At 43.6% G+C, this 144,179-nt stretch overlaps 5 protein-coding genes across 9 annotated transcripts in view; 3 read left to right on the top strand and 2 right to left on the bottom strand.

Annotated features, from left to right (window-relative positions):
• Positions 1–466, bottom strand: part of LOC144720641 (neuropeptide Y receptor type 1-like) — a 4,096-nt gene extending 3,630 nt beyond the window's left edge. For both annotated transcript variants that reach the window (XM_078597547.1, XM_078597548.1), the window contains exon 1: positions 219–466. The gene's annotated coding sequence lies outside the window, so the exon portion shown is untranslated. The remainder of the gene's footprint in view (positions 1–218) is intronic.
• Positions 467–23,160: 22,694 nt separating this feature from the next.
• On the top strand, positions 23,161–45,010 carry LOC144720640 (polycystin-2-like protein 1). The gene is made up of 16 exons (XM_078597546.1): positions 23,161–23,488; positions 28,060–28,170; positions 31,618–31,751; positions 32,103–32,353; positions 33,440–33,664; positions 34,512–34,740; positions 35,533–35,703; positions 36,205–36,386; positions 37,891–38,011; positions 38,598–38,696; positions 40,099–40,220; positions 41,141–41,258; positions 41,746–41,840; positions 42,283–42,415; positions 43,762–43,805; positions 44,283–45,010. The coding sequence occupies exons 1-15, from the start codon at positions 23,239–23,241 to the stop codon at positions 43,795–43,797; spliced, it is 2,277 nt and encodes a 758-aa protein (XP_078453672.1). The 5' UTR covers positions 23,161–23,238; the 3' UTR covers positions 43,798–43,805; positions 44,283–45,010.
• A 13,999-nt stretch (positions 45,011–59,009) lies between these two features.
• Positions 59,010–84,253, top strand: ABCG2 (ATP binding cassette subfamily G member 2 (JR blood group)). Of its 2 annotated transcripts, none has more exons than XM_078597550.1 (16): positions 59,010–59,187; positions 66,614–66,825; positions 69,327–69,386; positions 70,399–70,513; positions 71,414–71,566; positions 72,418–72,575; positions 72,930–73,081; positions 73,605–73,742; positions 75,447–75,700; positions 76,270–76,352; positions 76,914–77,003; positions 77,915–78,039; positions 78,362–78,516; positions 78,820–78,909; positions 79,799–79,899; positions 80,828–84,253. In XM_078597550.1, the coding sequence occupies exons 2-16, from the start codon at positions 66,638–66,640 to the stop codon at positions 80,973–80,975; spliced, it is 2,010 nt and encodes a 669-aa protein (XP_078453676.1). In that variant the 5' UTR covers positions 59,010–59,187; positions 66,614–66,637; the 3' UTR covers positions 80,976–84,253. The 2 variants fall into 2 exon arrangements, with proteins under 2 accessions (XP_078453676.1, XP_078453675.1); XM_078597549.1 differs by lacking the exon at positions 59,010–59,187 and adding an exon at positions 59,935–60,171.
• A 638-nt stretch (positions 84,254–84,891) lies between these two features.
• Positions 84,892–102,593, bottom strand: LOC144720643 (protein phosphatase Mn(2+)-dependent 1K-like). Of its 3 annotated transcripts, none has more exons than XM_078597552.1 (8): positions 102,445–102,593; positions 101,337–101,663; positions 100,817–101,001; positions 92,353–92,453; positions 88,565–88,730; positions 87,753–87,897; positions 87,219–87,353; positions 84,892–86,192 (listed from the first exon to the last, which is right to left on the bottom strand). In XM_078597552.1, exons 2-8 carry the CDS (start codon positions 101,550–101,552, stop codon positions 86,061–86,063), a joined length of 1,080 nt encoding a protein of 359 aa, XP_078453678.1. In that variant the 5' UTR covers positions 101,553–101,663; positions 102,445–102,593; the 3' UTR covers positions 84,892–86,060. The 3 variants fall into 3 exon arrangements, with proteins under 3 accessions (XP_078453678.1, XP_078453677.1, XP_078453679.1); XM_078597551.1 differs by having other exon boundaries at positions 102,449–102,572; XM_078597553.1 differs by having other exon boundaries at positions 102,456–102,572.
• A 3,829-nt stretch (positions 102,594–106,422) lies between these two features.
• Positions 106,423–134,466, top strand: LOC144720764 (scavenger receptor cysteine-rich domain-containing protein DMBT1-like). Its single transcript, XM_078597789.1, has 23 exons — positions 106,423–106,543; positions 108,720–108,799; positions 111,030–111,335; positions 111,495–111,545; positions 111,804–112,115; positions 112,265–112,315; positions 112,442–112,750; positions 112,903–112,953; positions 113,297–113,608; positions 113,764–113,814; positions 113,922–114,233; positions 127,293–127,598; positions 127,722–127,772; positions 129,399–129,710; positions 129,868–129,918; positions 130,177–130,488; positions 130,637–130,687; positions 130,813–131,121; positions 131,296–131,346; positions 131,684–131,995; positions 132,153–132,203; positions 132,311–132,622; positions 133,890–134,466. The coding sequence occupies exons 2-23, from the start codon at positions 108,742–108,744 to the stop codon at positions 133,904–133,906; spliced, it is 3,948 nt and encodes a 1,315-aa protein (XP_078453915.1). The 5' UTR covers positions 106,423–106,543; positions 108,720–108,741; the 3' UTR covers positions 133,907–134,466.
• The last annotated feature ends 9,713 nt before the right edge of the window (positions 134,467–144,179 follow it).

Raw genomic sequence — 144,179 nt, 5'->3', positions numbered from 1 at the left:
CCTGATAAACTCGCATACGTTGGAGCCACGGACTTGACAGAGACCCATATCTCAAATCGCGACCACAGATCCAATTTCTGTTCAAATCCAAATGCAGGACCTTCTTCCTCTGCCTATGAACAGACTGCATTCTCCATCCAATAGTTTATTGGAATATAGGGCAGCAATTAACTTTTTATTCTAAATTCCACTTTGTCGTCCAATTGAATGACACGCACCTTCTCCGCTGCATTGAAGCCTGCGCCACGGGGTGCCGGGCGCGTGTTCCGGCTCTGCAACAATCACTCGCGACGCTCCGTGCTCGCCAGGAGGGACGGACGAGAGATGTGCAGGGGCAGACGAAGGCTCTCTCACTGCCCGACTCCACATCCCCCGGCACCACCTCCTCCTCCTCCTCTCACCGGGGCGCGCGTACTTCTTAAAAAAAAACAACAATCCAGTCACCGCCTCCTTGCACGCACGTGATTGCTGCGATGTGAGCGCGGGTGGTGGTGGTGCTAGGGGGTGGGAGTAGGTGGGTGGGTGGGGGGATGTCAGCGTATGTGGGAGGGGGGGTGAAGGGATGATGTTGGGTGGCGTGGGCGGAGTGGTGGTGGTGGTGGGGGGGGAAGGCTGGCGGAGGTGATGATGTTGAGGTCAAGGGACCTAAGCAGCGGAGATGTGAAGGAGGATGGAGGTGTGTGTGTGTGGTGCTGGAAGCGGTGGTGTGTATGTTGAACTTCCTTGGCACCGCACGTAGCCAACCGTGCCGATTGGGGTGTAGCGGTTAGCGAGCTGCGCTGCGAACCCGCCGGCCCGAGCTCAATTCCAGCTCACGACCAACGCCAAGTGGCGATTATCTGAACCGGTCCTGGGCTTGCCCTAGGTCGACTCAGCCTCAAATGAGTACCTGGTGCGGTGTGTAAACATCGCCACTGGGGTGACAAAGGCGGCCGGGCGTGGTGCTGGCCACCCACCCCCCCTGGTGTGCCGTACCGGCCTTCAAAGGCGCTCGCTAACGGCACTTGCCCCAACAGTCTGCGAAGGCTATTCGGGGGATATTTTGTGTTTGGTGCGGGGCGGGTGGGGGGAGTGGTGGGTTGCCGATATTTAGTTGGTTCGGGAAGTTGGGGAGGTGGGTTGGGTGTAAGTCGAGTTGGATGCTTGGCTTTGATGCAATGATGATGAATTGGTGATGCGTGTGAGAAACACGTGTTGGGGGCCGAGAGGTGGTGCCCGAGAGATATTTACCGAGCTCTCGGTGTGTTTGTGTGCATGCGTAGCGCGCTGCGGAGATGCAACGCTTAATTGCCCTGCAGTTCAGACGCCTCAAACGTAATTTTTCTTTTATGATGGGGGTATCAGGTCATTCTTTGCACATATTTGAATATCTGAGTTCAGATGCCGCACAGCGGTCAAACGGCACAGAGTAATAACACCGGGGCAGTCCAGACGCTGAACACGGTTGGCTCTTGGTAAGTTCTTGCGCAATCCGCGTTGCAGGCTTTACTGGTGGTGTCTGTCGCCTGTACGCCCTATATGACTCTGGCTTTGTGTATAAAATTATTGTCAACAAGGGTGTTTTTTAATGCGCGTGATAACACTTGAGCCGGGAGCATGTGATGCAGCACTTTTGGAGCAAGGCTTGGTGCCAGGAGATGGTAGTGCAGACAATTGAGTACTGAATCCCATCTGTGCGGATATTTGAGTGCCATGTCCTCGAATGCGTCGTGAGTTAATCTCCAGTTTCTATGGTTTCCTTCCACATGGCAAACACTTGCAAATAGAATTGGCCAAAAAACCCAATGCGGGACCCTCGTGAAAAATAGTCATCAGACTCAGCGAGGCTCAAAGAACATTGGATAAAGAACATTGCCATTATTATTGTATTTTTATTGTTATTTATCTTTCATTCATACAAAGGCGTCACTCAAAAATGTTCTTGATTATGCTGAAATGTGGTGATGGTCTATGCATCCAGGGATATTCGAGCAGGGTGAAAAGATGGCTTGCGTATTTAAAACTCGTGACATTGTAAACTGACCGCGTTGCCCCACGTGTAACATTGTCGGTGTCGGAACTTAAATGACATTACAGAGACAGCTTGTGACGCCACCGTCATCACTCGTCCCACTTTGGCGGGTGTTTAGCATAAACAGAAACAGCACACGGTTGTTTCCTCAAATTATGAAGATTTGTAAGCCCAGGACGGCTTTGAGAGGTCGTAACCCATTGATACCCAATTCGCTTCGTGTTTTCTCATCATCAGTCCTCATTTCTAAAATACCAACTGACACAATTGTAAACGTTACGTACACGTGTTTTTTAGCCCCTTTGTCTGTTCACTACTTAATGGAGCCCCCCCCACCCACGCCGTGGAGGGCGTGGGGTTGTTTGACCATACTTCACCACGCTGGTCAGTGCCGGTTTACGACTGGCGGCCAAATCATTGGTTCAGCCAACACATGTCACTCATGTTAAGCCGTGAATCGAACTCTGGTGGCCAGGTTCACCGCGGTGACGCGCGATCCACTGCAACACCACTTACCGCCGCCATCAACATAATTTATTATTTTCCCAAAGTGCGAACGTATACTACGCCTCTATCATGGAGCCAATAAATATTGGACGCAGTGCGTACAAAGCGCTGTACAGTACTTTTAAAATGAAAGCTACAAGTGGCAGGGGTTTGTGGAACATTGGGGGTTACACAACGACCAATTGATAGTGTAAGCACCATGCTCTCCTGAGTCAGCAGCAAAAATCTCCAACCCTGACCTGGCAACGTAACTGTGCGTGCGCAGTTGCTCAACAGTTCCTTCAATCAGCGCTTTACAGATCACATGTTTGTCCAGATGCCTTTTATAGTTGCCCAAACGCAGCCCCCAGCAGCAGCAACAGCACACTGGCGGAAAGCCCGATGTTTCTGTACGGGACCCTGCAGGAGTGCGTGACACTTCAGCAGCAATCGATGGTTTTGCTACTCGCATTCGCACGCAACATCGATTGTTCCAGTGACTTATTATGCGTCCTATTGGCACGAGGCACGAATGAATGCGGTACCGGCGTATTAATTAGTAGATGGGGGAAATCTCGAGTTACAAATACAGACGAGATGTGAGCCGTGGAGACGCCGAAGTATTTACCGTTCACTACTTGGATACGATTGTTGCTGTGCCGGGAGGGACATGCGCTGATAATTATAATTCTTTAAGACGGTAACTTCTCAATAATAATCCCAATATTTTTTCGTCCGCAGAGTTATCTTTGTTTGGCCAATTCATGTTGGGCCACTTCATATTTCATAACTTTTTTTTCTTTCTTTCTAGATTTGAAGTTTTCGTGACTGCAAGGATCCATACTCTTTGGTTCTTTCGGTAAAGTCACGTAGATGAAAAAAATAATTATAATAATAAAATGAAAATAACTAAATTAAATCACGACGTTTTCTGAGGCAACACAAGCTTCCGTCATCAGTAATTTTGCTGTGGTTGTTCCACCTGATGACGGAAGCTTGTGTTGCCTCCGAAACGTCGTGATTTAATTTAGTTATTTTCATTATTTTTTTCATCTACGTAACTTATTTTTTCGCGTGGGGTGATGAAGTAATAATACTGTGATGTCCTTCATTTACCCAGGAAATCCTCGCTAAGTCTTAAGACTATATTTGTTTTTGCAGAATCCTGCCTTAGGACGGTTGGCCAATTCCATCATGAGCGTTTGGCTTCATGTGCGAGGAAACTGGAGTTCCCGGAGAATATGCGAAGGGGGTAACACCCAAAGGCTTCACACAGATAGAATACACTGATTAGCTACTGTCATCTCTTGGCCACTTTTCAGTCTCAGCATACAGCAACCTGTTATTTTCTTCTTCCCAAAAGCAATCACACATTCAAGTAAATACTGTACTGGCCAGACTCCATCTGACGAGATCGGTGCATTCAGCATGATTGGGTGAGGTGGCGAGACGTTAACTACCTCGCCTGGTATACAGGAGGTCATGGGTTTGATCCCGATCCTGGCACCTGTATATGTGAGTTTTACATGTTCTCCCCGTGTTCGTGTGGATTTTCTCCGGGTCCTCCGGTTTTTCCCTTCACATTAAGGAACGTTCGCTTCGAGTATTTGGCTGCGATACATTTCCACGTGATAAGCCACTTCGTTGCGCTATCATTTGAGGCCAGATCGCTTCTGAAAAATAGCTCTATAACTCAGTGAGCCTGACCTGGTAAAATAAAACGTAGTTTCGTTTATAGTTTAGTTAACTTTACACTGGACTGCCCACGCACATACACGATGGAAGAACACTCAAACTGAGCAGGTAAAGATTATAACCCATGTCCTATACTGTAACCCCCCCATCCTTCATACTCGTTAAGCGTTTCACAGTCCAAGTCTCCAGATCGCAGCATCTCGGCGTGAATGTTTGTGTGTGGACGCGATATGAATCTACATTGTGTTGCAACCTTGTGTAGCGTGGCCTTGTTTGACGGCGGAAGGCATAACAAAGCTCAGCGGCACGACACCGTCGGTGTTGGGCAAAACTTTAAACAAATGTTGAACGCGAGTCACGATACGATATGCTTGTGTCTATCGTGCATTCTGCACTCGCTCTTCCTCCTCAATGCATTTGAGAAACAGCTGTAACGAACCTTAACTTCTCATGGTTTTCATTGCAAGAATTCAGAAAGAGGTCTGAGTATTCAACCCCCGACGCTACCGAATTAAATATTGGAATCCTAAACCGCATCACCACAACAACAAAAAATGCACGCTGTACGCGGAGAAACACAGACTTGGACGGTGTTTTGAAGTGTTTGCTTCAACCCGAGATGGCCCAACCTTGGTGACCTGATCTTTGTCGGCCGTCGAGCTTGTCCCCCAGGTTTAGGAAAACATTTTGAAACAATGTATTTATCTTGAGGTCGATGGCTCCACGAAGCTGGGCTGTACTGCGGTCGATTCACTTTTCTGTTTCAGGAAAACTGGATTGCCGACCCTAAGATCTCGTGCCTCCATCCGCGTGCTGCAGGTTTCACATTCAGCAGCCTCTGCAGGGTTATCCATTTGTAGATGCCCCCCCGGGGCTTTATTTATTACCCGGTATTTTCCTGAACGCTGCTAGGCTGGCTTGCAGTCGACATCGGTTTAATGGCCACCACTTAAGTGCAAAGTATGCCGATCCATAATCCGATACGGTTAGCTACGTATGGTGCGAAAAAAGTTCAACATACATACATACATATTATGGCACCCTGTGTTCCTTTAACTATATCAACATGTGTCTAGGAATATAGGGTACGTTAAAGACAACATAAAGCAAGATAGATTGTGGCGTGCCATAATTATTCCCAGAACAGCCTTCCAGACTGTTCCAGATGAAAGTAATCAGTGGATATATGCCATGAAAATTATCAGAAACTATTGAGAATTTGGCAGCGTGTTTTGAGACTCCAGACACACACGCACACACGCCTTGAGAGAGTTAATGTTATGCTGCACGGGTTACGAACCATAAAGTGCAGTGGCGTCACTCAGGGTTTATGGGAAGATGAACAATTGGCCACCCCCGCACATTTTCCTCCGCAGAGGGCCGGCGTTTGCCCGTGAGGCCATGTATGGCACTAATTGCTATGCACTGAATGCCTTGCGAAATTTACTACCTATAGCCTTTGTGGTGCATAAACGTATTTGTGTGTGTGTGTGTGCATATATATGGGTCGAATTAATTGAATTGCTTTATTAAATGAAATGGAGAACAACAAAAATAATGAACACGCAGCTAATTATCACGTATATGATTATTGTCATAATTTGAGTGCCGATGCCCAAATGATACTTAATGCTTCAGATATTGATTAGTCAGATCACGGAAGCTCAGATAGTGCAGACTTGGATAGTGCTGAGATGAGCAAAAAACCCATGCCTAAAATAGGTGTTGGGTGAGGAGCTACGTTGTTAACAGAGAACAATACAGGACAAAAAAAAGCTGCGGGTTGTACTGTGCTATGCACCCGCCTTCACCTACCAGCACTGCACTGACTAGCGAGGTGAAATATGGTCAAGTAACATAGACGACACACACGGCGTCGTGAGGCCTTCATCCAGCAGTAGGTTGACAGAAGGGTTGTCCACGTACTCCTTGACAATCATGACTACAGCAATCGCAAACGTTAACACCCTGAAGTACATAATGTTGTGTACAGCATGCTATCACTGATAGGAATTCACAATTAAGTCAAGCCTGAGCGGTCCTTACGAAGGACGCGCGTCCATTGCGTAACAAGGGAAATACCTAAATCCATTCGGTGGTTATGCGCCCAAGAGCAGACATTGAAGGAGGTGTGAACTGGAACAACTAAGACACCTCGAGACAGAAGAGGATGGGCGATGAGACTGAGTGGTCCTTGAGGCACGACCCCATTGTGTAGCGAGAGGAACACGCGGAGTTGTTAAGAGCAATGTCTCGAGATCGGGTGTCGACGTCACAGTCACAGCAACATCTAACACGCGGTAGAAAGTCGAAGTAGTGAGGCGTGATGGCATTAGCCACGATGTCCTCTTAACCTTGAAAAGAGAACATTGCATTAACTGGGAACTGTAAAGGCTTGTGTGTAACTGAGTATGTCGGCATCACATTAGCCAAGGCTATTCTAACGTCGTCGTAAAGAAATGGGGCACTTTAATGCACGTATCTCATTATTTGATTTGCAATAACCAAAAAAAAGCTAAATGCATATTGTCTAAATAGCATAGTTATTGCTCACATTAGGCAGGCTTTTACTCACCACAAGCATATCATTGCCACATAGTATAAAAGACAAACCCAGATGAATTCAGAAATTAGTGTCGTCGTCAGATTATAACTGCGTCATGCATACGGCTGCCATTCAACCACACGGTGGTGAGGGTGGTTAGGCCATACAGGGCCTTCTAGGATCGGTTCAGATATCACTCGATTCTGATTTTAGCTGTGGCCAGGAATCGAACTCAGGGTCCTAGCATAGCGTGTTCACTACTGAGCCACTGCTGCCCCAGTTATGTATTAGCTTGCAAAGCATACAGCAAAAGCAGTATACAGTATGTCGTACGTTTATTTGTTTGCTCTGTGCATAACCAAGATACGATTGTTTTATATATTTTAATGTTATGTTTCAGCAAATGAATAAAACATGTATTTCTTCTACGATTCGTTATTGTTGAGATGGCAACATTTCAACTAGCTGCCATATAGCTGGATACAAACAATTTTAATCTAAAATTTGCATTGTGTATTTTACCCAGAGGGTGTGTAATAATGAACACATTCGTGGCGTAGGCTCGTAAAGCTCAGATCGCAATACGGCGCTGCATTGGAAGGCGCTCCACGTTATGCACCATCACTGTTTTCCATTTCAGTCTCGAGTCAACAATATGATATCTTCACTTGGCCTATCGCACACAATAATTCCAGATAGGTTTCAGCGAAGTTTGTGTTTGCTGACTTTTCAACATTTACAAATAGGAGACACTGTCGATGTGTTTGTTATATTAAGACATTGTGTGGTGGTACATTTAATAACGGGGTCTGGCCACAAAAATCCATCAACGGAAAGGGTAGAGGGAGTCACATCGCCTTGAGCAATAGCTGGGTTTCTCGATTGATGTTTTTTTTATTGGAACAACATTAATTACTTTAAAAAAAAACTTTCTGCCAAAAAGTTTCTTCATGCCATTTCCAATAGGCCTACTTAATTCATAATGTGGTCATAATTCATGTTACGGTTAACTGTGGGTGTTTTATTCCACCATTCTTGTGCTTATTAGCATGAGTTGTCACGTGAGGCCGTAAACAACACTCTATAGCTGTACTGTAGGCAGCGAAGTAAAGTCATTTCTGAAATTAGCCATCGGGACTCATTTTCCCCAAGGAAAACGGGGCAGTCGTGTCGTAGATCTGCAGGACATTTCTGCCATCTGCTGGATAAGTTCGGCATTACACGACCAGAGGTGCAGCTTGCGTGTGCATGGCTCAGCAGCACCCCCTGTCGGCACCGCAGGGACGTGATCAGTGCAATGTTTAGCAAACTGGGAATAAACACGGTGGATCCCCCTGCTGCATTTGGCCCTGTTTATGTTTTACTAGCCTTTTGCAACGTGATATTCATTGCATTAATGCGTGTGCAATTTGTAAGGGCGCGGTGTCCCAGACCTACATTTTGACGTAAAACGTTCGTGACTGCAGAAATTCATATTCTTTGGTTCTTTCAGTAAAGTCACGTATCAAATATCTCGACCCCCTCTCCCCTCTCTCTCCCCTATCTTTACCCCCCTCTCTCTCCCCTATCTCTACCCCCTCTCTCTCTCCCCTATCTCTACCCCCTCTCTATCTCTACCCCGTTTTATTATCCTACATTAACATTCGCTGCCCCGCCCATGCTGCTGACACACTTGGACTACGCCGCTTGCCGCTCAGCTCGAGCTCGTACGTTCATGGCTGCTCCAAGGCTCTTGTACCCCACTCCTTCTGACACTTAGGCTATGCACATTTTAAACCTTTATAAACAGTTGCATTTAGAGGCTTACCCACCTTTTCTCTCTGCCTGATGACAACCGCTTGTGTTGCGATCGACACGTCGTGAGTTTTTGGTTTCATTTTTATCTACGTGACTTTACCGAAAGAAACAAAGAATATGACACAGACCTATTTCATGTAAAGGTTATAATTTTTTTCTATACGGTCCAAAGAGGCATGACAGTTCCCTTCCAAATCGTATTGCAGTGCTCTTTCCGCTCATCTCTGTTCATTCCTGCCTCTTTCAAATGAGATCGATTCCATTTCAAAGAAGACAGACTCCACCAGAGGGAGCTCTATAGAATTCAATCGATAGGATATTTAGCCAACGCTTCCACACCGGTCAGACAATGTACCCAATCCACACGTGATCTTCCGATCAACGATCAGTGGCTTGAGCGTGTATACTGTATTACTGGGTGGACAGAGACAGAGGTTAAAGAATCCTCATTGTTTTCAAATGCCGCGCTGGCAGATTGCACAGGCGACGTATGCATTTCACGTCGTGCACGCTAACCATAAGACCACGGCAGCAACCCTAAAAAACACACAAAATATATGGAATAAATGGAGCACCACTGACAATCTGCGTTTGAATCCAGGCAGGCGCCTGTGATTAAACCGGATTCTCAAGTGAAATGAGTTGATAATCTCAACACTGGCTGTGAATAACTGGACATAAAACGCATTAAATTTGATTCTGCACTTAATTTAACTAAATTCTACCTCTGAGAAATACAAATAGTGGTTTCACTGTCATACAATAAACAAAACTCTATTTAAAGCTTTCGTGACTGCAGGGATTCATCTTCTTGGTTCTTTCGGTAAAGTCACGTAGAAGGGAAGTAATAAAATAATAAAAATAAAACATAATAAAACAATTCTCACGACGTTTCGGCCACAACGCAAGCAGCCATCCTCAGGCGAAGAATGAAACACCCCAAGCTTGGAGCGTATATTTAAGCTGGGTTAGAGGGGGGGGAGGTGGGAAGAAGAGCGCCTAAACAAAATAATTTGCATATCAAGAGGAATTCAGCATATGGAAAATGCGTAGGAGGTGGGCGGGGGGGGTTCCAAATCAATACTATGCCCGTGCATTATGCAGGATTAGCAGCATCAAAGGGGGGGGGGGAAGGGGGGGAGCATTAACAAAGGAAAGGAATGTTAATAGTATGTAGCTGTAGTTACTAAACAACCACGTAAAAAACTACAGTATAAACTGCATGACAAACTAAAGTATAAACTACATAGCATCATCAGTAAACTTACTATACTCTACAATAAGCTGAGTTACTAACAGTAAGTAATACATGAAAAATTCTACGTTGTAAAAAATTATATAATATGCTTCCATCTAAACTTTATTCTCTTACATCACACGCGTCTATACCGTACTATATACTTCCATAGGCAAAACCAACATTAAATTACATACTGTATTGCTATAAACCATCCTCTCAGCCGACAAAGGCAATGCCACTGTCATCATGGACAAAATAGAATACAACAACAAAATTCAAGAACTACTCACCGATGGCAGCTATACAAAAATAAAAAGAGACCCCACCAACAGCCTCGTCTCCAAAACCAACAACATCATTTCTGCTTCAACCGCATTAATTGATCAGACCAAACAGTTCTCGTTGAAACCTTCTGCAGCCAGGCCACCAAGATTGTACGGCTTGCCAAAGATACATAAAGAAGATACACCTCTTCGTCCCATTGTCTCTACTATCAACTCCCCGACTTACAAACTGGCTCGTTTTTTGTCCGAAATCCTACGGCCTTTCACTGGAAAAACCACCTCTGCAGTACTAAACTCTACTGACCTGGTATCAACAATCAAGGGGATTGCCCTGTCCCCAGACGACCTGCTTGTCAGTTTTGATGTGGTTTCCTTGTTCACCAAGGTGCCTGTGCCTGACACCATCGCAATCATTGAAGACTTGGTTCATCAAGGACTGAATGCTGGGGTACCCCCCCTGGTGAGACACTGCTTAACCAATACATACTTCACCTGGAATGGAACCTTCTACAAGCAAATTGAGGGCACCCCAATGGGCTCCCCCTTATCTCCGGTTGTAGCCAACATCTTCATGGAGAAATTTGAGACGGACGCCATCCAGACTGCCACTCTACGCCCGACCTTATGGAAGAGGTACGTAGACGACACTTTTGTCATCTGGCCACATGGCCGGCCTGCTCTAGACCAATTTCTCGACCATATCAATTCCATACACCCAGCCATCAGATTCACCATGGAAGTCGAAAATGATGGCAAGCTACCCTTTTTGGATGTCCTAATCAAAAGGAGACCTGATGGTTCAATGAGCCACTCTGTCTACAGGAAAGCCACCCACACGGATGCTTATCTAAAACCGGATTCCCACCACCATCCATCCCAGAAGAATTCCCTCATCAAGACTCTATATCATAGAGCCCAATGCATCTCCGACCATGAACACATTTCCAGTGAACTCAAACACGTACGCCAAGCTCTTAAGGCTAATGGTTACTCCGACTACACAATCCGCAAAGCCATCACTCCAACCACCAAGAAGGATCCTGTTGAGGAGCCTTTCAAGACCATCACCTTACCCTACATTGCTGGGGTCACAAAAAAGATCTCCAAAATCCTGATTAAACACAAGATCCAGGTCCGATTCAACACAGTACATAAAATCCGTGATCTGGTACCGTCTGTAAAAGATGTGGTTCCAGACATACAGTACCCTGGTGTCTACAAACTAAGTTGCCTCTGTGGTAGCAGTTACATTGGGGAAACCAAACGACATGTCTCGGACCGCATCCGTGAACATAAAGCTGACCTGAAACACTGTAGGACAAACACCTCAGCCGTGGCAGATCACTGTTACAACTCAGTGGGCTCACATGACATTGACTTCTCCAAGACAGAGGTTCTCTGCAAGCCATCTGGCTATCATGAGAGATTCGTACATGAGGCGATCCACATTTACAAACACAGAGACAATTTTAACCGAGAAGATGGATTCTGGCTTAGCAATCACTGGAAGGACGTAATAAACCATTTTGATACACATTAGGGTGGGTAGAATAATACATAGTGTTATATTAAAAATGTATAAGGTATAGGGTGGTTTATAGCAATACAGTATGTAATTTAATGTTGGTTTTGCCTATGGAAGTATATAGTACGGTATAGACGCGTGTGATGTAAGAGAATAAAGTTTAGATGGAAGCATATTATATAATTTTTTACAACGTAGAATTTTTCATGTATTACTTACTGTTAGTAACTCAGCTTATTGTAGAGTATAGTAAGTTTACTGATGATGCTATGTAGTTTATACTTTAGTTTGTCATGCAGTTTATACTGTAGTTTTTTACGTGGTTGTTTAGTAACTACAGCTACATACTATTAACATTCCTTTCCTTTGTTAATGCTCCCCCCCTTCCCCCCCCCCCCCTTTGATGCTGCTAATCCTGCATAATGCACGGGCATAGTATTGATTTGGAACCCCCCCCGCCCACCTCCTACGCATTTTCCATATGCTGAATTCCTCTTGATATGCAAATTATTTTGTTTAGGCGCTCTTCTTCCCACCTCCCCCCCCTCTAACCCAGCTTAAATATACGCTCCAAGCTTGGGGTGTTTCATTCTTCGCCTGAGGATGGCTGCTTGCGTTGTGGCCGAAACGTCGTGAGAATTGTTTTATTATGTTTTATTTTTATTATTTTATTACTTCCCTTCTACGTGACTTTACCGAAAGAACCAAGAAGATGAAACAAAACTCTCTTTGTCAATTCAGGTGGGAAAGTGTTGTCCCCTACGGTGTGGACAAGGGGTCACTCGTATGGATCTCAGAACTAGCTCTTTGGTATCCTCTTCCATGCATTGTTCCCGAGCACGAAGAATTGCACTGCTCTCCGAGAAGTCAAATGGATATTTGGCTCATGACATGACACCAACAATCCGGTTAAAACTGTGGGAAAAGACCAAAACATAAAAAACATAAAGTTTGCACCGGGATGATGGTGGAATAATACTTGGGTACACATGTAAACACAATATTGTTTTAGCATTTTTATTCAACAGTCTTATTAAGACATCTCAGCAAAATCTAATTTATAAAATCAATATTATTCGGCCATATGTATACAACGGAATTGACATTAAAGATATCCACATTTCTAAAATAAATTCAGCCTTTTTAACATACCTTACCTCACTAGTGTATAGTTTCAAATGACTTGCTGACACAATATCATGGTTACAGATGTGAATGTATAATAACAATTTTCATCCCTTTTTCAATCCACTGGTGGATGAAAGCCTCCTCGCAGCATGTAATGTATTGGGGTTATTACTTCACCACGCCTGTCAGAGAAGTTAATGAAGGGAGAGCGGTGGCATAGGGGTTAGCATACTGCACTATGAACCCAGCCGCCTAAGTTCGATTCCCCACAAGGGCTAACATAGTGGCGAAAGCGATATCAGAGCCGGTCCTGTGCCCCACTTTACCGATCTGCACTGGCCTGTGCAGTGAAGTACCATTCACCTTACCTTTCCAAAGACTTCACCACCCGGAATATACGATATTAATGTATGAAGTTTACATCTAAGTTCTTTCGGTAAAGTCACGTAGGTATAAAATTAAATAAATTAAATCACGACGTTTCGATCGCGAGAGAGATACCATGGTAAGAGGTTATATAGGTACCTATATAACCTCTTACCACGGTATCTCTCTCCCACTTCAGCAAAAAAAGTTACATTTCTTGCTGTGGGTTTCCCACCTGATGATGATTGATTGTGTTGCGATCGAAACGTCGTGATTTAATTTATTTTATTTTATACCTACGTGACTTTACCGAAATAACCAAAGAGTATGGATCCCTGCAGTCACGAAAACTTCAAATCTAGATTTTACATCTAAGTTTATGTTTTTGTTCTCTATGTTTGTTGTGTCCCAGAATGTATGCTTATCATTTTTAAAAGCTTTGCGTTGTAAATATTACTATACCCGCCTGATACATGTAAAAATCTCAACTCCTGCCATGCATATTTGCACAAATCACACATATTACTACATGTACCAGGATAAGGGTGTAATTGAGCTTGTGAAAGTAATACTGCGTGCCTAGATTCCCTATTATTTTATTCCCATTACCATATCATAATTTACACTGGTTTGTAATTCAACTTTTTTTATAAACAGTGGCGCGGTGGTTCATGCACTGCGCTACAAATCACGGCGACCTGAGTTCCATTACTTATGCTGCACGATGTAAAAAAGCAAAATAGCACAATACTGCATTCAGTGTAGAATCCAGTCTTTCATGACATCATGCTTAGAATGCACCAGATAAAATGCCAACACACAGTGATGCACTTGATGTGGACAATGTAGAGTGGGCAGAATTTCCTCAAAGGCTCAGTCTACACTCAGCTGTATCAACTGTCAATTCGAAGAGAATCGCAACATTTGAGCACACGGCACACCCAGTGTACGATTGTCCATGCATGCACACACACAGAGGGGCATGTGCCATTATCGAGCACCTATGAGGGCCGACAGTGCACGAGGGAGCGGTGTGGCCAGCACCATGCCCCAGCCGCCTTTATCTTCCCAATGCTGATGTTTAAACATCACACCGGGGAAATAATTTAGTATGCAAGGCCCGGGAGTGGTTCAGATATTTGCCACTTACGTTGGCCGTGAGCGGCAAAATCAAACGCTTTTTTGCGTGATTTGTCTTGCAGCACACTAACGCCTGTGCTGCAATTCCCCATACACACAGGCACACAGGCACACATCGCCGACAGTGCCGGATTATCTTAGCAAAAGTAGCATGTGCTGCGGGCCCCGCACTTTCTAGGGCCCCGCGCTAAATGCTTTCAAGCTATTAATTCCGGTTCAGTGATTCTGCTCTTGCTCTATTACTATAGTACATTACTGCCTTCAACTTTTATGAACGACTGGGTGTTTAAAGTTAGCGATTTGTCGTATTATCTGGCTGTATAGCAAATGAAAAATACAATTACTTTACTATGCAAGTAAACAATTTGTGTTTTAATATTTATGTTTTTTAAAAATGTAGGGCCCCTTTATAACATATGCTACAGTCCCCGCACTAGCTTAATCCAGCACACATCGCCGAATCAGCATTTTAAGAGTTCTCATTGCACAGCGGTGAACGAATCACAGATGTGTTCGAAGGTGGCGGCGCCTTCGAATGCAGCTGGCACTTGTGAGCCGTCTTCATGCAGAAGGTAGCAAGGGCAGCAGTGAGACTCGGTGGCAGACGAGAAGGTAGCAGTCTCTTCCTCAGCCATTGCAGGAGGCTCCCCAACTCCGATCCCGATGCCTATCTCAGCCCTGGCCACCAAGCGACTGAGCGCCGCAATGTAACTCAGGGCCATCTGCAGGGTCTCGTACTTGGAGAGCTTTCGGTCCTGGCCCCACTGTGGCACCACCTGCCGGAGTCTCTCGAAGGCCACGTTGAGGCCCTGCATGCGTCTCCTCTCTCGGGCGTTGGCCGCAAGACGTCTCCTCGTGCAGCCGGGGGTTTCCTGTGGCTCGTCAGCCCCGATTGTCCCTCTCCTCCGAGCTGTCTTCATCCCCAAGAACCTGCGTTACGACGTGGACATCACCAGCGTCACAAGCGGGCCTTGGACAAGTTAGATTGCATCCTATGAATCAGGGCTTATTTTCAGCTGGCTTTGTCCAGGTCAGTGGCCAAAAAAATAATTTCAACACCGGGCAAATCACGTCGAGTGTATCTCTCGCTACGGCTGTGGCTATTAGTTGCGTGGCCACTCCAGTCTACCAGCGACACTGAACATGTTTGGCGAGAAAATAAGTCCTTCCATGAATTAACGCGGAATTTCCATTTCAAAGTTTGATATTTCAAACCCATGAAAGATCTACTCCTGTTAACTTAGCATTTTAAATGCAATTGTACAACCTGGTCAGAGGTTGTGTATCACTTTAATTGGCCATAGATCTAGTGATACACGAGCAGAATCAGTGTTTTGTAGTAAGTACCTTCACTGACACTTGTGCCGTCACAATTTCATTATCGATGCACTTACATTTAAAATCATTATATGCACAGGTACAGCCCTGAATCAACCCACTGCTGGATGAGGGTTTCCCCTACACCAGGCCAGTCTGGGCGGTTGTCCATACTTCACCACGCTGGTGTAGTACTGTGGTGAAGGCTGGGAGCATAGTAATGGGGGAATTTAAGTCCAGTCCTGTGATGAATGTTGATACACTGCCCTGTGTTTCCCAACAGGTAGCCCTGCAACCAATGATACATTAGCGTGCATGAGCGGTCGCCCAGCCGAGCACTATCCAGGCTCAACCCAGCTTAGCTTCCGAAGTAATGAGATAAGGGTATTATGGTCACTTCAGTGGTGTAACTCTGCATTCTCAGCTCAGGGGGTGCGGCAATCGGTCAGGTGGGGTCCCAACGTTTAATTTGTCTCGCGCGTTCGTCCCTCGGCGATTTATCGCGGCTTCTCTTGCCCAATACCATCATTACATTCGTGTTTTGTTCTTTTACACCTTGCTGTTGAAAACAAATCTCACGGTGGTTGTCAAAGGGGCCCCAACTTGTGGCTTTGGCCACGCTCGTCACGCTGCTGGGCCATGTATATAATGTACAGCAACACGCAATTAATCACCAAATATGGCAGTTGAGGCGAGCCTTTTAAACCATTGCATATCAATTAAATGAGTGATTCAAAGTATATAATTGTAATAATACAAAGACTTTGTTAAACAGAATAAATATACAATATACAACTGTAAGCATTCAAGTTAAGTTATAATGACACTCACCTATACAACTACATGGTTGTAATCATTTACCTTGTTCCAAGCGTGTCTTCCGAGTTATGACTAGTTCAGCATGCGCTTCATAAGAATTCCATGAACGAGTCACCAAAACGATCTGGCTGAGAAATGTCTCGCTGGCAATATCTAAGCGAGGGAAACTGTCCGATGAAGATCATCTACAGTTCTTGGTCACTCCGCTGCTGGATTAAGATGAGACGTAATGCCTCTCCGTTCAATAACGCGATGCTCTCTACTTTAGACATGAACCACCTGAAACTGATTATTTGGTGAATACTGCGTTGCCATTGGTGCAAACGCACAAATAGCACATAAGCTGTATGTATGATATAATCAAATATATACTGCACTATATATACATTGGATGCAATTAAGTACTAGATTAGTCCATATGCTATAACTTTATGCTCTGCACATAATAATATATCATCGAATGAGTACACACGCGTGTATATCTTAACTAACGCTTGGTCGTTTCTTAGTCTTGACTCTGGTCTTTTAACAAAGCGGATCGTTGTTTCCCGGGCTGGCTTGATTTATATACACAGAGGGGCCACGTGAGTGAGTGAGTGTGCAGAGGGAGTGGGAGAGCGGGAGGAGAGGCAGTTTCGCTTGACAGGTGGAGGAGCGCGTCGATCCGGTGGAAGCGAGGCGACTGCCGCCACCACCACCACCACAGCCACCACCACCACCCGGCGTCCCGCGGCGTTTAGCCGCCCTGGGAACCATCCTGGGACCTGCCTTCCATGGGGCTGGGGCACTCAGCACCAGCATGCCTCGCCATATGGCCCCCGCGGGCACGGAGCCGCCACGCTGCACTGGAATAATAAGCGGTGTTTTTCCCATGCGACGAGGAGCAATTAAAGCACTTAAGCGGCACACGGCTGCGTTCAGCCAATTATTATTTATGGGTGTGTGTGTGTTATGGGGGGGGGGGATGGACGGACGGACGAACGGACGGTGGTGGAGTGGGTTAAGTTCGATGCGCGCGCCACGAATCCGACACGCAAGAATTTTGAATCCCGGCCGCTGATAACATCTGTGTTGAGTGTTTTATTTGAATCGGTCCCGAGGTTCGCCCAAGCATCGCTTTAGCTTTACACGAGTGCCTAATGCGGTATGTGAATATCACCAATGGGGAGATAAAGGCCGCGGGGCATGTTACTTCATTTCACCACATTGTGTACGATAACGGTACTTGTCTCAGTAGCCTGTATAGATCTTACGGGGGGATCTTTGTCTTTAAAATTTGCGTCTTTAGAGAAATGTTCCAGTACATTGTGGGAGTCTGCTCGTGTGTGTTCTGTAAACAAGATTTTAAAGACGCGTGGGGTTCGTATGTGTGCATGTATGCGGTACATGTGATTATGAAGTAGTTTAAAATTGCAATGTTAAAATCATTCATGTGCACATGCGAAATACATCATGTTGTTTTCAATGCAGGCAATACAGATATATACAGCGTGTTATGATAAACAGCCCCTACCACGAGTACCGGCACGTATCACAAGACCTACCACGTGTTCTGGCACGTCATTACAAAACCCACTACGTGTACCGGTACCTATCACAACACCTACCACGTGGTCTGGCTAGTATTGTGCATACCACGTGTTCTAGCACGTCATCACAAGACCTGCCACGTGTACCCGTGCGGTTGACAACGTTTAACCAAAAGCAACGCTCGTATTTTTGACGGCAAGCGGCAGTGAACATGGGCTGCAGGATGAACACGTGACATACGGGGGGGGGAGGTGTACTTCTAAATTTCAATTAAGACCACTGCCAGTATGCAGATTTAAAATGTGTAATGCATTCAATACGTTATGAAAAGCATCGCTAGTATTGTGCACATGTGGCTTAAACTTGTGGATCTCTGAACGTCTTTAATAAGGTGGTTTGGTTAATGAAAATGACGTTTCTTCAATTTGCTTATTGTGAGCGGTGTATATTTTGAGTTCGCTTCGCCAGTAATTGAAGGCCAAAATGGACAGCGTGCAGTCATTTGCGCCATTGTCTGGCACATCAGAAGGTAAGCAGGGCGTGTAATTTAATTTTAACGCATCAATTTGTACCTCATCCCTCTCGGCTTAAGAGGTCATCTTGAGGCGCGTTCCTCGGTCAAAGTGGGTGCAGCTCAATCGCAAACGCAACCATTTATCCATCTTGAAAGCAACAAAAACAGTTAACAATACGAAGTGAAATTTCGATTTAAAGCTTTCGTGACTGCAGGGATTCATCTTCTTGGTTCTTTCGGTAAAGTCACGTAGAAGGGAAGTAATAAAATAATAAAAATAAAACATAATAAAATAAAATAATTCTCACGACGTTTCGGCTACAACGCAAGCAGCCGTCTTCAGGTGAAGAATGAGACACTGCCAAGCTAGGAGCTTATATATAAGCTGGGTTGGAGGTGGAAGAAGAGCGCCTTAACAAAAATATTTTATATATTATATAAGCTTATATATTATATATATTATTATATATATTATATATAAGCTTATATATTATATATATTATATATATATTATATATAAGCTCCTAGCTTGGCAGTGTCTCATTCTTCACCTGAAGACGGCTGCTTGCGTTGTAGCCGAAACGTCGTGAGAATTATTTTATTTTATTATGTTTTATTTTTATTATTTTATTACTTCCCTTCTACGTGACTTTACCGAAAGAACCAAGAAGATGAATACGAAGTCAATACATAACATCATGGATTAACATGATTGGCAACTCGTGTCGCTCTGACTGTTACTCGCAACTGATAGGAGATTGACCCGATCTTTACAAAACTATTCTAAAAAAAGTGTCCCAAAATGTTATTGATGTTACTTTTGGATGGAACACCCTTAACACATCCACATATATACAAATATATAAACCTGTTAAAATGTTTGCTTTTCATTGTTGGAGTGCCAAGGCGAAGCGTTTTACTTTCTCATTGTTCTTGTTATAAATGTTGAGGTGATTATATGTTTGCGAAATGTAAGCTTTATTTAATTTTTACAATGCCATTATAATCAGTAACTTAGCCACGCCCGGTTATACAAATAAAATGTATATTATGACGACAGCATTGTGTGCTATCACGTACATTATTCTGCAACACGGCGCGTAGATAGATGAGCGTGACACAGACGAGTGTACGAATGCTGTTCCTTTTACAGTAATATATCGACAACAACTCCTCTTAAGACACAAGCCTTTCAGATGCGCCTCTGCGGCCGTCTGGAACGCTCTTTCTTCCGATATTATATGGAGGCCACTGGATCTATGCACTTTTAAACCATCTGGATTGAAAACTCATTTCTTTTCGAACTTCTTTTTATATTTCATGTGTTGCCCTTCCCTACACCTCTGATGAGCACGGATGGCTACATACGGTGCAAAAGATGTTCAACATACAAACATAAAAGCCACGTTTAAATCCGTGCATATTGTCTGCTATGACTTATGGTTCGGAAACGTGGACACTGACATACAATATTGAACTAGATCCGAAATGTAATCAAACACACGCAGGGGCGCATGCTTGGAGACATAAAGAGGAACACTTGCCACCGAAAAAAACACAATTATGATAGCCATCGTGTTGGTTGTTAAGAAAATTGGATTTTGGCACAACACATCGGCGAGGGATTAATGGCTGGTGACAGAATACGAGACATCGGAGGGAACACACCCGGGAGGATGACCACGTGGAGGTATATTTTTTTAGATCAATTCATGCTCGGAAGCCAGACCGATTGTGGCGACGCGGGATTGAGAGAAATGGCAAAGTCGTGGGGAGGCCTTCATCCAGCAATGTATAGATCATGACCGCTGATAATGAAGAATAGCTGTATTAAATTAGACCGTGTTTCTACACCAATGCTGTTGATGCTTAAAATGCACGTTTATACCAATACAACTGCCATAACAACGCACGTTTAATTAATCATGTTCAATTATCAAAAATACATAATAATCTGGAAATTGATTTTCAACACATCTGTGAATGGTGTAGCCTATGATTAACGATTGAGCACCTGCGCCCCACTTTATTTTTCAATCTGACATGCTCGGGTAATACATACAACCATGGCATCTTTGCACATCTTGTGAGTGTCTGTTACGTGTAATACTCCTTGGATCAAATGGCAGAGTCACTGTGATTGCGCACGCCACAATCTCGCCTTGACTTGGCTTGTTTACAATCGTAGTGTAGCTGGTAGCTGTGGCGGTGTGGTCAGTGTGGGGCTAGATGTTTACTCCCTCGCCTAGTATACAGGAGTTCGTTGGTTCGATCCCGACCCTGACGCCTGCTGTATCTTTGGAGTGTGCATGTTCTCCCTGTGGTCGCGTGCATTTTTCTCGGGGTTCTCCGGTTTTTACGTCCACATGTATAGAAACGTGCGTTTAGAGTAGTTGGCTGCTATACATTTTTACACGATAAGCCACTTCGTTGAGCAATCATTTTTGGTCAGGTCGCTTATGAAAAAGAGCTATATAGCTCAGTGGGGCTTGCCTGGTAAAATATATAAAAAACAGTTTAATCGTTTTTTTATATATAGAACTCCGACTGTTGGTGATGGTGTTTTTTTTTTTGTGGCGTCACTGGTGAAGAATCATTATCAGCATAAACACCCAAACCGGCCCTGAATGTAGCGGTGACAGATGCAAGGGTAACGCGAGTAGTTGGGACAACGGCGGCCAGAATGAAAAGGAACTCAAACAGACGAGCGCTAACCCGACGCGGCAAAGGCACAATGCCGTGCGCTTGGGCGAACATCGCATGTGAAAAGTTAAATCCTTCCGTGTGACTGCCGCGCGGCGTCGCCTCGCCACGAACGGTCGGTCAGCTGTCGTTGTTGAGCGGCGACGTTCGCCAGTGAGAGATCTCGTGCGGAACTGTGCGCGCGTACAAAAAAAAAACATACGAATGCACCGTCGACCGCATCGGAGCTTCATCACAACTCAGCTCAACATTCGTTTGCGCATTTAACAACTCACCACGCAGCGCCATAAATCCGCGACATTGTGTATTTGGGTCACTTTTCATTTTTTAAAACGTCAATAGTATTCAAAAGTAAATGACAAACCAACCAAGAACATCTTACTGACTATAATCGCGCTCTCTTAAGTCTATCTGCAAAACAAAGACATTGTATCCGCGAGCCTCTCAGAAGAACCGGGCACAATGGAGTGAAATTCAGCCTGTGTGTAAATAGCACAGTGCATTGCGTCAAGACAATTAAATGAACAAACTATAGAATTTCGCTGTCCACCGAACACGGTGCTGAAGCCGTGCTGCCCAACCAGTTGTGACGATTCGAAATCGAGACGATGTGTATACATGCAGGCCAGTGTGCGTACTGTAACTGCACTTGAGCCAACGCTTAATAAGCTTAGCCAAATATTACGCCCTGTCAACATTGGCAGCTCGCAGCTAGCAGCCGTCCTCCTCCCTCAACACATCCAAACGTAACCTATAGCTTGTCGGACGAAACGAGTTTATTTGTGGACAAAGTATGTATGCTATGCGTGCAATAGCCTATGACTAAATCAACTGGATAGTGCTGGATATAAATTGGTGTTACATATAATAGGTGTCATATTGCCATTGCGACACTTTGTCATGGAGCAGCAGATGGCGGTGCAGCAACATCAATCGCTGTACTGTACATCTATGCTTACAATTATCTGCTAGCACCAAACCGCACTGGCCGGCGTGGTGAAGTATGGTCAAGTAACCTCCACGACCACACGGCGTGGGAAGGACCCTCATCCAGCGGTATGACAAGATGTGCATTTACAAATGCGTACAATATGGCACAACTCATGATTTCACCATAACCAATGTGACGTGTACTTCACAAATGGCCACACACTTTGCTGTCGAACCGATGAAAATGTGTCGGCATGGTACTTGGATTCCGTGTTTTCAAACTCTCCAAAACGGGCCTTTTCATTTCCTTTTCTCTCACGTTTATCAATGTTTCACAGAAAAGTATAAACTGTACCCTAGATTTAAACAATTTATTAGCAGTTTTGTTCTGCCGATTCAGAATTTCGTTCCCAGTATATGTTTAGTTTAGTCACGTTCTGTAATGTTGCTGGCCCTGTAAAAAGTAACCTTCAAATGTCTGTCACATTTCCAGGGACATATGTGACTCCAGTTGCATTTTATTGGTTGGTGGAGAGCAAAAAGAGTTGCTTCATGCCAAATCAACAGTGGTTGTCCTGTTACAGGGAATGACTTCCCCGTTTCCCAGTATGGCCACGGTGACGAGATAATACGTGATCTGTGACAGCTCCGGATTTAACGCACCACTCCCACCTTCCGTAGCCCCCTGTCTCTGAGCGTTCCCACTTTAATGTCCGCAACAGCAGCATCAGCCCCCATCCCTTGCATCTCTGTTCTTCCAATCGTACCTCCCCCCCCGCCTCACCGACGCCGCCTGCTCGGGGAAGCCACCACGACGCGTATTCGTGGTCGCTCACGACAATTAAAATTGTGCGAGCGTGGGGCGTGATCACCTGTCCGAGGCGCACGATGACACAGTTTGCATTTGCACAGTCACCAACGCACAGCGCCTCCGGTACTGGCAGATATTAGGATATAATAATACGGCTACAATAGCAAGGAAACAACCGTGTGTGTGTGTATATATAGACGACACAACTTATATGAAAAAATATCGGATATTTAATAAACATTACAAAAAAAATAATATAAGGAACGACAAGGCGACAAATTGAATTGAGCAGATAGCCTGAGGATAATTGATTTGTAGTTCAGCCCCAAAAATTAGCTCAGTTCACTCACCTATCGGGCTCACTTTCTCGTTGGCGGACGTCGCATTTGGTTCAGCGATGAGCGTCAATCAGAAGGGCAACGTCTACGAGTCTCACCAGAATTACGACAACGATGCGTTCGACGGCTCGCGTTCCGGCTCGCCCACGGGCTCGGTCCGCACAATGTCGGCGAGCAGCGCTTTCGGCGTGCCGAGCCACAAGGAGATGCTCACGGAGCCGGTCTCCACGGCGGGGGCCGGGCTAGCCCTCGCTGTGGCCCAAGACCAGCAACCGGGATGCTGTGGCAAGGTCGGCAAGGGCATTCGAGGTGGGTGTCTTGGCATTTATACATTGATTTGAAGCTTTCGTGACTAAACAATGTGCCAATGCTCTTTGGTTCTTTCGGTAAAGTCACGTAGGTAGAAAAATAATAGATCACGACGTTTCGATCGCAACGCAGGCAATCGTCATCAGGGTGAGACAACTACAGCAAGAAAAACTGCTGAAGTAGTTGTCTTACCTGATGACGATTGATTGTGTTGCGATCGAAACGTCGTGATCTATTGTTTTTCTACCTACGTGACTTTACCGAAAGAACCAAATGTATGGATTCCTGCAGAGAATTCCTCACATCCGCGACCCGATTACCCACGACTCTGATTACCCGTGGTACTAGTATGGTCGGGAAAAAACTGCTATTATCAGCTGTCCTATTGCTTCCTGTTCGCTATTTAATTACAATGCATCGCGAAGCCAATTCCTAATATCCACGGGTTTTTTCACGAGTAAGAGGAGTCACGCAGCATATTACTCCAATTACCCACGGGCTATTCACGAGTTTAAAGCCCATATCTAAGAGGAGTAAATAGGATCCGCAATATTGGCCCCCGATCACAGCGAATAAAAGTAGTTTGCGTTTACATTACTGTATGTTCTGGATTATAATCCGGAAAAGTTACAGCTGCGTCTTATAATTCGGTAGCTGTGTGTGTGTGTGAACCAGGATTGTTAAGTTTTATCACACTGGGCACAGGTTTGGAGTGCGTCTTACATTCCGGTGCGTCTCATAATACCAAGACTAAGCTATGTGTGTGTCCAGGAAAGCCTCGCAGAGTCTGAGTTCACACCTTTTAGTTTTCAAGACGCCCCTGCATTGAGACGGGATGCTGCCGCGGTGTGATAGTTATCACGCTGGACTTGCAATACAGGTTCGATTCGATCTCCCGGCGCGATAGTTTAAACTTTGCGCACGTGTCCTGAATTCTCCGCCTCGGTTGACGCCGGAGTTCAAGTGGCTCCACCACAGCAGATCGGCACAGGTCCAGTATGGTGGAGTAAATCGCGAGTACAAAACAAAGATCCCCCGTATAGCCTTAACAGACTGTAGGGGCAAGTGCTGTTAGCGAGCACCTAAGAAGGCCGGAACAGTACACGAGGGGGTTGGTGGCCAGCACCACGCCCGACCGTCTTTGTCTCCCTAGTGGCAATGTTTACACACCGCACCAGGTACTAATTTGAGGCTGAATCGACCTAGGGGAGGGCCCGGGACCGGTTCAGATAATCGTCACTGGTGTTGGCCGTGAGCGGGAATCGAACCCGTATCGCCGGGTTCATAGCGCAGCGCGCTAACCGCTACACTACCGCTCCCCACCTCTTCACAAACGTTTGGTCAACGTGGAAGAGAAGGCCAAACAACGTGTCGAGGTTCTAGCCGTAGAGCTCTATCTAGTGGAGGCTGCTCCACCAGCAGTGGCGTGAGCAATCAATTACAGGGCTGCACCTTTACTTTTGTATTGGGGATGTTTGGTTAATTCACGCTTCGTGCATCTTTGCTTCAAGTGAAAAGCACGGATAGCACTCAAGATGTTCGCACAGGCGAGTTCACGAAGCAACTTGCTGCACTGCCATATCCTGCCCACTTCAACACAGCGGGTTTAGAAGTTTCACAGATCTGCGTGATCCACCAACCCTTTCCTCCAAACCACTGGGCTACAAGCGTGCGCCACCACGCCCTTGACCTATGATGGAGCAGCATCAGAACCGTCGTGAAAGGGGAACAGAGCGGATTTAATAGCGGATGCTTGGATGTATGTTGCACTTATTTTGCACCGTACCCAACCGTGCTAATCGGAGGTGCTTGACGCATATTTGAATTGGTTATTAAATATTCGCCCAAGTAGTTGTCAAATTCGGACAAAATGTCATCAATATTCGTTTAAATTGTGAGAATTATATCCAGAAAATGGCTTCGCAAACAAAACAAGGGAGCAATTCTGAACCAATGGTGAAAATTCCACATTCCAAAGATGGGAGTCAGCCTCTCCATAACACAACCACTGTTGGCTTTCCACAGACGGGTTCCCCCTTTTATCAAAACCACAGGACGCAATGGGCATTCATTGGATCGCGTCGTCTTCTGTAAAATTTTAGTTTTTTGCGCTATGAGATGACATTTCTTCTCGTTCCGGAAGACTAAACGCGTTTTATCGGCGTGTCTTCCTCGTCTTCCTCATAGTTCTTTGTTTCTTGGCTCTCTTGTCAAATTGATGGGGGGGTTTTTTCTTCTTAAAATCTGCAGGTCATGAACCGGCGATTGACACTCAACAGACTACCGTCTGTTCTTCATACCGAACAGACGTTGGGCCGTTACATTAAACAATATAAGTCCAGTTTATAGAGTGTATTGTATACGGGCCATCGGCAGCATAGGCCATTATGTGGCTAGTTCGTTGTCAAAACTATAACGTCGTGATTTATTTCATTTTATACCTACGTGACTTTACCGAAAGAACCAAAGCGTATGGATCCCTACAGTCACGAAAGCTTCAAATCAAGAAAGAAGAAGAAAACTAAAGGAACTTAGCATCAGTGCTTAATGTCTGGGAGCTGTTCAGGGCTGAGCTCCAGAAAATATTCCCCCCACCCCCACCAGCTGCCAGGGGGCGTGGTCTAGGTGGGGGCGTGGTCTAGGTGGGGGCGGGGTGAGGGGGGGGTCGGTTGGGGACCTCTGAAAATATCCCAATGAGAGATTACCACCTGGGTTCAATCCCCGGTCATGTGCGGCAGTGAGCACGAAGTCAGAATGATAAACATGTGTTTAGACCGCAGGGGGAATCCGATGAGCGACAAAGCTCAATTTTTTTCACGGATGTCCAGAAGCGACGAGTGAGATACGTTACAACGGCAAACAGCAGAACAAATAAAAAAACCACACACACGACGCGATAGGAGGCCACTTCGGTCCGTGGTTCGCACGCGATAATCATTGGAAATAAAGTTCGGCAAGTTGGACGAGACATGTAGAGAAATACCGCAAAAAAATGTTTTAAGGGAAAAAACCTAACGTTTCGGCCTCGTATACTTACCCTATCACAACGGTAGGGCAGTTGCCACAGTTGACTGGCTGTTGACGTTGCTTTGTGCTCGAATGCTGCTGCCACCGCCGTTGAGTTTCAATCGGCCACGTCGCAAATGTGGAAATACGCGCAATCGCGTCAAGGTAATTTCGGCGCTTTTTATGTTCTTGTTTAAACCTTTACGGTGAACTTAAGTGGGGAATTTTAAGTGTGGCTGTCTCAAGTTCACATTCAAGGACTGAGTTCATTCTGGATTTGAATCTAGACTTCAGCAAAACAACTTTTTTCTTGCTGTGGTTTTACAACCAGATGACGATTGCTGGCGTTGCAATCGAAACGTCGTGATTTATTTTTTATTGTATACTTACGTGACTTTACCGAAAGAACCAAAGAGTATGGACTGAGTTCATGTTTGCAACACGTTGCTGACGTGTCCCCATCTCCATCCACACCACCTCATCGCGACAGCGACGTTGTTGACCACCACCACTGAGCGAATCCTGAAAGGAAGCTGCGGCAGTGCGAAGTAGGAAACATCTGGAAGAAGAAGAATATAAAACACAGTTGATAAGTCTGTTGTTCGTAAGGCCCTAATTGTACTCGTCAACACGCGTTACATTGCGTACTCGTAGACACTGAAAACTAGGGTCTGGATTTGTAATTACAGTACTGCCCAAGTTTACATGCGTGCTACTTAACAAACATAACCATTAACAAGTAATACATATTAAAACAACTAATTTCTCAAAACACCTTACTTGTATTGTGTGTTTATATATCCACCAGAGTTGTTGCGGGTGATGGTAAAATGGTGAAGAGAGTGAATGTGGTTAATGAATTAAGTCCGACTAGTTTGCCTGCAGCAGCGAGTCACCGTGTAATGGAGGAAGGGATGAGGTTGCGATTATAGTGGCAAGCATCATAGAGTGGACACCATAGGATTAGTGTTATGGTTGGAAAGTGTTAACAATTAGATTCATATTCTTGGTTCTTTCCGTAAAGTCACGTAGAAGGTAAATAATACAATTAAAAACATATTTTTATTCATATGAATCCCTGCAGTCACGAAAGCTTTAAATCTAAATTAGATTACTGTTAAGAGTTAGTTGTATGTGTGTCGTCATTGTTAACTGTGTGTTTAGTAATGGAATTACGGTGAACTTCTTCTGCACCGTACGTAGCCAACCGTGCTAATCGGAAGTACGGGGATAAGAACAACAAGCTGAACACAAAAAGCAGTGTTGATCTGCTTAATAGTACGATTGCAGCGAGTAATGTTTACATATGATTTATGGTAGGATTACTGTATTACCATGGTCAGTGAGTTCCAAATATCACATTTGCTACACATCTGGAATATACCACAGACTCTTAGAATTCGGGCTTATATTTATCAGCTGGGGCTCTGTGGGGCTGAGCTCCTGAAAGTATTCGCCACCCTCCCAAGACATTGAGCCCTACGTTTAATACAGTCCGGCAGTATTGCACGATGCTTTCCATTCCAGAACCCCTGACTGTCAACATTGTCGTGTGTGCTGTCCAGGGTTCTGGGGGACGCGCCTCACCGAAGTCAATGCCACTCGGGAGCAGTACTTCAAGACGACCCTCCGTGAACTCATCATTTACGTCGTCTTCCTCATTGACCTCTGCCTGTGTGAGTTGAAGTTACGTTGCCAAATACCCACGGTGTGTTGTGCTGCAAATGTTACGGCCCTTCATACGAGTAGTCTTCCTGCCGTGATTGGCGCAATTTGCTCGGTGGCATGATATAGGGTTGTAAATGGTCCATGATTTATTAATAAATTTTTATTATTAATAAACATTTGTTCTCCCGGCGATCCAATTGATTGTCATGATTTGGAATAACGATTCGATTCAAGAATCAATTTTTTTTGTTTCAACGTTTTGTCAACGCTGTAGTCTCTAGTGGTAAGGAAAGGTCATGCGAACCGAATTTCATATAACATATACGAACCAGAAACCCCAATTCTTATAAATGCCACCCGATGCATGTATCATTAGCTTCAGCATTGATATTAATTAATTGATGCATTGTTAGACCTCTATTGTATAAGTTTGCACGTCAATAATAAGCATCATGCAACCACGCATCTGGTTTGCCCTTAGTCCAGTTTGAGTCATAAGTGTTGTATGCAAAGGGTCTTATTTACTTTGCTACTGTACCCATATCAGGGGTGGGCAATTGATGTAACTGAAGATGAAATACAAGCTACTGCGTACCATTTTCACATGGATTCAAATCTCTATCCACAATAACATGGGATGGAATCAAAATACACAGCAGGCAGCACGACATTTGCAACAGAAATCCACACCTCCGTGTTTCTGAGTCATGCTAGTACATGTAGTTTGTTTTATTTATGCTCAAATTACCAACCCCAACCTCGAATAATGACAACAGAGACATGCCCCCTTACAAACGTACAGAGCCCTTTTGAAGATCAACTGCTGGATGAGGGCCTACTCACACTTTGCACGTACTGTAGTATGGGTAATACGACCATACTTCGCCACGCCTGTCAGTACATGTTGACGAAGGCTCTGAGCATAGATGTTGGAGCATAACACAGTACAACAATGCATTTTGTTGCACTGCCCTTTATTGAGAACATAGCTTCGAAACAATCGACAGCACCTGCATGGTGATTTGAAGATTTCGTGACTGCAGGAATCCATACTCTTTGGTTTTTTCGGTAATGTCACGTAGGTATAAAATAAAATAAATCACGACGTTTCGGGCGCAACACTTTACCGAAAAAAAACAAAGAGTAACTTGGTGGTTGTCCACTTTCCAGGCCCAAGCCCGCTTAGCTTCTAAGATCTGCATAGATTCGGTGCATTCTGAGTAATTAGTCATAATGTGTCATAATTAGCATTTTATAGATACATAGACAATTATTTTACACAAAATGGCAATTTATCTTTCGTGGCTATCAGCTATCGAACACTGAATTTTACAATGGTCATATTTAGACATTTTTTAAATAACTTAAAGTATTTAAGGATACCTTTACTTTCCAGCATCTGATCATGAAACAAAACATGTTTTTGACGGAAATTCACAGGCCAACCCTGCTCAGAACACATACGTGTATACAAATATATCCTGATAGTAAAGTGAAACATTTTGTGGAAAGTGACAGCCTAACATTTAAATTGGCGTGTAATGTCGTTTCACTATTCTAGGTTATTTATAATACACAAAGGAGGTTTTATCTCTTAGCTACAGACATCACGTGGCAGTGAAAGCCCTGTCGAACAGGGCGCAGCCGTCTAAGGCACTAAACTTCGGACGGCTACTGTAGAGCAAATTGCTTGTTCCAAAAAATGTTTGCAGATAGGTCATGTGACCAAATGACGTCGGCACGGCTTTGTTGGTAACATTTGAGTTATGTGGGTAAACAGATAACTTGATCGTGTCTATTCTATTACCTGTCGACCAAAACAAGTTCCCATTGTTTTTTTTCTGTGAGGTTGACACAATGCGCTTGCTATCTTTGCCGCACAGGATGCGTCTCGTGTATCCGTTGAGCAATTATATAGCTTTACCTCGTGCAAACACGTAGGTTGTACTGGGAATGTGCACAGAGATCACATTTGAATGGCTAATTTCGCATGTTTCCATTCTATGGAGAAATGTCAACAGCACGTCATTTTGTTTATCTGCACAGCCAAGAGAGATTGTTACTATCAATTTATGCAGCCAATGCTGTTTTAACGCATGCAGTTTTAAGAGAACAAATGCCCATTGTCAACAGCGCTGTTATATCTGTAAAACACACGCTGCCCTGACGTAAATTGCCGCCAAAGCACCCGTTTAAAAAAAATAAACATCAATTTTGGCAGCATTTATCCAAAAAATATTGTTGATTTAATGTTTGTTTCTATGCCGAGCATTTGTCAATAACGAGTGGAGCGGTGGCGCAGTGGTTAGCGCAACTGCAGCAAACCTGGCGACGTGAGCTTTAATTCCCAGCCACGGCCAATATCAGCGACAAGTGCTATTTGTACCCGTCATGCATCACCATTGACCAGCGTGGTGAAGTATGGTCAAACACACCTCCACGACCGACACGGTATGAAAAGGGCTTCATCCAACAGCAACAATGAGATGATAAACAATGAGCTCAATAAACATTTTACTACGGGGGATCTTTCTCTTATTCCTATAAAACACAAATAGATTACTGATATTCGTTAAAAGTGGAGCTTTTTTAAATCTTAAAGTACAAAAATGTATACATAGTCTCAGTGACAAGTCAAATAAACAGTTTAACGCAATGTGGGTTCATATTACAAAGCTATTATCTCTCTCAAATTTAGCAATCTTTTGAAGAACGTAATCAACCAGATAGGGTGTTGACTGTTATGTTAGCCGACTCTCTGTGTTGTATTGCATTACATTTCTAAGTTTACGAGGTTTGTTTTCTCTTTCATTTGTACCTGATGATAATTGCTTGTATTGCAATCGAAGCGTCGTATGCTATTATTTAATTTATTTTTTCTTTCTACGTGACTTTACAGAAAGAACCAAATAATAATTCCTGCAGTCACGAAAGCTCCAAATCAAGTTAGCTATTATTAAGTTTATTAAATCCTAATTGTCTACTGTTGACAACCACGTAGCCTGGCAGATAAATGGTTTACAAAAATGTCTAATGGGTCGTTCATAAATGACGTCACGCACCTTGGTGGGGGGGGGTCAGACATTTGTGACGATGTGTGACGAGGGAGGGGGTTTGAGAAATGTGACGTCACGTAAAAATGCGCAACTTTAAATAAATATAGACAACACGTTCTACTTAATTAAATATACTTTTAAATAAATGTTTTCTCCTACAACATCAGAGTGCAGCGCCACATTAAATACGCACTACAATGACAATAGTTTAAAGCGATTTGAACGATGTTTTATTTTTTTTGGGGGGGGAGGGCAGAGCTTTGTGACGTCATATTTGAGGGGGGGTCTCACTTTTTCTGACGCCGTGTGACGAGGGGGGGGGGGTTAAAAATCCGTCCAAAATCGCGTGACGTCATTTATGGACGGCCCCTAACGCGTGCCGTTGATTTGTGGGTGCAGTGACGTTTGGGATGATGAACACCAACACGTACTATTACACGAAGGTGATGATGGACCTATTTGTCGAATCCCCGGTCTCTCCGATCGATGGGACCAACTTCAACAGCATCAGCAGCATGGACGACTTCTGGAAGGTGCGACCCTGACACTGCGATGGTTGTGGATTGCGTTCTCGCGCGTAACACGGGACAGGCACGCGATGCGTTATTGTTACAGATACAACGTTGAATCAGTGCGAGGGTTATGGTCAGAAACATCTGACGTTGTTATACATACGGTGGTTACCCACGCAATCACTATCCAGGTTCTAAGCTTCTGAGATGTGAGGCGGTCGGGCGCATTGTGGGGTGATTTGGTCATCGGCTAATATTTTAACACACCGTGCACCCTAAGCAAACACGAAACGCATCAAAACAATGCATCGAAGAGCCTTGACGTTGCTTCTCTTTGCTCCCCTGAACGCGTGACCCCACTCATCACGACAGGTCGTGCAAGGTCCAGTGCTGGACGGGTTGTACTGGGAGAAGTGGTACAACGACGAACAGCTGCCCGTGAACCAATCGTTCATACAATACGAGAACGTGATGTTGGGCGTGCCCAGAGTTCGCCAGCTCAAGGTGCGCAATGGCTCCTGCACCATTTATTCCCTCTTTCGGAACATCATCCCCGGATGCTACGATGGATACTCGCCCGGTGAAGAAGACAAAGACACATTTGGAAAAGGCACAGGCACAGCGTGAGTTACTGATGTCGATCTACGTTAGACACTTGCACACGGACGACGTGTTTTCAAACGTCAAGTAGGTAGGAACCGGTTCGCACAACGATTTAAAAGTGAGGTTTCATATTCCTAACCGGTAGATTTTCCTCTAACTACAAATGATTTTGCTGGAAGACGTGTATCGTTCTGCTTGCAGCGGGGAGCAGCAAAGGTTGTACAAAGTTGAGATTTTATCTGGATGAAAAGACACATTGTCTTGTAAAGCAAATGTTGGTGGTGCACCTTAAAATGCACCTTAGTATCTAGAAAATACTGTATAACCAAAAAATATTGCGTAAAATTTCCTTTGCAAATTACAAGTTTGTTGTCGGAGTGGGCATCACTCGAACTGCAGTGATATCAGTTTAACACGTAGGCTTTCACGACCAATATCATCCATAATAGTTTTTTTGGGTTAGATCGCGTAAATATATAAATGTGTCGTTAAAACCCGCCACCACCCGACACAGCGAACTCCTAAGGGTTGTCACGTAAACATAACGTGGCCAATTCGTCACTAGTACAGCACAAACCACAGCAGTGATCTGTTGGTCATGACTGCTCACTAGAGACGCCGATTGATGGATAGCTGAATTGCAATATTTTTTGTATTCATCATCAGACTGATATTTATTCATTAAATGTTTGTCTTGCATTGGTGATTTAATATATGTTCCTCCCTCTTTCTAATTTGTATTTGAGAACCATATTTCATTCTTGATTTGAAGCTTTCGTGACTGCAGGAATCCATACTCTTTGGTTCTTTCGGTAAAGTCACAGAGGTAGAAATAAAATAAATAATACATAATATTTCAGCAAGTAGGCCTACTTCAGCATTTTCTTGCTGTGGTTATTCCACCTGATGAAGATTGCTTGTGTTGTGATCGAAACGTCGTGATTTGTTTTATTGTGTTTCTACCTACGTGACTTTACCGAAAGAACCAAAGAGTAACCATATTTCATGTGCATGGTCGCCTTCTTCTGCACATGGCCATCGTTTTGAGACAATGCCAATTGGCAATGAATGATCAATGAACGTTATTGTGATTATCATCTTAACAGATGGAGGTATTGGTCAGAAGAAGAGCTATCTGGGTCATCCCACTGGGGACTGCTGGCTCAATATAGCGGAGCCGGCTACTATAGAGACCTCTCGCGTCGCAAGAACGAGAGTGCACCGATGCTGCAGGAGCTGAAGGACTTCCTCTGGCTGGACCACGGAACTCGAGCCGTTTTCATTGATTTCACCACCTACAATGGGAACATCAACCTGTTCTGTGTCGTCAGGTGTGCTTTTGTTGTGCAAGTTGTCTGCAATGAAAGGAAACAAAATGTCGCAGAACTGTAAAAATACATTTGACGATTCCATGTTCGTCACATATATGTAGTTTGGAAACTGTCGTTATATTTTCGGATACAACTACTTTAATTGGCATCTTTGCAGAATGCACATGAAATGCTCTTGTATGTCTGCATACATTGGCAGGATGATTTCAAAATGCAATGTGGTACTAATAACTAGATTTGAGCTTTCAGTATTTTTTTTACATGAATGCCACTTTAAGTAAATTTTTTAGATTGCATTTGTAATGTCATGTTTATTACACTCCGTTTCTCTTTGGCTATACGTGCACTACACTACTTCGTCAAGCGAATACGATATCCCTCTGGCACCATTATGCCGAGCATTGGTCTACCTACAAAGCGTTGTTTCAGTGTCGCACTTACTGTGTAGCACACAGCGTAATTATTCTGCTGCAAATCGACGCAATCCTTTTGAGCCACACATGGCTGGTTCGTTTATGCTTGACGTGGCCGAGCAGAAGCAGGTTGCCACTCGTTGCAGAGGTTCGCAGTTCGAGCCTTGAGGCCACCCTCGTTCAACAGCTCGACAGTGGGTGTTTAAGATCACGTGACATTATTCTAAAAAGAGTAGGCCATGTGTGCTGGTGGCACAGTCCAATTTTTTTTTTACATAACCACAAATTATTTAACTGGATAAAACCGCGTAGGAACATCGCTCCTAACCGGCAGACTACATCCGTCCGCGAAACAGCAACTCCGTGATAGCCTCGTGCTGTCTGATTGGCACGAATGCCACATGTACTAAATTAATTAATATTCTTGCTCCCAGGCTGGTGGTCGAGTTCCCTCTCACCGGAGGGGCACTGCCCTCATACCAGTTTCGCACCGTGAAGCTCATCCGCTACGTGAGCGCCTTCGACTACTTCATCATGGCGTGCGAGGCCATCTTCTGCTGCTTCATTCTCTACTACATGGTCGAAGAAGGCCTGGAGCTGCGTCTCCATGGCACGAAATATTTCAAGAGCGTGTGGAACTGCCTGGACATCATCGTGATTGTGGTGAGCATCCTCACACCACCGGAATTAGTACCACACGTGCAAAGGCACTCCTCATACGATGTGTGATAAAAAAAAAAATGATATTAAAATGAATAAAAAATAAAAAAATAAAAATCATTTAAAAATTTAGTAAAAATCAATATAATTAATTTTTTTTATTTTTTTTTATTTCATTTTTTTTACCTACGTGACTTTACCGAAAAAACTAAGAGTATGAATTATTGCAGTCACGAAAGCTTCAAATTTAGAATGATGTGTGATAATGTGTAGCATTGTGGATGCTCAGGCCGTGGTTGTCCACACTTCTAATTCTCTCCCTTCTTTATGTTCAGACTCAAGATTTTCCTTCCCTCCGATGACATTGACTGGTTCTGTCCTTATTAGACTCCCTCTAGATGTTCCCACCCCTTGCCATTCCGTCATCCTCTTTCTCCGGTTGTATAGACTCGAGATGTCGTCGTCTCAATCGATATACATCGCAGTTGCAATCCACCCTCTGCGTGCAGTCATGGTGGTTGAGACGGCTCTGCGTGTTGTGTTGCACCACTGCTCAATCTCTTTTGTTTCAATTTAGTGTTGTTATTTGTTTTACCTGAATGTGCCATGGATGTTTCTATGTTTGGCCCGAAAGGAATTTTTCGGTGATTAAACTTTTTAGATGCTGCACAAATTCAAATGATCGTTATTTTGGTAAATTAATCACTATGGTACAGAATCCGTGTCATTATTACATCAGAAGTAGAGAGTGCATTTGACATTAGAACCTTTCTCATGCACATCATATTTTTGCAGCTATCGATGGTCGCCATTATCTTCAACATCTGTCGAACCATCGCTGTGAGTAACCTACTCGGGGCGCTGCTCAATGATCCCAACATCTACGCCGACTTTGAATTCCTCGCCTTCTGGCAGACACAGTTCAACAACATGTTGGCCGTCAATGTGTTTTTTGCCTGGATCAAGGTGAGCGGTTTTCACTTGCCCGAACAAAACATTGCTTTGATGCACGGGCCTTTTGCGTTATTTTCTTCATGAAATCATATTATAATTGCAGTGCATGTCTGCCTCACTGGGGACTTCGGATATTGTATTTGAAAAGGTCGGATTATGGGAACATCTATAAAAAAAATGTTGGTTACATTGTGTACAAATAGACACACTTCTTTATACATGGGGGAAACAACTCTATTACGGTTACAAAGTGAGTGAATGTACCTGAAATGAACGAAAGGTCAGACTTGAAAACATCAATACAAATGACAGTTACAGCATGCACAAATACTCCACTGTGTGTGAAGAGTTAATTCATCACGGCGGATACATTACAGTCGTATATGCGATGGACAATACAATTTCTATGCTGCTTAGTGCAATGATGGACTGCCAAACGCACTTTGACTTTCTCTACAAATCACCCGAAAATTAAATGTACAATGATGGCTTCTTGTGCAATCGCGCCCTTAGATCTTCAAGTACGTGAGCTTCAACAAGACCCTGACGCAGCTCTCCTCCACGCTGGCTCGCTGCGCCAAGGACATCCTGGGCTTTGCCGTCATGTTCTTCATCATCTTCTTCGCCTATGCGCAGACAGGATACCTCGTCTTCGGCTCTCAAGTGGAGGACTTCGGCAGCTTTGTGAACTGCATGTGCGTTTGTTGCAGCACCTTGGTTGCCATGGCGGCGAGATGTCAACTACCTCGCCTGGTATACGGGAGGTCGCAGGGTTCGATCCCCAACCTGACGCCTGCTGCTGCTGTATATTTGGAGTTTGCGTCTCTCTCATTATCACGGTGGCTAGGAGATGTCAACTACCTCGCCTGGTATACAGGAGGTCGTGGGTTCGATCCCCACCCTGACGCCTGCTGCTGTAGATTTGGAGTTTTCGTGTCGCTCTCCCAGTGGTCACGTGGATTATTCTCTGGGTCCTCCCGTTTTCCCCTCCACATTTAGAAACATGTGTTTATAGTATTTGGCTGCTATAAATGTCAACATGATACGCCACTTCGTTGAGCTATCATTTGTGGCTTGGTCGCTTCATAAAAAAAGAGCTATATAGCTCAGTGGGCCTTACCTGCTAAAATAAAAAAAGTTCATAGTTTAAAAAAATAGTTAGGTAGTTTCAATACTCTGCTCAAGATGCTTGTGCTATCGTCAAAGATACGTATTTGTATGTATAGGGCACTTAAATGCCTCAGAAAACTCAAAGCACCTGACATCACATCTCATCTCAACAAATGGCCTGCTATATCTTCTTGGTTCTTTCGGTAAAGTCACGTAGAAGGGAAATAATAAAATAATAAAAATAAAACATCATAAAATAATTCTCACGACGTTTCTGATTCAGACGCTGTCTTTTCGACAGACCTGTTCTTCACCTGAGGACGGCTGCTTGCGTTGTGGCCGAAACGTCGTGAAAATAATTTTATGATGTTGTATTTTTATTATTTTATTATTTCCCTTCTACGTGACTTTACCGAAAGAACCAATAAGATGAATCCCTGCAGTCACGAAAGCTTTAAATCGAAATTTGGCCTGCTATAGTCTAACCAAGGAGACCCCCTGTGGCAGCAGTCTCTGTTCGGTGCAAGGTTAACCCACCGTAAGTCTGCCAGTAGAGGGCGATGTTGCTATGCGGCTTTTCACAATTTATAAAATTTGGACTGTTAAGCTGGCACAATGACATTGCCGCACAACAATATGAATATTAAATTAAATGTATTGCTTTCAAATATTTTGTATTCGTGTAATGGCAATACAATTTCATGGTGATTATCTCATCAATGGATCTTTGCTGTCAATAAGCAAATGCATTACATCTTGACTTAAAGCTTTCGTGACTGCAGGAATTCAAAGGCATTATTAATAGTAACTGAAACATTTCCAATTGCTTAAATTACAGCGTCGTGAAATGCAGTTGTATTTAGGTGCTTTCTAAATCTAAATGGCATTATATATTAATACATATTAAGGGCTACGTTGTGGGTGGCATAGGGCTGTGCAGCACTATGTATTGTTGTAATGTACTTATTGCTGCCCATGGCTGTGCTCCGTGCCTTCACCAACCACATGGCATGGGGAGGCCCTCATCCAACAGTGGCTTGACAAAGGGCAGTACGAATACTATGTTTATACAAATGGCTGTCTCAACAGATTCACGCAGTTCCGCATCATCCTGGGCGATTTTGATTTTCATGCCATCGAGAACGCCAACCGGATCCTGGGCCCCATCTACTTCACCACCTACATTTTCTTTGTCTTCTTTGTTCTGCTGGTGAGCTCTCCATGACCTGAGTCTGAAGCCAAAAATGTGCCGGATACAGGAACTTAGAGGAGCCAACACAGACTGCACCGTGATATTTGAGCCAATAATATAAGCTATGTGATGAAGCTTGAAGGCATTGAAAACAAAACAGTCGAGTATTAAATGCTGACACGTGCAAGCACCCAAATAATTGTTACGTATGCCGCATTTGTATAGTTCACTTATACAAAACGTTGTTTCTTAAAACACTAACCATCGTCATTTTCAAAAAATTCCTTCTAATCATAGCCAGTCCTTCTACATCACCGCTAATTCAGTGTATGGGCTTTTATTTAATATCAAAATCTTTCCTGTTGTAGAATGTTTGTGATTCTGCATTGGCAGTGATGCATAAGGACAACTGACACAAACTCACATTTGTCAATACCATTGCCCTAAAAGGAAACAATATTCAACGGGTGACATTTTGGAAAATGGATTTTCTTCATAGCAGTGAGCTAGATAGGCCAGAGAGAGTGAGTGATTAATCGTTGGATGCAATGGAGCCCTGTAGAGGCCAGCAATGACTCATGCCTGTTTGTTTGATGCTCTGCAGAACATGTTCCTGGCCATCATCAACGACACTTACACGGACGTGAAGGCAGAGCTGGCGGACACGAAGGACGATTTTGAGTTTGGCGACTTCTTCAAGCAGGTGGGTGGGGTTCTCTGATGTAACATAGACACACACCTGAGGCCTACGAGACTGAAGGACAGGTCAGGATGGTTTAAACGTGTAGTGTAGGACCTGAGATCCACTACCAATGACAAACGTGGCCAATACAGAGACGCTGAAATGCTGGAGGATGCAGCAGGGCCCAGCTATGCAGAACATTTATTAAAATAACATTACAGGACACTTGCTTAGACTACAGAGCAATATGTGCCACACAACGTCTTCCAAAGGGCAATGATTATAATTCGGTCAAACTACAACACTCGTGCCCGAGGCCCTCCTGCGCTATGGCAACGGCACTCCCCGAGCTCACGCGCGGCAGAGATGACCCACGCCAAGAGCCGTTAACGAGCGGACCCAAACACACAACGCCCCGAGCATTCCACTCGCGGTCCTTAAATAGGCCCCAAGGCATAAAGTGCCCTTCGATCCGCAAATACTTGATCAGACCCAGAAACCTTTATTATGAATATTGGTCGCGAAAGCCTACGTGTTAATGTGCATATTCTTGTCAGAAGGTGCTATGACTCGCACCACTCGCCTATCTCCCCATGGATTGTCTGTCATACGGTCCCCTCCTCTAGGTGACTGCACGTTTTTATCTGAATTGCAAAGGCAGACTCACTCTCATTGGCCGAATTACGCGTTTGCAATGGGTAAAAAAACTCCAGCTTGTCTCTGGGCCACAGAATGGACCTCCGTGGCGTCACCACGTGGCGTCGCTGCCTCCCTTGATCCTTTACCCCCCCCGCCGCCCATGTACCGACAACAACGTACTGAAGCCTTTCCCTTCTATTCATGGTAAAGGGGAATTGTGGCACACTTCCCGAGGGAAGACAGGCAGTGTAGGTCTACCTTTCAATAGTGTTGTTGCAAGAGCCTCTGTTTAACTTGGTCAAGAGAGTTGTCAAGGGTTTAATGGTGATCGTGTTCCCAGGACATTGCAACCTTTGAAATGAGCTTTTGCACATCAAACACTGCTTGAATAATTGGGAGGAAAATACTCAGCAAAATGTATACTTTGGTCCATTAAGCTAATTAGAATGCTTATACCTTATGCAGATTGTTAAATAGCATTAGATAATGAATGTCATGTAAATAGTCTTAATAAGGTGGAAGTTAATGAATTGCAAGGAAGTCGAATGAAGCAATGAATGCAGATTAATCACACTTCAAACGAAAATTGGTATAATCAATTTAAAATGATATTCATGTGAATATTATAATTATATTGAGCCCAAATAAAACATATTTCGTTTGCACTGCACACTGAGGAAAGTTACTTATTAATGCACTCATTATAGCGCCCTTCTTGATCTCAAAGTTTCAAAGGGCACATCTTGCCACACATTTATTCTGGCAATTTCTGTCTGGTTGCCAGGGTTACAAGAATATGCTGAACAAACTGAAAATGAAGAAGGATGACATCGCAGATATGCAACGTGCCTTGGACTCAGCTGGAAAGCACTTAGAATATGACATCTGGCGCAAGAATCTCAAACAGTATGACTATGTGAACATTGCCAACATTTAATGGGCTCCCGGAATGAATTACAAAAACACCTAACCATGCTTGTACTATAACCTGTGTATTATACATTAGATTGCACATTGTAGAGGTGTATGTTGAAATTATTTCGCACCATACATCGCCAACCGTGCTAATTGGAGGTGCGGGAATTTGATTAACCTCCCTTGAAATGTTATAAATTGTCGCGATTTAGCATCGCAGTTCTGTTCGAGAATTGATTCTGTTTTTAAAATCACGGTGAAATGGTAGCACCTCTAATGGCTGCAGGGGTGACCCGAAGTCATGATACCCAATGCATACGAATATAAAAATATCGATTATGATACCTGCGATCGATGCTTGTATCGTGAGCTTAAGAATCATTATGAATCGATGCATCGTTGCATCCCTATATATTTGTGTTAATGTGCTTCACACTTGATCCTTCACTGAATATTGCTTGGCTGTTTCTTAGGTGTGTCGTGAACGGAAATTTCAGGATAAAAAAAACCCCTAAAATTAACACATATACACAAACCAGTATGTGCATTATGGATCGTAAAAATTGAGTGTTTTATTTTATTTCACTGCTATTTTACCTTTGCTTGTGTAAATGTACATCTTCTTGGGTCTGTCGGTAAAGTCACATAGATAGTTTCAAAGAAAATAACAAAACATAACAAAAAACTACAACGTTTCGATCGCAACACAAGCGGTCGTCTTCAGGAAAAGGGGGGTTAAGCGACCTACGTCATAGGTTTATTTTATTTTCTTTGAACCTATTTACGTGACTTTACCGAAAGACCCAAGAATATGAATTCCGGCAGTCACAAGAGCTTTGAGTCAAGATTTAAATGTACATAATTTTCCAACTGACAATTTGCCTTCAACGTTGTATCACTATCATCATCAGGCTAGGCCACTCTGATGAGGAAATCGCAGCTGCCTTTTCCAAGTTTGACAAGGACTCGGACAACGTGTTAGACGAAGATGAGCAGAAACAGCTGAGAGCGGAGCTTGAGGGACAGAAGGTAGCCACATTCCCCACACCACTCACCATAAACAGCATGCAAAGATCACTTATTGTGAATAGAAAACAATGTATGGATAGTATATATATTGTTCACCAACCCGCACTTACCAGCATGAGCAAGCATGGGTAAATAACTCCCATAACCGACAATGGTGTGGGGAGGCCTTCATCCAGGGCTGCCGTGTCGACTAAGTGCAATTGTTTGACCATACTTCCCCAATCTGGTCAGTGGATTCATTATTTAACACGTATTTATCAAAATCTGTGGTCGCATTTCTTGGCTTTATCGCTAGATAAATCAAGCTGTGTAAGCACTCCTGTAACAATAAAACAGCCAAGATGTGACTGCTGTGCTCGGGAAATGTTGTGTTGCGCACAGCTGCACTTCACTCGTTAAGGTGGCATCTGTACTTCAGATTTTGCTCAGCATTGAGCCGCTTCTTTTTTTTTTCCATTCACGTGAATTATCATCTCCTTGGCTGCAGGATCAATTAAATGAGGATATTGAGGCTCTGAAAACCATGGATAATTCTGGGAAACCTGGAGATGCATCTCGTGTGACAAAGGATGACTTCAACAGGCAAGTTGACATTGACAGCACACGAACATTGACGGTTTTCATCAACATGCCAGTACACTGTCAACCTTGTAAGGTGGGCTAGAGATGGTAGCTCATGATTTGATTCTTCAATCAATTTGTGTCAGAGTTTTAAGTGTTACCTCTTGTATGCGTGATGGGTTTTTGGTTTTCTCCAACATGTCAAACACTCGTTGAAAAACCATGTTTATTAACGGTGAAGCTTTCCAGGTTAAATATAGGCCATTACTATTGTTACGATAATTATGATTGTTATTGTTGTTGTATTCCATGATCATATACTGATAGTATGACACAATTTGCCACGTGAAATAAATGCCACCATGGCTTGACACTGTTCTGGCAAACACCGACATATGGTTCGTGACACGATGACCGCCTTGCTAATTCTCCCCACTCACCTGCGCCCGACTCTCTACTATAGGCTTGCCTCCCGGGTTGCTAAGATAGAGAGCTCCATGGGCAATCTCATGTCCAAGGTGGAGTCCCTGCTGACCAAGCTCGAGATGGACACACCTGAAAACAAAGAACACAACGTACGCAACAATTTCCACCAGGTATGGACAAACGACATCCAGCAAGTATAAGTATTGTTTGAGTTTGACACCGCGTCAAGAAATGGGCACGCGTTTTTATGTACAACACTGTTAACAGTGTCGAGGTGGTGTGTCACTCACTTATCTGTTGTTTATACTGGTAGTAACCTCCTGGTTACACCAGCCCACAGGGTATTATTCTTCCCGTCCGTCGTGCATCCAAAAATGGGAGGGGTGGGGCTGGGTGGAGAGGGGAGGGTGGGGAGGGGCTGGGTGGGGAGGGAGGGGCTGGGTGGGGTGGGGAGGGGAGGGTGGGGAGGGGCTGGGTGGAGAGGGTGAGGAGGGGCTGGGTGGGGAGGGGAGGGTGGGTAGGGGCTCGGTGGGGAGGGTGGGGAGGGGCTGGGTGGGGAGAGGCTGGGTGGGGAGGGTGGGGCTGGGTGGGGGTGGGAGGGGTGGGGCTGGGTGGGGAGGGACTGGTCACCCCATGGTGCCCTTATTAAACTCAACGTTTAACCTACTCACGCCGGCTTGTGCCCACCCTCACAGTTGGGAATATTTGCGGAATACACCACGCCGCCGTTGACCCTGGCCATTGACTGAGCAACCCAACGTTTTTACCAGCTCCCTGCGCAGGAATGTGTTAACCCAGAGCTACATGTATAAATTCTGTATTCCTCTGTTGCCTAATCTATAGGACAACCAAAGAGGACATGTGTGCTTCGTAGTATCCCCGTAGCATATGCACACATGCAGTTGGTGCTGTAAATAAATAACACCAGCCTCTTTTTTCAGCATGGGGCACTTTAGCAGCAGGTAATTTTTGCCGTCATAAACTTGAAGCACTGTGGCCTCATTTGCTGTCCTGTGTTGTTGGAAAAAATATGAATGGCAGCCATTTGTCAATCAAGGCTTCCCCACACCATGTCAGTCATGATCATACATCACCACACTGATAGTGTGAGTTGGTGAAGTTAGGATGATCAAAACCGGTTCAGATATTACTCGCCACCGATGTTAGCCATGGTCGGGATTCAAACTAAGCGCATCGGGTTTAAAATGCAGAGCTATAACGACTGTTCCACTGCTCCTATCCCCTGTATATATAACCTTAAAGTAACATTCTACGTGTGTTCATTAAAATGAAGTAATGTTCTTATTATTCTTTCAAGCAACGGTCGCTTGTGTTGCGATCGAAACGTCGTAGTTTTTTGTTAATTTTATTATTTTTTGAACCTATCTACGTGAATTTACCGAAAGACCCAAAGAATATGAATTCCTGCAGTCACAAAAGCTTTAAGTCAAGATTTAATGTTCCTATTTTTATTGCGTTCATAATTTTGCTGAATCTTTTTCTTCTTTTTTTGTAGAAAGAAAATGACAATAATAAGGACAACATTCTGTGATTGTCAGGGTGAGTGCGACGTTTATGTTTCATCAATGCAGTACGTAAAATATAAACACAAAAGAGCATACTAACTTTTTTTTTTATGTACAGAAATTGTATGTTGGAATGTATAATGGGAGAGGATGCAACACGTGTAAATTCACATCAACCGATGCACAGCTAAAAACACCCCGAGCATCATACGTGATACACCATGTTGTTCACAAGCACCTCCACCAACCTGGTTTATTGCACCGCCTGCAAACGCCATGCCCTCCTCTACATTGGAGAAATTAGTAAATGCCTACGCAGTAGATTTTACCAACATCTGTTAGCTCGACGTGCAGACATTGTCCACACCATTGGCTGGTCACTTCCACAGTGGAGATCATAGTCCCAGTGGCATGGATATTAGAGTCTTTGATGGCCGGTAAAGAGCAGCATTATAGTTATGAAGTAAATCAATGAGCTCACCTTCTAACTTGTTGATGTCTCTTTTTTCAGGATGGAAACCTGCAGAATACCAGTGGCAAGATACACGTGACCAACATCTAACAATATTTAAGAAGTCAAACACTGGCCCATAATCTATTCCAAAATACAACATTAACCTGATCCAAAACAGTCATGGAATTCTCAGTTCACAATAAAATAGTTTAAACCCCTTACGGATCCCCAATAAATGATTGGCTCCTTAAATTACTCTTAATATAATGCCTTTAAAGCCTCTAGAGAGGGGATCTCGCTTAAGCTCCCTGTAGTGGAGGCCTTTCCACCAGCAATGACGTGAACAAGCAATTGCAGGCCTGGGATGTTACCTTTCATTTTTTAAGTCTACATACACTGTGTGGTTTCGGTGTGATGATCACATCCCATTGATCACATCGAAATGACATGTTAAATCTAGGCCTTTACCGAAATGTAGAGAAAAGTATTTCGAATTTAGTGAACAAGTATCAAATGTGCAGCAACTGTATACATTACAACAGCCCAGTGTGATAAAATAAGAAGAGACCCACCTCTCCACAGTAGAATACCTCTATGGTAATTAAGCAATATAATTTCACTATTGAAATGCTAACAAACCTATTGTAAATCTGTAAAAGAATCCACTGCATTTCATGCATTCATTCAGTCAACCACATTTGAGGCTTACTTAATTATGTGACTACGATCATTCAAAGAGTCATAATCCTTTTTTGCTTTAAAGGTGCCAATTTTAAAAAATAAAATTCAACAGGGCATTTATTGACTAGGGCCCTGCCAAGGGCATAGTTGAAATGAGGGTGGGGATTTTTAACTGGTCATGCTCGCTTTTTTGCAATGTCAGCAGATTTGGCATACAAAATATAGAAATTATAAGCTCAAGTGCTCCTGTGAATACAGGTGTTTATGAAATAACTTGAATAGTTCTTAGCAAGTTTGTATTTGAGCCCTAAGGCATTGGCCAGAATTGAAAAAACATATCAACCGGTATCACCTGTTTACAAATTGGTGTTACATCATAATGGATATATTCAGCCCATTTCCACATTTCTAGATATGAAGCAGCCCACCAAAACCTGCTCTCCATGGCAATCAAACTAATAAAGTTGTGCTCTTGCTAATAGGTGACAGTTTTTTTGTATTAGCAGCTTACAACCCTGTGGAGGCAATGATTGGTGGATCACACATGTTGTGAAACTCCCTTTCCTTTGGGCGTCGATGTGCCATACCCTGGCTTTCCACGAGAAGGCAGTACTGCAAGTGGACTAATCTCCATTGGTGTCCATCTGTATGGGGATGGAGTATTGCCCCTCACGTGTGGTTGGGTTTTCTCCAGGTGTTCCGGTTTACTGAAACTTGTATAATAACTAATTTATTGGCATAAACATCTTTAAATAAAAACCCAAATGCAGGACCCTCCTGAAAAAAGAGTCATTTGACTTAGCGTGGCTTCCCTGAATAAATAAAACAGCACTTTGTGTTCCAAAGAGCTATTTATAAGCTATTATATGACATTGGTATATCCATGGGCTCAAATGTCAACATTAAACAACACTAAATCCCAACTCCGAATACACGATGCTATTGCCTATTATCAAATGGAGGTGAAGTGTGCAGATATGCAGGTAATATATGAATGGTGGCATCATAGACAACATTATTTTCATACTCTTTGGTTCTTTCGGTAAAGTCACGTAGGTATAAAAAATAAAATAAATCACGACGTTTCGGGCGCAACACAAGCGTCCGTCATCAGGTGGGAAAGCATGGCCTGCTGCTGATGCAGTCTGTTTTAAAACAGTCTATTTTTAAAGTGTTCATTGTGAAGTCACAGACTGTTTTAAAACAGACTGCATCAGCAGCAGGCCATGCTTTCCCACCTGATGACGGACGCTTGTGTTGCGCCCGAAACGTCGTGATTTATTTTAATTTTATACCTACGTGACTTTACCGAAAGAACCAAAGAGTATGGATTCCTGCAGTCACGAAAGCTTCAAATCAACATTATTTTCATAGAAAAAACAACTGATTGCCATTATTCAACTTCAAATACTGAATAATGGTAATAACTAATAATCACCATAATTGCGCTTTAAACATTAGACTGGGTATAAGTAACATTTGGTTGCAAATATGAAATGTAGTTCATTGAAGGTAAATGTAATTTATACAGGATATATTTAATTGTCGTTGTATAAACAGTATAAGAATTTGTTTAAAATTAAATGTGTTCATTGTGAAGTCACTAAAGGTAATTTTCAATATTGCAGCAGTGTCAAAAATTAAGGTGTTGAAACCAGTTCAATATGTAACGTACTTAACTGCACTTCAATATTGAATTGCACTTGCTGGTATTTCCTTTAGGCGAACCTTTAAATATAACTTGGTAAATTTATAACATCGTATATTTGACATAGCTGCAATGATAAAGAAAATCCTTTACTATGTGTTAATAAAAAAAACTATACAGTAAATATGGTATTTACTATCATTACATTAATGGCAGGGATTTATATATTCAAAAGTATATCATCGTTGCAATGTATGCATGTGGATTTTTTTTTTAAATATGCTGACAGCATGATTTGCTCCTTCATGTGTGCACGTGCGTGCATCTGCGTGTGCATTAGGCAGCTTCGTGTGTAGTTCACAAGTAACAGCTCTATGAATTATGAAATCAGCAGCTACATTTCTTTTGTGGTCATTGAACACATTTTTTTCAATCATTGTGGATGTTTTGATGTCGCCCATCTCTGAGTGGGTTTAACCCTCCTACACATTGTTTTGGCTCGTGTAAACATGCCCATAGGAACCGTCTGTCAATTCAGTAGTGGTTGGTATTAGTCCCTGGTGCAAGGAATTAAATGGGGCCCCCTCCTATCCCAATTCTCTGTAGCCCTGGGCCTGGGCACCTCCCGGCCCCGTGGCACAGCTGCAATTGCACCACCTGTACACTCGATATCGAGACCACTGGGTCAAAGCATAGCCCTTTTAATTAAATATGAACATGGATATTCACACGCTGAGTTGTGTAGCACGGTTGGCTATGTACGGTGCGAAAGAAGTTCAACATGCATACATTAACACAGGAGTTATTTATACGAACCACTTCATTTTAATTTGGATGAAACCCTTCATGTTATTCTTAACATTATCATGCATGGGATTCAAATCATAGTATTACAACATTATTATGGGTTTTGTTATATATGGATTGAGGGTGGTGCTTTTAGTTGATATACATGCTTATTTGCCTGCATGTGCTTACGTAAAAATATGTGCCTATACGCTCATCACTTGTATGTATTACTTTTATGTACGAAACCCTCACTTAAGATGATGCGAGACATATAGTTGTGTAATGTATAGACTTGTACTTCAGTAGTGTGTACTGTCTGCAACAAGTTGGCAATATCTAACAGCTTCTGTATCATCATGAATAGTCGTAGGGTGGCTATAACTGACCCTCTTAACGTACAGTTGTGATTCTATGGAATGCCCCGTCACATTTCTTGATGTCAAGTAAGATAATGTATATACAAAAACAAATACTGGCTCATGTAATGTAGGTTTTTTTGCCATTTTCCAAGTTTCAATGCATTGTGCAATAATATGATATCTGTGTTTTTGTGTGCAGGACTCGTCACATTAAGCCGATGACTTCCAATAAGCGTTTTATCTGGCTCCAGTTTATCAGGTTTTATTTTCACCGTGTACCAATGAACAGACTTTATAAACATTATCACGGCACGTGCATAGTGCAGAACGGACTTGATATTACTTGACATCAATGTGATGGAAATATCCCAGTTTTAGTGATAACATTCGTTCATGTGAGTTATTTGTCTGTGTGTTAATCAATGTGCATACATTTTCACCAAGTTTTCATGATGTAAAAAACGGTCTTCTGTACTTTATTTACGTCCACTGTTGGCTGTTTTTCAGACAGTTATAAACTTCTTAACGACATACTCTTTGGTTCTTTCGGTAAAGTCACGTAGGTATGAAATAAATTAAATTACGACGTTTCGGGCGCACACACAAGCGTCCGTCATCAGCTGGGACAACCACAGCAAGAAACAATTGTTGAAGTGGGCAAAATATGTGCTTGTCTCAAGAGGCTATATAGGTAAGAGAGGGGGGGCGGAACCAAGGAGGAGAGGGGGTGTGGGGTAGGGGGAATGGGGTGCAAGCACGGCAAAATGCCGGGGCTGGGAAGTAAGCGTGGCTGGCTACAGAAAACTGGAGATGCGGATATGAAGGCAAACTATAAAGCAGTTAAGGTTTTACCTGGTTAATAACATCCTACTCCCAGCCCCGCTTACTTCCCAGCCCCGGCATTTTGCCGTGCTTGCAGCACCCCATTCCCCCTACCCCACACCCCCACCCTCTCTATATCTCCTCCTTGGCTCTGTCCCCCCCCCTCTCTTACCTATATAGCTTCTTGATGCAAGCACCTCTTTTGCCCACTTCAGCAATTGTTTCTTGCTGTGGTTGTCCCACCTGATGACGGACACGTGTGTTGCGCCGGAAACGTCGTGATTTATTTTATTTTATACCTACGTGACTTTACCGAAAGAACCAAGGAGTATGGATCCCTGCAGTCACGAAAACTTCAAATCTAGATTCTTAACGACAATTTATTTCACCAAACCAACAGCTATGTTTCTCAGCTACTTGGGTGTGACTTTCCAGGGGACATCAAAGGAAAAATAAGATTATTTTTTTCTAAAAATGCTATCACACAAATACATACACTTGTAAAATAAACTATACAAGATATTTTATTTCAGTTATATGTCCCAGTTTGCAATTGTCATCTGTCAACAAACCTCAGTCGCTATGAAATACAGAATGGAGATGATCACAATATCATTTTCATTTGATGAAGACAATTTTACGAGAGCATTTAAAAATATGGTGCATACAATAATATTGAGACGCATAAATTGGTCATGAAATGATCCTGCTCATTTAAGTAAGAAATACCAATTCCGTTCACATCTCTAAGTGGGGAGAAGGCAAAGAGGTCAGTTAAAACCTTCATGTGTTGCTGCTATGCAATTGAGATGTTTATTTTAAATTCAAACAACCTATATTTAATGCACATTGACAGCCCTCTAGTCGACTTTTAAATATATTTTATTTAACCTGCAAACACCTACGTAATATGTGTAATAAATAATGGACAATATTAAGCATGGAAAATAAAGCATGTTAAAATAATTTGCAGTTGTCTGTTTTTTTATGCAATGCACGACAATGCAACCCAAAAAACTAGTTCTTATTTTGCAGACACGTACCGATTCAGGGTGTAACAATGTATTGATTATAATAATAAGTTTCTTCCCTTTTTTTCTGGAAACAAAACTGAAACCTTTTTTACACGGAATCATATTTACATTAACCACAATACCTGCGGTCAGAATGCAAACAAAAAACACACTGATAATGTATGCATTGTCGTTTAAATTGATTGGTCCACACCAGAGACAGCTTTCTCTTAGAGCCTAGTCTCATACGGTGTTCGCCCAGATGACGCCAAAAGGCGCACAACTCAAAGGCAATGCACCATCAGAGTAATGAGGGCTGGGGGTAAACATTTACATCATGAGGCCTCCTTTGCCAGTGCCAAAATATAATAATAGGTTTTTCCCCTTTTTTGTATTGATTAATTTAATAATATCAATTTTTCAAGGCTAATGATAATTGCATCAACATGTATATGTAAGCATTAGTGTTTTTAAATAACTTTATTTATTTTCCATGTAAGGCCCACTGAGCTAGATAGCTTTTCTTCAGAAGCGACCTGGCCACATACGATAGCTCAATAAAGTGGCTTATGTGGAAAAACCGGAGGACCTGGAGAAAAATCCATGCATGCGACCACAGGGAGAATGCAGTTATTTCTGCGTAATCGGAGTTAGAACAAGTGTTAACTTTTTTTCGTAAGTTGCTCTGCACCCAAGTCCCTAGCCATATTTTCAAACAGTTGGTCGAGGAGAAATCAAGAGACCCTCACCGGTTGCCAAGACCAATTACAGTATATCTTGAAAATGCCAGTGTCAGGGGCTGGAATTAAAATCCATTCAAAGCAATCGTCGGTCAGGTCAAACAGATGTCAGTAAAACTATGCTGTCTCTCAAGGTTACAAAACATAAATTTACTGCATTTCACTCTTAAAACCAGACCGGTTTACTGTAGTGTGCAAAGTTTAGTGGTGCAGTCTTGTGATTGCATGCATTGTTTATTGTATCATCGTGGGTTTTCTTGGATTTTTGTTACGTAGTAAAAACACCAATTTTATTTATCCACATTTTGTACACAGACAATGCACTCTGAACACTTATCCAGCTATTGTAGTAAAGGTTATCTCCACAGACATTCCAAACATGTGGTCAAACTCGTATGTTTCGTCATCTGACAAAACGGTACCCGTACTCTTGTACAGCAATGCAAGCGCACTGTGATTGTAACAGTTTATTGTCTGATGCATTAGAGGTAAGTCAATCCTCTTCTACACCATGCAGGTTATGGAAATTAATTGACTATACTTCACCATGCTGGTCACTGTGTGTCGGTGAAGGTGGGGACATATACAGTAGGCTTGGTAGCAAGAATCTAGAGATGCTCATGTATGTATGTTGAACTTCTTTTGCACCGTACGTAGCCAGCCATGCTATTCACAAAGAGCAGTTCTAAAGAAATTAGTTTTCAATCTCATATGTGAAAGTGTGTAACAGTGGCTATTTGGTCTGGAGCCCCCTTCAGATGAATATTGGTCGGGATTCTTTAGAAGTTTCCCAAATTTCGCCTCTAAGAGGCAATATTTTATACCAGGGGTTGGCAACCTGCAGCTCTGGAGCCGCATATGGCTCTTTAAGGACTGCTTTGTGACGTTATTTATTTCCGACCACCTTTACATGCATTGCTTGAACTATAGATTTTTTTTTTTACAAAATTCGAAAAAAATGCCCATTGTTATTTCGGTTGCCAACCCCTCACCATGGGATTCATGTTTACCGTGAAAGTCCGGTTTTCCATGGATGTCCAGTTTACCATGGCAGTTTCGTTTACTATGGGAGTCAAGTTTACCATGGAAGGTCCAACGGTGGCGAGATGTTAACTGCCTCGATTGGTATACGGAAGGTCGTGGATTCCATCCCAACTCTGACGCCTGCTGTATATTTGGAGTTTGCATGTTCTCCCCGTGGTCACGTATGATTTTTCTCCTGGGTCCTCCAGGTTTTCCCTCCACATAAAAAAATGCATGCGTTTTGAGTTTTTGGCTGATATACTTTTACACGTGAAGAGTCACTTTATTGAGCTACCATTTGTGGCCAAGTCACTTCTGTAAAAGAGTTGTAGCTCAGTGGCCCTCACCTGGTAAAATAAAAATAAAAAATGTGTAAGTCCAGTCTACCATGGGTGTTCAATTTACCATGAGAATCACGTAGTAAATTATCTTCTTGTTATTCTGGTTGCCTACCCCCCCCATCCCAGACAATCCTCACAAGGTGTTACATATCTAAATTACTATAGAAAGCACAGTAAACCAATGTATTTGACGTCACACACCTGGGGTGGGGGGGGGGTCAGACATTTGTGACGATGTGTGGGGTGGTTTGAGAAATGTGACGTCACATCAAAATGTCCAACTTTAAATAAATATAGACAACACGTTCTACTTAATTAAATACTTTTTAATAAATGTTTTCTCCTACAACATCAGAGTGCAGCGCCACATTAAATACGCACTACAATGACAATAGTTTAAAGCGATTTGAAGCATGTTTTATTTTTTGGGAGGGGGGGCAGAGCTTTGTGACGTCATATTTGAGGAGGGGGGTCTGACTTTTTGTGACGCCGTGTGACTAGAGGGGGAGGGGTCAAAAATCGTCCAAAGTCGCGTGACGTCATTTATAGACGGCCTCTATGACAACCTGATGTGCATGGTAGTCACCCATGTTGCGGGTCGTTTGGTCACAGACAAAAAAATGCATCGTGCAATATTTAATTCCACACACGGCAATTGTTTAATGGGGAAGTGTAATGTGGCAATGCTTGAATGTTAATTATGATTGCAATAATAATTTAAAATATAAGTGCAGGAATTGTAGCCGTTGGTGTTGAAGTGCACTGCATTGGACCGTGTGGGGAGCAGTGGTGTAGCGGTTAGCATGCCGCACTACGAACCTGGCGAACCCAGTTCGATTCCCGCTCACGGCCGACACCAGTGAGGATTATATCTTAACCGGTCCTAGGCCTCCACTAGGTCGACTCAGCCTCAAATAAGAACCTGTGCAATGTTTACACATCACCACTAAGGAGACAAAGGTGGCCGGGCCTGGTGCAGACCACTCACCCCTCGTGTGCTGTGTCAGCCTTCATAGGTGCTCGCTAACATCACTCACCCTAAGTCTGTTGAGGCTATATGGCACCGGCGTAGGTACGGCAGGGAAGCGGGCCCTAGAGGGCATGGTCCTGTTGACGGGCAGAGAGAGGGCACATGAGGACGTGACCGTCTGGGTGAACCCGAGAGGGCACGTGACCGGCTCCAGATCCTTCTGGAAAGATTCAGAAGGGGGCGTGGCCGAGGGCGGAGCGAGGCCACGCTCAGGAGCATAAAGAGGCAATCCCGAGAGCGTTCTTGGCTGTTCTCTGGAATCAACCCTCGACGCTACCTCTCTTCGATCTTCGGTCTTCGCTCGACTGACCTGGTTATGTAGTTACCCCATTAAGCCTAGGTGTTGTTACCCTGTTTGGATCTAGTTAGTGTGTACATTTATGTAGTTATCCCTGTTGGGGCTATGTAATTAACGTGTTGCCTCCGTTAAGAACACTACACATGAGACACCCCTTTGCCAATGTCAGCAGCCTGTTGTGGGATTCGATTTGTTTTAACCACAGTAGCTTAGTAGTTACTTCAACACCTCTAAACATATATCTTAAACAACAATTCAGCTATTCTGTTCTAATTTAATTGAACACTATTACTGTATACAATAACATTTCGAGATATATAACAAATACAATTTCATCACAAGCGGATTTTAAATAACACCGTGGATATGCCTTTCTTTGGCATTTAATAGCATGTCTGTCCAAAGTGTGAAAAATGCTGTGAAATCAGGATTGGTCTCTTTAGTCACTTGCAAACCCATTAGTTTTCCATTCCATCATTGTGGACTCACTCGGCAGTCATCATTGTTCAATGTGTAGTGAGTCCAACTGAGTCGCAGACGTTATCTTTGGAGCAACACTTTTATTCGCACTAACACCAACACAACATAATGTAATCTACACACGGGTGTTGAATGCCCATCTAACCACGCTACAGCAGTACTAGACACGGTCCCGTTATCCCGGTCCGGACCACAAGCTGGGTCCCGGACCGTGTGGCTAGAGGCTTCTTGAACCCGACGTGGATTTTCTTCACCAACCAGAAGAACCCCGAGCCCCACACAGGGCCCCCGTTATTACGGCCCAGGCTGGGGCTGGCTGCACCTCTCGCCCCGCCCACCTTCTCAATCTCTCTGGCCCTTTCCCAAAGGCTCCCGAGAGCTCTTCTATACCACGTGACCACTCAGTGGCCCCCATCCACCGGTGGCCCCCCTCCAATATCATCCGGTCACGTGTCGGCAGGTCAACCAGCGTATCATGCCCCAACGTAACCCTGGCTGGCTGACACTCTCTCGCTCCTTCACCGGGAGCCCGCACTGCACACTGTAGGTGGTGCCTCTGCGCTCACCACCGCTCATCCAAGCCCCGCTAGGGCTGGTACTACGCCCAGTAACTGGGTTGCCCATAATGACAACATATTATCCGCTGTGGCTTCGTAGGCCCGGCACCACACAGTGACATTCACAGTCACTACAAATGCGACAGTCATATGGATTTACAAGATTATACAGTCAAAGCGTTTGATTCAGAAATCTAGAGCAGGTGATACATTGGTTTCTTGATTTTCTCCACCCATTATCAAAGTGACATTTTTCGATTTAAAGCTTTCGTGACTGCAGGGATGCATCTCTGTCTTCTCGACAGACCTGTTCTTCACCTGAGGACGGCTGCTTGCGTTGTGGTCGAAACGTCATGAGAATAATTTTATTATGTTTTATTTATATTATTTTATTATTTCCATTCTACGTGACTTTACCGAAAGAACCAAGAAGATGAAAGTGACAACACTTTGCCAGAACTCTATTGCTCCAGCTGCCTGCGTTAGACATGGTCTTTTAAAACAGCACTTAAGAGAGTATTAAGTAATACAGTATCAGCATCGTATTCGATACACCAGTCTTTTTACTGTATTTGAAATTGACTCTATGTCTTATGTAAATATATAATCCAGATTTACGATACACCAGTATTGTTACTGTATTTGAAATTGACTCTAGGTCTTATGTAAATATATAATCCAGATTTTGAGTAGAGCCTCTCCAAACATTAACATGTCAGCATCTCCTTTCTCAAGGTGTGTGATTATGTTCATCTCATTTGTTGGCCCTTAGCCATTGGTGAAAATTATAAATTTCTTTAAGGCTAGTCTCCTCAAAAGGCAAACGCTGTTGCATTCGACCTCACAAAGATGGTGAGCTCAGTGAACATTGTATAAAGTGCAAATACGTATACAATATTCCTTTTATGTTATCGCTTTTGTTTGCAAATACTGTAGCTATAAAACGAATGGTGTTTCGGACATGTTGTAGACGTAAAAGATCAATAAATGTATTTTGGTAAATGCAAAGCCAACGGTTCGTCAGTTCAACATGTAGGCTTTCGCGACCAATATCCATAATCAGTTTAACACGTACGCTTTTGCGACCAATATCATCCATAATGGAGGTTTTTGGGTTAGATCGCGTAAATATATAAATGTGTCGTTAAAACCTGCCACCACCCGACACAGCCAACTAGTAAGGGTTGTCACGTAAACAGAACATGCCAATTCGTCACTAGTACAGCACTAGTGTGTTGGAGAGCCAAGCCACAACATTTACAATCTGAATACGAAATTTAGCCAGTAATTACAACTAGCTTCATCAGGCGACAGCCATATAGAGGCGTAGATGTAGTGACCACGCTTCTGTACTCTTGCACCATGTGGGGGGGATTACTGAGGCAACGTACATTATGCATGTACATTATGCAAGCCCTTTGAACTTGTCCTTCCTGTCTATTGTGGTTGTTAAAATTGACCTACCAATGGTAATCCCTATTCAAGTACGCTTCCCTTTGTAGACATGTATTTAAATTATGTATTATTTGATTATTCTCTTCCACGCAGCACTAAGGTGGTAGCTATCTCAACGGTAAAAGTTATTTTGATTTCTTTCAATTTCGATAGATTATCTAATTAGTCTCATGGATAATATCCATAATATAGTTTTTTTTGGGTTAGATCGCGTAAATCTAAATGTGTCGTTAAACCCGCCACCACCCGACACAGACAATTAGTAAGGTTTGTCACGTAGACAAAACATGCCAATTCATTAATCGTACAGCACACCGGTGTGTGGCCAGATTCTTTGCACAGTGAATAAACAAAATTTTCCACCACTTTCACCGTATGGTAACTTAGGTTCCACTCATGTCCCCAAAATGTGACCCCTTGATTTCCTAGCTTATGCTGCAATAGTGTGAAACGAGCCATTGTCTGAATGTTGCCTATAGTTGCATATGACCTTAAGGCTTTGTAAAATCAGGTTTTCGGTCATTGCGCATGATGAACTTGACAGTTGAGTGTAGTCGGGGTAGGGGTCAGTTCAGTTTACAACACTGAATCAGGAATTTGAAATATGGCTTGCCATGGGCAGGAACATTGTCTACTTAAGTCGTTGCTGAGATTAAGGATGAAAGAATAAGATTGTGACTGCTTTAGCTTCTGTCATGAAATTGGTGTGTAACTTATTTATCTACTGTCCATCACAATTGTTTTAAATAATGCTGGCTCATTGTAGGTGAGTTTCCTCATGTGCAGGGTGTGGAGTAATACCCTGACACTTTACCTACTGTTTGGTTCAATGGCGGAGCCAGGATTTTCAGGTAGGGGGGAAAACCTCTCCAGCAATGAAAAATGATAGGAGTTGTTAGTGAGGACTTATCCCTTGATTTTTATTCGACGCGTGTGTGGCGATGGCGCAGCCATCGATCGAGGGTCGAATTCGAACCGCGTGTGATCGGCATCGCGCTCGCTGAAGGTGAATGCCTTCAGGGAAGTCGTGTACTGTATACGCAACTGCGCGCAATTCTGTGAGTCACTTATAACCGCTTTTCCGTTACTTATTGCCAATTATGGACTCAGACTATTGTCCTATCATCTCATACAGTCCCTGGCACATACTAATATGCTACACAGTGGCAGTGAGGGTCGCTAAATGCCGATTTATTACTAATAAACCCCAATGATCCGATCGAAATTAGGGATTTCGATCGGATCATTGGGGGGCACGTGCCACACCACCCCCCACTGGCTCCACCAGTGGTTTGGTACATGTGCCAATAAACTATAAAGAAAAAAACATGTTTGATTTCCTAAATGGTATTTTTTCCATGGCACTGTGGTTGAACAATTTAGATATATGCCCTTTAATTACAACCAGGTGAAAATCGATTGGCTCAGGTTTAGAGTTTAACTGTTCTGGAGTTGATACAATGAGTAGCAAGTAGCTTGTGAGGATTCAAGTGGTTGTGCTATGAATGCACTGGCCCCCACCATACGTCCACTACTTGTTCAGAGTCGATAATGAATGAGCACCACCTAAATGTGTATTTGAGAATTTAAATACGAACTACATTGGAAGGAATTAGATTAATTGTCTGGCGAAAGATGTAGAATAGAAAGAGGTTTAAACATTCGTATTCCGAACTTCTGGGTAAAGGTCTTCCCACGTCATATCGATCATGGGGGTTGTTTGACCGTACTTTACCACACTGGTAAGTGTGGGTTGGTGAATGATGGCAGGGGGGTTGGCGAAGGGTTGCAAGACTAGTTCACAAAAATTCGGCGACGATCTTAGTAGTTTTAAAAATCGGATACAAAAATTCGTCCGCAAACATGTGTTTAAAACAACCCATCACCAAACATATAGTTACATTAAAAAAAAACACACTTGTATGTATGTTGAACTTCTGTCGCACCGTAATCGGATGTGCATTGTCACGCCAACAATTTAAGAAGCCCACAATTATCATTGCAAAGACGGTGCGTGCGATCCATGGCTCAGTTCAGTGTATACTTCACACACGATGTAATTCACCGCAGTTCACCCGGGCACTGGGTGACCAGGTAAGTAGGGGTCACTGTTTCAGGCGTTGCCCAAAAACGAATTTAAGTTGAGAGGTTTAATAACGCAGTGGGGGGAAATCACTGAGCTCACCCCACTCTCCCCCGTCCACTGCGTATGGTTACTCAGCATAAAGTATGAACTCTAAGGGGAAGTACATACCATACATTCAGCTGCGTTACACAGAGTTATGCGTTCAGAGAAGTATTTCAACATAGCTGAGCACTCGTAAAAATAAAAATGATCCACAATGAAACAGCAAAAGAAAAGCCGACACAAATATATTTCCCAACACATGACTTGTAAAATGAGCACAGTATAAGGTTGGTCCAAAACTGTGTCGTATATATAGCGTACTAAAATAATTTTCAATGGAAATATTGTGAAATTTTTTATATTTATTTTTGCTTTCACGTTAATATTTTATTAACATGTTTAGTATTTAATGAACATGTTAGTATTTTGTAATTACCTTACATGTTTTGTCGATTCCTCAAATAACTCAACATTTCGTCATGTATCTGAATTGCATTTCAATGAACATTACACTTTTTTTGTCACCCACGATTTTGCAATTTGTTAAGACTTCTTTTATGTTTCGCCCAAATGTTAAGTTCTAGTAAGCTCACATTTTAGCATCGTTTTAAAAATCGGATAAAAACATTCGTCCGCAAACATGTATTTAAAACAACCCATTACCGAACATATAGTTACGTAAAAAACACACACACACTTGTATATATGCTGAACTTCTGTCGCACCGTACGTAGCCAACCGTGCTAATCGGATGTGCATTTCTACGCCAACAATTTCAGAAGCCCACAATGATCATTGGCAAAAGACGGCGCGTGCGACCCATGGCTCGGTTCAGCGTAAACTTCACACGCGATTGAATTCACCGCGGGATCACCAGGGCACTGGGTGACCAGGTAGGCACACAGGGGTCACCCTGCCTCTCTTGTTACAAAATCGCCGAAGTTGACGCCCAACGCAACGTGGAGGCGGCCGTCCCTCGAACAATCATCGCCTCCCTGCGATTGGTCCAACGCTCATCGTGGCCGATGGCTTACGGGGGGGGGGTTCAGAGGAGGATGAGAAGGCGGTGGGGGGGGGGAATGTGGAGTGGGGAACGGAGTCTCGCGCGAGACGGGGTGGGGTGGCAATGTATGGGGAGGGGGGGTGTGCGGGGGGTGGTGGGTGCGGGGGATGCGAAGGATGCGGAGGATGGGGGGGAGGGAGTGCGGGGGGGAGGGTGTGGGGGATGGGGGGGAGGGAGTGCGGGGGATGGGGGGGGGAGGGGTGCGAGGGATGGGGGGAGGGAGTGCGGGGGATGGGGGGGGGTCGCGTGCGAGGGGGTCGCGTGCGAGGGGGATGGAGTGCGGGGGTGAGGGAGTGTGGGGGGATGTCGCGTGCGAGGCGGCGCCGTGGCGCTCGGAATATAAAAAAAACCTCGAGACGGCGGCAGCGGCAGCAGCAGCTCCCCAACGACCCCAAGCACGTGGACGGGTCGGCGAGACGCGGCGGGTCTTTCTGCAGCTCGTGTCGGCTTAGCTCGCTCAACAAAGCGGGAGGAGGCGGCGGCCGCGTTAATTACAAGGAGCAAGACTACGTTTGGCAGCAGCAGCAGCAGCAACGTGAGTAATACAGCTGCTGACATTCGTTTGCATCGCGGTTGATATTGTGACGTTGCCGTGTCGAGATGCTTTGTTTTTAAATTACCAACAGAATTTGAAAATATGAATGGGGATTGTTATGCGGGATGGGGGTGGAGTTGCAATGCGTGGCTCACGGCAAAGTTAACAACAACAAGAACAAAATGTAAAAATAACAAATCGTGACGTTGTTTGATGTCCTCACGGCGCTGAGCGTCGTTACAAGGCCCGCATCGCGATGTTCAGATGTGGTGTACACACAGACAGAGATACTACACACACAGAGACGCACTACACACAGATACTACACACACACTACACACACACAGACACACAGAGACACACAGAGACACACTACACACACTACACGCACACTACAAACACAGACACACTACACACACACTACACACACACAGTCACACACAGACACCACACACACACAGACACACTACACACACAGAGACACACTACACACACAGATACACACTACACACACAGAGACTACACACATACTACACACACAGAGACACATACTAGACACACAGAGATACACTACACACACACACTACACACAGAGACTACACACAGACACTACACACACACAGACTACACACACACCACACACACACTACACAGACACCACGCAGACACACATACACTACACACACACAGAGACACACTACACACCACACTACACACAGAGACACACCACACACACACTACACACACACACTACACACACACAGACACACCACACACACAACACACCACACACACTACACACACCACCACACACACACAACACACACACACTACACACACACAGACACACCACACACACTACACACACACACCACAACACACACAACACACAGACACACGTCACACAACACACACAACACACACGCCACTGGTACAGTACCCTGGAAGTGATGAAGTACCGCATAGTTGAGGCTCCGCATGACGGTGATGTCTCGCGTCGCCGCCGCTCACGGCCACCGCCGGTCCTCCCCTAGGTCGACTCGGCCTACAAACGAGTAGCTGGTGCAGCGGTGTGTGGTAAACATCGCCACTGTGGGGTGGTGGGGAGGGGGGGAAAGACAAAGGCGGCCGGGGGTGGTGCATGCCACTCGCGAGCGGCACTTGCCCCAGACAGTCTGTTCAGGCTGCGCATGGGAAATCTCTGTTTTTGTTACAATTACCCCGGTTATTGTATGTGACTGTGCGCATGCGATTAGTTGATGTTGCATTCATCGATACATGACAGTCAACGGAGGGGGGTATTTGCTTGACCATACTTCACCGTGCCGGTTTGGTTGAGAGTGACCTCAAAAGACCGATTCGGATGTCACTGCTCACTGAAGTTAACCGTGGCTCTTGAGTGACAGCGACTGCACCGCCACTCAGTTTTTCAGTTTTCAGTTTCATTGATTTGGTAAAGCCCTGTGAGCCATTCGGCTCTTGAATCGGGTGCAACCGCAACAAACAAAAAACATGAACAAGAAAACATCTTGAAGTGACTATGTGACTATGTGCAAACAGAAAATCCCAAGAAAAGACGGCAAAATATTGCAGAAAAAGCAACGCTATGTGCAAAAATCCCAGTGGGATTATGCAAGTCACTCCACCTCGATGTGTGTGATGTGTGAATTCGAGCACACGACATGGCTAATGAGTAGCTTGCTCATTTGGCATGGACTGACATTATTATTATTAGACGCTTTTATTTAACTCACTCTGTCTGTTGTTGTATCCTCAAATCTTGTAACTCAATTTTAACCCACTTCCCAATGTGGTAGCGACTGCAAATGTGGTATACTTATGTCATACTGATGACAATACTATATTCTATAATAAAAAAAATATATATATTTGTAAACCATCATTTTTATGTTATGTTTCGGCTTGGCTCTAATTGTCCACGCTCAACTCACGTTGGCTGTAAATCACCACGGTTCCTTACGTTATGGCAAGCCTCTGGAGCAAATTCTGGAGTCGTGGAGTTCTGCCATTACTAGTAGGGTACATTTCATTAAAGCGTGTTTTTAAACAAGTATTTTTAAATTTTACTTATTTGGCTCAGGTTTACCCCCCCCCTCTACACAGGAGCCAACCGAGACCCACTTGAGTCCCTGGGCAGTAATGCCCTCTGTCACTCGATTCCCCTCCGCACACTCCTCAAAATCTCCCTTCTAATCTCACTCAGCTCTGCACACTCTCCAACCCTCCCCTCCTTCTCATCTCTCTCGACTCCTCTCCACAGCCTGTCCTCACTACCTCCCGTCTTTTCTCGCAGTGCTCCCCTTAAGGCACCTCTCCTACCTCTCCCCTTCATTCCACTCTACCCCCATCCATACAGAATCAAAATCTTCATTTAGACTGGAGGAATCCGATGAGCTATGAAGCTCTTATTCATGACACCCCCCCCCTCATCCTACTTCTGCCCTCTCATCTCACTCTACTCCCCTCTGGAAACTCGTTGCTTCTGCAAATCGATGCATTATCTCAGCCCTCGAGGCAACCTTTTGGTCCGTGTGAGATCGCGCATTCCGCAATTCCCACCGTAGTTTTAAACTCCGTTCCTCCAAGGGACTGGTTTCCCTCGCCCGTCCAAATCCCGGTTTTGTAAATGAAATGTTGAATGTACATCGTCCTGAGATGCAGTCGCATTACGACGTTCTAAAATAATTATCTAAATTGTAATGCACATGCATGGGCACGCACAGACGCATATGTTCACGTGGTTACGTATGAGTACATGGGTATATGCACACGTGGACTCATGGGTGTACATGGATACAAACTCACCTACACGCATATGCGTGTTGTCCTTCCCCTGCACCTCCGATTAGCACGGTGTGAAAGAAGTTCTACATACATAACACGCATTCATAAATGCATGCATACTGATACACATCCAGGCACTGTATACACAAGAGCACATCTGCTTGCACATGGGAACGAAGTGTAGAATGCATACAATTATTTTGTAATCCGATGGAAGTTGCATTGATGCCCTAGTCTTTGCCATTGTAGCCAAAACTGGTCAGTCAGCCGTCTCCACTTCCCCCTTCACGTGTCACATATTGCCCAGAGGTTGACATTCTTTAACAATCACCGAATTAGCATCTTAATGGAGAAGATTGGCTCATTAAGGCTTGTGAAGATAAGCACATCTCAGATTCTACAAAGGTGTTTTTCTATAAACAAAATAAAAAAATTTAACTTGTGGACTGTTTGAACGTTTATCCTGCTTCATGGGTTTTTTTTAAAGAAACAATCCTGGATAATCCCTGGAGATGGATGGGACATTCGGTTTGCAAGAGTGCACGAGGAGGGACCTTGCCTGGATGAAAACACAGGTGTTGGCCAGGCATTTTGCGGTTTTAGTTATGTTTTTTTACTCTTTACTTTCTCCTGTAGGTGCTGGGCATCTGTGGGCTAGTCATGATTTAATTTGGGTTTAATTGTTAACTCTCACTCATTGTTCTTAAATCGCTGCACTGGATTCCTTTTTAAAACCAGGGATGGATGTAAAAATTATTCTACCTATCTATGAGGCCTTTTGTGGTCTGCTGTCTTTATATTTCCAGGAACTCTTTGGTTTGTTATGCTCCTAGTCGCACCTTGAGATCCGTGAAAGTCTGAACTCTGAGTAGTTCCTGGAAGTCTTCTGAAAACCAGGATGGGCAAGGGCATTATTTATTTAGTATGCTGCCTTGCTCTGGAACTCTGTTACAAGTTGTATCAGGATTCTGGCACAATGGAATCTTTAAATATAATATTTTCTATTTTTTAGTAAGATTAATTTGAGTTTATTGATGGGCCAATAGTGTATAGAGGTTTTTTTTGTAAAGTGCTCTGGTACATTCTAGATTTGAAGCTTTCGTGACTGCAAGGATTCATATTCTTAGGTTTTTTCGGTAAAGTCACGTAGGTAAAAAATTAAAATTAATATAAGTTAAATGAAAATAAAATCAAAATCACGACGTTTCGGAGGCAACACAAGCTTCCGTCTTCAGGTGGAACCGTCACAGCACGATAGCTGTATCAAGTGTGCTCTGGTACACTCTGCAAGAAGAGTGATATATCAAAGAGAATTGTATGGAATTGCTGTGAGCAATTTAAAATGCACCTACAGTTCTATAGGATGGCACAGCTGCTGATGAAATAATAGCCAATGACGATTGGGAGGTGGAATTGATACTTAATGAAAGTTGAACATCGCTGAAAACAAATACATTTGAATAATTTATGTCAAGTGCCTCTTACTTCTTAATTTGCCCCAGCATTCTAAGTTTCCCTGCTCTCAAAAACTGCAGTGCTAAACTACAGACGAATTGAACAACGCCAGTTCTCACACACCACACACATGACATGATGCATGTATCACGAGCTTAAGGAGTAAATATTAAGTAACTGATACATTGTTATACCACTAGTTTTGGTGACAGAGTATCAACATGTTTCCTGCCAAACTGTCGAGCGATACCAGTCTTGGCTGCCTTCAACAAATCACTGACAGCTGATATGTCATGTGAGTGTAGTTGTTTCGAAAGTCATCATCACCAGCCATGATAGATCAACTGCTGGATGAAGGTTTCCCCAAACCGCCATAATCTCGCGGTTTTACAAAGTTATAATTCACCTAGCACTGCCACGCGAGCTGATTTCGTTGCTGCATCTTCTCGGTGGACATCGTGTAGAGTACATTCCTTCCCTAGGCTGCTACTCCATCCTTAGTCTCAACCGCCAGCCATCATTTCTCATCGGGACATGCATTTCCCAAGCCTTCTTCCTCTTATTAAAAGTAAAAAAATTTGAATCTGCCTACATTCTCAAATGGGGGTGTTCCTCTTTCTGCCAGAGTAATTCTAAGCGTGCATCTCCCATGTGTTTTTTTTTACACATTCTAGAGCATTTGTTAAATTTTCTTTGTCAATTTCCATGTTTGGCTCAATATGTTGCAGCTGGTAATCTTAAAAAACTTTCCTTTAGAGGGTTTGTTGGGCTTTTTATTATCAGGTCCAGCATTTCAAAAGCAGTCCAACTTGCTCATATCTGCTGCTAATGTTGTAATTTTTTTTATCCAATTTCCCTTTAATAACTGTGTTGGCTATACATATTCTGCTGTGACCTTCAAATAAAGTCCCTCTGACAGATAAATACAGTTACTGTTTTCTTCATATATTTAATTCCTTTGTTTATTTTGTCCAATTTCCTAATAGCATTTTATTACGTCTATATTTAGCTTTAGCGAGTAACAGTTTTGTTACTTTATTCACTATGCACTTGTTCTGCCAGTGCAATCCTGGTAACATTAGAAATGATTGGATTGCTCTTAAAAAATGTAATCTGGTATTGCATATACATATATATATACCGTATATAGTATATTTAATATTGTATTATTTGTTCGGCAATGCTAGGCATTGCTCACGATTGCCAGCCACCGATGTGTTTTAGGAGCCATTGTGTTAATAGGTGGTTTACGTCACGAGGGATAATTGTGTGGATGGTCACGAGGGCATTCTGTGTTCACGTCGGATGCAATATTTCACGTGATGCATATTGCAGATTACATATCATCTCATGTTTTTCTCAAAGGCCATAGCTGAGCTGGAATTGTAGTCGGGTCTGTAATTGCAGTGTAATGTTTTAAGGAGCTTTGGCTCTGAAACTAAATCGGCTGACACACCTGCCAAGTGGAAACTTACCTGATTTTTTTTCAGACCTAATCTTCATTGCTGGAGAGCTTAAATCTACTCATGTTTCCCCATTGCCAAATACTTAAGCTTTATTATGAATTAAATGTTACAAATGCACGTAAACGCTCTCACACAATGCATGACAGGGATGGAGTAATGGTGCAGTGCCTTGCATATTGTGCTTATTAACCTGGCCATGGCTAACATGAATTGGCAAGTGAAATCTTAACCTGACCATCCCCCATTTATCATCACACACTGACCAGTACGGTGAAGTGTGATGAAACAACAACAACCATTACCGACATCACTTGGGAGGCTTTTGTTCCACAGTTGATTGACAAAGGGCTACAAATTAAGTCCAGGTAGTCCCCGACTTACGATGGAGATGCGTTACGACGACCATCGTAAGTCGAAGATGGCCTAGCCTACCCAGGAGTCTTAAAGAATGGTGATAATTTAGCAAAACAGAGCAATTTACAGTACCGTACTGTATAAACTATATGCTGTATGTTTATTAATTACAATACTGTATTGCACAGTAAAATGTAAAGTAAAAGAAAACAAGGTAAATTCCTAGCCTACCTATAGGAACTGCAATTTAATAGAACGTTTTTTCAGGAAACAATCCTATCTGCTATAATAACTTTTAACATGCATTGAACGTATCGTATCATGGTAACCTTTAAATGAAATCGCTAAAGCTACGTATCGTACATGCATTGACCGTATCGTAACGTATCATATTGTACTGTACTCGCCAAGATTCTGTCCGTCGTCTGCATACCTGAACGATGTTAGGTTGTTGATGGCAATTTTGTCGTATTGCTATCGCCATCGTAAGATCGAAATATCGTTAGTCGGATCGTCGTAACTCGGGGACTACCTGTATAATGCATTCCCCAAGAGGGCACACATTGTACATTTATGCACTTTTGGAATTATGCCATCTCGCTTCCCATTGTGTACAATTTATAGGTGAACTGTTGTCTGTAACCCTGAACGTAAAACACTTTTTTCATAACTGCTGCATTACATGTTCAAGCATTGGTGTCTCTGTTTAACGTTTGCCTCTCATGGGGAAAATTGCATTTATCCAACTTAACCAATATCAATAATTATGCTATTGCAGGGCTTGAAATTGCTCAAAAAGCACTGCTCCATGTGAAATCCACACACCCACATTAAACATTGTATGGGATTATTTACACATTGTATGGTCTGTGGAACACCGGAGGCCTATGATGGGCCAATTAGAAAAACCCATCAATGAGTGGGAATTCGAAATTGTTTGCATTCCCTTGATTGAGATTGGTATCATTAATAAACCAAATCATTAACAATTTATTTTAGCAAAGTCCTTCGATGTGTTTTCCTCTTGTACCGCTTGTTGTCTTGCATGATATCTTAACATTCGCTCAACGTGCTAGGAGCTTCTTCAGTCCATGATTTTAATTAATTGGAGCAATACGTCAGAAATACCGCCCAACATGTGGTACAACCCAAAAATATCAGAGCACTATAAAGCATTAACTTGAACATCTGTGCAGTAATACATTTCAAAACACATCATACCAAGCAGTTGTAACCATTCCAAACAATTATTCTCTCATTAACCATGAATCATGCTGGAGGAGAATGGCAAGCCTGGGAAGGGACACGCTCAGAGTGCTGTGGTGGAACCGATGTTTGTCACGCAGAGGATCGACAAGGGGAGGCCGGTAATGGCAATCGTGAACATGGAGTCTGACCTGGACAACGTCATCAAGCGCTCGATCTCAACGCGCACTTCCCAGCGCTTCCTGCAAGGCTCCATCTTGACCTTTCACAACATCAACTACTCGGTGAAGCAAAAGAGCGGCCTGCCCTGCCGCCGCAAGGTCACCGTCAAGGAGATCCTCAAGAACGTAAAGTGAGCAGATTTACTGTGTTTTATCGTTGTACGTGATGATAATCGTTTTACATTGGTGTACCAATGTTCGTCAGTTAAATTTACAATTATGTAATCTCCGTTTTAGTGAACACTAAATCTCTTTGCATGTAAGTAAATATATTCCAGTCATTTTCAATCCACCAATGGATGAAGGCCCCACTGCACTGTGTCAGTCATGGTTTTGTGGGTTGGTGAATTTGAGGGTTTGGGGAGTATGGGTGAAGAGCCTATTCTGTTATCCGTATCCAGGAATCGAACTTGGGTTATCGGGTCCACAACGCAGCTTGGAGAGCAACTTCCATATCCAGCAATACCTTGGATTGCGAGCATAATTCGTTCCGGCAACGTGTGTGTAATCCAAAGCACTTTTATATCAGTTGTGATCACGTGAAGCTCGGCAGACAAAGCGTATATGTACTACTCGTATTGCAAGACCTTGCTCGTTTATCAAATTCATATTTATTTAAAAAATGTGCTCGTCTTGCAAAACACTCGCAGACTAAGTTACTCGCAATCCAAGGTTTTACTGTAGCTCATTTTGTGGCAACAATATGACGAAATTTCACCTCGTAATTCTTTAACAGAACTGATTGTAATGGGAGATGACTGCGATGTTGAAGGTGATGATAATGATGAAAAACATTTACAGTTCCCACAAACATTGATGGATTCACTATATAAAAGTTTTAAGTTTTTAAAAAGCTTGAATGTACAATTGCAAACTTGGCTAACTATGGCCATTCACATTGGTAAACTAGATTCGTTGGCATATTCAAACCTAGGAAAAAAGCCAAAACCTGCACGTGACAGTCTCAAGATGTTTATCATGTAATGTGGTTTACAGCCTTATTTTCGGTGTGACTATGTGTGCCCTCTAAGCAAATAGAATGTGTATACAACTTGCCAACAATCAAGCCACGTTGCCAATTTGAATTAATATTCTTTGAGTCTTTCGTTAAAGTCACGTAGATAGGTTGAAAGAAAATAACAAAAAATAACAAAACTACGACGTTTTGATCACAACACAAGCAATCACAACACAAGCGAATATGAATCCCTGCAGTCACAAAAGTTTTAAGTCAAGATTTAGTTTGAATGCAGTTATTTGCCTGCAAGGCATTAAATGACTTGGCCCCAGATTACTTAATTCAATTTTCTATTGCTTCTCTTCACAGCAATTAAGAGCTTGTGACTGCAAAATTGTAGGACTGTTGTGCCACCTCCAAAATTGCAAATAGGCATTTTCCATGGTCACTCCAATTTCACCACAGCAACTAAGTTGGTAGAATCTAGTTCAACATAAAGTTGAGATGGTAACATTCCCAGGATGTGTTCCACATGTGTCTATAGATCCTCACTCCTGCCATCTTGCCAGGATTCCCTGATAAATAAGATGTCAATCTCAAGTTTATCCTGATTTAAAATCTATATTCATAAATAATCATTGTCATAATGAATAAGACACTTGCAATGATGATTAATGATTCATAATTTACTTTTAATCATCTGGCAAATGTTCTGTTGCGATATCTCCTTCACCACCCGACTGTGTCCAAACAAATGATATGTCACAATGTGTACAAGTGTTTAGCATGCCAATATATTATTATTTCAGCTCCTCGGTAAGTTTAATTTGGATGTGAGATTATTATTCAACTTGCTGTAGAGCTGACAATGATAATTGGCACCGTTCAATGCTTATACACATGACATGTCAGGTGGTGGAGGGGTCTTAGAACAGATATGTTCGGCCAGATGATTACATGGCCTAACCCAAAAATCTAAAATCAAACTTGATATTGGCTTAAAAAAACCTATGTATTTTACCATAATGACCATTTATGAAGATGATGTTTTACTTGTGATAGTTGTAGATAACAGCACTTAATATTTGATTTAAAAATCCTCTTGTTTATTCCTACTCTATTATGGATATTACGTTTTATTTTAATAAATACATCTCAAGCTAGGCAACACCATAAGTGTAAGCCTTACTCGTGGGATAACTTGTGTAGAATTAAGTAAAAATTGTTATTTAACTGCCAATACAATGCTGCTTTTGTTATGATGCATTTTTTTACTTCTGGCAGTCATGTATTTAACATATGAGATTTTTTTGTTACTCAGCCGAATCTGGAATGGACCTGAAATTAAATTAAAACGCATAATCACAATTGTGAAAAGGTCCAATGTTTGCTTATTTTTTTAAGTCACTGTTTCAATTTTTTAAAATATATTTTAGAAAAAAACAATGAGAATATACTCTCCCAACATTGATGATCATGCATTTTGGCCTTTTACTCAAAGATTTTTGCCATATCCATGTTGTACATAATGTGTCAACATTATATTTTGTCTCTGAATGGAATAATAGTGTACTTTCCCAAACACATGTCTATCAATGAGGCTATAGTAAATACAAACGGGCCATTTGAAGAGAGCATGTGCAGTAGTAACAGGGCATGTTTGCTTTTTTCCAGTGGGATCATGAAGCCTGGTATGAATGCCATTCTTGGGCCAACAGGTGGTGGAAAGTCCTCGTAAGTTTGGTCCCTTTGCACATTTAATCACTTCACATTGTGTGTTTCACCCATACCATGCTCATGTCAATCGTTGTTGGGTCTTTCCAGCTCTGATAGGGTTGGCCAGATCGGTTTTTTCTCAGTTTCAGATTCACCACCCCTTATTTGAAGTGAAAAAAAACATTATCAATGTAAATAAACAAAGGGATGTTGATGCACACACAGCCAGAGGCCACGGCTGGACAGGCACGCCTAAGGAAAAGAAGGAATGGCCAAGGAGTGGAATGTCACATGCTGACAACAACAGGGTCATTCCATGCCAACTTTCCCAGATATCAGGGACCTTCCCGCATCACCATCTCCATTTTTATCCTAATCTTTGGTCATATAAAACGAGGTCATATGCAGTTTTTCAGTTCAAAAGGTCGATTATTTAAGTCTGAATGACAATTCATAATTTGTGAATGTGACTGGATGCATTTTCACACTGGAGTATTAAAAAAAACTCACAAGGCTATGCTCCTGCCATTTTTTTGCAGCTATTTGTCGATATGTATGCTTAAGACAAGCCTTTCTGAGAAAAATGTTTATCAAAGTGTGTCCCTTGAAAATTTATCAAATAACATTTGTACTTTCACAAGTAAAGAAAAGGCTGATTTTAAATATGTTTTTCCTTTGAGGTTATATCAATATCCCTTTTGGCAGCGCTAACACTTTCGAGTTGTACGAGGTTTCACTTCCTTCGCACCGTACGTAGCCACCCGTGCTAATCGGAGGTGCAGAGGGAGGATAACAAACTAAAGAAAAACATTTGTTGTAAAGAAATTCGTTTTCTATCTTGAATAAAAAGTGCATAGCTCCAGTAACTTCCTAATATCGGAAGGAAGAGCATTCCAGACAGCTGCAGAAGCACATCTGATGCACTTGTCTGTGATGTTGACCTCTTGTGAGGACAACGGTGGGAAGTCCTTTTAGCACTGAGAATCTTGCGGTCCCCTGATTTTATGGGGTGGATTGCTGCCGTTTCCAGGCTTCTGGATGTCTTGGCTGCCAGGAAGGACCCCAATGGACTGGAGGGCATTGTTCTTGTGGATGGGGCTCCACAGCCGCCTAACTTCAAATGCGTCTCTGGATATGTCGTGCAGGTCGGTGTGTTTTTACGAACCCAGTGTTAACAAAGACAAACCCATTGGTTTATTTATTTTTAACGAAACCACCAAGTTCAATGGAAGCCCCCAACTGCTGAAGCGGCCACACGTTTCCTCTCCACACCCATCCTTAGTCATACATTTTCCACAACTTTTAGTTTGCATCTGTGTTGTTTAATGTCTCGAAGGTTTAATGTCACGATGTAGAGTGGGCCGTCTGCTAACATTCGTACAGATGAACTTGCTTGTACCCAAAATGTAGTTCAACGTATATTAAATCGGCTATTTGTAAAGTATAAAAAATATACGTGTTAATTGAAAGCTGGAAGTATATACTTTATGTATTGCACTGGTGAAACCAAATCTTTTGAACACGATAACAACGTATAAAAATGTTACAAGATATAAATGCCTTATGTTTAAAACCTCCATACATTTAATTATTATGTACATTTAAAAAAAAAATCGTAAAAATTCCCTGGGCCTACAAATCACCATGTACACATATAATAGATTATGGTTGCCGTATGAATTTGTCAACATCAACCAGGATCATTCCCCTCCTCATTGAAGACCTCCCCAATCTGTGACTATCCCCCATGGCCCCGCTCTGCAACAGTCTATCCACCACCTCCACACATTAATGTTATCTCTCAATTTCCGCGGTAGCACGCTCCCTCCTATCCCTGCCTCGCCATCATTCCTCTGGGCCACCAGCCGTCTTCATTTCTCACAATGTGATACGTGAAGTATGGCCATGTTTTAAGAACCGGAAGTCATTGAAGCTTCATATTGTAGCCATGGCTCTCGGAACTGGAGTTTTGTAATGGCCCCTCCAACCTGAATCGTCATTTCGGTGCAGTTAAGTGCTGACAAATCCGTTGGATCCTCCTTTAGGATGACGTGGTGATGGGTACACTGACCGTTCGGGAGAACTTTCAGTTCTCCGCTGCTCTGCGACTGCCGCAGTCAATCAGCCAGCAAGAGAAGAAGGAGCGAGTGAACCAGATCATCCAAGAGTTGGGCCTCACCAAGTGTGCCGACTCCAAGGTAAACGCGGCGTGTGAATGCAGCAGTAATGTCTTGCTCTTGTTGATCAATAGGGCCATCCCGAGTTGGCTCTCTTGCTTTTTGAGTGGAAGACTCAGTGGATTTCGTGTTATGTTGCTGTGACTATTAAACGGTGCATTTGGTGGTGTTTGTGGGTGAGACTGCCAGCACAAAAGCGATTTACCTTGTCAGTCACTTACTGAAAGGACATTCGTGTTTAGAGTGATTTCCATTGTATAGACAGTGTGTAATATAAATGATTATATATTAATATAAAAAGCTACAATTTAAAAGGACATGAGAATCATAAATTTTTCCCTGCTTCCGGCACGGATTTCAGTTATGTTTGAAAAATGTGTAATAAGGAAAAATGTACAATATAGCCGTGTTCGGATATGGTACTAAACAAGAAATTAAGGGATGATGACGTTTGCGAACGTTTTTATGGTTGATGTGTGCAGAGGAAGACGTATTTGGATATGTCCTGCTCATCCAAAATAGATTATATCCATTGTTTTGCTGCCTTGCCCAAGCTTGCATTTGGTGTTGACAAATCGACAGGAATGTATATACTTATGCAATTTGTACTTGTATACTTTTTTATTTATAGTAACTTACTTACATTTCTCTATTTTGCACTCCTATCATTTTTTGTATTGTTCGTTGTTGTAACTTGCTGACCCGCCCCTACTGGATATCATAGCTCATCGGATTCCTCCAGTCGAAATCATGATTCTGATAAAGATTATGATTACCCCATCGCACACGACGTGCCAATCGACCATTGTGTGATACAAAACAAGAATTAGGAGTCGCTGCTTTCATCCTGCGTATGCTGCTGGATTGCGCAGGTGGGGACTGAGCTGATCCGCGGCGTGTCCGGTGGAGAGAGGAAGCGCACGAACATTGGCATGGAGCTCATCAACGACCCGTCTGTGCTGTTCCTGGATGAACCGACCACTGGGCTTGACGCCAGCACGGCCAACGCCGTTCTCCTGCTGCTCAAGCGGTGCGTGCAGCAGCCCTAACGGCGTTTCATTATCGGCCAATCCACATTTCATGTGGGTCTTATTCGTCTTTTGGAGTTAATCAGAAAGGCTTGATCAGAATATGGCATTGGCTCACATCCTGAATTAATGATTTCAAAAAACTCGTCTCATTTCATCTGATTTTTTCGTATGAATACCTGCCACGGTCTCGATTATCAACAATGGGACAAATCGCCAAAATCATGAGGATTGACTGATTCATTAAGATGTGAGCTGCCTCTCTATGTATTCTTGTTGAGGATTTCTGCTTTAAGATCTGGTTGGAATTATATTTTTTGGTGTGCATGCGTGTTGGGTTATTTGAATGAATGCAGAATGTCACGGAAGGGTCGAACCATCATCTTCTCCATCCATCAGCCACGCTACTCCATCTTCAAGCTTTTTGACAGTCTGACACTGCTGGCCAGTGGCAGCCTCGTGTACCATGGCCCTGCCAAGACCGCTCTCAGCTACTTCCAGACTCTTGGTGAGTGAGCCGTACTGCCATGCAAAATCAAGGTCGGTTTCTTTTCATGGAAAAATACATCAAGTTGCCTGGTATTAAATAAAGGAATTGTTAAGTTACACTGCATCTAACACCTAAGATTTCGCAGCCACTCGTAATTCAGCCACTTGTGCTGTTTTCTTGGTTGAGCATTTCTTAACTCAAGTTTAAAGACCGCGCTTGGATTAAACTAATAACAATTTTACAAATCAAACTACTAATCAATCGGAAGTTTTTAGACCGTGTCAGATTACGCATTTTATTGTAAGCCGTAAAAATATGTTTTACTTGGAACATAAACATTTCTGAACATTAGAAATGACAATCATGTAGCAAGCAAGGCAAGTGCAATATAGCATTGTATATGTGTGTGCGTGTATATATAACTGTCAATGTCTTTAGTCAAAGTTTACGTCTTTTAGATGCTATTCATGTCCAATGTTTGCCCAGCCGATGTGTCGTGTGTTTGTGTTGGGCGTTGTAATGTGCACGCTCATGCTCGCAGGCTACGAGTGCGAGCCGTACAACAATCCCGCTGACTTCTTCTTGGACATCATAAACGGAGACTCGACCGCCGTGGCAGCCATGAGAAATGAAAAGTGCGACGATAGCGGCGAGGAAGAAATCGATCTCTCTCCAAATGGTGCGAATGCATTTTACGTGCACTTTTGCATTTCTCCTAACAACGTGGGGGTACCTTTTTCTACATGGGATGCCAGAAAGGACAAACCAGTTATTGTGCTGTATCCTGCACAAATAATATAATCCCTCAACAACCAGCATTCGTGAACACTGAATATATAACTTATCACAGTCAGAGGATCGCAGACGTTTATGTGTGTTTTTGTACTGAAGGTTATTAATGTCAATATAATGCTTTTCTTTTAGTCACCTGTTAGTTTGGGCAGGTATAGTTACACTTACAAAGGATGGTACCATTAACGCTATCATAGTAGTTTGTATTAAATAATACTTAAAGTAAATGAATTGATATATGATAAATCGGGAATTACATAAACGTGATATATAATGTCACTTTCCCATGGTACCTTCAATAACATTCCATACAACACACCCAGGATGGGTAGTTACTGATCCCATAGTGAATTTAATTGAATTTGTTTGCTGTCATCTCCCATTGCAAACGCTGTTTTGGTTTTGGCCAACTTGAGCCACATGTCCCTTGTTGAAAGAACCCTGAACGTTGTGAAGACCTCACAGTATCATGGGTTTTCTGTAAACATTTTAAAAGTGTGTTTTAATGATGTACTGACTTTTTTAATCCACATTACTTTTTCATGGATCAACATTATGCTGTATGAATGTCTTTCTACTCAAATGTGAACCCACCTCAGGGGCTGCTTTGAATTACTCAGAAGCATGTATTTTGTACTTTAAATGGGTGTGAACTGCATATATATCTTTCTTACAAAGCACTGTTTTCGGTGCTTTAAAAGTACAAACACCTATTGTGGCTATACACAAAGATTACTGGAGATTGTTCCCAAGCAACTGACCTTTAATGCGTCATACATTTTACATTGTTCAATCGCAGCAAATTCTGTTTCACAGGACTTGTTGATATGTGAAGTATTGGTTTATCTGATTCTGTGAATTCACTGAAGTGTGTCACTTTTTGGTGCACACAAGTCAAATTAATTTAAATTCACATGCAATGCGTATAGTACAGTTGTAGCCCTGAAATTGCTTGCTGCTGCTAATGGAAGGGTCTCCACTAGAGGGAGCCCGAGGAAGCCACTTTATTGTGAATTTTGGTCTATTCTTCCACGCTGCCCAGACATCTCAAAAGAGGTAGGAGTACCCACACTTAACCCCACCACACATGCCCTGCCGACGGGATAAATCTGGTGTACCCATTTCTGCTGCTGGGTGGTCAGTTGTGGAGGAATTTAAGAATCTTGTACCATTGTTTCAAAAGCCACTCTGGGGAGATCGAACCGGTGTCTCTCGCTCTGTGTGTCTTTGTGTTGCCTATCTCTGCTTGCATGTCTGTCTGTGTATCTCCGTGTCTGTGTTTTGTCTCTCTCTCAAATTTAGCAATCTTTGGAAGAACGTAATCAACCAGGTAGGGTGTTGACTTGTGTTAGCCGACTCTCTGTGTTGTATTGCATTATATTTCTAAGTTTACTAGGTTTGTTTTCTCATTCATTCTTACCTGATGACGATTGCTTGTGTTGCAATCGAAACATCGTATTCTAGTAATTTTTTTTCTACGTTACTTTACCGAAAGAACCAAAGAGAGTCATTCCTGCAGTCACGAAAGCTTTAAATCAAGTTTTATATCTCTCCAATGTGCATGTCTTTTGTGCACCCCTCTGTGCCACAGACGAGGAAGAGGTCAAGCAGGGGGAGCACAGGACTATTGCAGAGCAGCTGCAGGAGTCGTACCACAACTCTAACGTTTTCAAGACCAACGATGAGGAGTTGCGCAAGATCCTCGCGTCCGTGGGCTCCAAGGCTTCGACCAGCATTAAAACACAGAGAGTCACCTACGCCACCTCCTTTTTCCACCAGCTCTACTGGGTCACCAAGCGCTCTGTGACCAACCTTTCGAGGAACCCACAAGTCTCCATTGCACAGGTTCGACTTTTTGTGTGGCCACGTGGAACATAAAATTGGCACGGTGTTATGTGAGGATTTTATTCGTGTCCCTTTTCATGGCTTTCCGACTAAAGTTGAAAGTCTTTATGCATTAGCTCTGTCCACTGTAACAGGGATGCAGGGTGCTATAACTCCAATACAAAATAAACTTTAGCATGAATGTATGTTTACAATCGGGGACTTGCATTATTAAAAACTGGACAAGTTGATCAAGTCATTGCCCAAAATTGAGAGACGCAACCAACAACAAAAAATTCCTTTTTGAAAATATGCACACGCATTTTTTGGTAACATCCACCGTTGGTTTCTGTTCTGTTAATTACATAATTCAGAATAAAAGCATTTATGGGAATTCATTACATAAATCATGCATTTGCATGATTTTCTCCAACTTGTTGTAAAAATGTAATCCTCCTCCTTAACAGCTTTTATTGTCAGGTGCATTTTTTTAAACAAAGGGTTAGATTTTACTTGTCACACCTCGTTTGCTGTGTCATTGTATAATTTTGTGATGTTTCTTTTTCCTCTTTATTTGCATGGAATCACAGCTGGTGGTCACTTTGGTTTTGGGCCTGATTGTTGGAGCCATATTCTTTGGTGCTAAACTAGATCCAAGTGGCATCCAGAACAGGTATTGAGCACACCACTTTATGTGTATTGAGTGTATTTCAGTAATGAGCAAAGAGTGTTTTATTACAATAATAATTAACTACTTAGTGCGCGCACAGTTTTTTCTTGCTCTCGAAGGGAGATAATTACTCAGAGGCACGAGGAACCACAGGCAAGCCTAAAAGGCAGCCAGGCAGTGAGCTGGTGCCAACAATTGGCCAAACTCCACAGTACATCATATCTATGAAGGTGTTTTCAGCAAATGAATGAGTTTTATACATGGGCGTGGAAATCGCAGCAACAAGGGGAAACTCATGTGCGCGAGAGGCGACACTGTCCCTTGATGGACCAAATGGAGATTAGTGGAACACTTGCTCTACCGCCGCTTCCTGGCGAGCCAGGGTATGACACCTTGATGCCTACGGGAAGGGAGTTTCGTAACATTTGTGCAGTCCACCAACCCTCGCCTTCACAGTGCTGGATTACAGGCATGTATCACCACCACCCAGCTTCACTTGGAATGTGCAAAGAGCCTTGCCATGAAAATGTGTCATCATTGTATGTTCAAATTGTCCTCTCTCAGGGTTGGATCTCTCTTTTTTATCACCACGAACCAGTGCTTCTCCAGCGTATCGGCAATTGAGCTCTTCATTCGGGAGAAAAAGATATTCACGTAAGTTCAGCGCAATGATCATCCTGCTAAACAAAAATAAATAGTTGTCCTCAGGATCTAACTGGTAAACGGCTGAATATGTTTGCCAGGCACAGTTATTGAAACTGGACTGTGGTCCAAATGATGAGATAAAGTGGTGAATGAGAGCAGGGTGGAGTGCTTTTGGAAAACTGTACGTCTTCAATCTGGGGATATTTCACCCTATGATGTCAAAAAGATAGACCGACAAAATGGAACAAGATCTAAAAAGCATGCAAAGTAAGAAAGGCGCATGCATGGTAGTGTACTCGGAGATTGAAACACACATGGATCGGGAAAGAAATCCAAATTGAAGACGGCCTATTGACTGTTAAGGAAAGCAAGCGAGCTTGGGCAGGATGCATCACTAGGAAGGTCGGCGGTCGATGGTCGATAATGATGATGGAATGACGCCAAAAAAATAACGTGGTCGAGAGGACAACCTGCATGGATATGGAATGATGAGATCAGCTTGTGTGCAAATTGTGAGATAACGATGACATGGAGAGGCCTTCATCCAGCAGTGGATAGACCATGGCTGTTGATGAATTGACAGCTTTAAGCGATCAACATGCTTTTAGTTGTCCCCAATATGCATTGAAATCATATTCTGAATATAATAGGACATTGCTTCTCATTCACCAATTGTTCATCACTGTAGATATGTAGCTACCTTACCTTTCCCCCCAATGTATTGTTGTTTGCATGTAAGTATGTTACAGCACTAATTCAGATTTTCACGGACTATTCTCATCACTAATATACATAGTCTTAATTGGCACAAACATTGCTTAATTGGCACAAATATGTGAAAAGAGTAAAGCAACAACACTACATTGCTGGAAGTGTTGATTAGCACATGTTTCTTCATGTCCATTGCCATGTGTCCACAGACATGAGTACATCAGTGGCTACTACCGAGTGTCTGCCTACTTTCTGGCCAAAGTCATGTCTGACCTCATACCTATGCGGACATTGCCTGCAGCCGTCTTTTCCATCGTGACCTACTGGATGATCGGCAAGTCAAACAATTTCTGACATGTTATTTTATTGCACCGCACAGATACTCACCACTTATAAATTGCTCAAGGTGAAATACGATTGTGTTAAATGCATTTTGAAACTATAGCAGTGGTTCTTAATTTACCGTTTGTAGTGCACCCCCCCCTCCTCCCACGAGTGCTATCAACCCCTAGCAATCAGTTACCCCTGTAGTCTATTGTCTATTCTGCTTTTTTTTATTACTTATGCATGAGAGGCATGGCATACGTAATAAATGTTGATACTCGTGATGAGAATGGTCATTCGGAGGTCTCGTACTATTTTGTTCCCGGGGACAGGTTTTCAGGCAACTGCTGGGCAATTCTTCATCTTCATGCTTACGGTGGTGCTCGTGGCTTACACCGCCACCTCCATGGCCCTGGCCATCAGTGCTGGGCAGAGCGTAGTGGCCGTAGCAAACCTCCTCATCACCATCTGCTTTGTCTTCATGATTGTAAGCAAGCTCGTGAGCGAGCGATCCACATTTTATGTTCTTGTTTCTAAGTAACGTTTTACGAGTGTGCATGTAGATTTGTTTGCCTCCCCCGTCCTTGGGCATTCATTAACTTTCCTACTGCTGTTGCTACTTCTATCAATCATATAAGTTACAGTGTCTTCATGCTCTTTCTACCATTGTGCCACCTTTATATGAAAAACTATAGCTCATACACAATTCTAGGCTTTAGAAAACCCATCATTGGGACAAGTAAACCTGTTGCTTCATGGTGAACTGAGATGTGTTGCTTTTTTCGGTTAGATTTTCTCAGGTCTGCTGGTGAACTTGCCAAGCGTCATGGGCTGGCTCAACTGGCTAAAGTACTTCAGCATCCCTAGATATGGACTCACAGTAAGTGTGTGCGGCCCTCAATTTTGTCTCAAGCCGGACTTAATTTCAATACATTACAATTTTTTAAGTCCATGGTTTTAAATACTTTCAAGCCCGTAGAGCAAGAACTGCCATATATAAAGTCATTTTATGCTGTCCTGCAATGTAAACATTTTCGTGTTTTATAGAACCATGTTTATATTCTTTGGGTCATTTTTGGTAAATTCACGTAGATAGGTTCAAAGAAAATAACAAAAAAGAACCTATCTACGTGACTTTACCGAAAGACCCAAAGAATATGAATTCCTGCAGTCACGAAAGCTTTAAGTCAAGATTTAACCATGTTTATAATGAATACAATTATCCATGTGGTAAAACTGAGGCTATTTAACGAGTCACTTACTGCATGAGGCCCTAGTTATAACATGACTAATCATGCCAGTGACTGTAATTATGCTATGGTCTTAAACTCTGATGACATTCCAGAGAGTAGATCTTTGGCTGCAACCGGTATCTATTACGAACCGATTTATCCCAATATGCACTACTCTGTAGCTTTCCTTTACAAGGACCAGAAAATAACTGGAATTGTAACTGTAAGGTGCAAAAGTGAAAAGCAGTGTACTTAATTGAAAGACCACTTTGGAGAGATTAAATGTAAAGGCAGTCTCAAGAAAACAACTGTGATACACTGCAGTTTAGAAAGGTTTTGTTCTGTATGTAGGTCTGACGAGAGTAAGGGGAAGGGGCAAAACTACTGGGGTTCTATGTTCTTTGAGCCCCCCAAAAACGAAGAGAATTTGTGTTTGTAATTTACATGATAATGTTGAGAGGGAATATCACTTCACTGTAAGTGATAGACCAGTATCTCTTGAAATGTATTTCAAAATGTATTCATTGTGGCCTGCAGGGACTGCAAGTGAACGAGTTTCGGGGCCTGATGTTTTGTGGTAGCAACTACACCTCCGCGTCCTTCACTTGTAACTCCACGTCTGCAAACACTGGAGCCATGTAAGGCCTTGCTGCTGCTCCTGCTGAGGCTGAAAACGGAATCTGCTGTTTTCCATTAATTTGTCTACAATCTTACGTGTACATGCTGTCGTAATTAGACCCTCATTTTACATGTTGTTATACTATGTTGTCTACTTCTACAGCATATTTTTAGACAATTGAAAAAAGTTGCCTATTTTTAACGTTTTGAAATAAATAATTTCGATAGAGATGTTGATCGTCTACAGCAGGGGTGGGGAACCTTTTTTCTGCCAAGGGCCATTTGGATATTTATAACATGATTCGTGGGCCATACAAAATTAAATTTATGTTGCTATGAAAAAAGCACCAAAATTTATTGAATTTCGAGTCGTGCGGTTGCCTTGGCAGAGCAGACCAAATTATTTTGCGGGCCTAATACAGCCCGCGGGCCGGACATTCCCCACCCCTGGTCTACAGGGTGGAGCGGTGGCGCATTGGTTAGCGCACTGAAAATGTTCTCGCAGTAAGTCTGTCTGTCTTTAGCAGGGGGAGTCATGATAACTCGTAAACATGGTGCAGTCTAAACAATCTTTTAGTATAAAGTTGTAATGCTATTTGAGGCTTACCCTACAGAAAACTGGGCAAATTTATCAAAGGGCTATCCAAAACTTGGAGATAAAAACCAGCGATTAATGGGTATCCCTTCTCTGTCAATTTGATGACATCACACGTCATGTGCATGCCTCCATTTTGATAACGTAATTTCATTTGGTGGCATTGATATCGCAAATTAAAAAGATCCGAGGTTAAACGCATATTGGAAAGCATTAGAGAAACCATGCATATGTATGATTTTTCTTCCATGATAATAGTATTTATTAGATATTCCATAACAATTCAAAGGGTTCTGCCTGTTTGCTGGCTGTCTGCATGAGGGGTTTAATTCATTTCTGTTTCTCTATTACAGCTGTACCGGTGAGGATTACCTTTGCCGGCAGGGAATTGGCACAAATGACTGGGCCCTGTGGGAGAACCTTGTGGCGCTGGGCTGCATGACCATCATCTTTCTCGCCATCACCTACCTGAAGCTGCGCTTCATGAAGAAACTGACATAAGCTCTCCTTGGTAGAAAAAACAGCAACTCGGACATACCTTTTTTTGTCCAGCCGTCATGGGTCTTGGTATTTTGAATCGGCTGTTGTTATTCCTCGGCTACAGATATATACCCTATGTCTTACAAAAAATAGCCATTGTGTTTTCAAAGCAGTGTTAAAATGTATTTTTGTTGTTGTAATCTAGTTCCATATTATATTGTGATATTGTATATGGCTCATTTATAAGAAACATCTATGTCATTAAGACAATCCGATGAGGTGGCGAACCTTTGGTCTCTGTTTGGTCTCGATTATATTAACACCGCAGCATTTATCTTGATTTCATCACAACTCGGACGCAACAAACTTGGACTTTTTAGTTCTCCTATTGACGAAACAGAGTAGCCTACCAGCTTATCCATCTTTTGTTATTTGTATTTATTTAAAATAATTTGTGTGGCAACCTTTTTATGTCTTGAATCTCTGGCTCCTTGACACCAAAGTATGAACTTGCCATGTTGTCTTGAACCACTGGTAGAGCCAGTGGGTGGTGGGGTGGCACATGCCCCCCCAATGATCCGATCGAAATCTTTAATTTCGATCGGATCATTGGGGTTTATTAGTAATAAATCGGAATTTTGCGACCCCCACTGCCACTGTGTAGCATATTATTACGTGCCAGGGACTCTATGAGATGATAGGACAATAGTCTGAGTCCATAATTGGCAATAAGTAACGGCAAAGCAGTTATAAGTGACTCAGAATTGTGCACAGTTGCGTATACAGTACACGACTTCCCTGAAGGCATTCACCTTCAGCGAGCGCCATGCCGATCACACAACGCGGTTCGAATTCGACCCTCGATCGATGGCTGCGCCATCACCGCACACGCGTCAAATAAAAAGCAAGGGACATGTCCTTACTAACAACTCCTATCATTTTTCATTGCTGGAGGGGTCGCCCCCCCTACTCGATTGAGATGGAAGTTGCCAAATACAGTACTGATGAATGTGTTTATCTGTACCCTATTTTTTTCAGGTGATTTGAACAAATCGATAAAAACCAGTAGTGCCACAATGGAGAACAAACTTAATGTGAAATGCGCTTTTATTATTTATATCAACCTTTTTATATGTGAAATTGGGTTGAGCATTGTCGCAGCGGCATGCGCCGTGCTCAGTATCTGGCGAGAGGCATTCGATTTCTGGCCACAGCAGATGTCCGTAGGGAATTACGGTATATCTCACACGGTCCTGGGTGCCCTGCCACCAACCTGAACTGACCAGCGTGGTTAAGTGTGGTCACAATTCTCATGACCAACGAGACCTTGGGAGGCATTATTCCAGTAGTGCCTTGACAAAAGGTCTGAATTTATTTTACAGAATTTATACTCGTATGTAAAATACCAAGATTCATGTTTGTTATTGTCCTTTGTAAAGGAATTGTGACATTGTAAGAAAATGTCCACTCGTTCAAGAAGTGTATCATGCCCCTTTTATGTAGAATTTAGAACATAAATGCACGGTAATTGTGTAAATAGAATATAACTTGCAAATACAGAATATTTTTTGGTTTCATCGAATGTTAATAATATTTTGCAGGTTCATGGTTTAGCGTCACTGCAAATATTGTCATATCCTTAGATGTAAGTGTTAACATAACACTAATATCATGTGGACTTGGAATTAAAGCATACTGCATTGTTGAAATTAGAACTGCTGACACTGCTATAGAAATGTCAGATTACAGCTATTTGTCAACAATTTTGTTAAGTTTGTAATTGGAATTGCCTTACACCCACACAGCCCATTTGACAAAGCAGTATGCATCACAGGAGGTTAAATAATAATGACTGCCTGATTTTAGATTTTTCTATCAACCTGTGTTTGTGCCTTTTTCAATAATTGGTTGTAAAATAGGTTGAAAAAAATTACTTTGGAAATTATGAAGAAAAGTATTGTGTTGTAGCCCATTATTTTTTTCATTTGGTAATTATGTAAAACATATAAAAGTAATTGCAACCCAACATGAAACATGTTCAATACTGCTGAAATATAATTGTGTGGGTGTATTTCTATTAAGGGATGGTGAGCACACTGGACTTGCAATCCAGAAGTCACCAGTTCGACCTCCTGGCATGGCAGTTTGAAACAATTGGCAAGTTTCTTAAGTCATTCTGCCTATGTCCACCCAGTGGTATAAAATGGGAACGCCATAGCTAATGGATCGGCTTTTCGTTTGTGGTAGGGAAAAGTGCAGGCAAGATATATGGCCAGTGTGGATGAGTAGGCCAAATATCCTCTAGTGGAGGTCCTGCTGCCAATCGTGTCGTGAGCAATCATTTGAAGGGATGCACCTTTACCTTGCAATTTATTAGTAAACGTAGCGTGGTTGGGCATTAAAAACTAACTGGTGGGGTCAATGTGTATTTCACATGAACGTTTAATTGCACACTTCAGGGTCTAATGGATATTGTGGAATGTACAAGCCATTGCCTCTACATTATAAAAATAAAATGTGTGTTGCTATTGTAGCTAATCCAAATGAGGCTCGAAATGGAGACTTTGTAGGATTTCGAGCCATGTGGGCCAAGAGCAGTGATAATTTCACTGCATGAGAAGTGCCCTCACTGGCAAGACTGCATGCGGTATTGCAAGGCAGTCATGAGCAAGACACTGAAGGTAACGGTCTTTAGCAATAGGAGCCAGTGCTCCATGCGTTATTGAGCTTTATATTTCTCCCGTTGCACACCGATCTCGTACAGTAGCAATTGTCTGCTGTTGATGCACTGGGTGGTGTTTGCCGTTAACTTTGTTCGTGCACATTTTCAGTTTTCCGCATGCTGTGATCGCAGCTGTTTGGTTGTTTTATGTGTAACCTTGTGGTCTGAGCCAAGTGTACTTTTTTTTCCTTACGAGCCCTGAATGTATATTGTTTAGGTCCTTGCTGGTGTTTCCTGTGAGTTATTATGCCAGCGTTCTCAAGGGATCACATTTAATTTAAGCGCTATATCACTAAAATACATGGCAGGGTTAGACTGAAATGTTATTTTGAAAGATTTTTCTTAATTCACGGGTTAATGAAAATTGTTTTGATACATTTGTATACTTAGTTTCGAAGTTACAGTCTCCCTAACTTGAAGGGATATCACAGCCCTTGTGATACCAATAATGGAGTGGTGGTAATTTGATATCACAAGTTGAGGTTGCTCTTTTGAAAATTAGCACTGGGTTGTGATTTAAGCCATACTGCGCATCAAAATGCCTGATAAGTATTCATTCAATAAACATTTAACCAATTGTAGTTTCCTTATGCTTGATGTTTAATAAGATGTTATATTTTAAAGCATCTCCATTTGAAGCCACATCTCAATATGGGGAAGAAAAATTCTAAATGCGTCGTGGGAAATGTGACTTTGAGCAAATTACTCCATGCACTTTCCCTTGACAGTAAATCGGGCAAACCACACTGTTGATGTAATGAGCATCTTGTGGGGTGGCCTGAAGTGGAGAGGTGCCAGTTGCTGCTACTGCTGGGCTATTACAATACCAAGCTGGGACTTGAATCGAGGTGAGAAATCAAATACTTCTGAATGGGATCGTTGGAACCGTGGGATAGCCACTTTTTTATGGGGAAATTTAAAAGATGGCCAATTTTTATAAATTTCAATTAGAATCACATTAATTTCAATTGAGCTGCAGACAACCATTAAAATGGTTGATTCTAAGAACAATTCCTCGAATGTCAAAGAATATCAATGTCTGTGTTAAAATAGCAAGTGGCTTGATGCTTTAATCAGTGCACTTAATAAACTGATTAATAGCAATGTGATGCCATGATACAATAGTTTAAATTAAACGGTCTTCATTTTCAGCCATTCTGATTTGTCTGATGATTAACCAGTACCTGCTAAACAGAGTTATTGACAATATTGGGACAGGTTGTAAAAATGTTTATTGTACAATATACAGTATTCAAAATAAAAATTCAGACCAACAATGCTGCTGAACATGTACAATGCAACACCTCTTACCAATGTACACAGACTAAAGCAGATACCAGGTGAACTGGTAAATTATACTGTAGAGAAGTATATAGACATACCTGTACGTATGTATTATTTTCATTTTCTTAACACTAAATAGTCGATTGTCAAGTCACTCCTGGATGAAGTTTCGTGTCAGTCAAGATTCTCAAGATTTGTTGGTGAATGGTTGGGGGGGAGGGGGGTCCAGAACTACTGAATCGGTTATCACTTGCCATTGGTGTTAACCATGGCCCGGTATTAAACTCAGGTATCCGAGTTCACAGCGCAGTGCGCTAACCAACTGTTCCACTGCATTAACATTTAACGAACCAAAACTATGTAATCTTATCACACCACCCAAATTCATATCCGAGAGAGTTCTAATATGAGAACCAGTAAAAGGTTGAACTGCTTGGAAATATACTCTGGACAAATGTTGCAATTATTTACAAATGCTATATTTAAAACTAGTTTCACCAAGGTGTGAAGTAAATGCAAAGTGGCCCTTTCAAAAAACTTAATGTACCACAATAAGCGAACCTTGTTCAAGATAACGTTTAAATAGCAACCTTTACCATGCACAAAATTGAGATATATTAAATGGCAAAAAAAAAAAATACACAACGGTCTTATTTGGTAATCTTGCATTCTGCTTCGTAAGTTTATGGTTAAAATCTATGATAATACAGAATCTGTATTTATTCTGGTGAAATCTGATGAGCATATTTTTCACAGATGTTCAGTAATGCAGTTTCATAAGGCAGAGTACCAAAGTTTGGCGAAGTCAGTAAGCCAACGGTTTGATGAATATCTTCCTTGAACTGTCAAGTCCTATCAAGCAAGCACTGCTCCAAGTACAAAATCATACAGAAACCCAGAATAGACTAAATTTTGGTTAATCTGTTGATTGTACTTGGGAAAACTTAGCTATGAGATAGCATGTGTTCGTGCTATATCATAGTTAATTTTGCTTTATTTTTCAAATATAGTTTATAAAGCACGTATTTTAAAGGAAATTTCATCTTGATGTGGATTTGGTTTAGCTTGTAATGGTGCTAATCAGCGTGGGCCTCTTGTTTTCATGCCCAGCGCCCACCAGAGACAACTCTAGGGAGGAACGTGGCATGTGTCTGAACCTTGATGAATTTCCTCCATGCGCCCAATGAGATAACCACAGCCGTTGCGTTGTCGTCGGAGCCGTACTGCAGTGCCTGCAAACGGAATGCATCTCTTTAAGAACTGCCAACATCAACAAAGCCATGTTCAAAGGGAATCTGTATTTTACTACTAGATATGTGAGGGACAAGTCCAGTATAACTGTGTGCACAGTCCAAGAGTCTCTACAAGGCATGCCTGGCGTTTTTATAAAAGGCTAACAACGTTTTTATTTTATTTACATCCAAGGGCATCAAGAAACAATATACACACCCTGCAAATATTAAATAACTACGTTACATGCAGTCCACTATCGACATTGGAGCCACATGTAAATACACTCCCAACCCCAGGCCATCGGAACAACCACAATAACAAGGAATGGGGCAAACCGGGGAAGGAGTTGTAAAAATGGGAGAGAGAAAAAAACGAAAGAGAAAGGGGAGAGAAGATAAGTTTAACGCCACCCCGCAGTCAAGACCAACAGGTTTTCAAGGTTAAAGATATACTGTGCACATTTTTACATGAAATGTGCTATTCGAGATGTTAGCTCTGCATTTCAAAAAGGATAGGAAATTATACGAGTAGTACTTTTCATTTTAACAGAGGGGGTGCTTTGAAGTGCAAGAGTTAAAAAGGGGAACAATGGGGAAAGTTACTGTCGCACTGCTGTACGTGTGGAAAGAATTGCAGCTGCTTTAAACAATTACTGGATATGTATTTTTGGAATTGCATCACCTCTCCAATGGCAACAGATGGTACTGTTGTAATCTACTGCTTAATTACAAACTCCAGGTGATACTCTACTCAGTTTTTTGCAACAGATATGAGCTTTAACCATTTACATAAATGTAATCCGGGGCATAACATGATATCGCTTATTGGGAAATGCCTCAGCCACTCAAGCACATAAATAAAGCAATGTAATAAAATGGTCAGGGTTAGAATTGCAAAAAAAGTGCCCATTTTGACAGTCATAATGAGAGAAAACAGCAGTTCCATCCAATGTTGTGCAAAAATAAATTTTTCATAGGTGAGAAACAAGCTACTAATATCCACTGTAATTGGTGTCCTGCACATACTGAGTCGGTGATGAGGTGGGCAGCCTCCTCGGGAGTGTGCGAACTGCTCACTGCATCGCACACTTCTTGGTTGTTCATGATATAGTTGATGCCGTCAGTGGTGAGCACCAGGAAGCTGTCATCTTCATGGTTCAGCTGCAATGGCAAGTATACTCCCTAACCTCCCAATGATAACAGAAACGGACTATTCATTTTATCAACACATGTAACTTTACTGGAAATGAGATACTAAAATTTAAGGTACATAAATGCTTGAACCCAAACAATCCAGTGCTATTCAGTTTGACCACTTTTAAAAAGCTTTCCCCCACATCAGGGGACACTTAATCTGTACTTCCATGCTCCCTATATGGGTTTCAATATGGATATCCACATTCCAGCCCACCCGCAGGTTATTCAAAGGTGTATTAAGGATCTACTGCAAGGGTTAAAATAATATTTAAGAAAATACAGCATAATTATATTATGTAAGACACCATCACTTTAGAATTGTATTCATCATATGGGCTTATTTGATGCATATTTTCAATGTACCTGCAGTTGCTGTATCTCAGGATCTGCAATGACTCCATAGGGCTTGAGAGCAATGTCTCCGATGCTGCGTGTCATGGCCAGTGTGCCATTGATGCGAGAATGGCCAGTGGTGCTCCAGGTCACGAACCCTCCACACGCCTTAACTCTGCAAACAAAACACGTGTTTATGATGTACTTCAACAGAGGGCTTTTAAGAAGGAATATAAAAAATTACAAATTGGGCTCATTGAGCTTTCGGTTGCAACACAGCAATGAATATCCAGATTCATTACAGCCCACCACAAGGGGACTGAAAGGTGGATTAAGGAGCTCCTGCAAGGGTTACACAGAAATATAAGAAAATACGTACATTAAATAACAAGGGGAAAATATAGCCAAAGAACTTATGTTTGTGTTTAGTTTGTTGTCTTTCCCCCGCACCTCCGATTAGCATTTTTGGCTGCGTACGGTACGATAGAAGTTCAACATACATACAAAGACTTAGATCATAAATGATCACTCCACAACACAGTTAAAAGCAAGTGTGCCCCTATATTCAAACAAATAATGTCATTGCTTATGTTTATGAGCAGTCCTGGATCATTGGAGGAAACACGACATTTCTATAGAAGCCAGTCTCTCCATAGGAAACCCACTCTTGGCCGATGACAAAATAGCACAAAAAATATCAACCCCCAAAAAGCATGATGACGCCAAGTCAAAGCTTGACCAGCGTTTTAACTGAGAACCATCCCAATGCGAATCAGGTTCCCCCGGCGTGGCACAATTAAATTAACGGTGGCAGTGACGAGCGTTGGGTGGGCAGGCCTCACCGAGTCCTCTCGTCCTTGCGCTGGGCAGTGTGATCCTCCGTCAGCCCCATGGCTTTGCCGCGACGACACAGTACGGCACGGCTGTCACCCACGCTGCCCACTGCCAGCTCCTGGCCGTCACGCAGCAATGCCACGGTGGCCGTCGTTCCGCTCCTCAGCAGCTCCGCTAAAGGACATAGAGCAAAGCGAGGTCAACGGCTGCTCATCCGCCAACTGCCATCGCATTACTGTGGGCCCACGTGTGGACTAGGAGGAATAGCAACCACAGGCTTGAAAGTCTCAAGTTTGTCATGACTTCGTGTTTGGACATTCCTATTCATTAAGTCATACAGCATTACACTTTTAACATTTATAAACGTGGTTGTCATTTTATGGATATGTATACCAAGACAATTTTTTTAAGGGCGCATGTATGCACTGAGGTGCAGTGTTGGTTTGACGTGATAGAATTGTTGATTACAAAGGATTAGGTGATTAGACATGAAATCTAAATATCATTTAGTACGTTTTACAAACACCGCTGTTATACCCCATATAGAGAAGAAATATTATTGCAGAATGATGTACACAAGAACAAACTGTGTTACGAACTTCAATAATTTGTTTGCACACTACGCTTGTCTTCCAGGTTTGATTCATACTTGGGCAGGGGTTCAGTTAACAGGCCATACTGACTTGTCTGCACTAAGCCACGAGTGACTACCATTCAGGACTGCTCCATGGGAATAACTAAAGGGAACTACGAGGGTGGAGAAAAGAGTGGAAGAACAGCCACAATATTAACAGGGCAGCAGTATGTCCTTTTTAAATGAACCCCTGGTAGCGATGCCTTCCGGCAGTGCTTACTAAGCCCAGCTCAGAGCCCAATGTGAGAGCAAAGATCTTCGAGGGGAGCTTCCAAGCTGTCCCGTGGCACACAGCCCCACAGGGCATCCGACCGCGACAGCACTGCTTGAGCTGGCAGAGACTGCGCAAAGGACAGGGTTGCAAGGACAGGCACACAAGCTACATGCTTCCCAACACACAGTGACATGCGTTATCATTTCACTCAAACAAGCTTAACGTGTTATCATAAATAAATAGAACTGTTTATAGACCAAGTAGTTGCTCACTGGCACACATTTATGGATGCCATTTTTTTATGTTGGAGGAAACTTTAAGTACAGGTTGAAGAAATTAACTGTATTGAGTATAAAGTTCATACATTAGTGAATTCCTTTCAACGTTTGAAAGACAAAAAAAAAATCCAGATTCAAAAGATATGAAACAATAAACATTAAAGGTTGTATTTGCTGGAAAAAAATATTATGAAGGCCTAGATACACGATGCAATGTGGGTTCCATCAGACTGCACCAGATTGCACTCCATTGAAGACATTGTCCAAGGTAAAATACTATGCAATACTATGCAATCAAGGGCAAAACTACCTAGCGCTAACTACGAATCTCTGTAAATATAAATAGGTCTATATATTTTTACCATCAAAATTCAAGCATCCCACATAATTATGTATGTGGTTGTGTTCGTCGTAGTTTCAGTAGTATTCATATATTTGTTGCGGTAGTCATATAATTGTGGTAATCGTAAAGGCGTGAGCTACCCTCTCTGTGGTTGGTTAGTGACTCCTTGTTCACCGTGTCGCTGCCCTGTCTTTCTAGTAAGGCTATCGACGTAGTCATGTGGTTCTAACTTACCGATTAGATAAATGTCATATTGCTATTGAACCAAATTAGAAAAATTATAACTCCCACTCAATTTGGTAAAACATTGAAACATTTTATCTTGATATAATCGATAACCCTTGATAGGATCGGTTCACTATTGCATCGTGTATCTAGGTTTAATGCGTTATTAATCACAATATTTTTAATGTATAATGTACTGTAGAGATTCTTTTAACAAAATTAAGTAAAAAAACTAAATGATCAGCATTAGTTCCAGCAAGCAAAATATTACAAAGCAAGGATTAATTCATGTACAGACAATCGTACATTAATTATTTTTAAGAAAATGAAAATATGAGGAGACAACCCAAACTGTCTGTTACCAGAGGTCCAGGAAACCTCGAATCAGGACTGTACCCTGAGGCTGCTTCTCACAGCCATTCTGCAGTGAGCAAATGGGAAGCATGTTGTAGGCACACACACACATCCATAGCAAATGTTCACAATTACACTATACATTAACACTAAATTGCTATGCTAGGTTCTGCGAGCTATCCACATGAATGAGTCATCTAATTGGAATGATAGGGCACAAGGAACCCATGTATTTGCGTAAATCACAATGTGGAAGACGTACAGATAAATTAACCCTTCGTAACGGTTTAACCTTAATTAGTCACATTTGCTTCAGGTTAAACACATCTGGGGTCTGGGAAACACAAATGTGCCTCTTTTTATGACAATAAACTGCTGCTTTGAGAGATTTTATTAATTTGCAATTAATATTAATGTATTTGAAACTGGCAATAATTACTGAATCGTATCATTTGCAAGATATTTTTGATGTTGCTTATGAGCAAATATTTTTGCTCATGATCCCAGTTCAACACCAAGTAAATTTGTAAATAGCTAACGTCAAGTGTCGTGCGAGCAGTTCACCCTCCAGTGCTCAAGCAAAATAAATGTGGAACTTGACCACTCTAATGTTCAGACATTCATCTTTCTAGATTTGAAGTTTTCGTGACTGCAAGGATTCATACTCTTTGTTTTTTTCGGTAAAGTCACGTAGGTAAAAAATTTAAATAAATTAAATCACGACGTTTCGGAGGCAACACAAGCTTCCGTCTTCAGGTGGAACCGTCCACCTGATACAGTAATTTTGCTGTGACGGTTCCACCTGAAGACGGAAGCTTGTGTTGCCTCCGAAACTTCGTGATTTTTATTTTTTACCTACGTGACTTTACCGAAATAACCAAAGAGTATACATTCATCTTTGTTAATGTTAGTTTTGTCACCGCATTGAAGTAGAGTGCAGAACACAAAGCATTGCTTGCATTTTGTAAATTCAAAACATGCTTGAATGCAACGGTTTAGACGTTTTTGTAGCCGAGATTGATTAGAAATAAAATCGGTTTTATTCAAAAGGCATTTTTTTCCCCTCTTGAAATATATTATTTTGAAAGAATAATTTTTGTGACCTCAAACTCAAGTTATTTTTCTCTCCATATATATCCCTATGCATTAAGCACACAGACAAATGTCATTGCATTTGATGTGAAATTTGTCAATATACTTAAAACTCTGTTCATAAGATGAATTCAAATGCATTAAATGCTTCAATTAAATGTATCCCACATACATAGCTAAGGTTTAACTTCGTTAAATATACTAACATTGCAATGGGATTGCACCTGGTTTAAATAAAGATAACTTTATGATTTTGCTTGGATTTTTTTTCTGTTCAGGTATTTTTGGTATGGCTCAAATCACACACAAAGGACATAACACCATCCAGTTATGTCATGCACAAATTGAGCAATGCAACACTACTTGCATATATTTTCCTTAGTGTATTTGCATGTGTAATTTCAGTTTACTTCAAGATAAAGGTTTTTAAACATGGCATGTTATTTGTATGTTTACAAAGTTCACAAAACAATTATGAAATCAATGCTTTATACAAGATAGTTTTTTTTGCTACACACACTACATTCCGAGTTGTTTACTTAATTTCAGGTGTGAAATAAACATTGTAAAGGTTTATTACGATCTAATGAAGCACAAGTTAATTAGTTTAACGATGCCACACGTCAACAATAAGTCAGGGTGCTAGATTACCCCACCTTCTTGGGAGAGAGTCACACGTCTTGTAAACTCCCGGTCAACCGCCAGAAAGGACTTAGACAAAACCATCTCCAAGTTGTCCTCCTTCTGAAGGTACTTCCTTGGGATGGGGGGCGGGGAATGGGGAACAGGATGCCACTTTTAATTTAAAATATACATGTTTAAACACACATACATTATATGTGCAGTACAAAGATCATCCGTATTGCCTTAACATACTGTAGAAACAAGTGCTGTTGGGGAGCACCTATGAAGGCCAGCACGGCACAAGGGTGTGGGTAGTCGGCACCATGCTAGGCCGCCTTTGTCTCCCCAGTGGCGATGTTTATACACCGCACCAGGTATTCATTTGAGGCTGAATCAACCTAGGAGAAGCCCAGAACCAGGTCAGAATAGTTGTCACTGGTGTTGGCCATGAGCAGGAATCGAACTCGGGTCATAGCGCAGCACGGCATACACTTGTGTAGTGGTGATACGCGCTGGGTGTGTACGTCATGTGCCAGCGCGTATGTACGTGTGTGTGTGGTGACGCGCGCTGACGGGGAGGAGCAGGCGTCAGTGCGCGGGTGGGGGTAGTGCTGCTGATTGGCTGTGTGCCGGTGACGCGCTGAGAGGGAGTGATCGGGTGGCAGCGCGGTGTGATTGGTCGAGGAGTGGAAACACGCGCTGGGCGGAAACGGATCGTAGAGATAGCGCGTGGTGATTGGGTAACTGAGGAGCGGTGCCGACGTTGAGGTCCGCATCCGCTCCGTCTCCCGGGAGGAAGAGATATATAAGATGATGCACAGAGGAGTAGAGGGCAGAAGTGGAACCATCTAAGAATGAAGACGAAGGTGCAGAGATAGAGCCCGGAGAGGAGAGTAATGGAGAGGAGAGGAGAGTAAGGGAGAGTAGAGGAGAGTAAGGTATAAGTGTGTAGCCAGAGAGAGAGAACGGTCTACACGAGCTGAGTGATGTATAGTGTGTAGCCAGAGAGAGAGAACGGTCTACACGAGCTGAGTGATGTATAGTGTGTAGCCAGAGAGAGAGAAAGGTCTACACGAGCCGAGTATGCATACGGTGTAGCCAGAGAGAGAGAAAGGTCTACACGAGCCGAGTATGCATACGGTGTAGCCAGAGAGAGATGCAAAGTCTACACGAGGCGAGTGGAGAGTGTAGCAGAGGCGCAGAGTCTACACGAGACGAGAGAAGAGTGTAGCCGAGGCGCGGAGTCTACACGAGGCACAGAGAGCCAGCAGCACAGAATCTAAGAGAGTCAAGAGAAGCGTAGGGTGAAGAAGAAGAGGTCACGAGTTGTACCGTTGTATGGTGACCGCATTGTGAAGAAGAGAGGCCACGCGTTGTATCGTTACAAGTCAAGATTTAATAAAAGAAGTGTGTTCCCGTCAAGGAGTTTCCTGCCGTCATTTTCCAATACTTCATCTGGCGTCAGAAGTGAAACGGGCTTCCAAGCATGGAGACAAGGAAGACCCGTAGGACCCACGGGATTGACCGCGAGGAAAACCTGGACGACTCGGGGCCGCTGGTGGCGGGGGGTGAGGAGGAGGACTTGCCCACGCTACAGGATCCGTCGACGGCGCCGGCCGAGCGACCGGGGACCGAGGCCGTGCTTCGTGAGGCGCACTCCCGACTGGCGGAGCTGCTGCTCGCCGCCGCGTCCATCTTGGCGGAGATCAGCTCGTCGGGAGGAGCGGGGACGGTGGGGGACATTTTACAAGGTCGCCCCGCAGATTCCCGCCAAAACGAATGGGGGATTCCCGCCATTGCGCCTGGGCCTACTTTTGGCGGGAACGGCGAGCGCCACGTGGTGGTGGGTTCCCAAGCGCGCGCATCGACGTCATCAGCGCGCGAGGGGTCCGCCATTTTACGTCTGCCGCTGGAGCCGCCATCTTACACACCGACGGAGAGGCGGAGAGGAACCACGAGGCGGATGACTTCATTTTTCAGCAGCGTCTGCCCACGTTGTCAGCCTTCAAGGCGGAAGGCGGAGACTGGGGCAAATTTCAGCGAAGGTTTTTGGCGCATCAAGAGATGTCAGCGTGGTCCGATGCTACGGCGCTGCGGGCGTTGCCTGCCCTGCTGGACGACGATGCGCTCGCGGCCTTCAGGTCTGCACGGAAGTCGGACCGCTCCACGCTGAAGGATGCGCTGGGTTTGTTGGCCAGGGTCTACGGACCTCCCTCGGCGTGCCGCCATCATTTCTACGCAAGACGGAAAGCGGCCACGGAGACCGCGCTGGCCTATCGCACGGCGTTGCTGGCTCTTGCTGATGCTGCGTTCCCTCGGATGGACGAGGAGGGCCAAGATGCGATGGTTTTGGAGCAGCTGCTTAAGTTGGCGCAGGACCTGGGGGTCCCTATCAACACAGCTGACGAGATTGATATTTCCTCTTTGAGAGTCGCCACGAGTATTCAAGCGCACGAGGCCCTACAACGGAAACAAGGAGTTGGTTGCAACGCTGCTGTCGTCGCAGCTCCGGGTTCGGTGGTCACCGAACCCCAAGTCGTCAGCCCACGAGAGGAGGCGTTCGCCACGGGACGACCAGGGGACTGGAGGCCGGGGGCTCGGTCGCCTCTGCGATCGGGCCGAAAGTCGGAGCAACCAAGATCTACTCCGACCCTCGTCACGTGCTATAACTGCGGCCTCCGGGGCCACGTGGCGTCCGGGTGCCGCGCTCCGCGTCAGCGCGCCATGGGTGCTCGGCTGGACGACGACCGAGATCCCAAGTCATCTCTACAATCCCCGGCAAGTCGCGGCACCTCACACGCTCGGCCTGTTTATTCGGCACACATGGGACGCCGCGTTGCGGCGGAGGAGGGCCGGTTAAGGTTCGGGGATTCGGTTCGGCGAGGGGGGTTCGGCCGGGACCAGGGAGACATTGAATGGGCGGAATTGGGGCATAGAATTGTGGCTGCTTCGGCGGGTTCGTCCGTTGTTACGGGATCTATTGATGGGGTCGAGATTAGGGTGTTAGTGGACACGGGGGCATCGGCAACTATTATATCGGACCTCATTTATGATATTCTCCCAGTCCAATGTCGTCCGCTGCTTCCAGTGGATGTGCCATTTTACGCCGCTAATGGGGGATCGTTGGGCATTATCGGTCAGATTAGGGCGTCCATTTGCATTGGAAATATCAAATTGTCGGGACCCGTTTTCGTTTCGTCTTCTTTGGCGGTTCCGTGTCTTTTGGGCACTGATTTTTTGGCTAAAATGCCCATTAAAATTCTTATCGATCAACGATGCATTGAACTGCCATCGGGTCGCCGGATTGCATTTTTGACGAGCCCTACTGACATTCGGACGGCGTGCGCTACGATACAAGCGGTGGCGACACAGACCGTGCATGTGCCCCCGGGTTCACAGATGTTGATTCCCCTCCGGTTGCGGAAACCATGGGTGAGGGAGGCTTCGGAACAAAGTATGCTTTTGGGTCCTTCTAACAAGGCTGTCGGGGGTCTTGATTTATCGGTGGCTCACACTTTGGTGCGGGCTGACAGGGATCCGTTTGTGATGGTTTTGAACGCGGGGTCGCGGCCAGCTGTCATTCCACAGGGCACCGTGCTGGCTCACGCGGCGCGGGTCCCTGTGGATGATGGGTTGGTTGCGCAGGTGGGCTCGAGCCCCGCGCGGAACGTTGAGCCAAGGGAAGACCTTGAGTGGGTCCATTCGCTATGCGCCGCCTCGGACGATTTGTCGGCGGCGCAGTTGGGTGCGCTGCGCGAGTTGCTCATAGAATTCTCTGATGTGTTCAGTAAACATGAGTATGACATTGGGTGCACGGATTTGTTGCACCACCACATTGAAACGGGCGATGCGGCGCCGGTCAAGCTAAATCCCTTCCGACTGAGTCCCGTGGAGAAGGAACATGTTCAGTCGGCTGTTAACGAAATGCTAGAAGCCGATATTATTTCGCCCTCCTCTAGCCCGTGGGGAGCGCCTATTGTGCTGGTTAAGAAGCAGGACGGGTCCCTGCGATTCTGCGTTGATTTCCGTCGCCTGAATAAGATCTCTGTGGCTGACGCGTATCCGCTCCCCAGGATGGATGAGTCCCTCGATGCATTGTCTGGTGCGCGATATTTTTCGACTCTTGATTTGTTATCGGGGTTTTGGCAGTTGCCGCTCGACGAAGAGTCGAAACCTAAGACAGCATTTCGGACTCCAGGGGGGCTGTTCCAGTTTAACCGGTTACCCATGGGACTTCACTCCTCTCCAGCGACGTTTCAGCGACTTATGGAGTTGGTTTTGTCGGGCTTGCAGTGGGATACATGCTTGATTTATATGGACGATGTCATTGTTTTCAGTAAAACGTTTGAAGAACACCTCCAGCGATTGAGAGGGGTGTTCTTGCGAATGCGATCGGCTAAGCTGAAATTTAAACCGGCCAAATGTCACCTCCTTCGGAAGTCGGTTAGATACTTGGGTCACATTGTCGATTCTTCGGGGATCTCCACCGATCCCGCGAAGACGGATTGTGTCGGTTCGTGGCCGACACCTACGTCCGTTTCCGACGTGCGTAGTTTCATCGGGTTTGCTTCTTATTATCGGCGGTTCGTTGAGCACTTCGCCACTATTGCAAAACCCTTGCACGCTCTAACGGCAAAGGGAGTGAAGTTCAAATGGGGACCGGAGGAGGAGGCCGCGTTTCGCTCCCTCCGGGACGCCTTGGTGGGTGCCCCACCCTTGTGTTATCCCGATTTTGCGAGTCCCTTTTTGCTGGACACGGATGCTAGCAACACGGGCATTGGGGGGGTGCTATCCCAAGTCGTTGGGGGTGTCGAAAGAGTTGTCGCCTACGGTAGTAGGGTGTTGTCTCCGGCGGAGCAGCGCTACTGCGTCACCCGTCGCGAGCTGCTTGCCATTGTCTTTTTTGTGCAGCAGTTTAGGCCATATCTCTATGGTCGTCACTTTACGGTCCGAACGGACCACGCGGCGCTACAGTATTCATTGAGGGTCGCCCAACCCTCGGGCCAGTTGTCGCGTTGGTTGGAAGTCCTCCAGGACTATCAGTTTACGACTACGTACCGTAAGGGGTTGCGACACACAAATGCCGATTGCTTGTCGGGGTTGTTGCCTTGTGATGAATGCGCGTGTTTGTCGGGATCGGCGCGCTGTAAACCGACGCTTGCGGGGGAGATGGGGGCACTGGCTGCGACAGCGGGCGCACCGATCGTGGATGATTCCACTGCCTCTCAGGGTCGGGACTCGCTGCTCTCGTTGTCGCTCAGCGAATGGGGCCGTCTCCAGATGGCGGACAGCTCGCTGCTAGCATTGCGCCGCAAGGTTGGGGGTCCCGAGGGGGACCAGGAGCGTACCGGCTCCTATGTACTTGAGCAGGGCATGTTATTGAGATGGGACAGGTTGTCCCGGCGGAACGCACTCGTGGTGCCTTCCGCTGTAAGGGGGAGGGTTGTCTTGGCGGCACACGAACGCCTCTTGCACTTGGGAGTTAACAAGACGCTTGCCCTGCTTCAGCGTGACTATTACTGGCCGGGAATGGGAAGTGATGTGGTAAATATTCTGAAGGGGTGCGTTGAGTGCGCCAGGCGTAAACCACCGCCCGTGGCAGCTAATCCACCGCTGCAATCTATTCAGGTCTCGCGTACTAACGAGCTCGTTGCACTCGATATTTTGGGGCCCTTCCCAGTCACGCCGAGAGGGAATAAATATTTGTTAGTGGGGGTCGAATACTTTACCCGATGGCCTATGGCGTGGCCTCTCGCTAACCAGTCGGCAGCGGCTGTGACGGACGCCTTCGTCCAGGGCTATGTCCTGGACAAGGGGGCTCCCGAACGCCTGCTGACCGACCAAGGTAAAAAATTTTCGAGTAAATTGTTGCAAGAGGTGTGCGATCTGTTGGGTACCAAGAAGGTGCGTACCTCCCCGTACCACCCGCAGACAGACGGGATGGTGGAGAGACTCCACAAAACTTTGACTTCCATGCTGTGCCAGCAGGTGTGCGAGGCACATGTAGATTGGGACCTGCAGGTCCCGGGAGTCCTTGCCGCGTATAGAATGGCCCCCCATGCAGCTACGGGGTTTTCCCCATTCTATTTGATGTACGGTCGGGAAGCTGACCCGCCAATGGAAACGCAACTTGGCCTGTCCGCTCCACGAACTAATTCTAAATTGGCAGAACATATTAAGTTTAATATTCACAAGCTGACAGAGGCGAGGGAGGCCGCACGGCTTAATTCCCGGGCTCGCCAAATTGCTAATGAACGGTTGCGGGCACGGAAGGTGTCCGGGCACGATTGGAAACCAGGTGACAGGGCCTGGCTGCATTGCCCTCAGGCACCCTTGGCTACGTCGCCTAAATTGTTGAGACCGTGGAGGGGACCCGTGGAGGTCGTGCGCGTTGCACGACCCCAGTGCGTTCAGATAAAGTGGGGAAAGCGCCGTTGGTACGTTCACCCCTCCCGACTGAAACCGTTCTCGCCTCCATATGGCCTCCCCTTGTGTCGTCATGGCCGAGCGTGTGACGTGACCGGCGACCCACAGGGGGAAATGTCTCTGCCTGATCCACGCGTATTTTCGCCTGATCTGCTCCCAGGTGTCTCGGATCTGACAGCTGCCGACCACCGGCGGCCGGATCTCCGCGGCGGGGCCGGCCCTTTCAGGCCCGTTCCGCGCCGTCTGGAGCAGCCGGAACCGTCGGACGGTCGTCAGTGTCCCGCCCCATACGACGGACCAGCCAGACGGACTCGCGCCAAGTCGTGCTACTTTGCGCGACCCGCCTCGTGAGGAGTCGGGGCTGTTGGTGCGCCTCGTCACTGCGTGTAGTCGCAGGGACGTGGGGCGCGTTCGTTTTTTGGAATTTGCTCGTATCGTGTTATTGTTGACTTTTCGTGTTCATTGTCAATCTGTACATAGTTATTCTTGTTGTTGTTGTTGTTATGTTACGGGGCACACTCGGGGGGTTACGGGTTTTTTTTTGTTGGTTGTCGTTTTATCGTCGCGGTTGGTTGTTGTTAGCAGCCGGGCCGGCTGCGAGCTATGTGGGAGGGGGTGATGTAGTGGTGATACGCGCTGGGTGTGTACGTCATGTGCCAGCGCGTATGTACGTGTGTGTGTGGTGACGCGCGCTGACGGGGAGGAGCAGGCGTCAGTGCGCGGGTGGGGGTAGTGCTGCTGATTGGCTGTGTGCCGGTGACGCGCTGAGAGGGAGTGATCGGGTGGCAGCGCGGTGTGATTGGTCGAGGAGTGGAAACACGCGCTGGGCGGAAACGGATCGTAGAGATAGCGCGTGGTGATTGGGTAACTGAGGAGCGGTGCCGACGTTGAGGTCCGCATCCGCTCCGTCTCCCGGGAGGAAGAGATATATAAGATGATGCACAGAGGAGTAGAGGGCAGAAGTGGAACCATCTAAGAATGAAGACGAAGGTGCAGAGATAGAGCCCGGAGAGGAGAGTAATGGAGAGGAGAGGAGAGTAAGGGAGAGTAGAGGAGAGTAAGGTATAAGTGTGTAGCCAGAGAGAGAGAACGGTCTACACGAGCTGAGTGATGTATAGTGTGTAGCCAGAGAGAGAGAACGGTCTACACGAGCTGAGTGATGTATAGTGTGTAGCCAGAGAGAGAGAAAGGTCTACACGAGCCGAGTATGCATACAGTGTAGCCAGAGAGAGAGAAAGGTCTACACGAGCCGAGTATGCATACGGTGTAGCCAGAGAGAGATGCAAAGTCTACACGAGGCGAGTGGAGAGTGTAGCAGAGGCGCAGAGTCTACACGAGACGAGAGAAGAGTGTAGCCGAGGCGCGGAGTCTACACGAGGCACAGAGAGCCAGCAGCACAGAATCTAAGAGAGTCAAGAGAAGCGTAGGGTGAAGAAGAAGAGGTCACGAGTTGTACCGTTGTATGGTGACCGCATTGTGAAGAAGAGAGGCCACGCGTTGTATCGTTACAAGTCAAGATTTAATAAAAGAAGTGTGTTCCCGTCAAGGAGTTTCCTGCCGTCATTTTCCAATACTTCACTTGTAATTAAACATACACTCTTCAATAGCTTCATGCTTACTAAGTCAATTACTTGTAATATCAATAGTTACTAAATTCTTGTAGTGCAGTTCATATCTGTAACACCATGCTTTATTTATTTCGTGAATATATAACATGTTAGATAGGTTCTGGTTAATTCCACATGGTGGCACTATTGGCATTTTGATGTACGCCATCATTAAACACCCTCTCACTCCATGTTTAATTGCTTGAGTAATATCGAGCAGATACACAGATTTAACAAATGTGCAATACAACGTTGTGCATTTGGAAGCCTATCTTCTGTGCCCCTATTAATGGCACAGTGTTTACATTGGTCAGCAGCTTGGGATACCTCGTGCAAAATGACCTTACCATGAATAGCTCTGATGTTGTCAACCAGCGAACTCTATAAATAAGGACGTGGGTTCTGCAAGCCTCATGGTAGGTACAAACCCCCCATGTATATGCCTGTGGAGGAAAGTACTCACCGGAGGTGTTTGGCCATGTATTTGCTGCAGAAATTGGCAGCTGCGGGACCTCCATGCCCATCAAACACAGCCAAGCAGAGCACATTGTTGGAGACCTCTGACAAGGCATAGCGGTCCTCGTTGGTCGATCGTACGCCTGTCTGGCTTGTGCAACCCACGTTTCTCACATGTGGTCGGTACCTTGACTGCAAAAAGCCACAGCCAGCAGACACATGCCCTTGATTGCGCTTCCCCATTTGTTCCACTTGTTTGTAAGCGAATTCGCTTCATAAGGTCCAAGATCATCGTTTCGTTTCATAACAAATTTGCAATTTACACAGCGTCCATTTTAATACAGCAATCATAATGATTAATAAATAATACATTTTGCATTATATTGCCTAATATGCTTCTTAAAATTGCATCAAATAACAGCATTCAAAAGCACTGAACCTTGCAAACAAGCATTATTTTAAAATATTGACAGAGCACTATATATGCATAAATCTCACAATTTAAACCGCTTTACTGCATTATGTACCTTTCTGGCCATGATTTCAGCAGAAGGAAGAATGACCTCATCCCCAATGTTCCAGGCACCAAAATTGTCCCACAAAACCGTCCTCGATGAAGTGAAGTGTAACCGCAGAGGAAAACTATGTCTTGCTTCCTTGCCCTTTTCCACTTTCAGCAGCAAGTTCTTTGCTGGTACCCTGCCATACTTGCAGATGTTTAAAACGACGAACTGAACGGACATATCCTTTGGCGTTTCAATGTGATAGGGCAATCCAAACGCTGCAAAGTATTTGTTCTGGTTGTCTTCTAGTTGGAGCCAAGGGCAGTAATGTCTTCCTCCCAGTCCTTGGTCCTGTTGAGATCAACTTGCCTTTAATTAGTAAGCAGAGGCTATGCAACACAGCAAATCGTGACAGTGTTCACTCTGGGGCTGCCCGCTTGATAGGGAGTGGAGGCAAATGTGGGTGGAGGAGGGGGGGGCTGGGGGGGGGGCTCCACCCCCTATCATCTTCTCAACACCACTGAAGTCAATATTAGGTATTGGCTTCTCTGGCCCATGACTAAAAATACTTTGAACTGACATGGTGTAGCGATGACAAACCCCACAATAGACTCGCTCTCACCCCCCCCTCCTCTCCCCAGAAATACTGTATATACACAATACACCATTTGAATGCAATATCACGAATTCTCATTAACTCGTACACATCTATTAAACAAAGCATTCATCTCGTTGTATTATAGTAAAAAAAACTATAGCAGAAAGTCGCCTTCATATATCTGTCTCTGCAAGAGCAAAAAATAATCCCCAATGTGTACAACGCAAAGGCCTCACGGCCTTGTTGGCGGTGCATAACAACATCAGCATTGACCGAAGCGGGTTCAACATTCAGTGTCTCATCAGCAGTCAATCCTTGCTTGAATCAATCCAACAATTTTGGAGTTGTCTCGCTTGAACCAACGCCGTGTAAACACTACTGCACCTTCAACTTGAACGGACATATGATTAGCATGCATTATTTGCTTCTTTATTTAGCATCACAGTTTCACAGTTCGACCGCAACGCACAAAATCGCAGGCGCTGATAAAACAAAAAAGGGTTATGTTAAATACAAAAAAACGTGTCGCCTTACCCACCACGTACGTTCGTCCGTATCGCGCGAGTCTTTGCCAAGCCTCCGTCTTCAGGATGATGCAATCCTGAGATGAAGAAGCATCACTCGGCGAGAGGAGGAGGAGGTTCACGTTCCCACGCCCAACCCCAGCCACTCCTCCTCCTCTCAAGGGAATGGAAGGAGGAGGGGGTGGTGGTGCATTTTATTCGTAGGCACGGCCGCATGCCCCTCGGGGTGGGGCACGTCCGGCCCGCGGGCCGTATGAGGCCCACGAAATCATTTGGGTCTGGCCCTGCCAAAGCAACCGCAGGCGGGACTCGAAATTCAATAAATCTCAGGAGCAAACCTGGAAAAGCAGTTGCGAGTAGCAACAACAACATCATCAATAGCCAGCTAACATCACCACACGCCTCGCCAAAGAGAAGCAGTTCCAGCCATCGCATTAGGGGCGAGTTAATTAAATGTTTGACCAAATATGACGGCCAAATTTTTAAGTTGATAATTTTGTATGGCCCGCGAATAATGTTATAAATAATATCCAAATGGCCCTTGGCAGAAACACAAGGTTCCCCATCCCTGTTTTAAAGGCTGCTTTAAAGGCAGGAAATGTGAACGGGTAACTTCACATACACCACCGCGGCTTGTATAAATTGAACAAAACAAATTGCCCCACATTTGAGCTTATTTGACTGTGCGATTAATTGATGTCGTTTAACCAGTTACCCGACTATAGGGAGCGAGTCCAAGGGTCCTTCAAGAATATTGCTCAATTTTATTATATTATTTTATTATGTTTTATTTTTATTATTTTATTACTTCCCTTCTACGTGACATTACCGAAAGAACCAAGAAGATGAATATTGCTCAACTCACGAAACGATGCGTTTGACGGTCGGAAGCAAATGTTATTTTTATCTTCTATTTGTGTTTACACAAACGCAGTAACTTGCCACGCTTGGGTCGCATGACGCGTGCGTGCGTGCGTGCCATGCGTGTAGAATGCGGCTTGCGGCAGCGGGCTTGGTAAGCCGTTAGCGTCAAAGTGGACATTTGTCACGGACAAGAAGAGGAGGAACCTCGGCTGGCTGGGCTAGGCTGGCTTTCCCTCCCCACGGCGATCACGCACAGCTTGCATGCACTGCCGCAAGCCCATAGCCCCCCATACCACCACCAATTCACTGGTCTCCAGCCAAAATGCTTCCGAAATTAACGTGGTCTCCAACTTTTTACTCATTCTTGGTCACTGAAAATTGAAAATGATGCTTACAATTCAAGATATGCTACTGGGTCAGTATATACGACCCTTGACTTGGGAATGGCGGAGGATAAGTGAGTTAAAAATCGGATGGATCTCAATTGAAACCAGAAATGACTAAATACATATTTGACTGGATCTATGAATAAATCTATGACTGGGTTTTTACAGTACTCGCTTTTTTGAGCAAAACAATGAATGATTGCAGCGAGGCCCCTTGCCTTGCACGACAATTGCAGGCTTGTGTCTCGAGTCTTAAGTCTGCGCCTCCCAGGAGCCTTAACCCCCCCCCCTGCCCACGCTAAGACCGCAGTCATTCAGCCCAAGCAACGCAGTATTTCACCAAAGCGTACAACTTATAGGCAACGCTGTACATCGTTTTCAAAATGTTTACGTCGATTCTGTGAAGCGAGTTTGTTAATCATGCGTTTCATGCAATTGAAGACTAATACATACCTGTCAACCCCTTATCAGTGCCCTATCTTATTACAGACCATATTCTTGGGTCTTTCGGTAAAGTCACGTAGATAGGTTCAAAGAAAATAACAAAAATAACAAAAAACTACGAAGTCAAGGGTTGTATATATGACCTATCTACGTGACTTTACCGAAAGACCCAAGAATATGAATTCCTGCAGTCACGAAAGCTTTAAGTTAAGATTATTACAGACCAATTCAGACCTTTTTGGTCATTCCGTACCCTTATAAATCTCAACGTTCATCCTACAAAGTTCCATCACAAGGGAGAAACACAAATACACAAAAACATTATTTTGCCCGTATTGAAACGGCTGTACGCCGTATGAACCTTAAAACTAAATTTGCCTGTACAAGAACACAAGTAAACCGTATGATTTCACAGGTATGCTAATATGGGAGTAGTAGTAGTCGTAGATGTGACCAATTTTATACGTAGGCTGTCACGACCAACATTACGATTGGCAATCGGTTCCGTCGTGTCAACCTGCTGTGTCGTAAACCCTCCTCCACCCGGCGCAGCCAATTCATAAAAGTGTCCCGAGAATCTAACGTGGAACTTGTATCACTGCTTCAGCGCCGCAGGTGTTTGTTGGAGAGTAAATATCACAGTATTTAAATTAGTTAACATTTCGTTCAAGATGCCATCGAGCGGTGTTATGCTGAGGTTGTGAACAGCTCAGATCTGGAGATCGTCGCATCCGATTCACTACGATGAGGCGTGTTTAGTAATCATCGGGTGCGTGCAGCGTGGAACTAAATTTAATGTGCATTTCAACGGTGGGTTGCCAAAGACTAGATGGAGGTGAGCGGTCAGCACAGTGCTATGTAGACCCAGTGATCCGAGTGGTAGCTGAACAGTTGTGGGCCGACTAAGCGTGGATTAAAAACGGGCTGTCAATTATTCCTTTTCATAATGAAATGCAACTTTAAAACAAAATGGTGGGGTTGAAACTCCTTTAAGAATGGGTTGAAAAAAGCATTGGGACAGATAAATGTTGACAGCAGAGTACCCTAAATTCAGGACTCATCGAGACACACGATTGATAGTTTTAAAACGGAGACCTGGAAGAACAAAAAAAACCCTGCAAACTATACAAATGGGCGCCAAATTGGCCTCAAATTGGGTCAATGCAGCACGATCCGTTGTCACCACTACGCCTATTACAACAGGTGTATCGACTCAGAATGTGTCGCAACTTTGTCTCGAGGGCCCTGCCAAATTGTCCCGGTAGAGGGCGACAATTGCTGCGCCTTGCCCAATTAAGTACTGTATTGTACCCGGGACAAGGAATTGGGCAGTAAATGCAGTACAATAGAGCAAAAACAATCGTTTTTTATTTATGTCCGGGTGATAATAGCCCGTAAAGACTACGTCTCCAATTCAGGGGGAGATCTGAATTTAAAACGACGAAAACTAAAGAAAATGTGTTTATATGAAGCGCAGCAATGCAGTCGTAATGGTCGGATTTCCTGACCCGTGTAAGAGACGTGCCATCGATAAACGTCAGATTAAGATAACCAGGTTCAGTCTGACAATAAACGTTGGAAGTTTATTTCGCAACACAGTTAAACACGAAACGGTCTACTGTATACTGCAGTCACAATTAAACCGAAAACACATGGACCCAAATATCAACATGAAACGCAAGGCGATAAAAAAAATATCTAAACAATAAAATAAACCTCACACATAGATCTCTTCAACAAAAAAACGCTGTAGATTTAAAACAAATTACATGTTAATGTTTTAATTATAATATAAATTGTCTGATTAATAACGGCCCCCAAGATCGCGTGCCGTGGATGCCACGAGCTGAAATAAAGTGTAAATACAACGTGAGTGAATACGTCTGTATGTCTGACTTTTAAGGAAGAAGATTATAATTCTACACCAACCACCATAAATTAGGTCAGACCACGTCCTTATTAAGGCTGAAATAACCTATTCTAAAGACATTATCTCTGTTAATATAAACATCAAACGTATTTCGGACCACGTGCTTACATCTGGACGGAATTTCTGTAGTTTTATTTTAGAACAAAGCCTTCATGTCAATGTAATAAACGTTCATGAAATACAATCAGACCACGCGATACATTCTGGCTCACGAGGAATTAGTCGTTGATTGATGTTGAACAAAGCTTTCATGCCTGCGCAAATGAAGACAATGCAGATGAAGTGACTGCAATCAGACTGCGTGCCTCTTCTCTGCAGGACTAATTGCGCGCGCGAGAGTTGCACGAGTCAATCGCAGGCCACTCGCTTAGAAGCCAATTACCGTATAACGAGGTCGACACAAACCGCTATAAGAGAACAGGCTCCCTACTAGCCACTATCGTTGGTGGAAAGAAAGGCGGTGGTGTTAGGGCGCTGGTATTGCGGTAGGTAAGATTTTTGTAGGGCTTCCGCTTAACAAAAAGAAGCCGATTGCGGTCATTTATGTTGACGTTGAGCTTGTGGTGGGTGGAATGTGGCACTGTCTATCATTCGACTAGTTTTTAGTCTTTACCGTTTAAAATGTGCATCACGAAAAACGTTACGTGTCATGGGTTGCCATGCTGTATTGTTGGCACCAAACGTGCACCTTATTGGGCTGTATAATCTGCTGCATGTATATCGTACAGTAAACCAGGTGCTAGCTCCTTGACATAATGCAGCACCTAATAAAGTAACTTGCGTACATGGGAGGGGGGGAAATGGGCTTTTTCACATTTTATACCGAGATATTTATCCCCATTGTCCACTTGTTTTTGCGTTAAAAGTGCATCTGAGCTATGATTATAATTATTATACACTCGAAGGGGATTCCCTACATTAATACTTCAACAAAGCCTTAAAGAATCGCCTCGGCACAAGGTGGTACCTTTTTAAACAAACGTAGTTTTTCAAATGTGAAATTTGCAATACCCATGTGTGCCTCATGCTCTTTGTGTGTCGCCTATATATACAAACAACAAAGGCTGGTGAGAACGTCTTTTGACTCGACTTTATTTTTGCTAAGTGTTTTGTGTACGAAATGAGTGACCATTTAAAATTTGAAAGGCATTGTTACCTCCTTGTATTTCTATCGCCTTTACCTTGAGTGATTACTCATTTTCTCTCGTATCAACTTACAATGTGCTTTGATGTATAGACGTAAAAGGTCTGGCTATTTCCTTATCAGGAAATTCCGTAGCTGCTTTGCTAACACCTTGTCAACCTGCGCAGTACAAATACATTATGACATTATGATAGTGAATGGTAGTCCATAAAGCCCTATTCTAAGTTAAAATTTAAGCATTTAATAAATTCAATCGTAATTGTACATAAAAATTAAGCGAGGATGGTGAAAATAAAATATTTATGCTTTTCAATGCAGTTTAAGGTAATCTACCTGACTAAAGCTCAAGCCACGAACAAATCATTTGGCATCAATATTAAATCATTCATAGTTTGTTCTGAGATGTCGATATCCAAAAGTGTGCATTTTTTTCCCACTCCTACCTCTTGCCATTTAAATTAACACTCGATAGCCCAAGTGGTTTCCGTTTTCCTGGCTTTATGACAACCAAACCATGGTAGTTTGAATCCCATTTTATCATTGGCTCGATTACCGTATTTTCCCGCATATAACCCGTGGGGTAGACCACTTTTATGCAAACAAGACCCTGCGGGGTATATGGAGGTGCGGGCTATCTCAAAAATATTTTACACGTGTGACAAGTCATAACGCGTTTAATTGTTTCACGGTAGGACGATCCACTGTGCAACACTTGCCTTTGACTAAAGCACTGCATAAACTACTCGCACTAAAATTGCACGTTATCACGTTTTTAAATGATTCTAATTGTTTGTACAATTAAACGACAATGTTTGAAGTTGGCGCACTTTGTCTACCGGCGACGAGAGAGCTGGGGGGGGGGGAGAGGCAACGGCGTTACCGTAGTGCCGCTATTGTCTGTGCAGTGCGCAATATACCAGTGCTAAATCTGTACTTGCTTATCTACCAGTTACTTGTTTTTTCTTTATTTATTGTATATACAATATTTATTGTATATATTTTTGCTACTTAACTGTTTTTTAAAAACTGGTCGTTTCCGGTTTGTTTTCTTTGTGCACTTTATTATTTTAACGTTAACGATTGATAGTGGAATGTATTACACATGTAAACTTCGTATTAATGATGGAATTAAGCTGCGGTAACGACGTTAAATATATGAATGCGTGCGGGCTATCTCGGATTTGTTTTACACAAAACGCTATTTTTTGCAGGTTATATGCGGGGGGAAAACGGTAAATGCTATTTTGTCGAATGTGGATTATTTTTTAACGTACTTCTCTCAATAACAAAAATAATTATTGTGCTTTTCTATCTACACAATGAACAAATTCATATTAGTGACTGATATCTGATCTGGTTCTGGGCTTACATTGATCGACTCTGCCTCAAATGAGAATCTGGTGGGGTGGCCATCAACCCTCTTGTGCCGTGTCAGACTTCATAGGTGATCTGTAACAGTGCTTGCCCCAACAGTCTGAAGGCTTTACTGGAGGGTCTTTGTCTTTGTTTAAACCAAGGTGCGAGTAAAACCAGGGCATCATGTCTGGTGTCATTTTTCTCCTCGTCCTCACGATCCAGGCTGTGACGGCTCAGCAAGGTATGATGATACAATCCGACCACTCTGAAAGAATGTGCAATTCACGCTCTAAACAGCACTCGTAAGGCCGCTCGATTTCACGGGACAAGGTATCACAAATCAATACCTTTTTTACGATTGAAATATCGAAATCATAAAACCATGTACAAAGAATTCACCACATTACAGAACGCAGTAACACTGTTTTGTCCTTGGATCCATACTCGGATCAGATTTTGACATGCACTTTGACAACAGATTAAAAACGTATTTAGAACAGATGTTTGTTTTTCCGTCCCCTGCGCCTCCAATTTGCACGGTTGGCTACGTACGGTTCGAAAAGAAGTTCAACATACAAGATGCTTACAATTTGCAAGGATATGCATGTTATGTAAACATGCATAATGCATATTAAAGATTAGTCAGATTTTATCAATATACAACTCTGTTACATCTTAAAGGGCTGTCCAGATGAGTTCTTGATAACTGTGTTCCATGCAACACGATGCATACTCTTGTGGTAGCTCGCTCCCCCAGCGAAAACGTGCTGATGACACGTCACACCCCCTTTGTACAACCTCCTCTTCCTTCTGGAAAATTCTGGGAGGTCCTTCTAATCTTCATCCCTTCCACCAATCATGTCCATTGATCTCTCCCCTCATTTTCTGTTTGCCACCAAATCGCTTTAGCCAAGTCTTCAACCAATCCCATGCTTTCCTGCGCCTGGCTATGCACCAGCTGTCTGTCGTGGATTCATTTGTTCAAAGTGTCCTTGCGTGACCCTTGCTCAAATATGAATAACACTCTATACCTCCCTAAAAGTATACATGTTTTCTGGTTAGATTGCGTAAATATAATTTTTTTTGTTTCATGCAGTCTACGTGACTTTACCGAAAGACCCAAAGAATATGAATTCCTGCAGTCATGTAAATATAAATGGGGTTTGTTAAACCCACCACCTGGCAACGAATTCGTAAGGTTTGTTGCGTAAACAAAACGATGTTTTACTAGTTCCGCAAACTGGTATTGCAAATAAAGCCACATTTACCATTTTGAATACAGTTTCGTTGGTAATTACAACCAGCCTCATCAGGCGACAGCCAGCATTGTGGAGAAATCTTGTTGCAGTCCTAAACGGAAGGATGCATGTGGTGTCACTTGTGAGCCAATTGCGTGTGAAGAGAAGGGGCGGGGAGTTAATGTATTCGTATAACTAACAATTGATCTATTTTATTGTTTGAGTTATCTACAGTTAATCGCTATAACTTGCGCGTGTGTTGCACATGCACGCACATCTGGCCGTTTTTGGTGCAAAAAAAATCGCAATACCTGTTGGCTGCTCGCATTTAATCACCACCCGCGGTTAAAATATTATTTTTATCATTTCAAAAGATTATCCTAATTAGGTCTACTCCTTTGGTTCTTTCGGTAAACTCGCGTAACCCTCTGATTTTAGAAATGTGGATTACCCATGATGGTCTGGCCACGTTAATATTTACGCGATCAAAAACGAAAAGTAAAACCAAGACGGTGAAAAGAATAAAGACTGCTTGATGATTAATGACAATGTAGCCGGAACTCGCTGAGGGTTGCATGTCGCTCAAAACCGTGTTCGACAAATAATACACCTCATAGGAAAAATAGGTTTGTTACCATGTTCGAAATGACCACCCCCTCTTTCTTTAACTAATTCCTAGATTTCCACCCTTGCTATTATCCTAAAAGATGCCGCGTCTCTTGTGGATACTTTATTTTTCATTATCGCCTCCAAAACAAAACCCGTCTCCATTACTCTTCCCACTGGCGGCCTGAAGATCGCCCCTAACAGTGTCACGTGAACGGTCATGGGTCACCACCTCGGCATCTGAATGACTAACGTCTTCTACGGAAGGGCAGCTAGATGCAATGTGCCATTTGTGTTACATTATTACACGAAAAAAAAATACATTCGTGGTATACATTTTGTAAATTAATCGTTATCGATCTCCTTCACACCTTTTTAAACGGATGCAGTGCTAGTCGGCACGAAGATGAAAACGGATGGAACACCACCATTGTGGTCCGAAATAGACACCTCATTGGGTAAACTGTATCGCTGAAACGCGTATTTTGACAAAACCGCGATGGGCAAGGATTTCCTGTGTTAAATACGTGTGAGAACAAATTACATTTTTTTAATCAAGTATATGAACATTCTTCATGGGTGTGAGGTAGAAATTCTAATGCAATTAACACTTTCTCCTTGAATCAGCGATTCGCCTGGTTGGAGGAGGAAGCTCGTGTCAAGGCAGGGTGGAGGTCCTCTATGCTGGCTCTTGGGGCACGGTCTGCGATGATTACTGGAACATCAATGATGCCCAGGTTGTCTGCCGAAAGGTCGGCTGTGGAGCTGCTCTTTCTGCCCCATCGAATGCCTACTTTGGTCAGGGCATTGGCGCCATCTTGTTGGATGATGTGACATGCAATGGATCGGAGTCCTCTTTAGGAAATTGTCCTCATCTGCCATGGGGGCAACACAACTGCGTTCATGGTGAAGATGCTGGTGTCATTTGCAGTGGTGAGTACATTATAAATACATATTAATACAACGTCCTAATTTTTGTTTTATATTAAATTGTAATGTTTTTCTGTTGCATGAAATACAGTGTTTCTACAATAGACTTAGTTACGCAATCCAATACCACTTTATAAAACGAGCAATCTTAATGGGTTGCAGTTCCAACAAGTACATCAACTACTACAAGCAAGCCAACAACTCAACCACCTGGTGAGTAAATTTGTCATTAAATGGCCCACCTCGCTTTGTCCTGTCACGTGCCCTTGCCAGCCAATCTGGCTACTACGTACTCAAATACCCCCCACTGCCAGCCACCAGAACAATACTCCCCGAGGGACCCTTTCCATAACATCGTGTACCCTGCTGGCAGAGGGCTACTAAATGACCAGTTCCCCTCTGTCAGTAGCTGGCAACTGGTGCTGTAGTGACCCATTTGTCACTACGAATGTAAATTTATTTAATCCACAGAGACAGCCATTCGCCTGGTTGGAGGAGGAAGCCCATGTCAAGGCAGGGTGGAGGTCCTCTATGCTGGCTCCTGGGGCACGGTCTGTGATGATTACTGGAACATCAATGATGCCCAGGTTGTCTGCCGAAAGGTCGGCTGTGGAGCTGCTCTTTCTGCCCCATCGAATGCCTACTTTGGTCAGGGCATTGGCGCCATCTTGTTGGATGATGTGACATGCAATGGATCGGAGTCCTCTTTAGGAAATTGTCCTCATCTGCCATGGGGGCAACACAACTGCGTTCATGGTGAAGATGCTGGTGTCATTTGCAGTGGTGTGTACATCTCAAAATTTCTATTTAAACATGCCGTGCTCATGCGTCTAATATATACTGTTTATTACATTAACAGAATTATATATTGCACTGTCTGGGCCTCGGGTAAAAAAAAAAACCCCTTTTAACATTCACTTTATTGGTTACAGCTCAAACAAGCTCATCACCCACCACAAGCCAGCCGACCTCTCAACCGATTGGTGAGTTTAGAATTTGTAATTGATGTAAAATTGATACATCCTGCATTCAAAGTTTAATTCCCAATGGTAGCATATGTGATATACTATAATAAACTATTAACTTTTTTACAATCACCATCTCTCCAGAATCAGCGATTCGCCTGATTGGAGGAGGCCCATGTCAAGGCAGAGTGGAGGTCCTCTATGCTGGCTCCTGGGGCACGGTCTGCGATGATTACTGGGACATCAATGATGCCCTGGTTGTCTGCCGAAAGGTCGGCTGTGGAGCTCCAATTTCTGCCCAATCAAATGCCTACTTTGGTCAAGGCATTGGCACCATCTGGCTGGATGATGTCAGATGCAATGGTTCTGAATCCTTTCTGGGATCATGTTCTCATCGCCCATGGGGACAGCATGACTGTAGCCACAGTGAAGATGCTAGCGTCATTTGCAGCGGTGTGTACATCTCAAAATATGTTTTAATAGTTACAAATGTTATTTTCTAATAAAATGGTTATTTGCTGTTTTATTTACAAAAGTTAATGCAGTATCTTGACTTGTCTCAATTCAATACCGTTTTTAAAGTGAGAAATCTTAATTGGTTACAGCTCAAACAAGTACATCAACCACGACAAGGCAGCCAACAACTCAAGCCCCTGGTGAGTATAAATTTGTCAATAAATGGAGATGCAAATTCATACTTTTTTTTAAATGGAGGTTTCTCTAAATACGCATAACAACCACATTTAAAAAAAAAATTACTTTTCAAATCATCAAAGTTAGGAAAGCATGAACATGATGGCTCCATTTACATCATGAGACCTTTGCCAGTACCAAAATATAATGATAGTGTTTCCCCCTTTTTTTCCCCAACAAAACTGAAGTCTTTTTACAAGGATTCGGTTTTGTTGCAGGAAAAAGGGGAAAAGCCCGATTATGATCTTACATTACTCTATATTAAAGCTTGCCAATTTATTCAGTGTACATTTCTTTAATTCACAGAGACGGCCATTCGCCTGGTTGGAGGAGTAGGCGCATGTCAAGGCAGAGTGGAGGTCCTTTATGCTGGCTCCTGGGGAACGGTTTGTGATGATTACTGGAACATCAATGATGCCCAGGTTGTCTGCCGAAAGGTCGGCTGTGGAGCTGCTCTTTCTGCCCAATCAAATGCCTACTTTGGTCAGGGCATTGGAACCATCTTGTTGGATGATGTGACATGCAATGGATCTGAGGCCTCTTTAGGAAATTGTCCTCACCTGCCATGGGGGCAACACAACTGTGTTCATAGTGAAGATGCTGGTGTCATTTGCAGTGGTGTGTACATCTCAATGTTTCATTTTCACTTTAAGTGCTAATATGTGTCTAGTATTAAAAGGTCGAATTGCAATGACAGTTTATTGTGTGTATTTCACCGTCCTTGTCTCTAATAAAGGAAAACGCCATTTTAACATTCGCTTCATTGGTTGCAGCTAAAACAAGCTCATCGCCCACTAAAAGCCAGCCGACATCTCAACCGATTGGTGAGTTTGGAATTTGTAATTGATACATCCTGGAATGAAAGTTTGGTTCCAAATGGTAGCATGCGATTTTATATCTGAAACTTTTGACTTTCAACAATCACTCCCAGAATCAGCAATTCGCCTGGTTGGAGGAGGAAACCCATGTCAAGGCAGGGTGGAGGTCCTCTATGCTGGCTCCTGGGGCACGGTCTGTGATGATTACTGGAACATCAATGATGCCCAGGTTGTCTGCCGAAAGGTCGGCTGTGGAGCTGCTCTTTCTGCCCCATCGAATGCCTACTTTGGTCAGGGCATTGGTGCCATCTTGTTGGATGATGTGACATGCAATGGATCCGAGTCCTCTTTAGGAAATTGTCCTCATCTGCCATGGGGGCAACACAACTGCGTTCATGGTGAAGATGCTGGTGTCGTTTGCAGTGGTATGTACATCTCAAATATAGTTCCAACGTGTGTTTTCTGACATTACAATTGTTTATTACAACAATGTTTGCTTTTAACTTTTAGGGTGCTGGTGTGTGTTTTTTGTACAACACATTAAAGTTGACCATGAATAATTTAATTATATTTATGCTGGCTGCATTTTAAAGATGTTGCATTTTAAGCTTGGCAATTTCTTGTGTTTCGACGTAAAACGAACCCTTTGTGGGCTCCATTGTTTATCTCAACCAGTCCCATGGGCCTGTTCACCTGAGACTCGACATAGTAAAGTCGGGTCAAGTGACAACCATGGTGAAAATGGAAAAGGTTTTCTTCAAAGGTAGAGCTAAAAATGTTTGCCATACAGCCAAATCTAGGGCCCATGCATGGCGTGCAGGATTGGTCAGCTCTGTCGGTAATTATGGGGCAATTTTTATACCTAGCATTCGATCACCACGTAAATTGTGAAAGGTGGCATACGAGTCAAGTTGCACATTCCCCAGATGTCCTTTTAATTTTTGTTCCCGAACCATTCTTCACTTCGCTGTTTTTCAGAATCTACCTCTACTTAACCTGTACACTCGAAGACGACCACTTAAATATGCACTACATGAACGTTTGAATGCCACTTACAGCTTTTCTGCACTTAATTGCACAATTTGAAGGGTCTGAAATTTGCTAACTGGTACTTTGCAATTTTTAAGCCATTTGCAACCAATTGGTAGAAACGGCTTTTTGTACATGTAACACTTTTACATTAATCCGTTGTGTACACAATCCTGTTGTGGCAGACGACACATGGTGTCGAGACTGTCAAAACGCAATGTTGATCGTGAAATACAAATTCAAGTGTCTAGCTGTGAAATGGCCCAAACGCTTTCCATCAATTTTGGGTCCTAAATGCCTCCCCAAGTGTTCCTAAATTTGTTCTACGCGTTGACCCCACAGCTGAATTTATGAATGCCTGGTTTGTCTTTTTACACGAACTGCTAATGATGTGCAGGGTTGGGTTTAAATGTATTTTTGGAAATTGCTCTTGTCAATTTGCAGCTTCTTACGTTGCAGGTATCTAAAATAAAAGTACCTTTTCCTATACCCCATCTTGGATTCGATGCCTATTTTTACTGTGCGTATCCACACCTTTGAACTGCTTTTAGTTAAATCTGTAAAACATGTACAATATCTCGGCCTACACGAGCCAGTAGTGGAATTGGCTAGCTGGCACGATGCAGAGCCATTGAGTGCAGCAGGAGCTGGCCCGAGCTGGCTCTCGTGCACCATCTCAGCTGGCCTAGCTGCTACTCCGGGGAGTGTCACATGGCCCTCTGCTCTGCCGACGAGCCTGGCTGCAGACTGAGGCCACACCCCCAACATGTCTCTCTCTCCTTTCTCCCATTGTCCTCGTTATTTGGTATGGGAGGACATTCCGCGTAGCCCTCCCTGGGGAGGCACTCCCTTTCCTCCCCGATGGTGTACCATTTACCAGATTCATGCTGCAAAGCCTTCAACACGGTTGTGGCCTCCTGCACCGACCGTGGCAAGGGCAGTGTGGTAAAGGCAACGTGACTTATTGGTGAATGGTGGTTTTTGGTGTGAAATTAAGGGATATTCACAGATTGAACGATTATTTAGAGTGGTGGGGCCCTTCTGAGTGGCATGAACCTAGCCATAAGGAGGCCTACACACCATCCACCCAAGGGGGCCATGTGACCTTGCCATGGCTTTCCCTTTCAGGGGGAAGACTGCATGGCCCCACTGGTGGCAGTGAGCATTTCAAATTGGGAGTGCCTCATGATTTGAGCCCGCATATTGGTGCAACTGCCTGCCTAAAAATACCAGCACCATCTTGCACACATTACCAACAACAGAAGGATGTACTGTAACCTTTATTCGCTCACCTTGGGTTTGGGCTGGCTTTGGAGCTTTCTGGGGTGCCTTGGCCTGGTGGCATTAACTCCCAGGGTGTGTTTTCTAGTGGAATCCAAAGTCTTTGGTTCCACAGTCCACATTGCATCCTAAACTCAAAGACTGCACCATGAAACTTCCATTTACATAGAGGTGATGGAAAGGGAAGCGTGTGCACTCAAAGTTGCTTTACCCGGCCACGCTGCGGATCCACGAGAGGAGATTGGACTTCATCTGACTAATGAAAGGAGGGCTTAAACTCTTCCCCAGACCTGCTCCTAGATGTCCTCAAGGCACCATGAAGGCCATCTGGCTGTGCCCAGATATGTCCCTAGTTCTCAGGCTATTGACTATTTCAACTGTGGTACAGAGGTGGGCCCCCAGACTGTTTAATAGAGTTTAAAACCAAGGGGGCTGTCAAAACCCCGTTTTATGCCATACGCAACCTACATGGCAAAACTATCTGGGCAAACTGGCAAGACCATTGCAACCCCCATTCCACCTAGAGACTGACACCGCTCTCTCTTTGCCTTGGTGGGATTATAAAGCAGCTCGGTCACAAGCGGGAAGGGCAATGGTCCTGGGGCACCCTTGTCCATAACGTATCCATTCACAAACGCATTGGTGATGAAGGATTCCGATTGTTTGGGCAACGGCCACGCCATTGGCCATCGAGATAAATAGTCCAACCCCACACAAGGAATTTGTTGCCCCGGGGAGTGGGTGGAAATGGGCCCAGAATATCAAGAGCCACCAGCTCGTTAATGCATGTAACTGAAAGACCGCAAAGGCGGAAGATCTTTTTGCTGCGCCGGTTTCCGTCGAGCGCAGTGGGGGCAGGCACGGATAATCCTAGCGATCTCAGCCGTCGTGCCCGGCCAAAAGCAATCTCGTTGCAGTGTGAGTAAAGTTGTCTGCACACCTAGGTGCAATAACTTCTCTGCATGTAATACACGCACTAATTCGTCCCGCAGTGCATCTGGCACCATAATCCACCACCGAACAACCATATCTTCCCTCCACATCAAAATGCCGTCCTGCAAGGCCAATCGACCTGCGTTGTCCGACGCGGAGGATTGGAACGAGCGGTCAGTGCGACGCCGCAAGGAAACGATAATAGCCCGTTAAGACTACGTCTCCAATTCAAGGGGAGATCTGAATTTAAAACGACGCAAACTAAACAAAATATGTTTGTATGGAGCGCAGCAATGCAGTCCTAATGATCGGATTTCCTGACCAGTATGAGAGACGTGCCATCGATAAACGTCAGATTAAGATAACCAGGTTGAGTCTGACAATAAACGCTGGAGGTGTATTTCGCAACACAGTTAAACACGAAACGGTCTACTATATACTGCAGTCACAATTAAACCTAAAACACGTGGAACGAAATATCAACATGAAACGCAAGGCGATAAAACATAGAAACTTCACACATAGATCCCTTAAACAAAACACGTGGTATATTAAAAAAAAACTACATGTTAATGTTTTTATTATAATATAAAATGCCTGATTAAACAGGTCCCTGCGGGGTGGGCTGGTAGGAACGAATAACCAAAGAATATAAACAATGTATTATTACACTTGTTTTGCCAGGAAAGCCTCACTGAGTGTAAAGGTTTATGTAGGGTCCTGCCAAGTGTTTGCAGTAGGGGGCGATGTTGCTACACCTAATCGGACGATACGAAGGGAGAGTTTGAGGCCTAGGTTTCGGCTTTAGGCCTAGCTGTAGGCTTTAGGCCGCTGTGAGTTAATTTTTAATTTAAATGTTTTAAATAAAAGCTATCTCAGGGAATTATAAGAGAATGTTACACTTGTTTAGCCAGGAAAGCGTCACTGAGTCTAAAGGTTTTTGTAGGGTCCTGCCAAGTGCTAGCAGTAGGGGGCGATGTTGCTACACCTAATCGGACATCGGACGGACGGACGGACGATATCATCTATTGTAGGCTGGTTCACTTCGTTCCTACCAGTATAAACAATGTAATATTCCTGATATCAATACAGTACGTACTCTTTGGTTCTTTTGGTAAAGTCACGTAGGTATAAAATAAATCACGACGTTTCGATTGCAACACAAGCAATCATCATCAGGTGGTAAAACCACTTCAGCAAACATTTTTCTTGCTGTGGTGTGCCCACCTGCTGATGATTGCTTGTGTTGCAATCGAAACGTCGTGACTTATATTATTTTCTACCTAAGTAACTTTACCGAAAGAACCAAAGAGTATGGATTCCTGCAGTCACGAAAGCTTCAAATCCAATATGTGTCCTGACCCGAACATTACACACACACCGGTCACTCCTTCAATCCGATGTAACACGGTAGCAATGACAGACAATGCTTGATCGACGCCTACTCCACAGATATGGGCATAAAACATGAACACAACCTGCGATTTATTCATACATCTGCGACACCGAACCTGGACGGAGCGAACAATGAAACGCGTGAATGTCGCCAGGAAATTCATGAAGTCCCCAGTCACGCGCCCACGTGGGGCACCATTGGTCCACTGATGACGATCTATACTCTTGGGTTCTTTCGGTAAAGTCACGTAGGAAGAAAAAAACAAGTATAACCCGTAAAAACAAAGTTTTTCACTATAAATCCTTTCTATGCGTGGCGGCTAGAGTCCTCTCGTCCTCTGGCTTGAGATGGCTGCCACCTATGGGTCAGATGATTGCATGCCACCATTAAGCAATTGGTAATTAAATATAATATTTTTGTCCTAAAAAGTGTAAAATTTTGGAAAAAAATTTCACGAACATTAATTGTCACGCACAACGAGTCTGTGTACAAAATGTCAGCTCGCTTGGATCACGGGAAGTGGGTTAAAAAACGACCGAAAGATTTGCACGGTCGTAAGCGCGCAAGCAAGTGAACTTAATATAAAGGATTTAATAAAGGATTTAAAAATATATTCGGCTGTGGAGGACGCGGGGATCGATCCCGCAACCTTTGGCATGGGAAGCGAGGGCACTACCAACTGCGCTACTCCGCCACGGCCTGTGGAGGGGTCACGCTCTGGGCTCCTACACTGTGACGTTCAGCCAAAGCCATGAATGAGTTCTATTTGAATAAATGTAAAATAAAAAATGTTTGCCTAAAAAGTGTAAACTTTTAGAATTTTTTTCACGAACATTAATTGTCACGCACAACGAGTCTGTGTGGAAAATGTCAGCTCGATTGGATCACGGGAAGTGGGTTAAAAAACGACCGAAAGATTTACACGGTCGTAAGCAAGCAAGCAAGCAAACTTAATATAAAGGATTTAAAAAATAGATCACGACGTTTCGATCGCAATGCAAGCAAAGAGATTATTTTTCCGCCTGATGTCGATTGCTTGCGTTGCGACTAAAACGTCGTGATATATTATTTTTTCTACCAACGTGACTTTACCGAAAGAACCAAAGAGTATGGATTCCTGCAGTCACAAAAGCTTCAAATCAAGATTGATGACGATCTTTTGAATGAACAAGTTGTCGATTCAGAGTCTTGTGGCCATCGGTCGGGCGTGGTTGCAATAACTAATTCACCGAGGACAGACCGATTCCAATCGTATTTGTGCATTCGATTACTCTTTAAGTAATTGACGATATCGATTTGAATTTCGATTCCAAATCTACCCTCACTCCCCCCTCCAAAATCTGCTGTTGACAAATCCTTTTTTTCAATTGTATTATTGAAAGATTAATACAGCATGGTCAATTCAAGCTTGACGTAATCGACCAACATATATACAAAAAACAGAATAAACGCATGTCAAAAATTATATAAATTTATTTGCATTTGAATTAGGGAAATAAGTATTTGACCCCCTCTCAATCAGAAAGATTTCTGGCTCCCAGGTGTATTTTATACAGGTAACGAGCTGAGATTAGGAGTACACTCTTAAAGGGAGTGCTCCTAATCTCAGCTTGTTACCTGTACAAAAGACACCTGTTCACAGAAGCAATCAATCAGATTCCAAACTCTCCACCATGGCCAAGACCAAAGAGCTCTCCAAGGATGTCAGGGACAAGATTGTAGACCTACATAAGGCTGGAATGGGCTATAAGACCATCGCCAAGCAGCTTGGTGAGAAGGTGACAACAGTTGGTGCGATTATACGCAAATGGAAGAAACACAAAAGAACTGTCTATCTCCCTCGGCCTGGGGCTCCATGCAAGATCTCACCTCGTGGAGTTGCAATGATCATGAGAACGGTGAGGAATCAGCCCAGAACTACACGGGAGGATCTTGTCAATGATTTCAAGGCAGCTGGGACCATAGTCACCAAGAAAACAGTTGGTAACACACTACGCCGTAAAGGACTGAAATCCTGCAGCGCCCGCAAGGTCCACCTGCTCAAGAAAGCACATGTACATGCCCGTCTGAAGTTTGCCAACATCTGAATGATTCAGAGGACAACTGGGTGAAAGTGTTGTGGTCAGATGAGACCAAAATGGAGCTGTTTGGCATCAACTCAACTCGCCGTGTTTGGAGGAGGAGGAATGCCGCCTATGACCCCAAGAACACCATCCCCACCGTCAAACATGGAGGTGGAAACATTATGCTTTGGGGGTGTTATTCTGCTAAAGGGACAGAACAACTTCACCGCATCAATGGGACGATGGACGGGGCCATGTACCGTCAAATATTGGGTGAGAATCTCCTTCCCTCATTAAAATGCAAATCAATTTATAACATTTTTGACATGCGTTTTTCTGGATTTTGTTGTTGTTATTCTGTCTCTCACTGTTCATATAAACCTACCATTAAAATTATAGACTGATCATTTCTTTGTCAGTGGGCAAACGTACAAAATCAGCAGGGGATCAAATACTGTTTTCCCTCACTGTAAATCAGTGTAGGAGGTGTAGTGGTAAAGCAGTGGAGGGGGTATAGTGGTAAAGCAGTGTAGCAGGTATAGTGGTAAAGCAGTGTCGCAGGTATAGTGGTAAAGCAGTGGATGATGTGTAGTGGTAAAGCAGTGTAGCAGGTATAGTGGTAAAGCAGTGGATGAGGTATAGTGGTAAAGCAGTGTAGCAGGTATAGTGGTAAAGCAGTGTAGCAGGTATAGTGGTAAAGCAGTGGAGGGGGTATAGTGGTAAAGCAGTGTAGCAGGTATAGTGGTAAAGCAGTGTAGCAGGTATAGTGGTAAAGCAGTGTAGCAGGTATAGTGGTAAAGCAGTGTAGCAGGTATAGTGGTAAAGCAGTGGATGAGGTATAGTGGTAAAGCAGTGGATGAGGTATAGTGGTAAAGCAGTGGAGCAGGTATAGTGGTAAAGCAGTGTAGCAGGTATAGTGGTAAAGCAGTGGAGGAGCTCAAAGGACATTTTAAGGTTTGCATTTTAATAAGAGCCGATATATAGGATAAGTGAGGCTAATGATGTTCACGATTCACTGAAAGTAAGTGCAGCAGAAGGAATATTGGAGGAGAGAGAGAAGACATTGGCCTCCGGGAGGAGGAAAGGCATTAACTGGACAGGGAGAGAAGATGACATTGCACCAAACTGTGCTACAAGATCACGTGCCGTGGATGCCACGGCACGTAGCAGGTATAGTGGTAAAGCAGTGGAGGAGCTCAAAGGACATTTTAAGGTTTGCATTTTAATAAGAGCCGATATATAGGATAAGTGAGGCTAAAGATGTTCACGATTCACTGAAAGTAAGTGCAGCAGAAGGAATATTGGAGGAGAGAGAGAAGACATTGGCCTCCGGGAGGAGGAAAGGCATTAACTGGACAGGGAGAGAAGATGACATTGCACCAAACTGTGCTACAAGATCACGTGCCGTGGATGCCACGAGCTGAAATAAAGCGTAAATACAACGTGAGTGAATACGTCTGTATGCCGAACTTTTAAGGAAGAAGATTAACACATTCCTGCGGAGGGAGCTGGTAGGAACGTTGGGTTGCTCGGTCAATGGCCACGGTCAACGGCGGCGTGGTGTATTCCGCAATTATGCACAAGCCGGCGTGAGTAGGTTAAACGTTGAGTTTTATAAGGACACCACGGGGTGACCGGCCCCTCCCCACCCAGCCCCACCCTACCTACCCAGCCCCTCCCCACTCTCCCCTCTCCACCATGTCCCACCCCTCCCATTTTTGGATGCACGACGGACGGACGGACACAATAATCCCCTGTGGGCTGGCGGAACCAGGTGGTCCCTACCAGTATAATTCTCCAGCAACCACCATAAAATAGGTCAGACCACGTCCTCATTAAGGCTGAAAGAACCTATTTTAAAGACATTATCTCTGTTAATATAAACATCAAACGTATTTCGGACCACGTGCTTATTTTAGGATAACATCTGGACGTAATTTCTGTAGTTTTATTTTAGAACAAAGCCTGCATGTCAATGTAATAAACGTTCATGAAATATAATCAGACCACGCGATACATTCTGGCTCACGAGGAATTAGTCGTTGATTGATGTTGAACAAAGCTTTCATGCCTGCGCAATGAAGACAATGCAGATGAAGTGACTGCAATCAGACCGCGTGCCTCTTCTCTGCAGGACTAATTGCGCGCGCGAGAGTTGCACGAGTCAATCGCAGGCCACTCGCTTAGAAGCCAATTCCCGTATAACGAGGTCGACACAAACCGCTATAAGAGAACAGGCTCCCTACTAGCCACTATCGTTGGTGGAAAGAAAGGCGGTGGTGTTAGGGCGCTGGTATTGCGGTAGGTAAGATTTTTGTAGGGCTTCCGCTTAACAAAAAGAAGCCGATTGCGGTCATTTATGTTGACGTTGAGCTTGTGGTGGGTGGGATGTGGCACTGTCTATCATTCGACTAGTTTTTAGTCTTCACCGTTTAAAATGTGCATCACGAAAAACGTTACGTGTCATGGGTTGCCATGCTGTTTTGTTGGCACCAAACGTGCACCTTATTGGGCTGTATAATCTGCTGCATGTATATCGTACAGTAAACCAGGTGCTAGCTCCTTGACATAATGCAGCACCTAATAAAGTAACTTGCGTACATGGGAGGGGGGGGAAATGGGCTTTTTCACATTTTGTACCGAGCTATTTATCCCCATTGTCCACTTGTTTTTGCGTTGAAAGTGCATCCGAGCTATTATTATACACTCGAAGGGGATTTCCTACATTTGTACTTCAACAAAGCCTTAAAGAATCGCCTCGGCACAAGGTGGCACCTTTTTAAACAAACATAGTTTTTCAAATGTGATACATTTGCAATACCCATGTGTGCCTCATGCTCTTGGTGTGTGTCACATATATATATAAGCAACAAAGGCTGGTGAGAACGTCTTTTGACTCTACTTTATTTTTGCTAAGTATTTTGTGTACGAAATGAGTGACCATTTAAAATTTGAAAGGCATTGTTACCTCGTATTTCGATCGCCTTTACCTTGAGTGATTACTCCTTTTCTCTTGTATCAACTTACAATGTCCTTTGATGTATAGACGTAAAAGGTCTGGCTATTTCCTTATCAGGAAATTCCGTAGCTGCTTTGCTAACACCTTGTCAACCTGTGCAGTACAAATACATTATGACAGTGAATGGTATAAAATTCAATGCAGTCCATAAAGCCCTATTCTAAGTTAAAATTTAAGCTTTTAATAAATTCAATCGTGTTCATTGTACATAAAAATTAAGCGAGGATGGTGAAAAGAATATATTTATGCTTTTCAATGCAGTTTAAGGTAATCTAGCTGACTAAAGCTCAAGCCACGAACAAATCATTTGGCATCAATATTAAATCCTTCATAGTTTGTTCTGAGATGTCGATATCCAAAAGTGTGCATTTTTTCCCCACTCCTACCTCTTGCCATTTAAATTAACACTCGATAGCCCAAGTGGTTTCCGGTTTCCTGGCTTTATGACAACCAAACCATGGTAGTTTGAATCCCATTCTATCATTGGCTCGATTACCGTATTTTCCCGCATATAACCCGTGGGGTAGACCACTTTTATACAAACAAGACCCTGCGGGGTATATGGAGGTGCAGGGCTATCCCAGAAATATTTTGCACGTGACGTGTCATAACGCGTTTTAATTGATTCATGGTTGGACGATCCCCCTATGCAACACTTAACTTTGACTAAAGCACTGCTGAATAAACCACTCGCACTAAAATTGCACATGTTATGGCGTCTTAAATTATTCGAATTGTTTGTACAATGAAACGAAAATTGTTTGAAGTGGACGCACTTTGTTTACCGGCGACGGGAGAGGTGGGGGGGGTTGGGGGCGAGGCAATGGCGTTGCTAGTGCCGCTATTGCCTGTGCAGTGCGCAATCTACCAGTGCTAAATCTGTACTTGCTTATCTACCAGTTACGTGTTTTTTCTTTATTGTATATACAATATTTATTGTATATATTTTTGCTACTTAACTGTTTTTAAAAAATGGTCGTTTCCGGTTAGTTTTCTTTGTGCACTTTATTATTTTAACGTTAACAATTGATAGTGGAATGTATTACACATGTAAACTTCGTATTAATGATGGAATTAAGCTGCGGTAACGACGTTAAATATATGAATGCGTGCGGGCTATCTCGGATTTGTTTTACACAAAACGCTATTTTTTGCAGGTTATATGCGGGGGGAAACGGTAAATGCTATTTTGTCGAATGTGGATTTTTTTTTTTTTAACGTACTTCTCTCAATAACTAAAATAATAATTATGAATTTGTTAATCGTGTAGACAGACACATCAGTGACTGATATCTGATCTGGTTCTGGGCTTACATTGATCGACTCTGCCTCAAGTGAGAATCTGGTGGGGTGGCCATCAACCCTCTTGTGCCGTGTCAGACTTCATAGGTGATCTGTAACAGTGCTTGCCCCAACAGTCTGAAGGCTTTACTGGAGGGTCTTTGTCTTTGTTTAAACCAAGGTGCGAGTAAAACCAGGGCATCATGTCTGGTGTCATTTTTCTCCTCGTCCTCACGATCCAGGCTGTGACGGCTCAGCAAGGTATGATGATACAATCCGACCACTCTGAAAGAATGTGCAATTCACGCTCTAAACAGCACTCGTAAGGCCGCTCGATTTCACGGGACAAGGTATCACAAATCAATACCTTTTTACGATTGAAATATCGAAATCATAAAACCATGTACAAAGAATTCACCACATTACAGAAAGCAGTAACACTGTTTTGTCCTTGGATCCATGCTCGGATCAGATTTTGACATGCACTTTGACAACAGATTAAAAACGTATTTAGAACAGATGTTTGTGTTTCCGTCCCCTGCGCCTCCAATTTGCACGGTTGGCTACGTACGGTTCGAAAATAAGTTCAACATACAAGATGCTTACAATTTGCAAGGATATGCATGTTATGTAAACATGTGCATAATGCATATTAAAGATTAGTCAGATTTTATCAATATACAACTCTGTTACATCTTAAAGGGCTGTCCAGACGAGTTCTTGATAACTGTGTTCCATGCAACACGATGCATACTCTTGTGGTAGCTCGCTCCCCCAGCGAAAACGTGCTGATGACACGTCACACCCCCTTTGTACAACCTCCTCTTCATTCTGGAAAATTCTGGGAGGTCCTTCTAATCTTCATCCCTTCCACCAATCATGTCCATTGATCTCTCCCCTCATTTTCTGTTTGCCACCAAATCGCTTTAGCCAAGTCTTCAACCAATCCCATGCTTTCCTGCGCCTGGCTATGCACCAGCTGTCTGTCGTGGATTCATTTGTTCAAAGTGTCCTTGCGTGACCCTTGCTCAAATATGAATAACACTCTATACCTCCCTAAAAGTATACATGTTTTCTGGTTAGATTGCGTAACTATAATTTTTTTTGTTTCATGCAATCTACGTGACTTTACCGAAAGACCCAAAGAATATGAATTCCTGCAGTCATGTAAATATAAATGGGGTTTGTTAAACCCACCACCTGGCAACGAATTCGTAAGGTTTGCTATGTAAACAAAACGATGTTTTACTAGTTCCGCAAACTGGTATTGCAAATAAACCCACATTTACCATTTTGAATATAGTTTCGTTGGTAATTACTACCAGCCTCATCAGGCGACAGCCAGCATTGTGGAGAAATCTTGTTGCAGTCCTAAACGGAAGGATGCATGTGGTGTCACTTGTGAGCCAATTGCGTGTGAAGAGAAGGGGCGGGGAGTTAATGTATTCGTATAACTTACAATTGATCTCTCTTATTGTTTGCGTTATCTACAGTTAATCACTAAAACTTGCGCGTGTGTTGCACATCTGGCCGTTTTTGGTGCATAAAAAATCGCAATACCTGTTGGCTGCTCGCATTTAATCACCACCGGCGGTTAAAATATTATTTTTATCATTTCAAAAGATTATCCTAATTAGGTCTACTCCTTTGGTTCTTTCGGTAAACTCGCGTAACCCTCTGATTTTAGAAATGTGGATGACCCATGATGGTCTGGCCACATTCATATTTACGCGATCAAAAACGAAAAGTAAAACCAAGACGGTGAAAAGAATAAAGACTGCTTGATGATTAATGACAATGTAGTCGGAACTCGCTGAGGGTTACATGTCGCTCAAAACCGTGTTCGACAAATAATACACCTCGTAGGAAAAATAGGTTTGTTACCAAGTTTGAAATGACCACCCCCTCTTTCTTTAACTAATTCCTAGATTTCCACCCTTGCTATTATCCTAAAAGATGCCGCGTCTCTTGTGGATGCTTTATTTTTCATTATCGCCTCCAAAACAAAACCCGTCTCCATTACTCTTCCCACTGGTGGCCTGAAGATCGCCCCTAACAGTGTCACGTGAACGGTCATGGGTCACCACCTCGGCATCTGAATGACTAACGTCTTCTACGGAAGGGCAGCTAGATGCAATGTGCCATTTGTGTTACATTATTACACGAAAAAAAAATACATTCGTGGTATACATTTTGTAAATTAATCGTTATCGATCTCCTTCACACCTTTTTAAACGGATGCAGTGCTAGTCGGCACGAAGATGAAAACGGATGGAACACCACCATTGTGGTCCGAAATAGACACCTCATTGGGTAAACTGTATCGGTGAAACGCGTATTATGACAAAACCGCGATGGGCAAGGATTTCCTGTGTTAAATACGTGTGAGAACAAATGACTTTTTTTTTATCAAGTATATGAACATTCTTCATGGGTGTGAGGTAGAAATTCTAATGCAATTAACACTTTCTCCTTGAATCAGCGATTCGCCTGGTTGGAGGAGGAAGCTCGTGTCAAGGCAGGGTGGAGGTCCTCTATGCTGGCTCTTGGGGCACGGTCTGCGATGATTACTGGAACATCAATGATGCCCAGGTCGTCTGCCGCATGGTCGGCTGTGGAGTTGCTCTTTCTGCCCAATCAAATGCCTACTTTGGTCAGGGCATTGGTGCCATCTTGTTGGATGATGTGACATGCAATGGATCCGAGTCCTCTTTAGGAAATTGTCCTCATCTGCCATGGGGGCAACACAACTGCGTTCATGGTGAAGATGCTGGTGTCATTTGCAGTGGTGTGTACATCTCAAAATGTTTCATTTAAACTTGACATGCACATGTGTCAAAGTTAATTATATATTGCACTGTCGAGACCTCGGATAAAAATAAAACACTAACATTCACTTTATTGGTTACAGCTCAAGCAAGCTCATCACCCACTACAAGGCAGCCGACATCTCAACCAATTGGTGAGTTTAGATTTTTGAATTGATACGTCCTGCAATGAAAGTTTGGTTCCAAATGATAGCATGTGTGATTATATCTTGCCTATAGGCGTCATTTTTTTTGTCGATGTACATAACTTCCAAAAGATTTGGCTCGCAAACCGTGGGATTTACTTTTTTTTTTAAAGTGCCCAGTTACCATGCACCAAGCCCTGTGGTGAGCCAGCGCTATTCCATTTTTGCATCCGTTAACTTTAAAGTAGTTATTGACACTTTAGTGCTATTTATTATCTTATGCCGCTCTGCGTGTGCCAAACTACACATGCGCGACCAAAGCCGAGCTGTGGTTGCCCCTAGCAACGCACTCCAGAGGGGGGATTCTCATTAGCGTACAAAAATACACAACGCTGAAGTGAATTCTTCAAAGTGTAATGGCCCACCACCCCAATGTTTGAACTTACTACGGTAGGGTCGAGAGATGCTAATGTTATAGTGCTTGGATACTATTACTGTAGAGTGGGGGGGGGGATGATAGCCCAACCACAGCCTGCCAAGGTGCCACTTCGGCCGGCTGGGCAATCCTAGGCAAGGCCGGGGGCTCTGCGCGCCTCACCACGGCATCTGAAGTACTATTTTTGGTTCTTTCGGTAAAGTCACGTAGATAGAAAAATTGTAAAAATAATGGAACGCAACACCCTAATGCAGACTGGCCTGGTTCTTAATCGGAGTGAGTGTACTGGCAGTCTATAATGTAGTCTGGTAGTAATGGTTATTAAACTGAGTAAGCATTTAATGACCATTTTTGACTGCCAATATGCTCACCGAGGTTAACCAGGCTACAAGTCTACATTAGTGGTTTTTGTCTCATGATTTATTTTCTCTATCATTTATTATTTCACTATTTTCTACGTTGCCTTTATCTGTAGAACTGAAGATTATGAATTCCTGCAGTCAAGAATTTAGTACTGTTATTGAGTATACCTGCTACTACAACCATTACACTCCTATACAGTTAGTATAGCTATTACAGCTAGTACACAATACTATGGTTGGTAAATACTACAGTCAGGAGATACTCCTGGATAGTTGGTTAATAATTCTACTGTCGCGTTAGTAGTTGGTTGATAGTACAGTCGGTAGATACTGCTATATTGCCAGTAAATACTACTATAGTCACTAAACACTACTCGCTATTGTGTAGGTGTGTGTAATATAAATATATACCTGGGGGGGGGGGGTTAAAATATTGTGCGAGGTGGCCGCCAGTTTTAAGAATCCTTTTTCAGATCAACTATTTACCTGCAACGCTCTTTTTGATTTCCAGGACTTCAAGCCTCCTTATTTTGATATGGACAAATGGAACGCCGGGATTTCACAGTAGCTTGCTACTTGTGGATGTATATTATATTTTTAGAAGTTTTTGAAATGTATTTTTCCCCCAGATGGTGCCAGATACTTCCTGGTAATTTATTACTATCATGAGCCAATAATGTCCGTCCCGTGTGTCACTCCACATAGAGCTTTCCCCCCCGCCCCCCTCATAAATAATCATGAGTGGGTCATTATTTCAGATTAACTGCAATACACCCATCCTTGGATAGGCTAGTACTATAATAACCTATTAACTTTGTACAATCCCGTTATCTCCAGAATCGGCGATTCGCCTGGTTGGAGGAGTTGGCCCATGTCAAGGCAGAGTGGAGGTCCTCTATAATGGCTCCTGGGGTACGGTTTGTGATGATTACTGGAGCATCAATGATGCCCAGGTTGTCTGCCGAAAGGTCGGCTGTGGAGCTGCTCTTTCTGCCCCATCGAATGCCTACTTTGGTCAGGGCATTGGCGCCATCTTGTTGGATGATGTGACATGCAATGGATCAGAGTCCTCTTTAGGAAATTGTCCTCATCTGCCATGGGGGCAACACAACTGCGTTCATGGTGAAGATGCTGGTGTCATTTGCAGTGGTGGGTACATTATAAATACATATTAATACAACGTCCTAATTTTTGTTTTATATTAAATTGTAATATTTTTCTGTTGCATGAAATAGTGTTTCTACAATAGACTTAGTTACGCAATCCAATACCACTTTCTAAAACGAGCAATCTTAATGGGTTGCAGTTCCAACAAGTACATCAACTACTACAAGCAAGCCAACAACTCAACCCCCTGGTGAGTAAATTTGTCATTAAATGGCCCACCTCGCTTTGTCCTGTCACGTCCCCTTGCCAGCCAATCTGGCTACTACGTACTCCAATACCCCCCACTGCCAGCCACCATAACAATACTCCCCGAGGGACCCTTTCCATAACATCGTGTACCCTGCTGGCAGAGGGCTACTAAATGACCAGTTCCCCTCTGTCAGTAGCTGGCAACTGGTGCTGTAGTGACCCATTTGTCACTACGAATGTAAATTTATTTAATCCACAGAGACAGCCATTCGCCTGGTTGGAGGAGGAAGCCCATGTCAAGGCAGGGTGGAGGTCCTCTATGCTGGCTCTTGGGGCACGGTCTGTGATGATTACTGGAACATCAATGATGCCCAGGTTGTCTGCCGAAAGGTCGGCTGTGGAGCTGCTCTTTCTGCCCAATCAAATGCCTACTTTGGTCAGGGCATTGGTGCCATCTTGTTGGATGATGTGACATGCAATGGATCCGAGTCCTCTTTAGGAAATTGTCCTCATCTGCCATGGGGGCAACACAACTGCGTTCATGGTGAAGATGCTGGTGTCATTTGCAGTGGTGTGTACATCTCAAAATTTGTATTTAAACATGCCGTGCTCATGCGTCTAATATATACTGTTTATTACATTAACAGAATTATATATTGCACTGTCTGGGCCTCGGGTAAAAAAAAAACCCGTTTTAACATTCATTTTATTGGTTACAGCTCAAACAAGCTCATCACCCACCACAAGCCAGCCGACCTCTCAACCGATTGGTGAGTTTAGAATTTGTAATTGATGTAAAATTGATACATCCTGCATTCAAAGTTTAATTCCCAATGGTAGCATATGTGACATACTATAATAAACTATTGGCTTTTTACAATCACCATCTCTCCAGAATCAGCGATTCGCCTGATTGGAGGAGGCCCATGTCAAGGCAGAGTGGAGGTCCTCTATGCTGGCTCCTGGGGCACGGTCTGCGATGATTACTGGGACATCAATGATGCCCTGGTTGTCTGCCGAAAGGTCGGCTGTGGAGCTCCAATTTCTGCCCAATCAAATGCCTACTTTGGTCAAGGCATTGGCACCATCTGGCTGGATGATGTCGGATGCAATGGTTCTGAATCCTTTCTGGGATCATGTTCTCATCGCCCATGGGGACAGCATGACTGTAGCCACAGTGAAGATGCTAGCGTCATTTGCAGCGGTGTGTACTTCTCAAAAGATATTTTAATAAAAGTTCCAAATGTTATTTACCTAATATTAAATGGTAATGATTTGCTGTATTTTATATTAATGACATAATGTTAATTCAGTTTTTTTTACTTTTGTTGGTAAATTAAATACAACTTTTAAAGTGAGAAATCTTAATTGGTTACAGCTCAAACAAGTACATCAACCACGACAAGGCAGCCAACAACTCAAGCCCCTGGTGAGTATCAATTTGTCAAGAAATGGAGATCCAAATTCATACTAGTTTTAAATGGAGGTTTCTCTAAATACGCATAACCACGTTTTAAAAAATTTTACTTTTCAAATCATCAAAGTTGGGAAAACATGAACATGATGGCTCATTTACATCATGAGACCTTTGCCAGTACCAAAATATAATGATAGTGTTTCCCCCTTTTTTTCCCCAACAAAACTGAAGTCTTTTTACAAGGATTCGGTTTTGTTGCAGGAAAAAGGGGAAAAGCCCGATTATGATCTTACATTACTCTATATTAAAGCTTGCCAATTTATTCAGTGTACATTTCTTTAATTCACAGAGACGGCCATTCGCCTGGTTGGAGGAGTAGGCGCATGTCAAGGCAGAGTGGAGGTCCTTTATGCTGGCTCCTGGGGAACGGTTTGTGATGATTACTGGAACATCAATGATGCCCAGGTTGTCTGCCGAAAGGTCGGCTGTGGAGCTGCTCTGTCTGCCCAATCAAATGCCTACTTTGGTCAGGGCATTGGAACAATCTTGTTGGATGATGTGACATGCAATGGATCTGAGGCCTCTTTAGGAAATTGTCCTCACCTGCCATGGGGGCAACACAACTGTGTTCATGGTGAAGATGCTGGTGTCATTTGCAGTGGTTTGTACATCTCAAAATATTTCATTTTAACTTTAAGTGCTAATATGTGTCGCGTATTAAAAAGTCGCATTGCAATGACAGTTTATTGTGTGTATTTCACCGTCCTTGTCTCGAATAAAGGAAAACGCCATTTTAACATTCGCTTCATTGGTTGCAGCTCAAACAAGCTCATCACCCACTAAAAGCCAGCCGACATCTCAACCGATTGGTGAGTTTGGAATTTGTAATTGATACATCCTGGAATGAAAGTTTGGTTCCAAATGGTAGCATGTGATTTTATATCTGAAACTTTTGACTTTCAACAATCACTCCCAGAATCTGCAATTCGCCTGGTTGGAGGACGAAACCCATGTCAAGGCAGGGTGGAGGTCCTCTATGCTGGCTCCTGGGGCACGGTCTGTGATGATTACTGGAACATCAATGATGCCCAGGTTGTCTGCCGAAAGGTCGGCTGTGGAGCTGCTCTTTCTGCCCAATCAAATGCCTACTTTGGTCAGGGCATTGGTGCCATCTTGTTGGATGATGTGACATGCAATGGATCCGAGTCCTCTTTAGGAAATTGTCCTCATCTGCCATGGGGGCAACACAACTGTGTTCATGGTGAAGATGCTGGTGTCGTTTGCAGTGGTATGTACATCTCAAATATAGTTCCAACTTGTGTTTTCTGATATTACAATTGTTTATTACAACAATCTTAATTTAGGAGCTTTCGTGACTGCAGGAATTATTCTTTGGTTCTTTTCGGTCAAGTCACGTCTAAAAATAAAATAATAAATTAAAATAACATATTACGACGTTTCGATTGCAACACAAGCAATCATCATCAGGTATAAAAGAAATAGCAACAAAAAAATCTAACTAGAAAACTATAGACAGACATACAAGCACACAGACATCACAACGGCACACAGAGAGGACACACATCGGCACAAAGAGAGGGGTTGTCTCTATGACGGTCCCGTAAATATAGAGGGGGGGCGAGAACGGAGAGAGGGAGGGGGCAGAGAGAATTAGCATATCAATGAGTGTACGCCAACGTACTGCTGCTGCTGCAAGTAAGATGACAATGTGGAACGCGCACGCAAAATTGAAAACTAGGAGACAGGCACACGAAAATTAAATAACCCAGCAAAATATCGAAATGTGGTGTAATACAACACAGAGAGTCGGTTAACACACAATTAACGCATAGCCTGGTTGATTACGTGTTTCAAAATTTGCTAAGTTAGAATTTTAAGTGAAAATTCCAAAGAGGACACAGGCAGAGAGAACAAATAGCCAGAAAGAAAAAGGATAAGCTTATACCTGATTGCTTGTGTTGCAATCGAAACGTCGTAATATGTTATTTTAATTTGTTATTTTATTTTTAGACGTGACTTAACCGAAAAGAACCAAAGAATATTACAACAATGTTTGCTTTTAACTGAGGTTGCTGGTATGTTTTTTGTACAACACATTAAAGTTGACCATGAATAATTTAATTATATTTATGCTGGCTGCATTTTAAAGATGTTGCATTTTAAGCTTGGCAATTTCTTGTGTTTCGACGTAAAACAAACCCTTTGTGGGCTCCATTGTTTATCTCAACCAGTCCCATGGGCCTGTTCACCTGAGACTCGACATAGTAAAGTCGGGTCAAATGACAACCATGGTGAAAATGGAAAGGTTTTCTTCAAAGGTAGAGCAAAAAATGTTTGCCATACAGACAAAGCTAGGGCCCATGCATGGCGTGCAGGATTGGTCGGCTCTGTCGGTAATTATGGGGGCAATTTTTATACCTAGCATTCGATCACCACGTAAATTATGAAAAGTGGCATACGAGTCAAGTTGCACATTCCCCAGATGTCCTTTTAATTTTTGTTCCCGAACCATTCTTCACTTCGCTGTTTTTCAGAATCTACCTCTACTTAACCTGTACACTCGAAGACGACCACTTAAATATGCACTACATGAACGTTTGAATGCCACTTACAGCTTTTCTGCACTTAATTGCACAATTTGAAGGGTCTGAAATTTGCTAACTGGTACATTGCAATTTTTAAGCCATTTGCAACCAATTTGTAGAAACGGCTTTTTGTACATGTAACACTTTTACATTAATCCATTGTGTACACAATCCTGTTGTGGCAGACGACACATGGTGTCGAGACTGTCAAAACGCAATGTTGATCGTGAAATACAAATTCAAGTGTCTAGCTGTGAAATGGCCCAAACGCTTTCCATCAATTTTGGGTCCTAAATGCCTCCCCAAGTGTTCCTAAATTTGTTCTACGCGTTGACCCCACAGCTGAATTTATGAATGCCTGGTTTGTCTTTCTTACACACGAACCTACTCGTTCAGAACTGCTAATGATGTGCACCGTTGGTGAGGCAGGGTTGGGTTTAAATGTATTTTTGGAAATGGCTCTTGTCAAATTGCAGCTGCTTCTTACGTTGCAGGTATCTAAAATAAAAGTACCTTTTTTCCTATACCCCATCTTGGATTCGATGCCTATTTTTACTGTGCGTATCCACACACCTTTGAACTGCTTTTAATTAAATCTGTAAAACTTATACAATATCTCGGCCTACAGGAGCCAGTAGTGGAATTGGCTAGCTGGCACGATGCAGAGCCATTGAGTGCAGCAGGAGCCGGCCCGAGCTGGCTCTCGTGCACCATCTCAGCTGTCCTAGCTGCTACTCCGGGGAGTGTCACATGGCCCTCTGCTCTGCCGACGAGCCTGGCTGCAGACTGAGGCCACCCCCCAACATGTCTCTCTCTCCTTTCTCCCATTGTCCTCGTTATTTGGTATGGGAGGACATTCCGCGTAGCCCTCCCTGTGGAGGCGCACTCCCTTTCCTGCCCGAGGGTGTACCATTTACCAGATTCATGCTGCAAAGCCTTCAACACGGTTGTGGCCTCCTGCACCGAGCGTGGCAAGGGCAGTGTGGTAAAGGCAACGTGACTTAATGGTGAATGGTGGTTTTTGGTGTGATTATATAATCGTTCAATCTGTGGATATCCCTTAGAGCGGTGGGGCCCTTCTGAGTGGCATGAACCTAGCCAAAAGGAGGCCTACACACCCTCAACCCAAGGGGGCCATGTGACCTTGCTATGGCTTTCCCTTTCAGGGGGAAGACTGCATGGGCCCCACTGGGGGCAGTGAGCATTTCAAATTGGGAGGGCCTCATGATTTGAGCCCACGTATAGATGCAACTGCCTGCCTAAAAATACCAGCACCATCTTGCACACATTACCAACAACAGAAGGATGTACTGTAACCTTTATTCGCTCACCTTGGGTTTGGGCTGGCTTTGGAGCTTTCTGGGGTGCCTTGACCCCAGCCTGGTGGCATTAACTCCCAGGGTGTTTTCTAGTGGAATCCAATGCCTTTGGTTCCACAGTCCACATTGCATCCTAAACTCAAAGACTGCACCATGAAACTCCCATTTACATAGAGGTGATGGAAAGGGAAGCGTGTGCACTCAAAGCTGCTTTACCCGGCCACGCTGTGGATCCACGAGAGAGGAGATTGGACTTCATCTGACTAATGAAAGGAGGGCTTAAACTCTTCCCCAGACCTGCTCCTAGATGTCCACAAGGCACCATAAAGGCCATCTGGCTGTGCCGAGATATGTCCCTAGTTCTCAGGCTATTGACTATTTCAACTGTGGTACAGAGGTAGGCCTCTCGGGTGCACTGATCTTTTATGGAGTTTAAAACCAAACCCACATGGCAAAATTGTCTGGACAAACTGGAAAGACCATTCCAACCCCATTCCAACTAGAGACAGGCACCAGTCTCTAGTTGGAATGGTTATACTCTCTCCCTCACCCACCCCTTCTTCCTGCCCTTTGTTAATTCACTGCTGCCAACCAGTCCCTGCTTTTGTAGGGTAATGAACATGTATCTTTTTATCGGCCCCCATTTGGGGGGAGAGCCATGCAGAGGATGCAGCCTGTCTTAAACATGTGTAAAGACGGTATGAAACGCTAGAGGGACTGTGGTTCCCTGGGACAATGGTTACAAGTGGACATGCTAAAGCTGATGGGACAAGTGCTGACAGGGTAATGTGAGAGGGAGCACGGGATCCAATGGTGGGAAAGTGTAATAAGGGTGGAGATTGACCAAGCCAGGTGTGGTGAGGAGAATTCAGGAATAAGGGCGTGGCCGGATCGGGTGAGGCATAATAACCGGCGCAAACCAGACCTGGGGACTGTTGGTGTGGGAAATCATTGTCGCCTTGGAATGGGTTGTCTCCATCGTTTGAGTTGTATTGAGACTAGAGATGTGTTATCCCAGAATAGAGTCGTGTAACTTCCCAAGTGTATATAGTCACTCATGGTTACTCGTTGAGTTGTCAGCGGACCTTAGTCATAATAAATATACAAAGACAAGACGGTGTCTTTATGAGATACATTAGTGGTGTCAGAAGTGGCTATTGTTAAATGCCGAAGAAAGGCATTAGTAAGAATCCACCTGTAGCATCTTCAGAGACGGAGAAAGGAAATGACCAAGTACTTCCCCCAGCAGCCCCGGGAGCCAGGTGACGAAGCCCGAGTGTGCAGAAAAAGCGGCACCTGTGACGGAAGAGTGGCAAGACCTGGTGACTAAGGCAGATCGGCTCCTTTTGACCGTTGCTGAGCTGGTGGTGATGAAGAGAGCGGCGACTTCGACAGCCAGCGCAGCCGGGGATAGTGGAGCGGCCGCCTGCGGTCGGGGTTTCCTGCACTGGAGAACACACGGTTGGGGGCCGCCATTTTGTGGGTGGCGACGCAACCGACGGCCACCATTTTTAACCCTGCGCGGGAGGCAGCAGAGGCGGTGTCATCTCGGGCGGCGAGGCGAGTGGTCACCGAGCAACCACGAAGGTTGCCTTTGATCAGAGAATTTACGGCGGCGGGAGGAGATTAGAATGCCTTCACCCACCAGTTTGGAGCAGCATACCGGTCTGTCGGCTGGATGGAGAAGGAGGTGTTGAGAGCTTTGCCTATGGCTGTTGACGATGATGGCCTTGAAGTGTTCTGGGCCATTCCGGAAGAAAAGAGGGCTATGCTTCAGGATGCCTACAAGGAGCTGTCGGCAGTATATGACCCACCGTTGGGCCCGAGTGGTGCCTGCAAGCGTGCGAAACCTTGCGAATACGGACTTGTGTGGCTGCATGGATCGGAAAATCTTGGCTTGGAGACGAATTGGCTGGCCCACCATCCAAGATTGTCGTGGAGCTGTCGCAGGAAGAAATTGAATCTACGGGGGACGTGACGGCAGTGGATCGCGGAGGGGACCAACGGCGACGGGGGACGCCAATGTAGCTCTGGGAGTTGCGATCCCGGTCCGATTCGGCACCTTGCCGCAGGCGCCCAGGCTCGCCTGCTCCGCTGCGGCCAGCTTCGTTACTTCGTGCGGGGATGCCAAGCATCGTGGGGACATCATGGAGGCCACCGCCTCATCGACAGCTACGGCCCCACCCAGGCAAGTTGCGATGTACCAGACACCCGACCGCTAAAAACCACCGCGCATCAGGGTCATCGGGGATTCGTTGAGGCCAAACTCAGGCACGCCGAGTAGTGGTAGGGGCAGCTGGTTCATAGGGAATAGTATATGGTGTGTATGATGTGAAATTATGTGGTAAGGGATGAGTGCCTTGGACTTGTGATTCTGGAGTCGTTTGGTCACTAAGCCCTTTAAATTAAGAGATCGTTGTGGTTCACTGTGGTGATTGCGTGTGTAGCGGCGAACAGAGGAATTTGGGGTGTTGTATTCTGCATCAGAGTGAGGGGAGGTTGAGATGTGGTGCCAGTATTGTACTGGCTGTGGCCTATCTCTGGGGCACAGATCCTGACCAAGATGCCCCCGCAATTATTGAATGACCAGAGTGTGTTTGGATGCCATGGGACCACAAATGTTACGTGGATCCCCCCATCGCCGAGCATTAGTTGGCTCACGTAATATTCAAGGAATCTCTAGAGAATCCGCCTGACACGAGTAGTGGTCCTGTCATGTTGCGGCAGATGGATTGACCTGACGTCCCGGAGGTCGAGACCCTCCGTGGCACGTCTAGAGCACTGGGTTGTGGGCTCACTTTGCTTGGGGGGATAGTAGTCCCATTGCGTTGTTGTGAACGGTTTGACCTGGCGGGCAGGAGACCGAGATCCTCCCTGGCCCATCTAGAGCAGAAGGGCCGTGGACTCACACCGCTCTGGGTGCTAACGCTGTTAAGTGGAAATTGGGAACCGTTCCTGCATGTCCTATTCAGGGATATGGAAATTGCAGAGGTTCAGGTGAAGAGGGTATTGCTTAAGCGAAGTTAGCAAGGAGCGACGGATTCGGGCCAACCGCTGAAACAGGAGTGTGTTAGGACACATGCTGTGAAGCGTGGAAGGGTGAGTTGTTGCAGTTAAACCTAAGTTCAGGGTGCAGGAGGTTGAGTGCGACTCCTGTTGAATGTGATTCTTATAGAGTGAATGTTGACTGTGGAAGTTCACCCCTATAGATGTTGGATGGGGTCCGGCCTCAGGAAGGGACGAACCTTAATTACCAGTAAAACCTGTGGGTCAGGCTGCATATGTCGAAAGTAACTGAGTCAGAGGAGGTGTAGTACGAGATAGAACATGGCTGAGTCGGTTGCAAAGTGCCATTGCTTTGGTCCCCAAAATTGCACTGGCCAGGGAAATGGCCGGTGGAGGTTGTTGAAATTCGACGGCCGCGGTGTGGGCAAGGGAAAGTGAGATGTCGCTGCTGAGTTTTCCATAAGTTACGCTTGGAGCTGTATGTTCGTCTTAGACTTGAATCATTCATCCCCAGTGTTGTGCGGTCGGGGTCTGGGATGTCGGACGGGTTGGGCCGGTGGGCTGGAGTAATCAGACGCTGAGGGATGTGTGTTGTTCCACCCCAGTTGCGAATCCCTGGCGTCAGAAGTGCCCGAAGACCTCAAACCTCACCCCCGGGCTTGAGTGCAAGCCCTTTTGGCCATTGACGGCCACTGACGGCCACAAATCTGCCTGGGGAGAAGGACCGACGTCAAGAACTGGACATTTTGTTGACGCATCGCCATTAAATTGTTGGTTGCCTTGTGTTGTGGGGCGATCGTGTGTTCAAAATGTTCGAGGCTTGAAGTATTGACCACGGGGGCTGCGTTGCATGCGTTGTTCGGATTTGGCATTGTTGTTGTTGGTTTGGTTGTGGTTGTCATTGTCCGCATTGTTCTTCTAAGGAGTAAGTTGTTCCTTTTCGGTTCTTGAACATTGGTAATACCTTGCGTTGTGTTAAATGTTTAATTCGGCCGAGGTTATGCGTTGCGTTGGGTTAAAAGAGTTGATTCGGCCTAAAATAAGTTGTTTAAAATTATGTTAGCCGGGGACGGCAATTTTTTTAAGAGGGGGGGGGGTGATGTAAAGACAGTACGGAGCGATAGAGGGACAGTATGGTTCCCCGGGACCATGGTTACTAATGGACGTGCTAATGATGATTGATGGAACAAGCGTTGATCCAATCCACCTGACATTTCCCACACAGACTCGTTGTGCGAGACAATTAATGTTCGTGAAAATTTTTTTCAAAAATTTTACACTTTTTAGGCAAAAAAAAATTATTTTACATTTATTCAAATACAACTCATTCATGGCTTTGGCTGAACGTCACAGTGTAGGAGCTCAGAGGGTAACCCCTCCACAGGCCGTGGCGGAGTAGCGCAGTTGGTAGCGCCCTCGCTTCCCATGCCAAAGGTCGCGGGATCGATCCCCGCGTCCTCCACAGACGAATATATTTTTAAATCATTTATTAAATCCTTTATATTAAGTTCGCTTGCTTGCTTAGGACCGTGCAAATCTTTCGGTCGTTTTTTAACCCACTTCCCGTGATCCAATCGAGCTGACATTTTCCACAGACTCGTTGTGCATAACAATTAATGTTCGTGATATTTTTTTTCCAAAATGTTACACTTTTTAGGACAAAAATATTATATTTAATTACCAATTGCTTAATGGTGCAATGCAATCATCTGACCCATAGGTGGCAGCCATCTCAAGCCAGAGGACGAGTGGACTCTAGCCGCCACGCATATAAAGGATTTATAGTGAAAAACTTTGTTTTTACTGGTTATACTTATTACATTTTCGGCAAATGTGGTGCATGTTTTAGAATGTGCCTTTGTGTAATGTTTACCATGGGATATCACCGCGATAATAAAAGGTAGGTTGGTTATTTAATTAGTCTTGGCCAGGAGTAGCTAGTTTTGCACATAACTTCAACATTATTAAAATAAATTGATTGTCCTTGTTGGCACGCGTGTTTTGCTACTGCTGACAGTTGCATTTGGGATAATTTAATATTTATCTGTTCTTTTAGACTTCTGCTTATGATACGTCCTGTTTGCCCAACATAACATTTACCATACGTGCAGTTAATCCTGTACACACCTTCTGTTGATAGCTTCGGTAATACATCTTTTGTACCAGACATTAAATTCTGTATTTTATGTACCGTGCCAAATCTGACAAAGATGTTTTTTTTTCTAAACATCTGGATAGTTTATCAGTTACTCCCGCAATGTATTTTGATCATTTTAATTACTTGGGCAGTTTAAATGCTCTTGTTATTTGATTTGGTTTCGGTATTCAATGCCCTGTTGAGTTGTACATCATTGTAACCGTTCATTTGCAGTGCTTCTTTAACATGTTGATTTTCACTTCTCAGACTGTCACCATCTGACACAGCGTTGGTGTACGGTGTTTTTTCTGCAACATTTTGCTGTCTTTTCTTGGATTTTCTGTTTGCACTTAGTCACATTCACTTTAAGATGTTTTCTTGTTCATGTTTTTTGTTTGTTGCGGTTGCACCCGATTCAAGAGCCGAATGGCTCACAGGGCTATACCTAATTAATTAAACTTGAAACTCTGCACGATGGACGGATGGACACAATAATCCCCTGTGGGCTGATGTAACCAGGAGTTTCCTACCAATATAATAGTATTTTATATAGAGTGCATTTCAATAATCTTCTGTTAATTGAATTTATATATAATTTAGTTGTGGTTGAAATACTTAAACATCAACAACAAATTTGTAAAGCTTATTTTCAGTTGTAATGGATTTCTGCCAGAAGAAATAAAAAATCCACTAATCTAGCGAATAAATAACACCATCAACAAATATTACTTCATAAAAAGCATATAATCTTATGATACAGACAAAGGCCCTTTGTCAGAGCAGATTAAGCAGAAGATAGAACATTGCGACACAAACATAATTTTCCTCGCTGCCTTAACCTAACTAAAACATTCCTTTAAGTTGATGTTGTATATGAATAGTTTTTATGTGAAGATATTATGTAATGAGAAAACCATTAGAATTTTTTTACTTAAGTTAAATAGTTATACATTTAAAACATGTGGAAGAAATAACAATACTAGCAACTGCAGATTTCATTTTGGCTATTTCAATAAAAAAATTACGAATTTAATTGCAGTTAGGTTGTCAAACAAATAACACAGAATGGTATTTAAAAGTAATAATTATAACCAGCAATTATTCTGTGGGCTCTACTCAGGCACCACATAAGTATAACTCCATGTGAACGCACTTTTGTTTACGAGGTATTAGTAATAATTATCAAATTGTTCCTCACAGTTGGAACAGACTCTACTGTCTATATTCACAGTTGGTGATGCAAAGCTATACACTAAGTAACATAGCTGCCATGTACTTTCAGTAAAAGTGATATTTTGATGTTCCAATAAGAATGAAATATCATTTTCATTACTTTTGTCCAGTATAAATATATATAACATTATTTTTTCACTTACACTCCTTCATCGAATTACTGCTGGAAGAATGCCTCGCCATCCGTGGCAGCTGTGCTTTGCCATACTTCACCGCGATGGTTAGTGCAGGTTGAAGAAAGTAGCCCAGGACCAGTTCAGACATCACTCTCCACAGATGTTAGCGTTGACCAGGAATTTAATTCATAAATTAAAAGCACCCATATACACAATCCCGCGGAGGGAGCTGGTAGGAACGTTGGGTTGCTCGGTCAATGGCCAGGGTCAACGACGGCGTGATGTATTCCGCAAATATGGCGGAATGTGAGGGCGGGCACAAGCCTTACAGCACACGTGTGTACAGTGCCCTGTGCAGAAATGTGTACAGTGCTCAACTAAAGGTTTTATTTTGACCGGGCAGGGCCCACTGAGCTGTATACGATTCGGAAGTGACCTTGCCTCGAATGATGGTTCAATGAATTGGCGGCTTAAATGTGGAGATTGAGTGCCGTGGCCGCCCTCCCCACCCAGCCCCTCCCTCCCCACCCAGCCCCTCCCTCCCCACCCAGCCCCTCCCTCCCCACCCAGCCCCTCCCTCCCCACCCAGCCCCTCCCTCCCCACCCAGCCCCACCCACCCCTCCCATATTTGGAATGCACGACGGACAAAATAATCCCCTGTGGGCTGGTGTAACCAGAGGTTCCTATCAGTAAAAAATATTCTAAGGCAGATGTGTGGTGCGTGTTGAATGTTCTTTTGCATAATGTTCACCATGAGTTATCACAGCCATAGTAGAAAGCATGCTAGGCAATCTAGCTCAACATATCTGCCTTTAAATCTCAAGACAAAAGGCCCCTGTTAAAATGAGCAACTTGACCATGATCTTATTATTAAAATATTTTCTTTTATCTCAGGTACGTTAAAATTGTGGCCTGTGTGTCTTGTCACGAAGAAAACATTGCCATTGAGAACTCTGCAGCGTATCAAAGTGTCAGGCCCTGGAAAATGATATCACACTATCTGAAGCTAATATCTATTTTTGAAGTGAGGCCCTTTTTAAGTACATTAAGGACATACCTTTCATAGCCCCGCAACAGCTGAATGTGTCGCCGCTAGAATAAACCATAATTTGAAAATACAAATGGAATGACATTTTTTTGTGTGTGTAAGTCTGCAGCCATATTGTTTTGCACATCGGACACTGGTTGTGGGGCGGTGGCGATGTTGTGCGGATGGTGTGTGGTGACTGGTGCCAATGCTGCGCGTCGCGGTGCGGCGCGTGGGCCGGTGTTTGTTTATTGTTTCCATAAAGGCTCGTATACTGGAAAGACCCCAGCGCAATTGCCGCTGGAGGAATAAAGTTGTTTAAAAGTCAAAGTCTGTTAAAATATATATTTTTTGTAATTTACAAATTTGATTAGTCATGAGCAAATAAGCGGGAGACAACTTTATAATTGAGAACCCCAGTTGAATTATGGGCGACTAAAAGCTAGCTTCAAGCTAATTGCTTTGAATCCTGAGCCACTCGGCAACCGTTGTTGGTGTTGTATATCTGCATTTTCCAATAATTATTTTTGAATGTGATATCTGAATGCTATGTTTTACTTGTATATCTGTGTACATTTGCTGCTATGCCCAGGGTTGAAGCAACAGACTGGACAAAAAAGTTAATTGTAACCAGGGTGAGAACTTTGAAAATCACAGGACCAGTCCTTTGATGGCCGGTTGTGATAAGGTTTTTTTTAAGTCGCTCGATGAATTTTTATGAGGTGGAGGCCAGCCACCCCAGCCTGAAAGCTTTTTATTGCCTCCCAGTGGACAGACAATTATTTCCGGAGGCATTAAATAGATGGCACCCTATTGTCTGGGAAGTGTCCCATGACAAGGAGACGATGAGAAAAAAAAACCTGGCTAGACAACCGAGTTGTCTATATTAATAAGCAAGGTCTTGGCGTTTTGAGAATGAAAACAATAAAATGACAACCACCATACATGAATATTATAGAATTCATGTAATCACATTATAACTTTGATAAATATAAATAGATGAGATATGAAGCTCTTGTACAGTAGGGGCGGGTAAGAACGTTAGAACACCAAACAGTACAAAAACATGAAAGTAGTGCACAGTATAAGAAAGGTAAACTAATCACCCAAACACATACAAATAAAACTAAACCATCCCCATCGTACCAGATTAACGAATCCTCTGGGACCCAAGCTCCTTAATATGAAGTCGCCCGCAGAAGGCTCCATCGCCCCCCTGTTTAAATATATCATTATATCTTCATAAATGATACAAATCAATTCAAAAGAGAAAAGTTTAAAATGCTGTGCGTGTCCGGTAAACGCACCTGAGTGGGGTTTGTTGACCCTACATTACCAGCAGGCAATCAGCGAAGAGTTTCACGAGTCTCCCTCACTCGGCGCAATCAGCGTCGTGCTTC

The sequence above is a fragment of the Lampetra planeri genome, chromosome 9 (assembly GCF_965212315.1).
Source record: "Lampetra planeri chromosome 9, kcLamPlan1.2.h2, whole genome shotgun sequence".
Lineage (NCBI taxonomy): Eukaryota > Metazoa > Chordata > Hyperoartia > Petromyzontiformes > Petromyzontidae > Lampetra > Lampetra planeri.
This window is presented reverse-complemented; position numbering and strand designations above follow the sequence as displayed.

What these genes read in the sequence shown, in the direction of transcription:
- LOC144720764 (XM_078597789.1), top strand. Translation starts at nt 108,742, where the DNA reads ATGTCTGGTGTCATTTTTCTCCTCGTCCTCACGATCCAGGCTGTGACG. An exon ending in TGCTGGTGTCATTTGCAGTG is followed by an intron (nt 127,599 to 127,721) that starts GTGTGTACATCT and finishes TATTGGTTACAG; the next exon opens with CTCAAGCAAGCTCATCACCC. An exon ending in GCCAACAACTCAACCCCCTG is followed by an intron (nt 129,919 to 130,176) that starts GTGAGTAAATTT and finishes TTTAATCCACAG; the next exon opens with AGACAGCCATTCGCCTGGTT.
- LOC144720640 (XM_078597546.1), top strand. Translation starts at nt 23,239, where the DNA reads ATGAGCGTCAATCAGAAGGGCAACGTCTACGAGTCTCACCAGAATTAC. An exon ending in GGAAAAGGCACAGGCACAGC is followed by an intron (nt 32,354 to 33,439) that starts GTGAGTTACTGA and finishes TCATCTTAACAG; the next exon opens with ATGGAGGTATTGGTCAGAAG. An exon ending in TGTTTTTTGCCTGGATCAAG is followed by an intron (nt 35,704 to 36,204) that starts GTGAGCGGTTTT and finishes TCGCGCCCTTAG; the next exon opens with ATCTTCAAGTACGTGAGCTT.
- LOC144720643 (XM_078597552.1), bottom strand. Translation starts at nt 101,552, where the DNA reads ATGTCCGTTCAGTTCGTCGTTTTAAACATCTGCAAGTATGGCAGGGTA. An exon ending in CGCAAGGACGAGAGGACTCG is followed by an intron (nt 87,898 to 88,564) that starts GTGAGGCCTGCC and finishes TTTTGTTTGCAG; the next exon opens with AGTTAAGGCGTGTGGAGGGT. An exon ending in CCCACCTCATCACCGACTCA is followed by an intron (nt 86,193 to 87,218) that starts GTATGTGCAGGA and finishes TTCCGTTTGCAG; the next exon opens with GCACTGCAGTACGGCTCCGA.
- ABCG2 (XM_078597549.1), top strand. An exon ending in CCAAGTGTGCCGACTCCAAG is followed by an intron (nt 71,567 to 72,417) that starts GTAAACGCGGCG and finishes TGGATTGCGCAG; the next exon opens with GTGGGGACTGAGCTGATCCG. An exon ending in CCAAGTGGCATCCAGAACAG is followed by an intron (nt 76,353 to 76,913) that starts GTATTGAGCACA and finishes GTCCTCTCTCAG; the next exon opens with GGTTGGATCTCTCTTTTTTA.